The sequence below is a fragment of the Nothobranchius furzeri genome, chromosome 11 (genome assembly GCF_043380555.1).
Source record: "Nothobranchius furzeri strain GRZ-AD chromosome 11, NfurGRZ-RIMD1, whole genome shotgun sequence".
Lineage (NCBI taxonomy): Eukaryota > Metazoa > Chordata > Actinopteri > Cyprinodontiformes > Nothobranchiidae > Nothobranchius > Nothobranchius furzeri.
This window is the reverse complement of record NC_091751.1, coordinates 62,407,144-62,550,832: the sequence shown is the minus strand read 5'-3', so window position 1 is coordinate 62,550,832 and position 143,689 is coordinate 62,407,144. Positions and strand designations below refer to the sequence as shown.

The 143,689-nt window shown below is 41.9% G+C and overlaps 6 protein-coding genes and 3 long non-coding RNA genes across 11 annotated transcripts; 6 read left to right on the top strand and 3 right to left on the bottom strand.

Moving 5' to 3' along the window:
- Positions 1-6,741: 6,741 nt before the first annotated feature.
- tgm1l1 (transglutaminase 1 like 1) lies at positions 6,742-28,008 on the top strand. The gene is made up of 14 exons (XM_015957352.3): positions 6,742-6,958; positions 12,482-12,765; positions 12,874-13,065; positions 14,945-15,196; positions 19,506-19,624; positions 22,317-22,424; positions 22,544-22,721; positions 23,160-23,298; positions 24,387-24,579; positions 24,752-24,905; positions 25,044-25,328; positions 25,866-26,026; positions 26,119-26,255; positions 27,552-28,008. Exons 2-14 carry the CDS (start codon positions 12,483-12,485, stop codon positions 27,694-27,696), a joined length of 2,346 nt encoding a protein of 781 aa, XP_015812838.1. The 5' UTR covers positions 6,742-6,958; position 12,482; the 3' UTR covers positions 27,697-28,008.
- A 4,846-nt stretch (positions 28,009-32,854) lies between these two features.
- abhd4 (abhydrolase domain containing 4, N-acyl phospholipase B) lies at positions 32,855-39,509 on the bottom strand. Of its 2 annotated transcripts, XM_015957348.3 has the most exons (9): positions 39,326-39,509; positions 38,217-38,237; positions 37,873-37,958; positions 37,670-37,774; positions 37,305-37,593; positions 34,072-34,253; positions 33,872-33,983; positions 33,584-33,773; positions 32,855-33,164 (listed from the first exon to the last, which is right to left on the bottom strand). In XM_015957348.3, the coding sequence occupies exons 1-9, from the start codon at positions 39,373-39,375 to the stop codon at positions 33,075-33,077; spliced, it is 1,125 nt and encodes a 374-aa protein (XP_015812834.1). In that variant the 5' UTR covers positions 39,376-39,509; the 3' UTR covers positions 32,855-33,074. The 2 variants fall into 2 exon arrangements, with proteins under 2 accessions (XP_015812834.1, XP_015812835.1); XM_015957349.3 differs by lacking the exon at positions 38,217-38,237.
- Positions 39,510-39,787: 278 nt separating this feature from the next.
- On the top strand, positions 39,788-42,160 carry dad1 (defender against cell death 1). The gene is made up of 3 exons (XM_015957350.3): positions 39,788-40,128; positions 40,894-41,066; positions 41,947-42,160. The coding sequence occupies exons 1-2, from the start codon at positions 39,918-39,920 to the stop codon at positions 41,022-41,024; spliced, it is 342 nt and encodes a 113-aa protein (XP_015812836.1). The 5' UTR covers positions 39,788-39,917; the 3' UTR covers positions 41,025-41,066; positions 41,947-42,160.
- Positions 42,161-44,917: 2,757 nt separating this feature from the next.
- Positions 44,918-50,306, top strand: pigr (polymeric immunoglobulin receptor). Its single transcript, XM_015957347.2, has 8 exons — positions 44,918-45,074; positions 45,599-45,943; positions 46,022-46,103; positions 46,304-46,527; positions 49,517-49,613; positions 49,703-49,794; positions 49,906-49,955; positions 50,061-50,306. Exons 1-8 carry the CDS (start codon positions 45,026-45,028, stop codon positions 50,118-50,120), a joined length of 999 nt encoding a protein of 332 aa, XP_015812833.1. The 5' UTR covers positions 44,918-45,025; the 3' UTR covers positions 50,121-50,306.
- Positions 50,307-91,689: 41,383 nt separating this feature from the next.
- On the bottom strand, positions 91,690-113,957 carry lrrc24 (leucine rich repeat containing 24). Its single transcript, XM_015957346.3, has 5 exons — positions 113,828-113,957; positions 103,625-103,813; positions 98,263-98,541; positions 97,823-97,991; positions 91,690-96,025 (listed from the first exon to the last, which is right to left on the bottom strand). Exons 2-5 carry the CDS (start codon positions 103,784-103,786, stop codon positions 94,779-94,781), a joined length of 1,857 nt encoding a protein of 618 aa, XP_015812832.1. The 5' UTR covers positions 103,787-103,813; positions 113,828-113,957; the 3' UTR covers positions 91,690-94,778.
- On the top strand, positions 113,858-118,432 carry LOC129154494 (uncharacterized). The gene is made up of 3 exons (XR_008559812.2): positions 113,858-113,994; positions 115,027-118,020; positions 118,124-118,432. It is a non-coding gene; the product is annotated as an uncharacterized lncRNA (long non-coding RNA).
- Positions 118,433-127,609: 9,177 nt separating this feature from the next.
- LOC129154516 (uncharacterized) lies at positions 127,610-128,903 on the top strand. Its single transcript, XR_008559831.2, has 2 exons — positions 127,610-128,103; positions 128,675-128,903. It is a non-coding gene; the product is annotated as an uncharacterized lncRNA (long non-coding RNA).
- Positions 128,904-136,628: 7,725 nt separating this feature from the next.
- On the top strand, positions 136,629-138,064 carry LOC129154643 (uncharacterized). Its single transcript, XR_008559918.2, has 3 exons — positions 136,629-137,028; positions 137,729-137,790; positions 137,879-138,064. It is a non-coding gene; the product is annotated as an uncharacterized lncRNA (long non-coding RNA).
- A 262-nt stretch (positions 138,065-138,326) lies between these two features.
- On the bottom strand, positions 138,327-142,998 carry LOC129154554 (spectrin alpha chain, non-erythrocytic 1-like). 2 transcript variants are annotated; one of them, XM_070556127.1, is made up of 9 exons: positions 142,481-142,998; positions 140,712-140,818; positions 140,014-140,136; positions 139,726-139,943; positions 139,210-139,302; positions 138,995-139,099; positions 138,890-138,922; positions 138,782-138,817; positions 138,327-138,573 (listed from the first exon to the last, which is right to left on the bottom strand). In XM_070556127.1, the coding sequence occupies exons 5-9, from the start codon at positions 139,273-139,275 to the stop codon at positions 138,496-138,498; spliced, it is 318 nt and encodes a 105-aa protein (XP_070412228.1). In that variant the 5' UTR covers positions 139,276-139,302; positions 139,726-139,943; positions 140,014-140,136; positions 140,712-140,818; positions 142,481-142,998; the 3' UTR covers positions 138,327-138,495. The 2 variants fall into 2 exon arrangements, with proteins under 2 accessions (XP_070412228.1, XP_054590390.1); XM_054734415.2 differs by lacking the exon at positions 140,712-140,818.
- Between the last annotated feature and the right edge of the window lie 691 nt (positions 142,999-143,689).

Genomic DNA, 143,689 nt, shown 5'->3' with positions numbered 1-143,689 from the left:
AAGCAAGTCTTTTGGGTGGGAACAAATCTCATCCACCTTGAGGTGATGCTTGTAACCTATACAGAGCAGTAAATTAAGAACTTTCCCTTTATGCCCGGCTCCCTCTTTACCAAAACAACCCAGAACAACTGAAGAGGTCTCAATCAGTGGATTAATTACTCATTGCATGAACAATTCATTAAGATATTTCTTCTCTCTCTCTCTACTCTGAAGACTTCAATAAGCATTGCTCTTAACAACCAGCAAGCCCTGCTGCAGATCCTTTCCCTGCTCCTAAAAATCTTACAGGTGGTGAAACGTACCTGCAAAAAGCAGCCTGAGGGCAGAGCTCCAGCTTTTTCTGATCAAGCACTGTCTGAGATGGTAGAGCAATAAACAAGTGGTTCTTACTAAGCAAATACATCTGGCCCCCTTGTGTTTTCTCACACAGCTTGCATATATTTATATATATATATATATATATATTTTTTTTTTTTTTCCAGGTTAAGCATGCAGGATTGATGTGAGGAAGGAGGAAAAACTGCAAAATGAGAAATTCTTGGTACACCCGTGTCATTGTTTGTCTTGCTTGTGCGATAATGTCAGAGATGATGTATGGCGCGAGGCCGACAAACACTCTTGTGAAAGTTTGACTTTGTGGAGACTTGAATAAGGTTACACTACCGTTTTCTGCTGGTTTTGTTGTAATAAAACTTTATTTCACATCCCAGCAGAGCTGCACACTGGTGTTAGCACTGGTCATACTACTAACATACTGTACATTTGTTAATAAAAATTTGTATTAATACATTTTAATATATCTAAAATGGGTAATTTAATCAACGCCTTGAGTGTTTAGATTAAATAACAACTAATTAGTTGCTCATATTTTGCATCAAAGTCTTAGTGTCATTGAATTCCAATCAGAATCACACAGTATAAATACAGTGTCATTCCTTTTTGTTGTTTTAGTTTTTTATTGGTAACATAACTTTGTGCTATTTTAGTTTTTCAATGTTTTTGATTCCAGCAGAAATAATCTGAGGCAGTGGCCTTCAAATTGGGGTCCCTGGACCCCCAATGGTCCACAAGCCATACACTGAGGGTCTGTGAAACACTAGAGCAGGGGTGCACAGTCCTGGCCCTCAAGGGCCGCTATCCAGCAGGTTTTAGTTGTTTCTCTGCTTAAACACACCTGGATTGAATCTGCTGAGTTGAACAGGCTGCTGCAGAGCATGATGAACTGCTGAACAGGTGATTCATCCAGGAATCAGGTGTGTTGGAGCTGGTAAACAACTAAAACCTGCTGGATAATGGCTGTCGAGGATCAGGATTGCCCACCTCTGCACTAGAGGGATCTGAAGATGCAATGGTGTGTATCTCCTGAGGTAGTGCTGGTTAGCACAGTGGAGAAATATGTCCACTTAATCAGGTAATTCAACCAGCTGACATTAGAAAGTATGTCAACAGTTATCTAAAGTCTAGCTTCTTCTAGGATGATGATGATGATGATGATGATGATGATGATGATGATGATGATGATGACGACGACGATGATGGAACACCAAAATATGGGTCATCAAGTGCAGCAAATGAATGAGTGAAGCCAACGAAGTTAATGAGGCATCTCATCACACCCAGAGAAAAAGCAAGTGGTGAAACTGGCTACAACATATGTTTATGTTTATGTGCTTAGCAGACGCTTTTACCCAAAGCGACTTACAAATATATATATATTTTTTTTTTTATCCTATAGGGCATGTTGTGATCTGTGGGGGAAACCGGAGTACCCGGAGAAAACCCACGCATGCATGGGGAGAACACGCAACTCCACGCAGAAAGGCCGCAGCAGAGTTTCGAACCTGCGACAAACGTGTTGCGAGGCATCAGTGCTAACCACGGCACCACCATGCAGCCCATGCAGTAGCTTCAGACGGCAGGATTCTTATTTCCTGACGTTTGGACATCTCGCCACGGATTGGCTAACAGCAACGCAACTCTACGCTGGTACCACTGACACAGTTTGCTCTGCAATGTTGATATTTTAACTCCACAACTAACACTAGTCTGGAGTTGTTCTGCTGTGGGAGCCAACATATGAAATTCTTGGAGATATCTGAAACCTGAAACCTTCTCAGTGGCCTAGTGGTGCAGATCATGGTTCAAATCTCAGTTGGGCCATACCAAAGACTTTAAAAATGGAATCCAATGTCCCTGCTTGACACTCGGCTTTAATGGGTTGAATTGAGTGTTTAAACCACCAAATAATTCCCGAGCACCGCCACAGCTGCAGCTTACCGCTCCCCATGGGGATGGGTCAAATGCAAAGATGTAATTCACTATTGTGTGATCACGACTATGGGACCTAAACTTTAACATCAAAAGCTTGAGAACCCTTGATAAAAGGCACCAGGCTATTTGTAAAGAGCTCAAACAATATATCAGATACCAAAAGATGTTAAGACACTTTCACACTCTGTGTAGTGTTTTGTAATCTGTCTACTATTTTGTAGACTTTGTAAAATTTCCAAACAGGAGAAGCACTTTCTACTGAAACCTTAAAATGTCTTCCTAAGGACGTTTACCTTGGACTGCTCCTGGCTGCTTTGCCTCCTGCTGTGAGAGAACCAGGATCTGATCGCATCTGCTCTGGTTACCAAAGGTCCAATGTTCTTTATTTGTATTTGCAAATTTAACATACAGTCCAGGAAAATTGGAATTCTGGTGCACAAATGGTTAATTAGATCCTCTATGAATAAAATAAAATAAGAACAATTAAGGGGAAAATAATAAATGAACAGTTAAAGAAAAGAGGGAAAAGTTGCTCTTACAGCTTTTACATTTTTTATTGCCCATAATGTTGAAAACATGTTTGCATTTTTTAAAACCACATCTATAACATGTTTTAATTTATTGTAACAAGGTTTATTATAACAGCCAATACGGTAAAACTCCACCGATGAAACACTTTCTTCCTGAAAGTAAAATGAATACTATCTGATATATATATATATATATATATATATATATATATATATATATATATATATATATATATATATATATATATATATATATATATATATACCTGCAGGCTAGGTATTTAAAGATCTTCAAACTTATAATCTGATAATTCATGAAACATTTTGGGCATTTTTTATTTTTTATATTTTTTAAGTGATGCTTTAGTTCCCAGTTTTCTGAAAAAATGTGTGTTTCAGGCCTTTGTCTCATAGTAATGTAGATGTTTAAAAGAGGATGGGGTCGTGACTGTTCATGAACTACTTCATAGTGGATGTGGTTTGTTACTGTTAGTGTTATTCTGGTTTTTTCTCAGCTAACATTACTACTCTACTCAAAATGCTACAAAAGGCTCCAGCTCTAAATTATTCTGATTTTTCTCCATATATTCCATGCTATCGTTATTTGTTAAAACACAGAAACAATTTCGTTACCTGTTTTCCCGCTACGTTTCGTTTGCAGCTGCAAACTTCCTCAGGCTGACGCTGATGGTGGCGTCACTTCCTTCTCCGTTTATCCGCGGGCAGCAGAGGACGTTGTCGCCCTCTGCTGCCCGCTCTCCCCTCTCCGACGATGCAGTCCCATGCGCGATCCAACGTGTAAACTCCATCGCCCCGTTCATTGTCCCACATCCACGTCTCCTTATCTCGATTGCTTCTTTAATCCATCTTTTGTATTTTTGTTGTTCGGTGTTTATGATCCTTGTGTTGTCCCAGTCCATTATATGGTTTTCTCCTATGCAGTGATCTGTTACGGCTGACTTGTTTATTGTGCTTTCTGCTTCTTCTTTTGCTGCTCTTGTGTATCTTCGACTTGTTTCTTTCTCGCACTTCTTTCTATGTTCTATTGTTCGTGTGTTGAGTTGGCGTCCGGTTTCTCCTATGTTTTATTGCAGAGTTTGCATGGGATTTTGTAAATGACTCCACATTTAAGTCCAGCTGGTATTTTGTCTTTTGGGTGTACTAGTCTGTTTCTAACTGTTGTGTATGGTTTTGTTGGTGTGTTTATGTTGTGTTTTTTCATCGTTGCTCTTATTTTTTCTGTTATGCCTCTGATGTATGGTAGGGTTATCACTGGTTTTGGTTCTTGTCTTTCTGTGTTTCTGGTTCTTTGCTGAGGTTGTTCTTTTCTTTCTGTTTTTGTTTGCCGTTTTCCTTTGTTTATTGCCCATGTCGGGTATCCGCAGGTCTTTAAAGCGTGTTGTATGTGTTTGTCCTCTTGTTTACGGTCTCTTTCTCCTGTTATTATGTTTGCTTGGTGATATAATGTTCTGATTACTGACACTTTGTGTATGGTGGGGTGTTCTGATGTCCATAATAGATATTGGTCTGTGTGTGTTGGTTTTCTATATGTGTTTATGTTTTGGGTCCCGTCGGTCTGCCTGGTTATTTTCATATCCATAAATGCTATGCTGCCTTCTGTTTCTGACTCATGCGTGAATTTTATGCTGCCCGTGTCATCAATGTTATTTAAGTGTTGTGTTAGTGTTTCTGTTTGTCCTTTTGGTATGATTTCCAGTATGTCGCCCACGTAGCATTTCCATAGTTTTATTTTGCAGTTTGGGGGGGGGGGGGGGGGGGGGGGCAGTGGCTATGGCTTTTTGTTCTAGGTCCTCCATGAAAAACTCGCACAGGGTGGCTGATAACGGATTACCCATGGCGAAGCCTTCCAGTTGTTTGTATATTGTGTTGTCGTATGTGAAGTAAGTGGAGTAAGCTACCAGTCCTATCAGTTGTGCTATGTCGTCTGCTGTGAGGTTTGTTCTTTTGTGTAAAGTCTTGTCCTGTCTGATTCTGTTAACTACCATGTTTATGGTTGTTTGGGTTGGTGTTTTTGTGAACAGGGATGTGACGTCGTGTGAGATGAGTATGTCGTTGTCTTCTATTGTAATCTCCTTTAGTTCTTTTGCCAGTTCTATGCTGTTTTTACAGTGTTGGTCTGTGTTACCTAATAACGGGCTGATGATTCTGCTGATATCTCTTGCCATGTTGTATGTTGGTGTGCCTATGCTGTCAACTATTGGTCTAAGTGGGGTGTTTTGTTTGTGTATTTTTGGCGTTCCATATATTCTTGGTGTTATGTTTGCCGTAGGAATCCAGTGTTTGTACATTGTCTCTGTTATTTTGTCGTAGCGAAAAAAACAGGTAACGAAACCATTTCTGTGTTTTAAAAAAGAACTATAACATGGAATTAGAAACAAGACACAGCAAGAACACACCTAAGATGTTTCTCCATATATGTTTGAGTTTGATTACTGAGCTCCTTTCTGAGCATGGTAACCCTGAAGAAAAGGTTTAGTCACCTGTATTTTAAACTTTCAGCTGTTACCCAAACCTCATGATCATAGGTGAGGTTTGGAACAAAGACTGACTGGTAAATAAAGAGCTTTGATTTCCCTCTTTACCACAACATACCAGATCTGTCTGGCCATCCTTCCCTCATCCAACAAGACCTTGAGATAAGCAAGGGGACATATATGCAAACTCACTTTTTGCATCCTTTTGTGCTGCCATGTAGGTCTCAAATGTGAAATAAATATTTTCATTCATTTTCTGTCAGGGTTTGATTTTAGGAATTGTTTACCTATGACAACCCATTTCAAAAAGACCCTGTTTGTGATGTCACAAACTGTTAAATTAGAAATGAATCACCTCTAACATGCAAGAGAGAGCTGCTGCTGGAGGAGCAGTGGATCTACTCCGATCCCCTTCTGACTATTCTTATGGGCCATTCCCATCTGTACCGGGTCGGCCCGGGCCGGGTAGCGTAGGTTGTTTACATATCTGGGTGGCCTGGTACTTCTGCGGGCCAACCAAGGCTCATTCTTAGCCCTCTTCTCGAGGGGGTCTGCTTCAGGTCGACCAGGGCCAACACACCCACTGCTGACAGCAAATTCACACCTTCCATTAGAGCAAGCCTCTGATTGGTGGGTAGAACCAGCCCACATGGGCTTAAGACAAGGATGTGTGGAATCAACCGGGCCAGGCTGGGGCCGACTGGGGCTACCCGGCATGTTCCCACCTTTTTTAAACAGCATTTTTTAAAGTGACAGAGCTTAAATGACTCATTCTGGAAGGCACTAAAAATGTCAAGACTAAAACTGCTGAACTTCATTTATGTGAGAGGGATTTAGTGCAAATAATTTCATGAACTTCACTGTATTGAATATAGAACAGTTTTTTTCCCATACTTCAGGTGAAGGCAGGTTTAAGGCTTCCGATTGCGTAAGTCACTATCATTCATACATTGACGTCATTATGATTTTCTGCCAACGCACAGATGTGCTGCCTTGCCCCAGGCACAGCAAACAGTTGCTCTGACAGTGTGATGATGCAACATGGTTTGTCTAATTTACAGAGGGTTCATTCTGGGATACATTAGAGTTAGAATACTGGACCGGGTTCTGTTTTTACTAACAGGAGACGTGAAAGAGAAACCGAAGTGAACTTTCTTGAATAAAGACATTTGGATTCCAGAGGGGAGTTTCCTCAGCTTTAGGTTCAACTATCAGCCATGCCAGTCCAAATGAGTTTCTCTCATAAATAGCTATAAACACGTTCTGGGGGGATTTCAAGCATGGACGCCTTATCTGTGGGTCGCCACTGTCCATTTCCTTCCTGTGTCGGAAAATAAGATAACTTCACTTTCTCTCACGAGGCAGTACTGTTTTCACGCGCGCCGTGCCCAACACGCATGATTAAAATATGCGCTCGTTGACGCACCGCTCACTGGAGCGAGACCGTCGGGATGGGCGGGTGAGCCACAGGGGTGTGTGTGTCTGATTTAAGTACAGTGAAACATTCCCGGGGTGACTTGGGTGTTCCGATCCAACAGCGGTGCAGAGCTGGACCAAAAGTTCCCCAAACTTTTCAAAACAGACAGAGGAAGTGTAGCAAACGCGAGAAAGGAAGAAGTTTCACCGCAGATCGGATCCGGAGAAGAATCCAAGCAGAGAAAAGTAAGCAACCCACTTTTTTTGTTTGTTCGTCTTAGCTGAACTTGAAGGAGAGCGCCTCCGCATTTCTCCTCAAAGTTATTACATCTGGCGGGTTTTATTAGAAAGCCCACACAGCTTTATTCTGTCCACCAATGACGGAATTCTCCTCGCTCTATTAGCTATGTCATCATAGCCGTTTATGATTTGTGTTCAACACATAATACACTATTTCATGTTTAAATCCACTTTTTTCCAGGATTATTTTTTATATTTAAAGCTCAGCATCTGCTTCTTTCAAGGAGTGCGTAAAAAACGTATATCTTGTCTTATATTATCTTATCAGATATAGATAAACTATTTGGAATTCTCGTAATCGTTTAATAGGAAAGGAAAACTGTCGAAACCATATCAAGCAAGCGGGCCTGGCCATTCCACCGACTTGAGTCTGCATGACCAACCCCTCTGCATGCCAACATGATGGCAGAGAAGAGCCGGTTGTCAGGGGCAGAGAGGGCACAGGGTAGAAGAAGTAATGATGAGCAGCGTGAGAAAAAAAAGGAACTCAATTTCAAGCTTGGTTGGTGCTTGTGTTATAGATTTATTTAAGTTGATGTTCTAAAGTGTGAAACTGCCTGAGAAGAGTATGTGTGTAAAGGCTGATTAATCAATTATATCCGAAATTTTTATTTCAGCTTGAAATGACCACAGAAAAAGTTAGTCTCTGTATATTTTTTTTGTAATAGGATTTATTTATGGATGCATGGGCGTGATTTTGACTTTAGAAGTGGGGATGACACAACCAGCATGAGGACAGGGGGATCACTACAGGAAGGGTACAAAAAATATGTATAAACCTACAGCGTAGAGGCCCTTTTATGACATGTCAGGAATGCAGAACTGTCAAGTACACAGGTGGCAGTAAAAAATACCTCTAATACTTTCAATTCAGCTTTGTTTCTCACCTTGTTAGAAATGCAAAATGAAGTACTTTATTGATGTGACTATATATTTACTCTGGTCACACGTGTCAAAATGGTAATATTTGATTGAAATTGATGTTTTTTCCTTGTCGTGCAATGTGAGTGCTAGACGGTTTAAAGAGTTAGGGTCACGTAAGCACCGTGAACGTATATTCTTAAAAGTCACAGCTGCTCAGCAAAAAAAAGTTCTTGAGTCTTTACACATGAAAATGACATGTGTAGAGGGCATGTCCCCCTGTCCCTCCCCTAAAAAAAACTGCGTCCGTGAATGTGTGTATTGCCAATTTCTGATAATTTGCTTTTTCAACATTAGACATTTGAGAACGAGTCGACAGAACTGCGATATGAATAGAGGCACGCAGCTCAGTAGCTGCCAGATGGATGTGCTGCGAACAGCTAATGTGTAGCTTTAGCCTGCTGTAAGGAACAGGTTACATTGTGATAAATATCGATATCGACTAATATGAAAGTTAATATCTTGAGAGGATCCTGATCACCCAGCCCTAGCCTTTTTGTCGTCTGTGGAGTAGGGCTGGGCGATACGGCCTAAAATCAATATCACAGTATATTGAAGATTTCACCTCAATAACGATAAATGGACGATAACTACATGTATGTGCAGAAACAAAAGTTGCCCACTAGATGGGGCTGCCACATGTAGTGGTACATCTTCTTAAAGGGACGTGAATGTTGCCGACATACACACCTTTTCATTTTGTTACTATCAAATTTATTCGCATGGGAAAAATTATCTCAATAAAAGTCAGACATTTCGATAACGATACATTTTTGATTTATTGCCCAGCCCTACTGTGGAGGTTTCACTGTGATAAATGTGATTTAGTCTTCATCATTTGCCCTCTCATAAGTTTTAACCTATATTGATGCATGCAGTCCCTTTGTAAACTCTGGATACATTCCCCAACATTTTTTTTTGTTATTGTGATTTTTTTTCTTTTTCACAAAATTCAACAGAAATGATTCTTTCTTAGCAGAAGATAATTATTCAGTACGGTCAATGTGTTGGTTAACCTATAAGTTCAATTATGCGTTCAGGAAGTGTGACTCAAGTTAGGGTGGCGCCCGTGTTGCATCATCATGAAGCGGCTTTGCCTCCTTTGTTTTTCTTTCTATGATTCTGGATGTTTCAGATGTTTCAGACAAGCTCAGATGTGAAAACCATCGAGGGAGGAGAAAAGTCATCAGACCGCCAGATGAACTCAGGAAGTCACAGATTGTTAACAGAAAATCACAAGTGTATACGGATCATTTCTTTTAGAAACACATGAGTCTCACACACACACACACACACACACACACACACACACACACACACACACACACACACACACACACACACACACACACACACACACACACACACACACACACTCTTCTGACACATGGATGTTATAGGGCCTTGAAACCATGAGGCACTGCTCCATATCATCTCACCAGCTGTTATTCGACCTTTGACCTCAGCCACATAACATTACCATCACTGCTATTTTCTCAAATTGATCTTTGAGCCTGTTTGACCCGCCCCTCTAGTCTAGTATTTACTTTAAAAAGCAATAAATCATTTAAGTTGAATGATTCACACACTTACAAATAATGGTCAATGGCCTGTATTTGTATAGCACCTTCTTAGGGTCCTACAGCCCCCCAAGGCGCCTCACAACACAATCAGTCATCCACTCACACACACACACACACATAGCTGTTTTGCATTAAGAGACATGAAACTGTAGATTAGGCACCAAAAAAGGCCTTTATGAGAAAGAGTGACTTTCATTGCAGACCTGGCTTGGAACTGTTTCTGTTCCAGAGGGACACAGCATGCAGATGAAACTCGAAAATTAAAATATGGCGCAAAAGTTCATTTATTTCAGTTATTCAGCTTAAAAGACTTGTGCAAAGCCAGGTTTTTCAGCCTTTGTTATAATTTTGCTGATTATGGCTTACAGTTTATGAAAACCCCACATTCAAAATCTCAGACTATTAGAATATTGTAAAACTGTTCAATATTCTACACTCAACTAATATCACTCAGCTAATGAATCAGCTAATGAATCTGAAACAACTGCAAAAGGTTCCTGAGCTTTTAGATGGTTTCTCAGTCTAAGTTGAATTGCTGACATAAATGGACTTTTGCACCAGATTCCAGTTTTTCAAGTTTCACCTGTATGTTCAAACGATCATTTACCACAACTCAAGTTGTGTTTTTTGTGGTAAATTTAACAAACCAATTACTTTAAGAATGAAGGTGTTTTAAAACTGCAGTCCTGGTTACTTTATTCTCTAAATGTTCAAATGTCAAAGCAGCAACATTAAGTGAATCAAGGCTTCATTATAACTCAGTTATGTCACCTTTTTCCTAAATGTACATTACTGAAACACATTAAAGTCCAAGTTCTCTGAGAAGCCAATTTTTACTTGTTAAATATGAGATATGACTGCTCACTCTGAGGCTGAATGTGAAAAGTCTTCTACCACTATTTCCTATTTAGCCGCCAATAGAAAATAGGTGGGAAATGCTCGGTGGTTGTTGATTTAGCGTTCAGGAGAGAGCAGAGAGCATCTCTCAGCTAGTAGAAGCTAACTGTTAGCCTTAGTAACTCGGCACAACATGGCAGAATTTCTTCAAGCTTATTTGAGTAAATAAAACATCAATGTTGCAGGGCGAACAGTCAGTGGTAGAGTCATGTTGTTTTTAGCCAATCAGAGGCAAGATGTCCAAATAGCAGGAAATAAAACTCCAAAAGTTCTGATTCCTGAAACAGGAACACGAGAGCTTTTCCCCCCGTAGATTGTTCAAATTAACAAGTGAACTTGGTCATTAAAGTTGGGAGCTTATTAATTAAGGCTTAATTTTATGCTTTAACGACGGAGTGTAGCTTTGATGTTAAAAGACACAGAAAATGCAGATTGTCCCTCGCTAACGTTTGAATGTTGACCCTGATCTGAAAAAAAAACTATATAACTCAAGGCGTGGCATAAAACTGAGATAAACATTTTTATACTTATGTACCCCTCTATAAGCAGCTCACACACACACACACACACACACACACACACACACACACACACACACACACACACACACACACACACACACACACACACACACACACACACACACACACACACAGCTGCAGCTGGGGTGGAGCAGATTGAGTCCAGCTGCATGTAGGAGTTAGCTCAGTATGGTTAACATCCCAGAATACTTTGGGAATGTCTGAAAGTCAGGTATGCGGTAATTATGGGAAAGAATTAAAAGCAGGATTTTTTTTATGATATGACGATAAGTCATGAAAGCCTGGGATATGTTTGAGTAATGGTGCACATCTCCCACACAACCTTCCCTAACAAATTTGTTGACATGCTTCAGCTGATTTTCCTGCACAAGTTTAATTAAATTTTTTTTACATAATAGTTCTGTAACAGCCATCCAAATGACATTTTATTTTATTTTACTTAAAAAAAAGTTCAGCTTCTTAAGACACGTTAATAACTATTTTTGTTTCTAATCAAAACTAATAAGCTAAGGGCTGAATTGTTAGTGGTGTGATTATTTTTAGCATAACTCCTTTATAAATCTAAATTAAATAAATGTATTGTAAAATGTATGCATGTATTGTAAAAACTATGCATATTTTATTTAAAATTATACAACTGTAATGGGTATAACCTGAAGACCCAGAAATTCAGCCAGAACACAGCAGTAAAACATTAAAGTTTTTTCTTTATTTAAAATGTGGGAGAATCAGGGAATCGCAGAAGATTCTGCTGACAGGAAAACTGGAGATGGAGCAGCATATGCTGCGATGACAGGGAGAGGGGGCGGGACTGTCTCAGTGCCAGCTATGGGAGCTCCTCTTCCATCTGTGGATTCAACTCCTCTCCTCAAAACGACACAGACAATTAGTACAGCCCACAGAAGTTCAGGTATCCAAAAATCCTAAGTCAGAGTGAGGTACAGGCAAGGTCATTCACAAACAGCAATACTTATCAGTGGGTTGAGCAGGGGTCCATGGGCGAGAGAATCCGCCGAGAGTCCCAACAGGCAGAATCCATGGACAGAAAACGTGGTCAAAAGTCAAAAGGATTGGTTGAAAATATTGCTGGAGTCTACTGCCACAAGGCTGCTGATAATCTGTCAGGGAGACAGACCCTGAGCTTTGCTTAAAAGGAGGAGCGCACAGGTGAAGCTCAGGCAGGGCTCAGGTGAACTAGGTGAAGCTGATTAACAGGAGGACTGGCAGAAAGGAAGAAACATACATGACAGGTATGGCAAAATAAGGTGGAATCATTACACAACAGTTAGAAAGAAATAAAATTGGCCCTTGCCAGCTGTAGATCCTCCACTAGAGGGCAGTAAACATGTATAAGCCTGGACATGAAAGCACAAATCCTCAAAATCCATCTGATGCTTTTAGGCCCTCGGTGGTTTAGTTTGTAACAACAAGGGTTGCAATCGTGTACACGTGCTCATTTAGATGTCAGGAATGTTTGTGAAACCTGTTCAGATTTTAGCCGTGAGTATTCTTAATGTGTCTTTCAGAATGCCAGGTGAGAGGTTGACACTGAGAAGCACATCTGAAATTGGGCGTTTCCCTGGTGCAGCCCCGCCCACTAGGGTGCAGGTCACCATTCACAACGAGAACGAGAAGCAGGAGGAGGGAGGCTGTCGCCGGTGGTTCAGGAAGATCTGTCCGTGCTGCTGTAAACGCAAAAACAGCACATCCTATGATGTCACAGATAAGGTAGAACTGACCAAAGTCCCAGCACCAACCCCAGAGCCTACCAAACCCAAACCTGAGAATGGAGAAAGGAAAGAGACTGAAGGTAATATGCCTGACTTTTAACCTCTGGTGCATCTATGTGGCACAGCGATTTGCACCCCTCTCTCATCAAACAAGTCTCACAGCAAAGGGTTGAACTTTTGTCTCCCAGGAGTGGAGCTGTCAGTCTGCTCCGTGGACCTCCTAAGCTCTGGATTGGGTCAGAATAGAGTGGAGCATCACACGGATCAGTTTCATGGGGATGAGCTGATCATCCGCCGTGGACAGACCTTCCAGATCGAGATAGAGCTCAGCCGGCCTTTCAGTGCTGAAACTGACAAGATGCACCTGGAGTTGAAAACAGGTAATGCAAAAACCCCAAAACTGATATATAAATATAAAAAAAACGTAATTTAAGGCAAAAGAATAAAAATAGTTTGAACAAAATTTGAATGCCTAATTTTTAAAAAATAGCAACATTAGCTAATCATGTGAAATCGCTTCCTAAAATGCATATTAGATGCGTGTCAGTGCATAATACATTTATATCATTGATGCAATATCACTCAACCTCCACTTTATACTGCAAGATTCTGTGTTATCAGTTAGACTATGGGGTAGCAAATGATCTCTCAGCTAAACAACAAAATGTAGTTTCAACCATTTCTGATCGGCTCCATCTGGAGTAAAGTTGACTCCAAAAGTTAATCCGTCATACATTTATGTGTAATAATGACTTTCTGACATTTTCGTCTGCGTCCACGCTGAGCTGAGGTTCATGAGATATTTTACTAACCTTCAAACAACAAATGACTGACTTATGGCAACTTTTGAAACAATGACCCCATGCAAACAATTAGCATCCAAAGTATTTGTTGGGATAACACTCAGCTACAAACACCCAAAACTGTATCAAAGTGTATGTAAAACTAACTAAATCTTTGCCATTTTTGTGCTCGCTAAAGCTGAGTAGCTGTGGAGGCCATCTTGAAATGGTTTGACTCCAAAAGATCACCAGTTGGTGATGTCCACCCGGTCTTTGTTTTCCTTTGCTGTTCCTCAGATATTTTGCTAAGGAAAAACTTTCTCTCTTTCTGACACACACGCACACACACACACACACACACACGCACGCACGCACGCACGCACACACACACACACACACACACACACACACACACACACACACACACACACACACACACACACACACAAAAGCAGCAGGCGATCAGTATGCAGGCAGTGAAAGGACACCGTTTTTATGTGTGAAATCCTGTGCTGCACCACTTTGACCTACATTATGTGACATTGTACAAAATCTAAACCCTGACAGCACAAATGCAATGTTTAGCCCTCGAGTTTAGCTCTTGAATTCAAACTGAGCAGCAGTTCAACCGTAGCTGCCCCATGAGTCTTGGATTTCTCCCCACAGCCCTCAGTGTTAACAGCTTCCAGACCTCTGCTCACCTAACACCTCCCTCTGGTGTTTACCGACCTCATACCAGTACGCACTGGGGAGGGAAAAAAAGGCCATTATATCACTGTGCTGTAGTGATTTTCTGTCAGCCTCTCGTTAGATAGCAGCTGCATCTGCAGAGGAAATCTTTGTTGCTAGAATTTGTCTCGGCCCACATTTCTGCACTAGGAAGCTGAAGTTTCAACAATTCTCCACACAGACGACGTTCCTTCAGAAAAGATGCACAGTTTTCACCAGATTTCCTTTAGTGTACGTACTCAGAGGTAAGAGAGGAAGGTCAGGGCGTTTTTCCATGCAGTCAGATGGAGAACAATGCTTTTATGATAAACGTACTGCCCAGCTGGCAGCCATGACAGCTCCATGAAAAGCATCCAGCATGTTTTAAACAGCAGAACATTTAAAGAGACTCATTTAAGCCAGTTACACAAATATGTGTTTGGTTTTCTAAAAAGGGCAACTGTTGGAAGTTGTCCAAACTCACAAGTTTGTTTACTCTGAGAACTCGGGTCCAGCTGGGGGAGGCTGTGCTGCGTACGCAGTTTGCACTTTGATCTCATCTACTACCAGACTGACTCTTAGAGAAGAAACCAAGTTTTTTCTGTTTCCAAATAAAGAGATCGGCACGGATCTTCTCTGAAACAAACACGGCTATAACAAATCTGCACACAAATTCAAAAGAAGATGCGAAACAGCACCAGAAATGCAACAGTAAACACATTGTAAAACCTGCAGCTGATGCAAAAAGCGTACACCTTTTCTGTTGCAGGTTTCCTGCCCAAAGTGTCCAAAGGGACCCATGTTATCATTCCGCTGGTGGAGCACCTGGAGGATGAACGCTGGGAGGCCAAGATCACGGAGCAGAACGGCACTAAGATCAAGCTGTCTGTGAACTCTCCAGCCAACGCGGTTATCGGCCTGTATGGGCTCTCTGTGATCACCGGGTCCCTGAAGGACGAGGCTCCGACCACTCACAGCTCCAGCAAGAACATTGTCATGCTGTTCAACCCTTGGTGTGAAGGTGAGCAGGGGAACAGAGCAGAGGGCTTACATGCAGGGCAGGAATGTGGAGGAGAAGAAGGAATGAAACCATGGCTGATAGGAGGAGACAAATGAAAGAAAGTCAAGAAAGGGATTAATAATATCAGGGCTGAACTCATTATTCATAACAGGCAGATAATTCTTCACATTTTACTCTAAGCATAGCTGCATATGCTACAGAAATCCGTCTATTGGTCTGATAGCAAATTCTTGGAGAAAATGGATGTCTATTTAGACATCTAATCTTTTAAAGGAGGCTCGATATAATGTTACACATGGGTGAGAATCCAGGAGTGTGTTGCTGTCCATCAAGCAGCAGCAGCAGTGTGGCTGTGTAGCTATGTGAGTTATGTAAGTCCTCTGGCTTTGGCTCAAAACTTCATGGTGCACTTAGTCAGCCTGCTGAAGAGCCACTGCTCCTGGCTGCGTTCAGGATCGAACCAGTTTGTGCCTAAGATGGAATAGACCCTGAGCTGCCTCATTTCTCAAACATTCCCGCATCCCGTCACGCTCCCTAACCTGCTGGCGCTTTGAGGCCAGAATGCAGAACCACATTTAACATGAATGGATCTCATAGTCAACACTGGCACAGCTGTAGGATGTCAGAGGGGATGTTGAAGGGACTTTGGGGAGAGACTTTCAGCTAGTTTAAAACCCCTTTATATATTCTAATGGTGTCATTTTTGATTTGGGATAGTTGTTTAAATTTTTCTAGACAATTTCAACATTTTACCCATTTTTGCACAGGATCAAATCTTGATTCTAAAACTAAACAAACTCCTGAGTTTGTTGCACCTGCATGGCTTCACTTGAGTAAGCCGTCTGAGGCCTAGTCCACACGTAGCCGTTTTTTTTAAAAAACGAATATCTGCCCCTCCAAAAACTTGCATCCACACCACCTCGTTTAAAAAAATAAACTCTGTCCACACGTACCCGGATAAATACGTTGTTAAGGACATGCCAGACCTGTAGGCGGCAGTACTTCCCCCGTTCTTAACCTCGTCCTTCGTCTGTGGTCTTCCGCAAGGAGCAGTAATTCTGCTTGCAAAAACAAACAAGCAAAAAGCGCTTGGACATTAGATAAAGCGAGCGCAGCTCTGAGGGCATCCATGCTGTCGGCTAGTGTAAACACAGGTCGCACACGTGATGTCAGCATTTTTCTTGTCGCAGAAAGTGACGTTGCGGACCTTAAAACTCCGGTTTTGTCTGTCCACACGCAGACACCCAAAACGGAGAAAACGCAGATCTTCACTTTGGCCGGAGTTTTTAAAAAGATCCGTTTTCGTGTGAAAAAACTCCGTTTTCGTGTGGATGACAGGCCAAAGGGTAGAAAAATATCTACGTTTTAGCAGATCCCCGGCTACGTGTGGACAGGGCCTGAGTGTCAGAGACTTACTCACTTAGGGACTTCTACACATTACATACGAAACTGGAGCAATTAGAATATGTTGCAAAAGTCCATTTATTTCAGACTGCGAGACCATCTAAAGCCTCACAAACCCTTTGCAGGTCTTTTTGAATTAATTAGGCGATTAGAGTTACACTTTGCGTCTAGAATATTGAACCTTTTCACAATAATCTCATTGCTCGAGGTTTTGCAATGCTTTCATAAGTTGTAAGCCCTAATCATAACAAATTATATCAGTTTCACTTTTTAAGTTACTGAAATAATAAATGTTTGCTTCATAGTCTCTTGTTTCAAGATTCACCTGTATCTCTCATCCTTTTTTTAAATGTTTTTGCAGCATTCTCAAACCGGTGTTGTTCTGAGGCTTGTGTGACACATTTGTCTTCTTAGTAGAATAAAAAGTCTTTGTCCGGATTAAAAATCAGGGAGAAGTCAATGGAAATGGGGCCCGATTAACCAACTACTAAAGAGAAATAAGAGGACAGAATCCAGAATCACATTTTTATTGTAAGTTTGATCCTACGCACAGATGGGTAGCTGCACTGTAAACCCAAATAAGTTCCCAGAACTCAAAACTTTTGAGGCAATCAGTTGCCTCAGTTTTTTTTTTGAGTTTTGAAACAGAAAACTTGAAGTTTTCGTAAATTAAATTTCTTAATAAATTTACTCATACATTTTAAGTTTAATGAAATTAAAATTGCTCATCAAGGCAACTCAAAGTATTTTAGTTGACAATTCCAGGAGATCTGCTGAGCATCAGCACGCAAAAGCAAGAAGATTTTGACAGTTTATATGAGATGTTTGTGTTAAATGAATGGAAAACCCATGCTACAGCCTTTTGTTAAACCTAAAAAGGGATATAAGCCAACATGTAAATGTGAGGCACTTCTTCTTAAATCAGCTGTTTAACAGTGAACACGGTCAGTTTGTGTCAAACCAAAAATCAAGCTCAATTGATCATGGTCAGAACATTCTTCTTGGATGCAAGGAATTTTAAAAAGATATGGAGGACATCAGCACTGCTGATAAGTAATCTGAGTACAATCTGACACAATAATCCAGACATGAATGCTGCAGAATATTTAAAAATTCCTTTAGGTTATTTTTAAAAGCATGTCTTTTTTTCAGTACCACAGGGATAATTAATAAAGCAATAAATCACCATGACAACAAAATATGTCTGCAAACTATGACTTTACTGATAGAAACTCCTGGCCTCTTTGACATGAAGGACAAAGCTGAGCTTCTTTTCTCTTAATTCCATCTTAAATGAGCTCAGATGAGTCAGTCTTTCTGAATCTTGTTTGTTTTTTATGCAGAGGTAACTTACGTTTATGAATAAAACAATAAACTCCATTCTTCTTCAGCTGTTTGCAGAGGAGTGTCTGTGTCCATGCAGGAACCTCCACTACAGGATTATTTAAGGGCTTTTGTGCAGCTGCCTGAAGGCCTGAATATGAGAAATATGCAGGATTGATTTTCTAGCCTTTGGAGTGAATTTTCTTTTCTTCAAAATCTAATATTAATGCAGCAGATTTTAAATTCCTCACATTTGTTGGAAATACTCAGGAACCCTTCTATTTCTCTTTCCCACTAACAGCATCACTGCTAGTTAACTAAATGAAATATACCATTTAATAATGGTTCTTTAACCCCATGTATGCAAATATCTCAGTTCAGATTAAATCACTGTTGTTGTTTACTGAGTCTTGAGGCTTTTGAGGGATCATTAAAAAAAAGAAAGCTCTTGGATTTATGGTTTATCTGGCAGAGTTTGGCAAATCATCCACACAGGATATTTGACACAAATAACAGAACTTTGCAAATCAAAAAGCTGTTGACCTGGGTTTGATTTGAGGAAGAAAATAAAATACTGTCTGCTTCTCATTATGGATCTGCTGCTTTTGGCTGTGTGCCCATTTGCTTTTCCTCTCTCCCAATCTCTTCTTCCCAAAGCCGATCTTTCCCTCAGGGCCATAAAAGTCCAAATCTATCAATCACAGTATAAAACGCCGGGGGGCAAGTTCAGAGCAATCCTTGCATCTGGTGAAAACCTGTCCCTTCCCTGACCTTTACTGCCTCCATGTGTATTTCCTGCTTTTTTACGCCTCTCCCAGTCAGCCTTTTTGTTTTGTTTTTGCTCTCTGCTGACCCAAGCCTCACTCCGTGGCCTCATGGCTCCATTCCCAGGCCTCCTCCCTAAAATCATCATATACATTCCAGGAATTTTAAGTTTTAGGTGAAAAATGTGAATGGTCACAGATGCTGTTTGTTCACCTCCTCCGTTAATGCCTTTAGAAGTCTCGGCACACTGAGGTTTTCTTCACTCTTTCTCCTTCTTTATGCTCCCAACCAGAACCTGTCCTCTTTCTCCCAGCAGTGAGTTTTTTAGCTGTTTCTTCCCACTTGCTTTTTCTTGCGTCCATTTCAAAAACTGTCACTGCTTTTTAGTCAGGTTCCTCTCTTCCCACTCAGGGGTAATCGCGTTGGTGATAGCGACAGATAAGAGTGGAAAAAGAAACACGCATATATTTGTGAAGCAGCCCACACCCAAGTCTGCAGAGCTGAGTTATTTTCTCCTAACTGACTGTTTCCCATAAACGACCGAGGGCCCCACTGCAAGGTCCATGGAGTCATTGTGTTTCTCCAGCATTTCCTGACCTCGGGACTTGTTCACATGGAATGAAAGAAAAAAATCACATTCTTAAGCAGTTTTATCACTAGTGTAAAGCCTTGGGTTGTTTTATAACTGACTTTTATGGGTAAATTATCTAAAATTTAAAATAAAACACACCATCAAATTTTTATAAAATCAGAGATGTTTAAGAGTCCAATGCTGAAAAAATAAATTCATTTGTGAATGTGTTTTGTGGATTTCCAGAGGACACCGTGTTCATGGATGACGACGATCAGAGGAAGGAGTATGTGCTGAACGACACGGGGAGGATTTACTACGGAACAGAGAAGCAAATTGGTGCTCGCACGTGGAACTTTGGGCAGGTACAGACGGGACGCGGACGTTTCTGAGTGATTACTACATCACAGTCAGCCTGTGGCACTCCTCTACTCTGTTACAGCCGCTGCTTTTTACTACTGAAGAAGGTGATGATCTAAGCAGGTCCACACACTTCAGTTATAAAAAAGTACTTTGTAAATATTTAGGAATTTTCCACTCAGAAGCGCCATCTCCAAAAGACTGTAAGCCATGACTCATTATTAGGATGGTGAATCTGCTGTTTGCATAGATTAGAGGATTTCTAAAACATTTCAAGTGTGTTTCTGTGTAAAAATAACAAATAGTTACTATGCCACCCATTCTAGATCCCATCATTTATCTTACTGAATGGCTTTAGTTAAAGAAAGAAACAGATAAGGTAAGATACGGTGTTTGCATCGCTGTGGGATTCGCATTAAATTTTTTTTTCTGCAGAAACATACATTTATTTTTAAAGTTCTGCCAATATTGTGGTCAGTATTGAAAATCTCAATTATTTACCAAGATTTCTCATTTATTTCTCCTCTTCATACAAAAAAGTACCTCAGTGCAATGTGGTTTGTCCAAAAAGCTTCAAAGGGATGCTCGGATCAGTATTTTATCCTGTTCTGCCGTGGCGGTTTACGACCTTTATTCACTTTTCCATTCTTATATATTTATTTTGACTTAATAATATCAGAACTAGATGCTTTGTTCAAAACAGGTCTTTTCTCAAGAAAGATCAAGATTTTACATGCAGATGTTTGCTATGTATATAAAGCCTTTAGAATATCCACATATCACGTCCTCAGGAGACCGCACTTACCAGTTCCTGCCAGCAGGCGGCATGAAGGAGCTGTTGTAAAAACACGTTTTCATTAATAAAACAGAGAAAAGCTAAAGTAGAAACTTGGTTGTCCAACCAGTAAGAAAATACACACACATACATAAAAACACTGAAGAGCATGCCACAGATCTAGGGGTCATTTTTGAAAATAATAGAAGCATTTTTTTGTCCACATTCATGCTCTGAATTTTTAAAGTGACAATGTGTAGTTTTTACCATTAATCTCTGGAATATCCATCGAAATATTGCACAAAAATTACTTAAAAAGGACCAGTTGTTGAGAAATATTGGCAGTTTCATAACATATAAACATAAAAATCTGGTATAAAATACATGGAGCAGGTCGAAGTCACCGGGCGACGCCATATTGGATGCCATGTGTCCTTCTACGGAAGTCTGTGAGGACAAAATGCATTTACTGATTTGTAAAAAATGGTTACAAAACTTTCACCATTAATAAATATTGTTGCTTTACACATTTACCTCTTCACTCTTTGCAAGTGATGAAAGGGAATCTGATGTTCTTGTTGTTTTGCTGGAGGTTGCCTTGGCAGGGATTTTTGACCCTAATGGGCATCTGTTGGTCAGGTCTTATTTGAGCGCAAAAGTAATGCTTGCTTGCATTGATTAACTGCCCCTATCACCAGGGAAACTACACACTGTTACTTTAAAACACCACAAGACATTTGGGAGTTCAGCCCTTGGAAGTGGCAGAAGTGTGTATCATTTCAAAGGAAAGCAAAAATAATCTTACACTACATCAGACTAGTGTTTTACCTAGCGTTAGCAGGGGTAGGCTACTGTCACGAGCGGTTTTACATGTTCCCTTGCTCATGGGTGTAGTCTTTACTTTGGAAGTGTGTGTGTGTGTGTGTGTGGGTGGGGTGGGGGGGGGGGCACACAACCAGCACGAGGGGGGTGGGTCTTTACAGTAAGTATACAAAACATATGTGTAAAACTACAGCCTAGAGGCTCTTCTGTGCCGAGTCAGGTGGCAGGAATGGCCAATCACATGTTAGCAAGTATCAGCAGAGCCAATGAGTGAGATTATGGACGGTTCTGATGGGAAACAGGCTTCAACACAAGCGGTTGTTTTCCGCTTGGGCCTAGTGCGTCACCAGTGTCTATTTAAAGAGCAAGTCACCCCCAAATAAACTTTTATTTGCTGATAAACTAAATAAATGAGTGTCTAATCATGCTGCAGACACGTGTAGTCAATAATTTGGCACTTCAGTGCATCTTAGTTCAAATTTAAATATTATGCCTAAAACTGGCAGTGTTGTGCCGTTGTCAGGTAAAAACTCTGCACTGTATTTGAATTTAAATCTGCCATCGCTATTGGCTAAGAGGTATGCTATGATGTAAACTGGTACCATATTATGTCACAATGCTGTCGTGAGCCTGCGTGTGTGTATTCGTTAGCGGCTCCGCCCTCTCGGTCTGCTAGGCAACAGCATTTGTTGCATTTTTCAAACAGGAAGTGGGAGTGGAGTAATTCTCTGGTAGGGGGTGACTTGCTCTTTAATATAACGTAATATAGTTTTTTGGATGGTAAAAAGTGCAGTGGACAAAAATTGACTTTGGAAAAAAAGGGTGTGAGTGTGTGTGTGTGTGTGGGGGGGCATGTCCTCTTAAACTCTGAATAAATGCTGTTCGGAGAGCTATCTGCAAATATTTCCAATTTGAAAAGAAACACACCTCAAAATGTCGATCGCATGCATGCAAGAAAAACTGCCACTGTGAGACATTACGTTCCTGCTGTAATCTGGACCGCGTTACCTTTATAAATCATTTCTACTAAATTTACTGGAACTCTTTCTCCCTTCTTCTTTGTTTTAATCATTTGTAACACTAATCCTGTTCCTTTGTAGTTTCATGAGGGAATCCTGGAAGCATGTCTGTTTGTCCTGGAGAAAAGTGACATGCCTCCATCTGGGCGAGGTGACCCCGTCAATGTGGTCAGAGTCATTTCTGCTATGGTGAGCCATAAAAACATATGCAAAAAGGGGGAAAAAATCACATTTAGAAAATAAAAATAAAAACCCTTACTGATCTTGTTCGTGGGAGGGAAAGTGATCATGCATCATGTCTTTTCCAGATAAATGCTCAGGATGATTATGGCGTTCTGGTTGGGAACTGGTCAGGGAATTACTCTGATGGCGTCTCTCCCGCGGCATGGAGCAGCAGTGTGGAGATCCTGAGAAAATACCACTCCAGCGAAGGAATCCCAGTGAGTTACGGGCAGTGCTGGGTCTTCTCAGGGGTCACCACGACAGGTGAGTAAAATAGAAAAGTATAGAAACCAAACATGGTGGTATCTGTGATTTAGTTTTTAATGGAAAACAGAAAATGCATGAGAACATTCACCAGACATGAGTAAAATATACATGAAGACGTGAGCTGTTCTTTGGCGCCTTTCATAACTTTGTAACAGAACACTGCAGTCGTGCGTATTCAGGGAACTTTGCATGATAGCTCGCTGACTTTAGCGCATGCTCCTGATGGCCATGGCATAGGTCAAATACAACCAGAATTCCTCGCAGTAGCATTCCTGTCATACCTGCTACTCTGGTCACTAACCAAGCTGCATGTGTTGCTTTCGTTCAGCCCGAGTAATAAAGTTCTTTCTGTCATCTTGGCAAAAACATCATTGTCCACAGATTCAACTCAACAACTCACACGAAATGCTAACATCTATCTGTTGTTGTTTTCAGTGCTGCGCTGTCTCGGCATACCTGCTCGGAGTGTGACCAACTTTCAGTCTGCACATGACACAGATGTTTCCCTCACTACAGATGTGTACTTTGATGAGAATCTGCAGCCAATCGATCACCTCAATAGTGACTCTGTCTGGTAAGATAACAGAACAGACCAAGAAACCTGCTGCATGAAATTAAATCTCAGGAATGTACATTAGTTGTTCTTCAGTGATACGAAAACTCAGAGAAGTTAGTAATCTATGTAAAGTAGATTATAATGTAATGAATGTACATAAATACCTAAAAATGACATTTACATTCTTCTAACTGTTGCTTTTTGACAGCTTTCTAGGCTACATAATGAACATATTAATGTTGAAATAAATCTTTAGTATCAAATCTAAATATATAAAGTTAAATATTCAAATAGACATACATGCGAAAGTTTAAAATAAAATAAATAAGAGACCCTTTGATGGTAAGTCCATCTAACCACGTGTCTGTGTGTCTGCATTCACCTTGGACATAGTTAAACGAGCCACAGTTACCATCAAAAGTACCCTGGGATGTTAGATCAGGGATCTTCTCACCTTGATAATTTGGTGAATTGCTACTTGTATTTTATATCAGTGTGAGTTTGACTCTTTCGCTGTAGTTGACCCATCTCCAAGGAGCAGTGGGCTGCCATTTGCACGTTGCCCAAGGGTACTTCCTGTGGCTCGGCAGGGCCTGGGATGGAAGCGCTCACCTTTTAATCAGTGATCAACCGCTTTCAGCCACAGGAGCCCAATTAAATATTTAGTTATTATTTTATTCTAAATCTTTATTCTTCATTATTATTTGAAGAACAATGTGATAAATGATAGCTGTTAATGTTTAATGTGTTACTTTTGCATCGGCACCACAACTGCAACTTTGTTCAGAAACTAATCTATTTAACATCCTCCCATATAAAGAGTTAATAATCAGTCCCTTTGGCTGTTTATTAAAGCCTTCATCTTTAACTTTGAAGCAGGCAGGAGTTGTGACGAGGCTAATTGCTACATCATAAGTAGCACTAATTGGATTTCTGTTAAAACAATTAATCTCTGCCATAATTACCCCTGTGGTCGTTAATTAATTAACCCATTCTAACCTTTTAATTAACCCTTTAAAATTCCTGTAAAATGAATTGAAGCAGAAACGTTGAGATGTAAGAGTGCCAGTTGAAGCTGTGATGAAGCAAATGACATCTCTTTGAAGGAACTTCCATGTTTGGAATGATTGCTGGATGGCCAGACCAGACTTGCCTCCTGGTCATGGAGGGTGGCAGGCTGTTGACTCCACTCCCCAGGAGACGAGTCAGGGCATTTTCTGCTGTGGCCCCGCCTCCGTCAGCGCTATCCGCTCTGGTCAAGTTTACCTCAAACATGACACGCCATTCGTCTTTGCTGAGGTGAGTTATGATTCAAGCGTGTTTCCTCAGATCTCGGTGTTCTTTAGCAGCTTGTAGTTATGAGTCCTTGATCTACAACAACTGTGTGGAGGAATTTTTTCTGTGTGGTCCATATTTGGTTTTAGCTTTGTTATTACATCTGAAAAGGAGTATTTTGGTATTTTATTGCCAGGTGAACAGTGATAAGATCTACTGGCAGAGGAATCTAGACGGGACATTCAGCCAGATCTACAGCGAGAAGAAAGCTGTCGGCCACTGCATCAGCACCAAAGCAGTCGGCTCGGATGAACGAGATGACATCACACAGCTGTACAAACACCCAGAAGGTACTGGCAGGCCCATACTGATCACAACATGAAATGATGTGTCCCTGTTAGCCTTTTTTTTTATTTTTTATCAATCTGAATGAGTCCTGGAGACAAAATGAGGGTCACTTACCTCATCCTTTCCCTCTTCTTTGCCAGATTCGGAGGAGGAACGCATTGCCGTGGAGACCGCGAGTCGTTATGGCAGCAAGCCAGATGTGTACTCTGCTCCTGCAGCAGAGGACGTTCAAGTGGAGGTGAAGATAGATGGTGAGGGGCCCAGGATGGGCAGTGACGCCAAGCTGAGCATTGTGATGAAGAACCTGAGCTCCAAGGCCCGGCGGGCGACTCTGCACAGCCAGGTGGCCGTCATGCACTACACCGGTGTGCTGAAGAATGCTATCAAGAAGGATCAGATACCTGTGGAGCTGTTGCCCAATGAAGGTTGGATTCTCCTCCTTAATGTTATGGATCTAATGAGAGAAAAGCCTTGTGGTCCCTTTCAACTCTGCAGGGGCTCTTAGAATCGATAAGCCATCACTTTGCTTCATAGGTTTAAAAACTCAGAGGGTTTTTCTCTAGTTTCCTAAAACTTGTTTCAGACAACGACAAAATAAATAGATAAATAAATAAATAAATAAATAAATAAATAAATAAATAAATAAATAAATAAATAAATAAATAAATAAATAAATAAAAATGCAAAACAACATTCACGAAGAATTTACGTTTTGTTTTCTAATGATCGGAAAGGAAACAAATGCTTAGGGAACCAGCAGTAGCTTGGTTGATGCTTATGGATTCTTTCTGCGCATCAAAATTAGCCCATAAAAGCTTGTTTCTCTATTTCACTCTCATGTAAAGCTGAACTGAGGCCCTCTAATGGACATATCGCCAAACAGAGACTGGCTCAAATTTGATCTAACTTCTTCCTGTCAGCATAAAGAGAAAATCTGTATTTCTGCCTTTCTTTACTCACAGAAAAGACTATTGAGTGGGTCTTACCCTACCAGCAGTACCAGAACCAGCTAATGGACCAGGCAGCGCTGATGCTAACTCTGTGTGGGAGAGTCTCTGAGACCAAGCAGGTGTTAGCCAACCAGACATCTTTCAGGCTCCGAACGCCTGACCTCAAGATCCTGGTGAGTGTCCGATTTTATTTCTTCATTTATATTTGACAAGGTTTTTTTTCTTTGCAGTTTCTCATCCATGACTATTATGTTCTTTATGGTAGCCTCTGGGTGACGCTGTGGTTGGTAAAGAGATGTCAGCCAAGATCACCTTCACCAACCCGCTGCCACGCATGCTAAAGGACGTGGTGTTTAGAGTGGAGGGTCTGGGTCTGCAGAAAGGCCATGAAGTGGTCGTAGGGTAAGGCTTCATTCTCAGTTTAAAAGTTCACAGAGAAACCAGTTTTTACTTGTCATTTGGAAATTTGATTGGCCAGTTTACATGCAGGCTGAAAGTGAAAACCGTCTTCTGCCCCTATTTCCTGCATTAGCCTTGACAGGGAAATAGAGGGGGAAATGGATCAGAAAGATCTATGTCACACTGAAAATTTGCATTCATGGCTCACGAGGGGGAAGGCTGTTGTTGATTTAGCGTCTAGGAAACAGCTGCGTTTCAGCTGGTAGATGCTAACTGTTAGCATCAGAACTGTTAGCATAAGCGACTCCAAAACATGGCAGAACTCCTCCAGATACAATTTCAGTGTTGCAGATCAAAGGGAGTCACCAGCCTCTTTTAGAGACCAAAGCCACCAATTAGCTGCAACGCTGTGGAGCCTTAAGTCATTTGTAAGTGGTCAGACCATGGTAATATGGCGCAATCGTGTCCTTTCTATAAAGATTACGTGATGGCGGCATATAGGGTCGGTCTCTACGTTGTCACAGACTTCTGTTTATCTTGGAAGCAACTTGCTTTTTATTGCAATTGAAACAGCACTCATTACGTTTTTTGGACAAGCCGCTCCTAAAGATGTCAGTCCCGCACAGTCCCTGTGTAGTCTGGTGATCTGAGCTCTAACAGATAGCTCCAGGAGCGCTGCATCGTTCCAGTTTTACATCGCAGCTGCTTCTGTTTACAAAAGTGAGACCCACTACCCGTGTTTACTTTCATTTTTAATATAGCTGCTGGCCGGAGCTTGGCAGTACCTCCCCACGTGATCATAACACCCCTCTCTGATGCGCCAAGGCGTAACCTGCATTTACAAGTCCTGCATTGCAGTAATATTACTATCAAGCGTGGCGGCACAAATGCCACAAAACTCCCCCAACACCATGCTGCTACAGCGCGCTCATAAGACACACCACGGTGGCAGTATTACACTGATTTGCTGGCATGGTGTGTCTTCTAAAAAGGTCTAGTGGTAGAGTCCCATTTGCTGTTAGCCAATCAATGGTGAGATGTCCAAATACAGTATCAGGAAACAAGACTAAATCCTGCCATCTTCAACTCCTCACGCCTCGGGCTAACTTCCTAAAACGGGAGCGCGAGAGCTTTTTTTTCCCCACAGAGATCGATCAACTCACTAGTATTAATTTATACTAGAGACCAAACCAAATGTGCAATGAAAAAATGAATAAATTGGTCTTTAACCCCCCCCCCCCCCCCCCTACATTTTCTTCCCTCTCTCTTTGAAACCCGAACATTTCTTCCCTCCTTCAGTGATGTTGGCGGCCACTCCACAGTGACACTGACGGAGCACTTCATCCCCTCCCAGCCCGGACCCAGGAAGCTGGTCGCGTCCCTCGACTGTAAACAACTCACTCAAGTGCACGGAGTGGCTGACATTACTGTTCTTGAGCAGTGAGAAGCTTCAGGATTTAAGCTGGGAGATTTTTGTGCTAACTTCCTGTACCGCAGTCAGATGTTTCCTGAAGCAAATCTAATAATCAACACCATGGAAAGGTAACTGTCACATTATCAGTGTTATTATTTTTATGTTGATTGTACAAACACACCTCTGGCTTGCTAGGGTGAAGATGCAACAAACTTAGTACACCAGTATTCAGATTGTTCTGACAATAGTGCAATTTAAAAATGTATACAAAGCATGTCAAAGTGCAAAGTGAAGCTGTTTTTGTTCCATTGTGTAAATAGTGCTTTTGTATTATTCATGGTATTCTTTTATTAGCATGTATTTAACGTGAAAAGTGTTGACAAAATGGCTGGTGTGAACGGATGGTTCTGAAAACAATTTAGGAAATCAATCAAAAAGATTTTTTTTAGGAATATCTATTTAAACATTTAAAGCTTACTCATATTTTTAGACTACTTCATTAAAAAAATCATCTGCATTGCCAGGCAGGATCCAGTTTTGAGGTGAGATGAAGTTATGTGACGCCTATTTCAAAATAAAAGTCCCACATTGGTGCACAGACAACATTTGTGCATTTGTACAAATAAAGTGTTTCCCTCCTGATGATTTTTTGTTAATAAACTGTGAAATACTACACTGACAGCAGTTTTATTATTGCACATTACAGATAATTAGCAAATCTGAATAATTCATTTAAGCTTTTACTGGTCGTTCCTTCAACTTCAGCACTAATGTGAAAAATCTACATGTAACCATCTTGTTTTATTTATCTATATTTGGGATGCTATTGCGTCATCTGTGTTGTATCACTAATAAAACTCTGAAACTTGGCCTGGCCCACTAACTAATGACTTAGAAAGAATAGTGTGTAGGTTAAAGTGGATAAAACCCACGAGGAACAAATGTGAAACTGTACATTTACTTAACAAGGGCTGATGGTGCATCCTGTAACACAAGAAGCTGTTTTTCACTGATGTAATGGGTTTACCTTTTTCTTTAATGTTATTTAACATTTTCAGGAAATCTGTCTGCATCTGTTAAGTAGAATCTATATGAAAACCAGTCCTTTTGTGAAGAAAATACAAAATGGTGATAAAATTTCTGCAGAGAAGAAAAAAGCTTTATTCATCCATCTATCCATTTTCTTCCGCTTATCCGGAGTCAGGGTGTGTGTGTGTGTGTGTGTGTGTGTGTGGGGGGGGGGGGGGGGGGGGGGGCAGGCAGTAGTCTAAGGCGAGAGACCCAGACTTCCCTCTCCCAGTCACATGGGCCAGCTCTTCCGGGGGAATCCCAAGGCATTCCCTGGCCAGGTGAGAGACATAGTCCCGCCGAAACTCATTTTGTCCGCTTGTATCCGCAATCTCGTTCTTTCGGTCACTACCCAAAGCTCACGACCATATGAGGGTAGGAACGTAGATCAACTGGTAAATCGAGAGCTTCACCTTCTGACTCAGCTCTCTCTTCACCACGACAGACCGGTACAACGCCCGCATCACTGCAGATGCAGCACCAATCCGCCTATCGATCTCGCACTCCAGCTTTCCTTCACTCGTGAACAAGACCCCTGTCAGGTTGAGATGATGGAGGACCCAAAATGCAGAAACCCAGGATGACACAAGACAGAAGTTGAATAAATAAAATAAATCCTTAATTTTTGGGATGATCAACAAGTAACCAATCAAGGTTACTTCTTAAATTACAACGCTATGGAATAAGAGGGGTGGCGCATCAATGGGTTAATAGTTATTTATGCAATAGAAAACAGTTTGTTCAAATAAATAATGCTAAATCTGAATTAAAAGATATTTATTATGGTGTGCCACAAGGGTCAGTCCTCGGACCTAAACTGTTCATATTGTTTATTAATGACCTGGTAAATGTGTCAAAATTACTTGGCACAGTTTTATTTGCGGATGATACTACATTGTTTTATTCAGGATTAAATATACATGAAGTAACTCAAGTGATAAACAGTGAATTGATTAAAGTTAAAAAATGGTTTGATATAAAGACTGTCACTGAACCTGAACAAAACAAACTATATACTGTTTAATAACAAAAGAAGCTGTGATGTATCTTTAATGATAGATGGAATGGAAATTCAAAGGGTAAAAGAAACCAAATTTCTTGGAGTCATGTTCGATGAGAGTCTCACGTGGAAATCACATGTAGGTTATATAAAGGGGAAAATCGCCAAAGCCATGGGTGTATTATATAGAGTCAAGTTTCTACTAAATTTGTCGGGGTTGTTAACATTGTATCACTCACTGATTGAACCATATTTATTTTATTGTTTAGAAATTTGGGGAGCCACTTGCAAAACTTTTACACAACCATTGTTCATTTTGCAAAAGAGAGCATTGAGAATCATTAATAACAGTAACTATAGAGCTCACACTAATCAATTATTCATTAGATACAAAATACTGAAATTTCCTGACTTGGTAGAGTGGAAAATATTGCAAATAATGTACAGAGCGAATACGAGTAATCTACCAACTAATATTCAGAAAATGTTTCATAAGAGAGTGAGTGGGTACATGTTAAAAGGAACTGATGTCTTTGAGAAACCTAGATTCAGAACCAAAGTGAGGGAATGTAACATTTGTGTAAATGGTGTAAGATTGTGGAATGCCATTAACAAGGAATTTAAAGAATCAACTACACTTGCAATATTTAAAAAATGTATAAAATCTAATGTATTTAGTAATTATGAAAAGGAGAATTATAATGTCAAAGATTAGACGTGAAAATATTAGAAAGTGACTGAGGTTACACTGTGTTTGTTTGGCGGATAATTTTATTTCGTAAAAAGGGGCAGAAATCATAAGATTTTTTCTTCTATCTGCTCCTTTTCATTCAAATGTTTTTTTTCAATATGTTAATGTATGTTGTATTTGTTTGTGTTTATTTTATACATTGTGAATGAAATAAAAGATTAAAAAAAAAAAAAAAAAAAAAAAAAACAAACACTAATCCGAAGAAGGCTGGGAGCCAAAGCCCAAAAATCCAGATGAAGACCTGGGTATCCAAATATTCAAAGGCACGAGAAGACTAAATCCAAACACGAGGGGCACTAGAAGACATGACAGAATTACAAACAATGGACCGACAAGACACTGAGACAAGACAGGGCTTAAATACACAGGGAGGATGAGAGGGAGATGAGCTGCAGGTGTGTGGGGTGTGGGAGGAGGACCAGGTGAAGGCGATGACTAATCAGGGGAGAAACTAACTTGAGCTAAGAATAAAACCTAATACAAAAGAGCAGGAAACATAACTACAATTCAAAGGGAGGGGGAAAAAATAATAAACACTGATGGGAAAAAACATACTAAATCATGAAAGGCTGTAACTAAAGGAAATGACTTGAGAAACCTAGAGGGCTGGAGATCTAGGGGCAAATGGGGAAACCAGAAGACACATGAGGAAGATGCAGATATGACACATGAGGGTGCTAGGACACAAAAGGGAATCTAGAGAGGATGGAGAAACACCAGGAGGCACATGAAGGAAGGGGCAAACGCAGACCATGACAACCCCGAGATACTTAAACTCCTCCACTTGAGGCAGGACCTCATCCCTGACCCGGAGAAGGCATTCCACCCTTTTCCGGATCAAGACCATGGTCTCAGATTTAGATGAGCTGATTCTCATCCCAGCTGCTTCACACTCGGCTGTGAACCGCTCCAGCGAAAGCTGAAGATCACGTTCTGATGAAGCTAACAGGACCACATCATCTGCAAAACGCAGAGACTCAATGCTTAGGCCATCAAAACAGATCCCTCAACACCTTGGCTGCACCTAGAAATCCAGTCTATTAAAGTTATGAACAGAATCGGTGACAAAGAGCAGCTTTGGCGGAGTTCAAGTCTCACTGGGAACAAGCCTGACTTACTGCCGGCAATGCAGACAATCCCTGGTACCGGTCATGCAGGGACCTAACAGCCCATATCAGAGGGCCTGATACCCCATACTCCCAGAGTATCCCCCAGAGGGACAGGGTCAAACGCCTTCTCCAAATCCACAAAACACATGTAGACTGGTTGGGCAAACTCCCACGCACCCTCCAGGATCCTCCTGAGGGTATAGAGCTGGTCCAGTGTTCCACGGCCAGGACGAAAACCACATTGCTCCTCCTCAATCTGAGGTTTGACAATCCAACACACCCTCTTCTCCAGAACCCCTAAATAGACCTTACCAGGGAGGTGAGAAAAATCTCAGACATTTTAGGATTATTGTCACGTATTTAAGTAAATAAGTGGGAAATTCTCTGATGTTGAAAAATGTTAACAAAAAAGTTACCTAATAACCCTGCACCTGGACACGCAGGTGTAGGGTTACTCTAGAAGATAGAATTATATTATCAGGTCTGGTATGTTCATTCAATTGCCAGAAATATGTCAATAATATCAGAATTAAAGAGTTAAAGTAGCTGAAAAACTGGAACATTTGCTCAGATCTTTATTTATAAAGGGTGGTGGCCGGGCTCAGCCTTAGAGATGGGGTGAGGAGCTCGGACATTCGGGAGGGACTCGGAGTAGAACCGCTGCTCCTCCGGATCGAAAGGAGTCAGTTGAGGTGGTTTGGGCATCTGGTCAGGATGCCTTCTGGACGCCTCCCCGGGGAGGTGTTTCGGGCATGTCCTGCCGGCAGGAGGCCCCCGGGTCGACCCAGGACACGTTGGAGAGGTTACATCTCCAATCTGGTCCGGGAACGCCTTGGGGTCCTGCCGGAGGAGCTGGTGGAGGTGGCCGGGGAGAGGACGGTCTGGAGCTCCCTAGTTGGGATGCTGCCCCCACAACCCGGACCCGGATAAGCGGAGGAAGACGAGACGAGACTTTATTTATAAAGTAACGAGAAATAAAATGTTAAAATCATAATTGCATAAAAAATAAACATTCTCTGAGGTTTATGGAAAAAACCCACAACAAATATTAACCCACTCAGGCTCAAAAGAAATTTTGATAAAAGGACAAACAACTAAGTCCTTCAGGGGTACTTCTGAGTTAAAAATGCTCATGAAACACGTATTCGGAGTAACCAGGTAGGTAGGTTCTAACGTTGCAAATCTGCAACACCTGCCTCCAGAGGGTTAATTTAGTTATAAGATACAAAGAAATGTGTTGGAAAAACACAAAGAGAGAAAGAACTTTGTAAGTTTTATTCTGAACACAGATGCAACCAGTCGTGTAATCACTCTTTATATCAAAGGCCCTTTTATGATTTACAGCAGTGAAATGGGTAACTTAGTCAGATTAAAACCAATGATGCTGAGCATGCTTCATGTGTGAAGGTTGCAGCTGTGATCCCAACATGACACACTCTCAATACACACACTGTAATACACCGGAGATGTGGAAGCGGGGTCAGTCCACTGATTTACAGATATTTTCCACCATTTTGTTAAACTCGTCTGGTTGGTCTGCATACACGTTGTGCGAGGCGTCGTCTATCAGCTGCAGAGAGGAATTTGAGCACAATATTAATAGTTGGTAAATGGTAAATGGTCTGTATTTGATATAGCGCCTTGTAGAGTCCTGGAACCCCCCAAGGTGCTTTACAACACAATCAGTCATTCACCCATTCACACACACATTCACACACTGGTGGAGATGAGCTACAGTGTGGCCACAGCTGCCCTGGGGCGCACTGACGGAGGCGAGGCTGCCGAGCACTGGCGCCACCGGTCCCTCCGACCACCACCAGCAGGCAACGTGGGTTAAGTGATTTGCCCAAGGACACAACGACAGCGACAGACTGAGCGGGGCTCGAACCTGCAACCTTCCGATTACGGGGCGAGCACTTAACTCCTGTGCCACCATCGCCCCAATCAGTTACTTATGAATCTTGGATGTAAACGTCTGTGTGGACTCACCCGCACTTTGGTGTGGGCCTTATTGCCCCTGATCTCAGCCGCTCTGTCCCCAGATGAGCTGTCCACCCAGGACAGAGCTCCATACACCATGGTGACAGGCATGGAAGAGGGCAGGAGATGCACTCGCTGCAGCATGGGCCTCTTAGCCCAGCCAAGTGTCTCTGACATGGCCCGGAAACCCACTTCACCACTGGGAAGAAGAAAGGAATGTTATTTTTGTGCTTTCCTACCATGCCGTTTCCTTCAAAGCGGAGACAGGACTCAGGAAGCACGTTGTCGAGTAAATACCTTGGGCTCTGTGCATTACAGTGGTAGATGTACTGCGTCATTGTGTCATCATCAAACAGATCTTCAAACTTCCTTTTGAAATCAGGACGGAATCTGTTCACCAAGCCCGGGCCTGAATCGATAAAACAGTCACTGAGATTACAGCAGAGCCTTGTACGAGTTGCACAACAGCAGATAGGGATTTTTTTCGTTGTTATTACCCCACGGGCCGGCTGCTCTGACGACAGCCAGCGGGTTGAACAGAGAAACAATCGATGCGATAGCCCTCACCCAGCGAGGAGGGCGCACCCTCTTCACCACCTCTTCACTCTGACCCTCCTGGGTTTGCGACTGCGGTCGCTCAGGGAATCCCCAGGGGTCCACCAAGATCAGATGAGCCACCCTGCAGAGGTACAGCTGATAGTAATAGTGACACTTATCAACCTGCTGCTGGTGCTTTATTGTTGTGTTTCTCTGAACGTACACTAGGAGGCACTAGTGAGCATTGCCTGCTGCTTTTCTTCACGCTGATTTATAAATGATTAAGATGGCACCCGGTTGAGCTCCTTTAAAGCCAAACACAACCAATGAGCGGTGACACACTTCCACTGTGCACTTTGGTAATTACAGAAGTGCAAAATTAATGGTGTGGTAAATGTGCACGGTGATATTTCTTCATGCATTCATCCTGGCATAGCACCACTGATTTAACGATCCTCCAGTACAAAAACAAGGTTTATTGTAGCTTTAAATGTTATCTGGAGGAAAATGTCCTGGGAAATCTGGGTTTTTTTCTTCTGAGAGGTAGATTAAAAGATTAATAAAGCTCTAATATCTTTGAGCTAAACTGAACCTGCAGCCACGAGTGCTGGTTTGGTACGTTTACCGTAGAGACTATTTCTAAAAGTAATAAGATTCTATAACAAGAATACTGAAGCCTTAGAAATTAAAAGTTTGAAACACACACACACACACAAAAAACAAAAAACAACGAAAACTTGTAACTTTTTGTCCTTAAATGCTAAATGTTATTTTTTGGGGGTGAATAACACTGCGCTTGTACCACAAGTGTATTATTTCATGTATAAAGCACGGTGGAGGTGTTTACATGGTTTGAGATTCATGTGTATTGGTCTGTACCATGATTTTAAGGTCATTTGGGTTCAGTAAAACTTTTTTTGCCCTCTTTAAAATTAAAACAATACTGTTAAATAGGAAGGTCTAGCAATCAGATAAAAACGGATTTTTAGACTTTCCGTGTTTCGAATTGGAGGGAAAATAGCATACCTAAAAAAGAGATTCTGTATAAATATTTTGGTCTAGACTTGATTTTAAAAAAGGGGCAATAGATAACTAAGTAACACTAGCCTTGGAGATTGGTTGCAGAAGCAAAATGATTGTGCTGTAGGTGGGTCTAGCCACGATATATTAGAACCTCAGCAGGCCTACCTATTGGTTTGGTCGGTGGGATGATGCGACGGAGCGCAACACGATGGCAGCAACCCATTTGAAACATCTTTGGCATCACCTTTGGACTATTTAGACTTGGACTTTTCTTTGAATCAACAGCAGATAGAGGTACTTAACTCCTTTATTTAGAAAAAGGATGTATTTGTGTTTTCTTTGACTGTGTGTGGCAGACTGTTGACTGACATCCACAGCGGTGAGTATGCCATGTTGTTCGTTGTCCAATAGCATATGGACACAGTCCGAAAGACAACCGTAGATTCCACCCGTGACAGAGCTCTTCCTATCGGTCATAGCCAGACCTTATTATCACACATGTTAGTGTAACAGAGTAAATGGTGTCATTCCACTTGCCATCAGTAAAACAGTTGGAAACTGCACTGCCGTAAGTGGGGGAGTTGGTTCCGAACGTCTCCGGCTTACGTGCTGACGTGTCCAGCTGCGTCGGATATTCGTCAGTTTTAAGACGGAGCCGTTCGAGGTAGGTCGGGTTCTATCAGTGCTCGGTTATTTAAAGTTATTTAATACTTATTTGAGTCTTTTTATTCCAACAGAGTGTGCTGTATGATCCTACCAAAAGCTAGGTTTTTGACCAGCATTCCTGCATTAACAGATTAAATGCTGGTGTCAGCAAAAACTTCATCTCAAGACTGTTTGTACAACACAACGCAGAGTTGATAAAGAACTGGACCTACCAGTACCAGGGCTGGTATGGTTACATAAGGATGGATTGCCAGGCTAAAATATCACATGACCACATGAAAACACAGAACAAAGCAGCTTAGTGCAGTGCTGTTTACTCACTAACGATGCTGATTGCCACTGTTTTGATATTCTATATAATATTTGTATCCATTTGGCTCTCCATACAGTGACTTTTTTGACATTCACAAATAAGCCGTTTTTACATAACTATGCCACAACGCCGTGGCGGCATCAGGGAGCCTATACGTGCTCAGACCATGGTGGTAATGTGGCGCAATTGTGTCCATTTTTTTTTAAGATTACACAATGGCTGCATAAAGGAGGTAGGGGGGTGGTCCCTGTGGATTTCCATTTATCTTGGATATAAATATATATGTTTTTAAATCGAAGCTGCGCTCATTAAGTTTCTTTAACAAACCGCTCCTAAAGGTGTCTGTCCCCATCAGTCCCGGTACAGTCGCTGGTGACCTGACCTCCAGCTCTAACATGGAGAAGCAACGCTTCAGTTTGCCATCTCAGCTGACTTTGTTCAAAAATCCAAAGCTATTGCTCATGTTTACTTTCATTTTCAATGTAGTTGCCAGCCGGAGCTCGAAATTAACTCCCCACGTCATCATGACACCTCCCAAGGCGCGATTGCCGTTTATAAGACAGGAAATTACCGCATCATTACAACCATGCGAGGCAGCAGTAGCCGGCGTGGTGTGCCTTGTGAAAAGGCCTAGTGATAGTGATACCTGCAGCTAGTGATACCTGCAGCTTTCCGTTCTTGAGTTGTGACCATTTTAACATGAACTGAGGCGTTTTTTTGGCTTTTTATAAACAAACTGTAAGCCTTTTAGCTTTGCATCTAAAAAATAGTACTCTTTGGCTTTCTATAATCAGAATGGAATTATTCAGCTTTCCATAAAACGAGCTGTCCCCATCGGGTTTTTTTTTTCATTAAAATATTTGGGACCCTTTAGCTTTCTGTATATGCATTGTGACTCTTGACAATTTCTGTACAAAAAATGTGACTCTTAACAGTGTGTGGCTGAATTGCAACCCTTTTGGCTTTCCATACTCAAATCTTGAACCATTTTAAATTGTGACTCTTCTAGGGTTCTAGGGCCCTGTGACTAACATTCACCATGTGGTTACCTTATGGGTGAGTTCTAGCTAGATGCTGACCAACCTCACCCAAAAAAATAACAGTCATGAATTAGGACTAATAATAATATAAACCCTTCATTCACAGAAAAGGTTTTCAGCATTGTTTGAATTATGTAAACTTGATGATTACCTAGAGGGGTGCTGAATTGCATATGAGGTAGCCAGGTAGCCCCCCAAACTGTGTCCCAGCAGGATCATGTTCTCCACACCTACAGACTGCCTCCATTGTTCAATAGAGTCAACAAATTGCTCCTCTGCCTTGGCAGCATCTGAGGGGAAAGGAGGTCTGGAACTTCTGCCAAAGCCCAAGAGGTCAAAAGCGTGGACGGTCCGCGAGCGGCTCAGTGCATCCAAGTTCCTGATCCAGAGTCCAACACCTCCTCCGAAGCCATGAACCATCACCAGGGGAGTCTTAGAAGCTAGTGGGAATAGGACCGATTTTTATACATATACACCTCTAGGGGTCACCCCTGTGAGTATTTTAAAGCTTAGTACCTTGATCTGCAGGTTTGGGAGCCAGCTTGTTGGTGAGGGACAGAGTCCATATTCTGTCCTGGTTTGGGAGCGTCACAAATCTGGCCCAAAGGTCATTCTGAATACCTGTTTGAAACAGTGTAGGTGGAATAAACTTCAGTTCCAAATTTATACTCTACTAACACAACATGATGTGTGTGTAAACACCAACAGTCTAGTCTTACAGGTGAGAATCTTGGACTCTGCTGTCTTCAAAAGGGACATGGAGGTTGGACGCCAAGAAGGCCACCAGCTCCAGAGAGAACTTGACCTAATCAGTGAAAAATGGAAAGAATGTTTCGTGGAGAATGAAGAGATATTGGAGAAAATATTCAGCACAGGCAGGATGCATAAGGGCAGGTCCAAGGTTAGAGTCGGGTTAGTCACGTTTTTATTTTCACTGAGCAAATAGGAAGACAGGACATGCATTTCAAAGCCACTGTGTTGTAAGTTAAAGACAAGATCCACCACCACAGCAGGTACAGAGGAGTTAATGCTACTCTATAACAAAACACAACAGTTGTCTCACCAGCTTCTTTTAGTTTCCAGCCTGAAAAAAATGTTATTAAACAGATATGAGTCACTTCCTCTTCTCCTGTGTGAGTCCAGTCTCACATACCTCCACCCCCCTGAACCAGGTAAAGGCTTCCACCTGTTCTACCAATAAATGATGCAGCTCTGTTCTGCTGAGTCACTTGGAGAGATAACATTTACCTCTGTCCCTCTTCTGTTCACCTTGTCACAATGCTAAAGGGTATTTGTTTAAAACTCTAACCCAGTCCTGTTTATTTTTTATTTCTTTGTTATGTTAGACTTGCATAAAACTGACCAAAGTCAATGGGAATTGTTTGCTGTAACTTTACTTATTTTGTTTATTGTGCCTGTTTCTGAAAATGTTTATTAGCACCAGCGTGAAAAGTTCTTCTGATAAGGTGTCATATTACGTTCTTATTTATACAATAAAATGACTACAGTTATAATGACAGTGATTCCTTCAGAGACCCCAACTTGTTTTGCTTTTGTTTGTTTTTTTCAAAAGGCACATTATGTTTTTATTTTATTTTATTTATTTATTTTTTTTGTTATACCAGGTCAATCAGAAATAAACATTGAAGTGAGTTCTGCCTTCTTATTTACAATTAACTTTATGGTGTTTACATAAGAGTGGAAGTCATTTAAGAAAAGGCAAAAGTTAGGGAGAGATTTGGAGACCCTCGCTTTATTATATGAAATTTCCCTAAAAGAAGAATTAGATTAATTCTAAAACTTAACATTTTATCATTGCATTCAAACTTGACAATAACATCTTTAGATTTGATTTGGATAGTGTACTTGGATTTACTCATTTTCCACATCTTTCCAAAATCCAGATGAGAGAGAACAATTATAAAACAAGTGTATAACAGTCTCTGAACCGGTATGACAAAAGGTACATTTTTCATCCAGATCTTTAACAATGATATATTTTTATTACATGGTTAAATATCGTGTACAGTTTTGAAATTAAGTTCCCTTATCTTGTTTGAAATACAGTATTGAAGGTGAACCATCCATGCTTTTTTCCAATTTCTAACAAGAGACCCCAACTTGTTTTATAAATTTATGGACAGTAATGATGTAAGCAGAATAAGTACTCACTCTGTCTCACAGTCGTTCAGCATAGGACCTGTGCTGGCGGTGGGATCCATTACTCAGCATTAGTAAACATATTCTTGTTACTACAGGCAAATCAAACAAGGCTGGCCACAAATTAACAAGTGTCGGCTTCAAAATTAAGTTAGCCCTGTACTAGCTGTTCTTGTTTTGTAACCTGTACTTTCCTTACGTCAGATGAGCTTGATAAAAAGATCGTCTATAATAAAGAAGTATCACGTGTGTGCGACACAAAAAAATATGACCGTTTCTAATAAACTACAAGCAAAAACCGATTGCTTTATTTTATTTTCAGTATTTACTAACCGTAAATCATACATAGTACAATGCGGTATATATTGAGATTTCGTGACATTTAAGATAGATTTCCGTATTTTAAAACTCTGTAAGAGCATATCATCTTTCTGCTATTTACCCTTTTTTCCCTAAAGGGCTCCTCCTCACGTCTCCGGTTGAGCTATCCGGAGCATATTTCGTGTAACACCCGAGGCCGCATCCGGTTGGTCGGGACACGTCACTGAATCGAAGAAGTACGAGCCGTTTATACCTTCTTTAAATATAATTGAGCTTAACAGTCATGTCGAACTCGGTCCTGTCCGTTATCTCCCGGTTTCTGGAGGAGTACAGCACCACGACCTCCACCAAGCTGAAAGTGGTGGACGCGTATCTGTTGTACATCTTGTTAACAGGAGCGCTGCAGTTCCTCTACTGTCTACTCGTTGGAACATTCCCATTCAACAGCTTTCTGTCTGGCTTCATCTCGTGCGTGGGTTCCTTCATTCTCGCAGGTAATAATTTATATTTAAACGCGTTTATACCCCATATTCTACACCTCAACTCAGTTTATTGTCAGTTGTTGGTCTAATGTTTTCTAGTGTTGCACACATGCTAAGCTAACTAAGCTATAACATTAGCATGGGTTTCGCATCAGGTACATTTCACAAATTTAAATATAGTTGTTCCTCCGTCCTCACTGTATGTTAATTAGTACAACAGAATAAATAAAATACAACATAAACTAACACTTAAATCTAGAATATCAAATGCAAACAGGTATTTATTGACTACTTCCACAATAAAGTAGCTACAAAAACTGATGAGTAATTTCGTAGTGTTGTGGCTAAACCTTTATTTATTTGATTAATAAGCATTCTTAAATATTTGCTCTAATATTCGTTTATAATTTGTATTATTGCCTGTTAAGCAACCTCAAAGAAACAGAAATAAACATTACACCTGCAGAACGTTTGTTCCATCATTCAGTCAAATAAATATTAAAAATTTAGATGATTTTAAAGGAAATAACTGAGCTGCATTACAGCTTTTACACAATAATCAGCTGTATATTTATGTTTAGACATGTACAGGTTCTAATCATTACTTACTGGCAAAGCTACATTAAAACGGCTCATAATGCTATCTTAAATGAGTGCCACGGTTAATAATAATGATCCATTACAGGTTTCATTTAAGTGCAAACGTTTACTCTTTACTATTACTAACTGTGCATTTTTAAATGGATAAAAACTCATCCATACCTCTCTTCTTCCCAGTGTGTCTTCGTATCCAGATCAACCCTCAGAACAAGGGAGACTTCCTCTCCATTTCCCCAGAGAGAGCTTTTGCTGACTTCCTGTTCGCAAACACCGTTCTTCACCTTGTTGTGATGAACTTTATTGGCTAAAATGGATATAAAATAAAGTCACACCTACCCAACTTTTTCAAGGTGGGTATTGTGCAGATTTGAGGTGTTTCAAGAGTGACATTATTTGCTTTAGTTTGGTAAATTGACTACAAAAGATGTTTATGATTGACCTTTTAATCACGACACCACAGGGTCTTGTTTTTATTCTTTTTTTATTAGAGGCCGACTGATATGTTTTTTTTAAGCCGATGCCAATACCAATCTTAAAAGAATTTTGTTGCCAATATCTAAAGCTGATTATGAAGGCCGATATATATGTACGTTTTAGCAGCACATTGATTTTGAAAGACAACTGAACACTCACTGTGTGTAATATAAATTATATAAGTCAATAAATCTCTTAATATTTATTGAACTTCAAATATAAAACTAACTCAAAACATTAAAAAAAAACCAAACTGTGTCGGGGTCCAGCAGGCTCTTTCTTCAGTCGAGTAGTGGTGGCAGTTGGCCGCACAGGTGCCTGATTGTATTACTATTTTTTTTATTGGCTTTTCAAAATAATTTTGACCGAAAGAAAACACTGAATATATTGGTCGGCCTCTATTTTTCATGCTGTTGTTTTTCCTGACCCTTTTTTTTATTTTACTTAATCGCAAGTTGCTAAAACCGTTCAGATCAAATCTAAATAACCATATGACTCAAACAGCATTCACATCCAGGAATCTCTTTGGACTAAATGTAATAAGTCAAACTCCAGAAAAATTCATTTAGCTCTGATAATATCTGTGTGTTGAGAGAAAAGTCAGAGAGCATTAAAAAGATACAGGAGGCATTGCTTTGTCTTTTGGGCATTTTAAATAATTTTAACTGTCAGCGGTGGTTCATCACCTCTGTCAGAAAAGCCCATCCTGTAAGAACATCTGGCTAACCCCAGCACTGCTGCTTTTTCTCTCTGCAGATCACAACCAAACCCAAACCTCCTGGATGCTACTACCTTGAATTTGAGCAGCAGATCTGGACCGCAGATTCCCAGCATCAACACTGAAGGACATGTATCTTCATACATTTGATGCAGTACATTTTTCTAACTAATAAACGAAAACTTTTTTATGTTAATGTTTGTAAATCATTCCCAGTTTGCATTTACAGAAATAAATCATCTGTAATGTTGATTATGTCGAGCCAGTTTGTTCTTTAAAATTTCAATGATTAGAGCAGAAAGTTAGCGGGGTTTTTTGTCAGAGGGTGCCATCTAGAGAAGGAAAAAGTTATCTGGTGGGGGGCACCTGGAAGTCTAGTGCTTTTATATCAGATTTGATCAAGTAAGGCAAACCAAGAGCGAGTCAAATTTTGTGTTCGGATACTTGTGAAAAAGTTTCATCCGAAAGCTTCTCAGCAGAAGGAAAGTTTGGGATACTTTAATTGTAAGCACTGTTGGCACGTTCAGTCAAATGTAGAGAAGTGAATGTGATTGGTTTAGATTATTACTGCAACACATTTCTCTCATCAAAATAATTGAACATATATCAGCACTCTGATTCCAGTCTCCAACAAATGGACTCTCTTCAGGCACTCGGAGTACAGACGCTTCCCTCTTTCGCTCCCTTATCTTTTCCCCAAGGCTCTTTGTCGTGTCTGCCCACAGAGCGCTTCTCTGCATTTCTTCTGAAAAACTTTTTATTTTTTATTAACCATGGATTTGATAAATTGGTCATTCAATGTGATCGATAAGATTTTTTTCAACAATGAGAACGGAGCAGGGCGCTCCCACATGTCCACAGGGGACACACCCGGTGGGATGTTAATGTTTATTTATTTGGCAGACACTTTTATCCATAGCGACTTACAATTTATAACCTTTAGGGCATGTTATATGCTGGATTCCTGGAAGGAGTGGAAGATCATATGCCTCTCCCAGCTGTACATTGAGGACATCGAAGATGTGTGGATATTCGGCCTGATGATCACTGGATTTCTCCTGATTGGAGTTGGAGGATATCTGGTTTTCTGGAAATTTGGGAAGACGGGAGCGATTAGAGGGCGACCCGCACCCACGGAAAGCACCGTCCGTGTGGAGACTTCTCAGACTGGGACGTTACTCGAGGTGGATCGTAAGCTGGACGATGTTCTAGCTGCGATACCGGTATTAGTGCGCAAAATGGATGTCATCTCGGAGAGAGTCGCCGGACGGTATGGACAAGTTTAAAAACCCAAAATTGGCTTCACTGAAGGACTGGAATGATCAGTTTAAAGACTGAAGGCAGAGGGGAAAATTATCTCAGCCTGACCCAAACAAATTCTTGTTATCTGAATATGACGCCCTGGTAGCCTTGAGCGGCTACAAACCCCCAGGAAGGAATGCAGACAGATGCTGTGAAAACCCGACCTACCCCCCTGCCTTTGGATTGGTGGACTTCAGCATGGCGAGGTCATCAGCTGGAGGAGTCAATGTGCTCTATGCTTCTCCCAAGATCTCCCTCCCACCTGTGACTGTACAGTAGATGAGCGCTGTAGATGGCTGCTCTCGCTGGGGGAAACAGGATCCCAGCCACCCCACCCCCCCACCCCCGCCTTTCTATTGGAGTCTCATGTTATGTTGTCTGAAGTCTATTGCATATTTGTAGAGGTGGTTTTTTTTTTGCAGAGCAAAGCTGCCCTCCCGGTGGAGGGTAACTCTGAAGTGCCTTTTTTTCCCCTCCACCTGAACCAATCCTCATGTTACCCTCTTATCTCTATTAAGGTAGCGCGACTCAGGTTGCGATTGACCACAGTCACCAATTCTTGTCATGTGTCTTGCCCATGTATGTCTGATCTCTGAGTTGTGTGTACTGAAAATCTAATTTCCCTCTGGGATTAATAAAGTATTGATTGATTGAATAACAGCCAAGTGTTCTGCAGTTGGACAGTATTACATAAAAATAATAAACTTCCCACATGCTTCCAGATGGTTTTGGTGCAAATCTCCTGCAAGTTGGGACTTGGCCCAGATCCCTGATGAAATGACCTCATAGTGCTGTGGCACAGAGTACTTGTACCCAACACATTTCGCTGGAAAATGCAAAACTAAAAAATGTAATACAAAAGACTAAATTTCTGTTTGTTTTCAAAATTTTTTAGAATTTTAAAGATGTTTAGTTTGCCTGTTGTTGTTTGAACAAAACTATCCACTAAAACCATTGTGGTTTATACTTCAGTTAAATGGTGAGCCTCAGTGACATATACTTTTAAACAGTAATTTATTGAATAACCTATTTATTAAAATAAGTTTATTTATTTGCTTTAGTATTTATGCCCTGATTAAAGAAAATGAATGTGAGTTATTAAGTGGATGGGGGGTGGGCAGTGGGGTGGCCATGGCTCTCTCTGACCACCCCTTGGGGGCGCCACTGGAGAATGATAAATTATACTACAGCAGCTAAACGTTAATTTATTCAAATAATTTTTTTAAACCATTTCCAAAACATCTGATGGAAATCAAACATTAAATATTATCAGCCACCATTTCATCCAACGGTCCCACTTGTAGTGTTAGACCCTGTTGAGCACAAGACTCATGAGAGTAAACGAAGAAGTAAACTTAGTTCCAGCCTCTTAGGTGAAAATGAAAATATGAGACATCGTTTCACATTTTCCACACAATTACAAAAATGTAAGAGTTTTCAAATGACGGCAGAAGGACGTAGAGACTCACACAAGTCACTGTTTGAGTGAGCTGGACCTTTCAAAATAAAATATTTTATGGTTTTAGGGGGGAAAGACAACAGCAACCAAAAGGAATCTATGAGTTTCATTGCATAAATTATTTTCAATGAAATTCCATCTGTTCGTATTTATCTTAGGTTAACTATTTCACTCCCAAATAAGACCCAACTTCAGTCGGGGAACTGGCTCTCTCATGGTTAACGTCTGGAACATCTGGATCTAACTTTGGGTCATGTGACGGGGGGAGGAAAACGAAACCACCGAACCTGGAGTCTGTGGTGTTCAGGGCGTTTTCTTTATTTAGAATCAACCAACTCGCAACCTGAAAATAAATTATGTTGCAACTCTTCAAGCTCACTCTAAGCCTGTTGCCATGGATACCAGGTACGACAGCTGACGTCATCCAAACACAGAACTGTCTAAAAAGCATCTGATGAATAATTAGGGTGGTTCGTTTTTGTGCTGCCACCTCCTCACTGTCATGAAGCTTTTGTAAATGCTGCTGTTTATTCCAGCCTAACACTGTTTTTTTTTAAAGATGTCCTTTTCTTTGTTCATTTTCTGTATTAATCACTTGGTGAAGACAGACTTGGAAGTTGTTGAAGCTGCAGTTTTCTGCAAGGGGCATGGAGGGATTTAGTTTTTTTTTTCTGTAAATCTTCCAAGCTTTCATTTTATTTCCTCCAGGCAACAGTATGTTTGAGGGTTTTATATTTTTTGTCAGGCCTTTGAAATCCTGTGTATTAGTGAAGGATAATCCGATTTTGAAATCGTAAGTACAAAGGATGGGGGAGGAGGGGGGGGGGGGACTGCTGTGTAACAAAACAATATGTACTTATAAATTTGGTTAAAGCTTCTGTCCTCTAAACGATACAGCTATGGTTGTTTTTTACTGTTTATTTTCTCAGTTTTCCTCTGCCGTGTGACCACGGATGAAGAGTTTGTGGTTCTGGAAGGAGGATCGCTCACAATCCCGTGTCACTACGATCCCCAGTACGCCAGCTACGTAAAATACTGGTGTCAGGGGAGGACAAGGGAGTTCTGCAGCACGTTAGCTCGAACCGATGACCACCGCATGGTCGACCCGGCCGAGCAGAAAGTGAGCATGTTTGACGACCCGGTCCAGCAGCTGTTCACTGTGACCATGAATGGCCTGAAGGAGGAGGACTCGGGCTGGTACATGTGTGGCGTGGAGATAGGCAGCATGTGGAAGGCTGATGCTACCACCTTCACAAACATTAAAGTCATTCACGGTGAGTAACAAAAGCGTTTTCGGCTGATCTCTCCATCTTCGAAGCTTTCACAAGACGTTTGGATGATGTCTTCTGCAGGGATGTCAGTTGTTAACAGCAGGATGAGCGGAGAGGAGGGCAGCTCTGTCACAGTCGAGTGCCTCTACAGCGAGAGATACAGGCATTTATGTTTCCCCTTGATCATAATTTTATCATTGTTCCAGTTTCACACCTCACCCACAAGACCAGCCCTTAAAACGACACTGATCACATTATCAGTGAACTCAGGAAACACGGTTGTCAGCTGGAAATCTTTCATTCACATCAAGTACCAGCGCACGATCAGCATTTACTGAGTCCCCTGTGTCTGCCTGCCAACAGAGAAAGTGAGAAGAAATGGTGTCGGAGCGGAGACTGGAGATCCTGCCGGTCGACCGGATCTGCGGGGAGCTACGAAGACTCCTCAGTGACCATCAGAGATGACAGATCTGGGGCTTTCACTGTGACCTTTAAGAGGCTGCAGATAATAGACACAGCGTGGTACTGGTGTTCTGCAGGGCAGCAGAAGATAGCTGTACACGTGCTGGTCACACAACCCCCAACCAGTAGGTTAAACAAAACACCCCACATTAATATACAGGAGGAAGATGAAAAGGTTTCAATAGAAACAAAGATTGTTTTCTAAGATTTCAGTAGGATTTACAATTTCAGCCCCACGAAGGATTGTGAATTCCCTCCGAACTGAACCCTCACTGCAGTTATTAGAAGATCCTGAAAACTCCCCTGCATGTTTTTGTAATCTTATTCAAGTATTGATGAATTTAGAAGTACATAAGGATCATGATTTTCAGCATGTGCTGATAGTCAACTCAAAACCTAACCTAAACCGAATAAATCTTAAATCTCTGCTACATTTAACGATTGTAATCCCAACACTGTAAAACAGGAGCTGCACCAGGATCGGTACTGCCATTAAGCTGTCAAACCCCACAAGTGATGGGATCTTCCCAAGTGGGTCGTGTAGGCTAAAGAATTCAAATTCAATATACAAATATAAAATAATCTATTTCCAAAAGAAGTCTGACCTATAAACAGCTCAACATGGGAAAAAAAGCCGGACAATAAATCTATAAATATTTCTTCCTAGATTTCTGGGAGCTAAAACGTGTCTTCTGTGGCTGTCGCAGCTTCAAGTCCCTCTCCATCACCACAGACACTTGGTTTGTGAGCGGCTGGCCTTAAATCACACCCCTCTTTGATGCCTTTTTGCTCATATCAGCTCAGTGTCTGGAGTTTTTTTCTGCTTTGCAGAAATCAGATGGACGTTTTTCCTCTCCGGCACTTTTACAACATCAGTTTGCTGATCCCATTCAGTTTTTTTAGATTCCTAGAACTTCCCGTATACATTAGCCCCCCCAAAACAGTCACCACCAGTTTTTATGATCTAAGTTTCCTGCAGTTGGTTCAGTAACATTATGTATCCAGAGAATGAGATCAGCTGAATGACCATGCAGGTTATTCGATTATTGGATGTTTTGTTCCCGGATGGTACGAGAATATTCCATGATGATGATGATGATGGCGATGTTGATGATGATGACAGGATTCATAGGGCTCAAATAATGAAATGTAAGCGGGCATGGGGCACTCATGGATCAGACAGCACAGAGTCCAGATCTTAACCACACTGGACTCATCACCAATACAAGATCTTGGTGAAAAATGGATGCAGCTAGATGGAAATAAATTTTGTAACATTGCCAAGGATTACTGAAACAATGCCAGAGAGAATGTGTGTCATTATCGAAGCTAAAGGCGGTCCAACGAAATGTAAGAGTGTGAGATTTTTTATTTATTGGCCCAATGGTACATTTTTACGTTTTGACACAAAACCCAAATGTCAGTATTACATCATGGCATTGCTTTTCCCCTAGGATTAGTTCAGTGTTCAAAGGTTTATGTTGTGCAAGTGTGTGTTCTGACTACAGATATTGGTTGAGGTTTAACATATAAAGCCTGATTTATGCTTCTCCGTCTGCGTCAGTGCGGAGACACGCAACGCCATTATCCGTCCTTGCGTAGGGATCCGGCAGGCATGCAAGTACGTACGGAGTCGAGCCCACTTTTTTAAACATCCGCTGAACGAAACGGATTACGCAAGCTTGTGATTGGCCAGGACGCCGCTGTTGTTTACAGCGCCGCCATTGCAAAGAGAGCCGAGTTTAACTAGCGGCAGACACGGAGAAGCTTGAAGAATGCCTCGCGAAAAAAACTCTAAAAATATGGACGTTTCATCCTCCCGTGATTGGAGGAGTGAAAAGATGCGCAGCAAGCGTTTTATTTGTGGACGGAAATGACAGGAAACGTGGGTTTAGAGGTGGGGAGCGCATGAAGAGGTGGGAGAATGAGAGACAAATATGTCCGTGTTAAAAGCCTCTTATATACACAAAAAACACAATATAAACAAACGATCTTGGACCAGATACATGACAGGATACCACAGAACACCGCTACGCCCTCTGTGGTCCTGCCGGGCAATTACTTTGCAACACTCTCCAGGAGACGGAGAAGTAAAAGAGCAAAACGCTTCCATCAATCCGTGCGTGTCTGTCCCTTGCGGAGCTGACGGAGAAGCATAAACCAAGTCTTATCAGAGAAGAGAGAAAGCTTTATTGCCAGCGCTCCAGCGAACCAGAGCATAGGAACTTGACTCCGCAGAACAGCCTGACCAAGGTTACACACACACATGTAGACAGAACAGATACAGGCAGACCACAAGAGCAGCCATAACGGCGCTCATTTCAATTAGATGAAAAGGGCATTACATGAGGAAAGTTGGGGGAGGGAAAAAAAGGCATACCAGAGTTACTCCCGGCAGGGCGTAGCTTTACCATGCAAAAAAACGCCTCAAACATATAAGCACGAACATCACAGTTCACAACATGAGACTCCGATAGGGAGGCGGGGGGGGGGGGGGGGGGGCGCTGGGATCCTGTTTCCCCAGCGGGAGCAGCCCTGTATGGCGCTCAGCCAACTGTAGCCACAGGTGGGAGGGAGATCTTGGGAGGAGCGCAGAGTACATTGATTCCTGCAGGCTGATGACCTTGCTAGGCAGAAGTCCACAATCCGAAGAAAACTGCAAAAATCTTGACCTTCATACCTTCATCACAAATGGTTGTTTTTATTTTTTATTTTTGGGTGATATCTTACATAAATAATACACTTTAATGTTTCATTTGCTGAAGCACACGCACACACACACACACACACACACACACACACACACACACACACACACACACACACACACACACACACACACACACACACACACACACACACACACACACCACATGAAAATATCAACAGTGGTATAAGTTTCAGCTGCTGATGGTGACCAACCAAACTAAACTGGTTGGAGACAAAAGAGAATTTAAAACAGGACAAACCAACAATAAATAATAAACAAATACGGACTCTTAAGTGCTGCAATTGATTTGGAAAGACATTTACATAAATACTATTATAAACACTTATTGTAGCTACAGTTTGTCATCAAACTTCATTTATCACATTTAACATCTTAACTTACAGTCATGTCACCTGTTGCACCTGAACTTCTGACAAATGAGTCTGTTGCCAACCTGCCTCCATCCAAAGCCATCAGCAGTGGGTCGACGGACATCTTCAGGTAAGAATGGCTGGAGCCACTTCTGTTACGTTTTCATCCTTAATGTCTCTGCGGTACTAAGACAGGTGTTGGGTCTGCCTGTGTTTCAGTGGTTACCTGTTAGTGACGATCTCTTCTTTAACCATTGCTGTTGTCTTCACCATCTTGGCTTTGTATTCCTTTGGGATGTGGAAAAAGAAGGGTAGGAAGGATAATTTCTTTATATTATTACATCTTAATACTATAAATTAATTAGTTGCATTTAATGAATATTATATTGCGTGTCTCCAATCGTTCTGATGTCTGTTTCTAGAGCGAAACTCTTCACCAAGTGAAGCTGAAAGAATGAAAGCGAAGTTCAGTGTAAGTCTCTGAAGATGTCACTTTTAATCAAAGCTCTTTAATGCATCAATTTTAAACATATTCTTAGTGATTATAGTACTGACACTTGTTTCCTGTCTCCTGAAGGGCTTTTCCGGGGGAAGTGCTTCTGTCATTTTCCTTCACAATGATGCCCAGGATGTGTAGTGAGATCAGTCGGAGTTATTCCCAGTGACTGAATGTAATTTCTGTGTTAAGCTACTGCAGACAACATGCACTCTCTAATAAAATGTTCATTTATACTATGGCACGTAACATATCAAATATTAAACACCTGCTTTTTTATTCTGAAACAGACTGGACACACTGCCGAAAATAAATGTTAAACCGGTTCGCAGGAGTGATTTAGTTTGTTTTCTCAGAAAAAGTCAGTGAAAAGAAAGGATGCCATATGTCATGCACAGCAAAGTGAGGCCATTTAAAGTTATTTTATTCATTACCATCATAACAACATTATATATCTATTTATCTGTATTTTATTCTGGAAAATTAACTCCTCAAACTTTATGTTCGAGGGCTCCAAATCTTTATCTTTTCCTGTTTTGTTTTGCAGAAAAATATTATGTGCTAGTTGAAATGTTGGCGGCAATGCTGTTATCCAGATTAAGCACAACAATGTTTCTTTTTAAACATAATTTTATAATTTTGAAAAAGAAGAAGTATTTTTAAATAGTCCCTCTCAAGTTAAAAAATCATGAGGCGCTTCACAAGAAAAAAAAAGAAGATTTAAAACATAAAAAGGCAAAAATTTGAAGAAGAAAAAAACTGAAAATGAGAAGTTCAAAAATAAATAAGAAAAAAGGCAATACAGGATCCAGAGAAAGGCAGACACTGGTGGAGGTAGTAGCATGAGAAGAAGTTAGTGATGAAGAATCTACCAAAGGTCATACAACAACCAGCTTGAACAGGTGAGTCTTCAGCTGCTTTTTAAAGGAGACCACTGAGTCCACTGATCTCAGGCTCAGGGGGAGAGAGGTCCAGAGTCTGGGGGCCACAGCAGCAAATGATCTGTCACCTTTGCTCTTTAGCCTGGTGCTGCACAACCAGTAGGCTTTGGTCACTGGACCTCAGGGACCTGCTGGGGGTGTAGGGACTAAAGCCCAATATCAATACTCGCACTTCCACCCTTGCGCCCTTCAATTGCGCGATCCTGACCAGGGGTGCGAGTGTGTAGGGTGTCCCAATTCTCAAGTGCTGAAGTTGATCACACCCCTTTTGCACCCTTGATCCGCACTTCACCCAAGTCCGCATCGTTGCACAATCATTTGCTGCAGGAGAAAAGGCTCAAGTTCCTTCTCTGACAAATATGTATTTTCTAATGAAATTAGCTAATTTTAGGATGATTGATTGATGCTCTGAATGTTTTAGGCAAAGCAGCAACAAATTTAAATTTATTTCAAATAACTGGTTGTTTGTTTGAAAGTTGTTAATAAGGTTTTTGAAAAAATATCACAGCGACCAGCATCCCGGCATGCGTTGTGATCGATGGCGCAATGTGTACACTTGTGTACTAGGCTCTTGAAGCCTTACTGCACACTTTCTCCAAGTGCACTTTGCTGAAGACCGCAGGGCAAGTATTGGGATTGGGCCTAAGAAGATCACCAATGTATGATGGTGCTTGTCCATGTAAGGCCCTAAAGACCAGAACCAGGATCTTTTGAACAGTAGCTTGCATAAATGAAGCTCTGGCAACAGTTTAAATGCTCAAAACTCAGTATTTGAATGTGAAGCCATAAAAAAGTCAGGCACCTTGAAAAAGACAAAAAAAAGGTCTTTGAAGATTTGCTAACACAGCGGGGATAGTTGTTGTAAGAGAAAACTCTTCAGCTAATCACACACGTGCACAGGGGCGGCGTTAGGCCCGGCTACTTGGGTTCAAGCCCCGGATGTTTCATGAAAAGCCCCGGACTTAAATCGCAGAAGTAACATGCAGTACCAAAGTCCAACAGAGAGGGAGCAGTAGTTTGTATACAGCCTGCCTGAGCCTCCACCACTGAAGAAGAAGCCCTTCAGCAGCCGGCTTCTTCTACACTCTGCCTGAAACGCATGAGTGAAGATGGACATAAGGATGTTTTTTAGACAAAAAGTGCCGCAACAGAACCCCAGCTTTGATGAGACTGGTGTTGACTCAGGTTTGTGAGTCTTATTTGAAAATATTTGTTGTGCTGCTGGTTTACCTAACGTTAGCTTACTATCAGGTAAAGTTGTTGGAGAAAGAAAGGGAATATTTACTATCATCTCACACTAAACACTAACAGGAACAGTACTCTGCCCTGAAAATGCTTAATATGTAACTTCAGATAAAAAATTATGTGGTGCAAGACATATATGATGTTGACTAGTGTGTGCGCATGTGTGTGTGTGCGCGCGCGTGCGTGTGTGTGTGTTAAGCCCCGGATCGTCTTCAGTCCTAAATCCGCCCCTGCACGTGCACACACATGCATGTTAAAAGGTGTCTGTATTTAACTAACAGTGAGAACACATTCTGTTCATACTTCTGCTTTTGTTTTTGAACTACAAGTTTATTAGGCTGGTCCGAGTTTACTGGATTTAAAAACAATGTCTTGCGAAAATTCTCTGTGCATCAATGGAATGACCTGATGATGATTTGAATTGAAACAATTGTGTTATTTTTTTCTTGTTTTTGATCTCCTACTTTAAAATCACAAACAACCAAAGTAGACAACTACCAGCCTCTTCACTTCTGCAGAGATCAGTTGGAAGAAGACTTTCATGAAAACCAGCTGTTTCACAAACAGCCAGGCTCCACTGTTAAAGTGGCTTAAATATGCCTCGCACAGATGGAGAAGAGAGTCCGCTGACCCCAATCTATGGAAGCTCCAACAAGTGTCCTTGCAGGAGGAGACGCTGGCTGAGTCTATTAAACATATTTTCTTTTGCATCCTGGATGGCTCGAAGAGTCGGTTTTTAACTTGATGAAAACGTGTAGCAGAAGAATTTCCTCAGAGTTCTGTTTAGAATGAAAATGTCCATCTGAGAACATATCTGAGTCACTTCTAAATACAGAACATGTTAAAAGATCTTTCCTCCTTTTTCAGTAATAAGAACCATAAATGTAGCTTTGACTTTGGAGGTGGGCAGGACATAACATAAAGCACACGATCTTTCCAATCTCATATCAATAGCATCACACGGTCAGCTTATTTCCATCTCGTCTTCGCCCCTCCCTTGATGTCCACTCTACTTCTATTCTTGTCCATTGTCTGGTTACATCACGTATCGATTATTGCAACTCTCTTCTCTCAGGCCTCCCTCAGAAAACCCTCCGTAAGCTCCAGTTGGTTCAGAATGCAGCAGCACGCGTCGTCACTAAAACTCCCATCTCTCATCACATCACCCCCATCCTCAGACAGCTCCATTGGCTACCAGTGCACACCAGGATTAACTACAAGATTCTCCTTCTCACCTTCAAGGCCATCCATAACCTCGCCCCTCACTACCACAGATCTTGTTCACATCGTCACCTCGTCCCGTTCCCTCAGGTCCTCCTCCTCCATTCATCTCTCTGTGCCCTCCTTCCGTCTCAGCACCATGGGGAGTAGAGCCTTCAGCTGCACCGCTCCCAAACTCTGGAACTCCCTTCCCCCTCTCATCAAGAACATTAACTCCTTCACAAGATTCAAAAAACAACTCAAAACTCACTTCTTCATTACCACATATCAACTTTGAATTTTAGAATGCCTTGTTTGCTGATGTTTACGTATGTTTACTTTGTTTTATTGAATAATTTGTGTTTTTATTCTGTACAGTGTCCTTGAGTGACCAGAAAGGCATTTTTAAATAAAATGTATTATTATTATTATTATTATTATAACTGGCATGAGGGCCAGGGGTGGGTTGGGGGTGGAGGGGGGATCTTTGCAGTAAGAATACAACAATTATGTATAAAACTACAGTCTAGAGGCTCTTTTAGGCAATGTCAAGAATGCAGAACTGTCAAGTACACAGGTGGTAGGAACGGCCAGTCACACTTTAGCAAGTATCGGCAGAGCCAACAGATGAGCTTATGGACTGTTCTGATGAGAAACAGGGTTCAACACAAGTGGTTGTTTTCAGCTTGGTCCTAGTGCTCCACCAGTGTCTATTTAAAATAACGTAATATAGTTTTGGGCAGATAAAAGTGCAGGGGACAAAAATTTACTTTGGAAAAAGTGTGTGTGTGTGTGTGTGTGTGTGGGGGGGGGGGGCATCCCCCCTGTCCCCACCCAGAACTACGTCCATGATAAGAACCAAAATACCTCTGCCGGCTGCTGGTTCTGGCCCCCCGGGGCGATTCTCGGTGCCTCGCTCGGGGGGCGGGGGGCTTTCTGGTTGCAGTCTCCTTGGGGTTCCTGTGTTCTGGGGCAGTGCCTGGATCTCTGGGACTTGGAGCTCCCTCCGTGTACTACACATCTCTGGGGGGCAGATCTGTGGTCCCTCAAAATCTCTATTGGACGCTTTAATAGAGAAACCTTACATAAACAAGGGCGTGTACACACACAGGTGCTCACACGGTGCTCTCAAAAGTATGGGCTTGGGCACGTTCAACACATGTCTTAAGGCTGTCGTTGCCACTAAATGCACTATGATTTATTATCGTGTGATTGTTCAGTTTAAGAATGTTGATTTTATATTTCATCATCAGGCTGACGCAGTGATGGCTTGCTCCTGATGTATTGTTGTGTGTCCCATTTTTTTCTATTCTTTCTCTTTCTGCAGGTCTAGAAGCAGACTCTTGTTCATTAGTGTTTATTTTTGTGGAACCACCACCTCACCCCCTTCCCCCCTCTCTCCCCACCTTTTGTCCTCTCCTTTCTCTTTCACCTCTGTCTCCGTGTCTGGTTGGAATTACAAAGCATTCAAAAACAACAACAATAAAGTTTTAAGTATCAGGCGTGACAATAAATGCAGATGCTTTGATGCTCCACCTGAGAGTAAATCTGTAAGGCTTGTCACCAGCATTCAGACATCAATTCTGTTTGCTTCACAGCCAGACAGGACACGGGAAAAAAAAATAAATAAAAATAAAAATATATTGTGTGTTTGTAACAGAAAAAAGAGACAACACTTTCTATTGTGTGAATACATAATTGAAAATGAACAGATCCTGTGTGTGGGCGTTCAGCAACATCATTTTCATTTATGTTTGGTCTGATAACTCAACATTCTTTATTTACTTAATGAATGCAAGAAAATGTATGTTTTTTTTTCCTCCAACACAAAAAAAAATCTGTGAATCTCTGATCTCTTTGAGGACATTTCCCTGCCTAATTTAATGGAGTTCTGATTAAATATGAAATTATCACAAATGATTCTGCTTGAAGAATAATGAACCCTTTAAGAATAATGAACAATATGTAATAGTGGTATTTATTTTTGGGTTTTGATTAAAATATAAAAAAGACCTTTTAGGGATTGGTTGCTGAAAAAAGAAAAAGAAAATACAGAACATTATTGATAAAATAATACATGTGTTTAAGCCACTGGAACTAATCTGGGGAACACAACTTTTTTCTCAGCTATTAAATCAGTTTTTGTTGTATCATTAGAAATTGGTTGTTTAGAAATCCTGGCATTAAGAGGAAATCTGATTTTTGAGAGGTGGGAAGTCAGAATTTGTTAGGAGTTCACAACTGATGCCCAAAAGATTTTCTCTATCCTTTTGATGCTTGAGTGGGCTTGCTCTGTTAATGACCCACAAACAACATGTTGGAAATGTAAACTGAACAAGTTAACGAGCTGCCAACACAACACGGTAGCTGAGGTAAGAGTCCACTCAGTCCTGAATTATTTAACATAATCTGTGCTTGGCTCACATTCATTTAAGGAAAAAAAACACATATATGTACACAGAGAGAGAGAGAGGAACAGTTAGAGAGAGAGAGAGAGAGAGAGAGAGAGAGAGAGAGAGAGAGAAAGAGAAAGAGAGAGAGAGAGAGAGAGAGAGAGAGAGAGAGAGAGAGAGAGAGAGAGAGAAAGAGAAAGAGAGAGAGAGAGAGAGAGAGAGAGAGAGAGAGAGATACTGTGGACCTGAGCTTGGAAGGATGAGACCACCCGCGGAGAGTGAGATGGAAATATTATATATATATATATATATATATATATATATATATATATATATATATATATATATATATATATATATATATATAATTACGCTCTTTTTTTCTTGAGATTTAGTTCCACATTTATCTGGTTTTACAAATGTCAGATCCAAACGAGTCATTTTATGTAAACTTAAGTTTCTGTTGGACTCATTCTTTGATTTAAATTAAACTTTAAATTACTGTAGAATTTTTTCACTACTGTTATTAGTGCAGGCTGTGGGCAGTGCTGCCAGAACAAAGAGAACCGGCCCTGTGCTGCTACTGCTGTAACCTGGGAATTTTCTACAAAATGCTGACTTCAGCAGATCATGCTCAGAGGAAATTCTGCAACCATTGCTTCCAAGAGTACCTATTTCTTTTGTTATCTATTCCCTACCTTATCTATATTTCAATATGTTTTATATTTGTAAATTTGGTGTGGTTTTACCCCCACCAACAAACCCCTGTCTGTCTGTCTGTCTGTCCGTCCGTCCGTCCGTCCGTCTATCTATCCATCTATCCATCTATCTATCTATCCATCCGTCCGTCCGTCCATCCATAACTTCATTGATCTAGTTGCATCCACTAAACAGGATTATGTACATGTGGGTCATCAGCATGAAGTTATTGAAGTTATCAAAGCAAACATGGCTGGAATCAGTTTACCCTTTACAGTTTTTCTCAGTCGCTTTGGTGCGTTTCTCAGAACACTATTAACATTTGCACAGCAGTTCACGCATTTCTCAAAACAATTAGTGCAAACTGCAAAACCTAGTGGATAGCCTGCAAAAGCACGTCACATGCTCTAAATTGATAATCCATTCCTCAAAAGCAAGTATTCATGTCAATGAAACTGTCAGTGCCATCAAAATGAAAAGTCTTGACACCATCTCTATGAACAAGATAGTCAAATGGCTTTGTCATGTTTTCACTATGACAGTTTATAATTTCAGTCTTTTCCATTGCAAAAATATTTGGTGACACCTGAAAATGCTCAAGACAGCACTATGCCCTACTTGTACAGCCATTTGAAATGTGCAGTAAAGTTACTGTAGATGTTATGGGAGTTTTGGGAGTAACTGAGACACTGAATACGTACGTTTTACATTTTTACTGTATAGAAGTGTTTGTAATTCTTCAGCATTGTGCAAAAGAAAAATATGCTACAGTCACTTGTTTCCTGTAGAATACATGTAAACATAAAATCACCCGTTTGGTAGAGCTGTGCACAAATGTGAACAATATACAGTACAGTACATACAGTATTGCACAGTACTGTAACATACAGGTGACGGAGCTCCATCACCCTTTCACAGTTTTGTTCGAATGGCACTTTATACAATTGCTTCATGCAGATTTCATTATTTTTGAGAACTCCGTCGATTGTTGAAATTGAAACTGATTCAATATTGCCAAATATCGTGTTATTCTCTGTGACAGCGCTTTGTATTTCTCTCAACTTTATTGCATTGTTTGCAATGACCATTGCACAAATGGCTTCCTTCTTGCTGTGGGGTAAAAAGGGGCCCTCTTCCACCTCCGCGAGGTTGTCTTTCAATCCTATGTGGTGCAGAGTAAAATTACAGTAAAATTACAAATACAGTACAGTAACATGAGATATGTATGAGATGGTACAGTACAGTACAGTAAATTACTGTATGCATACCTGTTTTCCTTACGGAATGTTTGAATGATTGAACTGACAGTAGTTCTTCCAATATTGGGTTGCACCCTTCGGCCAGCCTCCTCCATGGTGAGGCCGTGATTGACAACATGGTCCACAATTGTAGCCCTAATTTCATTAGGAACATGCCTATATCTGCCTCTTCTCCCTCTTCCCCTTCCTCCCCACATCCTCACCCCTCTTCCACGATGCTGACCTTCCATTTTGTGTCACAGAAGTGTAGAAATGGCACACGCTAGCTCCTGCTCAGTTCATAAATGCTTGCCAATTGAGGATTCACCTCCTCATGAGTGACAGCTGAAATTCACCTGTGATCAATTGTTCAATTTAGGAGACATTTCCAGGAAAAAATGATACAGAAAGGTATAGAATTTGCTTGACAGATGACTACTATTTGACATTTGATAACTAGTTCAACAATTTTGTGTGTAATGACTCAAGTAATGAAAGTAAGACTATTAGTTTTATTGAGAACGACTATTCAGCATCCATAAGTGTAATTAATTTTGACTGACATGACATAAGCAAATGGAAATGTCAAAAAACAGCAGAGAAATGTATGAAAGCAACTGATACATGTCCAAAATCATTTGCAGTTTGTTCAGAGAAAGGAGAAATTGCTACTATGATGTGCACAAATGACTAAATGTTGTGGAGGTTGAACTAATAGTTATGAGAATTTTAATTCTGATCTGAGAAACGCACCAAAGCGACTGAGAAAAACTGTAATCTGTGTCTCTAAGTGTGTGTGCTGCTGTAATGAGTGGATGTCCCCACTGTAGGACTAATTGTCATGTTCTGTGTCCCTTTGTTCCCCAGCCCCTCCAGTTCCCAATCCAGGTTTTCCACTTGTGTCCCATTATTATCCGCAGCCCTCTTTAGACTTCCCTCAGGTGTCCTTCTAATCATTCCCCATTCCTAGTCAATCAGGTGGCGTACACCCTGGACAGAGAGCCAGTCCATCGCAGGGCAACACAGAGACACACAAGACAAACAATCACGCACACACACACACTCACACCTAAGGACAATTTAGACGGACCAATCAACCTAACAGTCATGTTTTTGGACTGTGGGAGGAAGCCGGAGTACCCGGAGAGAACACACGCATGCACACATGCCTGTGATTGACAGCCCTGTCGCAACACCCTGAACCAGTCAGTCCATGACAATGAGAAACAGACCAATAATACATCTTGATGTGGGCAACACACTGCTGGCCTCAGTAACCTATTGGCCGGCCCAATTTGTAAGAAATCTGAGGGCGAGAGAGAAAGACGAACACAACGAGTGGATGAATGAATGAATGAAATAATTTATAAATGTCAGACCGGCCCACCGGGACGGCTCCCTGTGCTCCAGATAGTCAGTCCACCCCTGTCCACAGGTGACGAGCATGACTCACACGGGAGCCAGGCGGTCGTGCGGGCGGGCTACCCCGGAGCCCTTCTTAGCTTCTTGAGCTAGCTAGCAGCTACGTTGGTTCATTTGTTCCAACCCTGTTCCCAATGTAACAGCCCCACCATCAGCTCCACCTCTCTTCCCGTTTTTGGATTATCAGGGTGTGACGGAATGTGTGTTTAAAAAGTCAGTGGTGGGAACCTCACATTTTTCAGCCTGCCCCCCGCGGAACAATGGGTGGGTTATGCCCATTTTAAAAAAAATGTTAATGGCTTCAATGTATGGCAACAACATCGTTAAGCGAGCAGCTCTTTCTCTAAGCCTGAGCTCAGCTACCCTACAGAGGAAGCTTATTTCAGCCTCTTGTTTCCAGAATCTTGTTCTTTTCATCACAATCCAAAACCTGCGACCATGAAGGTTGGAACACGTAGAAAAACCATCAAGACTGTTGCCTTTAAGCTCAGCTCCTTCCTGCAGAAACATCCTCTTACTGCAGACACAACCTAGATCTGTTGGTCGTCTTCTCACGCCATACTTGTGAACTAGATGCCCAGATAACGGGTCCCCTCCACTTAAACCAAAGACTAACTCCCAACGCAGAGGAAGAGTTCAATTTTCATGTCTTGGAAAAATGCAGAAGATCAGTTTAAATGTTCTGTTTTAAAACAATTAACCTACTAAAATAAAAGTGATAAAAAGGTTAATTCAAACTCACACTAGAATTTCAAGCTGCTGCTTTTATTTTAATTCCCTTTAGTTCCAAGTAGATATTTGTTTTCATGCACCACAGTTTATTATTGTAATTGCCACAAACAACTTGCAAAGAATTCAATTTGTAATAGCATGACAATGTTTATGGGTCATTATTACTTTCCAAAGTGGTAAAACACATGGTAGTTCATAACAGCATTTGCCATTTTCAATTAAATGTCATTTTAAAATTAATGAAATGTCCATGGTTATAAATGAAACGCTCTGCTTAATTATGCCGAACACCAATTTGTGTTCCAATTCAAAAGAAATATTACAATATGCTCATAATGTTTTTGGTTTTTGCTCCTTTTGCATTCTTTAAATCGAGCTTGAAATATGCTTGCATGCATCACAATACACTGTGTTGGATCCTATACCATGTAGGCGCCTCTATTGTAGAGCTGTGTCTATTCAGTCTTGCAGAGACCCATCATTAATCTTAATGCATTTCAAGCTGAATCACTTCTGCCACTAGAGGTCAACGCTGCATGAAATACGTTCCTTCCATTATGCATTCCTGGGATCCGTGCATCTATGCATGCATACAAAAGCCCCACGTTTCTTTGTTTTCCCATCCAAACAGCTCATCCGCTGAAGACAAGCAGGAGGCTGTTGCTTCTCCCCACAGAACTCTGTCAACCGAAGTAGAGCAGTCCAACATCTTAATTTTCAAACCTTTTGGATGTTTGTTTTTCATTCTCTCAATCTGAAAACATTTCAATTCTCGCTTATGTCTATATGCATTCTAAATAGCATTTCTTTAACCCTTCCCTAGAGTCTTGCAGGTAACAATCAATACATTTCTCCTCATTCTGCACACAGCTGCTGCAGATAATAATAAGGCTTCAGTCTGAAACATGAAGTCCCAGGCTGAAGTATGGGACTCCTCTACCCTGTAAGTGTTTTTATGAAATCCAAGTGCTGGCCAAGCATTAACGGCCAACAATGACTGCTGCAAATGGAGCAGAAGATAAGGAGACATCTTGAAAAGGGTTAAAATATAAGAGTTCTTTCAATAAACATGGAAACGTTGAGTACACGGCTGTCCATAAACAGATAAAAAGCCTTTAGAAGAAAACTTGTTTACACAGTGCATTAATTTTTTACTCGATTTACATGCACATCAGAATCCTGGTTATGAGTGGCTAATGTGTTCGAGATCTGAGTCTCTTTTCATGCTTTCAAAGAGATAAAGAACATGGAGTGGTTTTAATAATCCAGAGACCTGCAGTCTGAATACAATGTAGCAGCATACTCACTATTAAAGATTTTAGCAGCTGTGATGTGTGAAACTGTACAAACATGACCAGAATCTAAAATGACAGTGTACAGATAATCAGATTTCTCTTTTGTCATGTATACATGTTTTTCACCCTTTGATGCATGAATTATGAAATCTTTAACTATGATTGTTTAAAGATTTTTTTTCATTCATCTTTATGTGTGAATGAAACTAATTTCAACACATTTTTATTGTAAGATTTAAAGTAATAATTTACAAATAATTTATTACATGTCCACCTCAGTGGACAGCATGCATTCTGAACATGAAATATGTTGGATTGACTTACTGAAGTCCAAATGGAGAAACTCACATGCAATAAAGTCTTCAACAGCTGTGCTTAATAGCAAAAAATAAATAAAGAACAATTTCGAGTACATGTACATTGTAGTGTGTTTGTGTGTGTGTATATATATATATATATATATATATATATATATATATATATATATATATATATATATATATATATACATATGGATACACCTTAATAAAGTGGGAATGGTTAGCATCCTGTTTGTGGCACATTAATATATGTATGGGTTGCATTGACAATCCAACACAATGGGCAACACATAGAACACATTTTTCAAGTAGTAAGAAACTTCTAAATAACTCATGAAAGAATAACGTTACGTTCAGACCAAGCACACAATTATTTTTCTTGTGAAATTCCCAATAAGTTTCTTCCTATTGAACAAACAAAAGTTGGATCTAAGATGGCCGACTTCAAAATGGCCACCATGGTCGCCAACCATCTTGAAATGTTTGACCCCTAACAAATACTAATGTGCCTCAAACAGGATGTTAATATCACCAACCATTCCCATTTTATTAGGTGTATCCATATAAATGGCCCACCATATATATATATATATATATATATATATATATATATATATATATATATATATATATATATATATATATATATATATATATTGGCATTTTGGCTAAGTGGGTTTTGTTTGAAAGTGTTCATAGCAAAAACAAACTAATCATGACTAAAGTGGATTGCTGCCATCTTAAATCCAATCTGAAAAGTTCATTCTATCCTTTCACAAACTTTTACCACATTAATGTTGTACACACAACTTTTTTTTTTTACATGGCATTTTAGGGTTGTCTACAAGTATAAATATCACCACCATGAACAAACTGTAGTCATGTAGCAATTGTTACATATTAATTATGACCAATAGGATGTGATGATTCCATATAAATATGAAATATCAATCTGATTGATCTTTAAATGTTTAATCAGAAGGTTCTAGGCTTCTTTAGGAAACATAAACACACCACATTAATTTAGACGGAGTCAGGTATATAGTTTAAAAATGAATTTAATTATTTCTCCTAAGCTAATAATTCATACATGACAAGATATGAATAATGAGATGTGATGTGGTGGATGTGAGGTGCTGTGATGGAAGCTAGATGTTGTAGCAACCGTTCTTTAGTATCTGAGAGAAATTGTGAAATCTGGGTGTAAAAGAATTAGTTGTTTGGTTCTAAACTAGAGAGTTGTTTATTAAAAACAGCATTAGACGCAATCTGTTGTGCGAAGTCTACGCACCCTTGGTGTGGAGGTTCTCGTTCGATCCAGGGGGTTGCGCCGGTCACTGCCGGTGGAGTGAACTTCTGACATCAGTGCTGCATTTGACACCATTTCTCATAACATACTTCTCAAAAGATTAGCATCTATCTGCATTAGTCACACACCCCTAGCATGGTTCACCTCATAATTTTTGAATTGTACTCAGTTCATTCAACTTCAGTCTCTCTCTTCTAGTCCATCCCGGTTACTGCAGGAGTTCCCCAAGGCTTGGTTCAAGGCCCTCTCTTATTTATCATCTATTTGCTCCCCCTTGGTTACATTTTCCGCATATCCAACGTCGCTTTTCACTGTTATGCTGTCGACACCCAGCTGTACCTTTCCTCCAATCCAAACGCATCCCTTCCACCAATCTCGCTCTCTAAATGTCTATCTGAAATTAGATCTTGGCTCTCTCGAAATCTACTTAAACTAAACATCAATAAAACTGAACTCCTACTCATTGGCACCGCTTCTGTTTTAAAAAATTCTCCTAGTTTCTCTATCAATATTGACGACTCCACAGTTCACCCATCCTTACAGGTTAAACGTCTTGGTGTCATACCAGATGGGACACTTTCATTCCAATCTCACATTAACCATGTTACTCGGGTCGCATATTTTCATCTTTGCAATATCAACAGACTCTGTCCTTTTCTCACGCCTCATGCTGCTGCAATCCTCGTTCATAGCCTCATCACTTCTCGCATCGACTATTGTAACTCCCTTCTATTTCGTCTCCCATCTAAATCCCTTCATAAACTCCAACTTCTCCAGAACTCTGCAGCACGCATCATTACTGGGACCACCTCAAGAAATCACATCACTCCTGTTCTTAAAAACCTACACTGGTTGCCAATAGAAACCAGGATACTATACAAGATCCTACTACTTACATTTAAATCTGTACATAGCATGGCTCCACTTTATTTATGTAATTTACTAACTATTGCAAACACTTCCCGGTCTCTTAGATCCTCATCTGCACTTCATCTGGTTCAACCTCGAGCTCGCCTTACCACCATGGGGAGCAGAGCTTTCAGTCCACGGCTCTGGAACTCACTTCCCTCTGCCATTAGAAATACGGACCCTTTTCCATTATTCAAGGCACACCTCAAAACCCACTTATTCAAACAAGTCTATTCCCTTTAGACCTAGACTTTAGAATGTTTCAAATATTTATGTATCTTATTTGTTCCTATTACTCTGTTTGTTCCTAATTACTTCTTCAGGCCTGAAGAAGCCGGCAGCCGTCGGCGAAACTGTAGCGTCAATAACAGGTAACAAAACCGTTTCTGTGTTTTAAAAAAGAACGACAACATGTTTCAGACCAACTTTGTTGGGTGACCTTCTGGAGACATTGATTGGTCAAAAATAACACCCAAAGTCCTTAAGTTTGTCTTGAAGGCAGAGGATAAATGACCAAGTTTTAAACTAATCTGGAGAACCATGCTCTCAGGGGCAATGATCAGACATTCAATCATTTCAGAGTTTAACTGAAGGAAGTTATCTTCTAGCCAGCTGGGTCTTCTCACGGTTGGACGTGCCCAGTAAACTTCACCAGGGAGGCATCCAGGAAGCATCGTAACTGGATGCCTTAGCCACCTCAACTGGCACCTCTCGATGTGGAGGAGCAGTGGGTCTACTCCCGGATGATGGATCTTCTCAACTTGTCTCTAAGGGAGAGCCCAGCAACCCTGCGGAGAAAACAAATTTTTGTCACTTGTATCCGCAATCTAATTTTTTTTTTGGTCACTGTCTGAGGCTCATGTCCATAGGTGAGGGTAGGAAGGAACGTAGATCGACCGGTAAATTGAGAGCTTTGCCCTCCGGCTCAGCTCTCTCTTCACCATGACAGATCGGTACAACGCCCGCATCACTGCAGATGCAGCACCAATCGCTTATCGATTATGTGTTCCATCTTTTCCTCACTCATGAACAAGACCCCGAGATACTTAAACCCCTTCACTTGGGGCAGGACCTCATCCCTGACCTGGGGAAGAAGGCATTCTACTTTTTTTCCAATTGAAGACCATGGTCTGCAGATTGGTTGGTAACAAAATTGGAAACTGGTTACAAAATGCTTTTTCCCCACTTCAAACATGGCAACAAGCAAAATTCCACTTAGGGTTCACTGGATCAAACTCAAAAATGGAAACAAACATAAAACAGGTTTCAATGAAACACTAAATCAAAAGACAAAAATAACCTCACAAAAGAAATAAAAGAAACATTCGTAAAAAGTTTGAAAAATTGTCCACAAACACACCATCAAAACACAACATAAATGATAACCAAATTAAAAGTATCCAATGGGCCTCCCTGCTTTGGCTACTGCCCCCGCGGCTCGACCCCGAATAAGTGGCCGAAAATGCATGGATGGACCAATTTCCATCACACCAGTCATTCTCTTTATCTGGCAGTATTGTGTTAGCTTTAGCTTAGGGTAAACAATGTAAGTGAATGGTAACAGCTAGCATTTCGATCATTTAAGTTGAAGAAGACACTTCCGTCCTTAAACACAAATATGTGGCTACTATATACTACTGTGTATGCAGTACATGTTTTTTTTTAAGGCCCAGCATAGTAAGTCGCACTAAAAATGGTCGTGTACATGTCAGATGAAGTATGTGTCTTTTGGGGCCGCTGCACTTTGCAGCAGAGGCGCGCAGCACTGCTTTCCCGTAATGTAGTCCCAAGTCTAAATCTGCTCCTGTGATTAATTTGTTTTACTTATTATTGTTGTTTTCAATCAGTTTGATTATTGAGGTCACCAAGAAAAAATAGGATCATTACTGAGTAACTTTCATTCACTTACATTGTTTACACAAGATGAATAAAACCAGATTTGGCTGGATACAAAATGCTGTTTCCCACTTTTCTAACTCTGGGAAATATGGCAAAATGTCACGTAGGGGTGGAATATCCCTTTATGAATTAGGATAGTTTATTTTTTTTTACAAAAAATAAAGAATACGTTTTTCTTTCTAAATGTTAACTGTTGTTGGGTCACACTTTTTTTAACCTCTGCATGTTCAAATGTTGAATGCTCCACAGTTTGTTGTCAATAATCATCTGATGCCTTAAAACGCACATGCTGGTGAGTAGGCGGGAAGTTCAGCCCCACAGACTCTGGTTCCAGAAACCCAGCAGGGTAGCACTAATACACAGTATATCATGTTTTCCTTTTGACTTAAAAAAAGGCATTTCTTCTATCGTTAAATATGCTGATGGTTTTTAGCAGAAACACAAATCATCAGACTAGGCTGAGTCTTATGCTTATAGCTTAAAGATGTGACAACGTTCCATAATAACAGTGACTAAACAACTCAATTAAATTTGCTCACCTACGGTACTCGGCTTATTTTCTCTCTGCTGCATTAAAATAAAATCCTCTCTCAGGGCATAATGTAAAACCAGCAGCAAGTTTTTCAATTAGCCTTGACAATGTGCACCACAAGAGGCCTTTTATAGTCTTAATGGGGCTGGGGAACTTGTTTCAGATCACAACCTCCTCACACCAACACAAGTGAAAAAAGAAATGAGGCACAAGAAAGTTGGCATAAGATTTTTGTGCATTCTTAGCTCTGTGCCCACACATGGAAGGACCACAGCTGTGAAAGATTGATGTTTGAAGTCACTGAGGTGAATTTACAAGCATAAACATTAATTAGCTTTGTAGTCAGTACAAAAGCACATGATTACTTTATGGTGAGCTGCAGAAATAATGAGCTGAAAACTTTTTTAGTCTCCCGACTTAAAATCTGACTTCATTTTCAAGGGCAGAGGATTAGTATTGAAACAGGACAAAAAAAGGAAAGAAAAAAATCAGAAGAAGAAACTATTTGACAATTTACTTATGGGATTGTGCCATGGTTCAGATCCCTCCAAAATGAGGGTTGTGGTTTGAAATGTCACTGCCAGCACGAAACTGTGTTCTTGCAAAATCTGGTCTAGCTGGGTCAAGGAGCATTGTGTTCCCATCATCTGCAGAAAATGCACAGCGATAACAACGAGGCCAGAGGGCTGACAAAGGCCCGTCGTGAATATGACGTGGACTATCTCTGCTGCCCAGAAAAACAAACGGCAACAAAAAAAAGGACAAAAACTGACCGAAATACTCAAAGTTAAGAATGTGTTTCATAACTAGACAAAAACACTCCTCACTCAGTGAAGGAAAATTTGTATTTTACCTGGACAATGGAGAACAAATTAGAACCATCTGAACAAAATGTCATCTGTTCACATACGTATGCATTTAAATTATACATCTGAACAACTTTTACTTAATCTCCAGGAACAGAAGAGCTTCAGTCAGCCTTTGGTGTGTCTTACAGACTGTACGCTACACCAACCCGTCGAAAGACAGAAATAGATTATTTGCGCATGAAAACCTTTTTCTGTCGGTTGGATGACTCACTATCTGAAGACTGTTTTCTTTCAGCTCTACAAACAGATCAAATCTTGAGATTGTGGGTTTTATTCAGTGTGAACATGTACTTGTCATCAAAGGAATATATATATATATATATATATATATATATATATATATATATATATATATATATATATATGAAGTGTGTCCTGCAGAGTTTTTGTAGCAGAGAGATGGTGCTGAAGAAAACAGAAGCCCTCGCAGGGATCAATATCTATTTCACGCTTCTGTAGGACCATTTGCAACAAACTATTTATTGCTGCAACAACTCAATCCTGACCTTCTCTGGGTGAATACGAGGATAGAATGTGTTGGGACATTAAGGGGAGTTTGGTAATTTAGACAATGATGACGCCCATGGCTCTTGTGTTACAGTTGGAGTAATCTCCAGCACTGACTTCTCGTGGACGCCGCTAAGGCTCAGCAGGATTAAAATATTTTCTGGAACATGGCGTTCCCTGTATTCCTTATGATTTACTTTGCCATTTCAGACTTCTCTGTTCAATCTGAAAGCTTTTCAAATCCAATCACATCTTTTCCCTCTTTTTCTCCGATAGGCTGCTTGATAATCAGCTTTGGATTTTGCAGCATGCATGTCATTTGCATTTAGTTGGATTTGCAGGTGGAGGGTATGGCAGCTGCATAGAAGAAACTGAAAACAAGACTGTGCTGCAGGATTTCCACTGTGAGCTGAGTTTCTAATAACATGCAAACTAACAGTCTCTTGACTAGCCAGCATAGTGTTGTTGATTTGCTTACACAAGTCTCAGCAACCCTGATGTAATTTATCAGAACATATCAGATTCTCTGTTGGCTCCAATACCCTCAAGGACCTTTTGGTGTTCCGCAGCTGAAAGTAAAAGTGTTGTATACGTTCATGCATTTTTTTACAGTAGCTTAGGAGCCTGTGGTAGCCCTGGGACTACTACCAAACACAAGAATGCCAGCTTCATGTGCTGTAAAAGTGTTATTTTTGAATTTTTGGACATGGAGGACATGAAGACAATGAACCAACTAGACACACAGAACTGAGAGGGTTTAAATACATGAGGGCTGGGAGCTTGGGTGATTGGAAAACGAGAGGCAGGTGGGAGTAATCAGGAGACACAAGACTGCACAGAATGGGGAGACAGGACAGGGTGTGACAATACGCTGTTTAAAATAGTATTTAAAGGGTAGACTTCAGATGCAAGTAAATGCAGCCCCACTGTTGTTGTTTACCCTCTCCCTGTGTCTTCACTCAGGTGAAAGGGGATTCAACTGAGTAACTGAGTGTTTTATGGTGAAGTTTAATGACTGAACGGCGCTGCATGAGACATAAATGAATGTAGGTGAAACCACAGGAGCATGAGCAGGGTGTGACATTTGTAGATACTATCAGGGAACTAATAACAGAAAATATTGGTTTACATTGGCCATGTACCAACAGATGCACTTGTTAAAGACCAAGTTCACAGAGATTTTTTTTTTTTACCGTTGAAATATGATCAGTCAGTGAGTTTCACATGCAGGCTGAATGCGAAAAAAACTTTCTACACCTACTTCCTGCATTAGCCCCTGATCGAAAATAGACGGGAAAATGCTCGGATCTGAAAATCAGTTACATGTCACATTGAAAATTAGCATTCATGGACTCATCCATCTTGGCTCATGACGGGGAAGGCTGTTGTTGATGTAGCATCCAGGAGAGAGTAGAGCGCTTCTTCTCAGCTATGATAGAACCTAGCCGTTAGCATTTGCAATTTCACAACAAGGCAGAACTCCTGCAGGCTTGTGTTCTTTGTGGAGACAAAACATCAGTGCTGCAAAACAAACAGAATCAGTGGTAGAATTGTGTTGCTGTTAGCCAATCAGGGACGAGATGTCCAAATATCAGGAAATAATGCAAATCCTGTCAACTTCTGAATCCCACTCCTCTGACTCACTTCTTGTTCCTGAAACAGGAGCAACAGAGCTTTCCCCCACAGAGATTGACTAGAGACCACTGCACATGAAAAACGAGTGAACTTGGTCTTTAAAATGAAGCTTTATGTTTCTTCTACACCATTCAAAAAGTATCATCAGTCTGATCAATACAGATATATTTAACATGAAAGTCATAATCCACCAAATGCAATAATAAGTTAAATAGCTTTAAGCCAAGATTTTGCATCAGAAAATGTTTTCTTTATAAAGCACAAGGATTTTCTTTATTTCCTTCAGCATCAGCCAGTAGGCTTGGGGGAAGTGGAAAAGAAAAGAAAAGGAAAAGTTCAAAGACCTTAAAATGTGAACAAAAACTAAAATACAACCAGAAATAGTTTATGTTTTGTCAGGATTGCAGAGCATCTGTGTCACTGTCTACTAATTATGCAAAAGTGTGGAAAAACTGGAGGGATGTGGGAAGTTTAACACTTCTGATATAAATGAAGCTTTTTTCCTTTCAGATTTAGACATTTAAATGCAACATCTTATGATCTGTGTGGGAGGACACTCAACAGAAATAAAACAAGCTCAGTATTTACCAAGAGAAAGTTGAAAATCAGCATGACATAAAAAATAGAATAATACATAAAACAACTTCCTATTTGAAATTTCTTTTAATTTAATTCAATCAAATTTTTTAAAGGTGTTTTCAATTTTTTGAATCAAGTCTTTTTTGATGTGGTTCAGCTTTTTAATCTCTGCAAAAACATTGAATGTGAAGAAACACATACTCAGGAAAATAATGTGAAAAGAGCTGAATAAAACAACCAATGGACCATAGAAAATATTCTGGACATGAATCGATTTCAATCCAATAATCTTCACATTCCTTTAAGAAATTGTGATCACTTAGGAAAAAATTACAAGTGCAGGGTGGAAAGTAGGATTTCGGTTTGATCAGCAACACTACAACTTTGTTGATATACTGGCTTGGCAGCATGTTTAATGTAGTTGAATAAAAATCCTGATAGAGGTCAGAATGTATGTTTCCAGTCGGAATCACCCAGGAAGAGCAGCATTTTCTGAAATTTGTCATTGCACGGGAAGTCATTCATTATTCAAACAATGTAAATACTGATCACACTTGTTATATATTGATATTTTTTTGTAAATTTACTTTACAGCCTTTTAAAACTTCTTGTCAACAAAGCAGACACCATCAGAAATAAATGCTCTCAAGGACAAAAAAAAAGACTTTTGGGCTTTCATTTATTTTCAGTGTCGGGCTGATGGTCAACAGAACCGACCAGAGAAAGGAAAAAAGCGAGAACCTCACTGTTCGCTGTTCTGTGGCTCCATATTTAGAAGTTATCAGAAGCACTGCCAAGGCCTGCAATCTCATTCAGCGGCTCACATTTCTCTATGTGACATTCATCTGCTGCAGGATGATGGCAAGGAAGCAGCCACCGTGACGGTTAGGGATGAAGGACACACGCTTGTGCTGGAGTATCATTTACATCAGGGTCACAAAGGCGACGCCGGCTTTTTCACACTTTACACTCTGTCTCTACGCTTTGTATAACCCCTAAAATTGAAGACAGCAGTATTTCTAAACAGTCTGTTATGGAGAAACAAGAGCTTCCAGCTAGAGGTAATAAAGCTTCACGTCAAACTTTGCAAATACAGAACAAAACGGCTGTAGCACGACACCATAAGTGAAAAGTTACTGTTCCATCAGAAAAGAATGGTAAAAGGCCTGTATTTGATATAGCACCTTCTAGAGTCCTGGAACCCCCCAAGGCGCTTTACAACACAATCAGTCATTCACCCATTCACACACACATTCACATGCTGGTGGGGATGAGCTACGATGTAGCTACAGCTGCCCTGGAGCGCACTGACAGAGGCGAGGCTGCCGAACACCGTCGCCACTGGTCCCTCTGATCACCACCAGCAGGCAAGGGGGGTTAAGTGTCTTGCCCAAGGACACAATGAGAGCTACAAAGTGAGCGGGGCTCGAACCTGCAACCTTACGATTATAGGGCAAGTACTTAACTCCTGTGCCACCACCACCCAGAAGAAGAAGAAGAAGCAGCAGTTAATTTGTTTATTCTGTGTGGATGTTCCACCACAAGAACTAACTGCAGAGTTAAACTCCAAAACCTTTAATAAAACATGAGAAACACAGTAACATGTGATGGTTTATGTTTATAACTTCACTGCACAGCTACGATTTACCACCTGAACAAGACTACATTCATGATTGATTTACTATTTAAAGGTGCATTATGTAGAAATGACGTACAAATAACATCCTGCGGTAAAATCTGGTTACTGCAACCACTTTAAACAACTCTGGAGCTTTTTGCTGGCTGTCGTCTAATTAGAATTGTCTACGCTGCAGTATTAGCTCACAGTAGACATGGCAACCCCACTCACTGATGGTAAACAGTAGTTACGTCCCTCTTTCATTTGTTTTGAAAGGAGAAAATTGACGATCCCCACAGCCAGCTGGATATGAAATGTGTTTCAGTATAACCTTCCTTCCAGAATGACTGAAACATTAGATTCTTATGGGATTTTGTCACTGTAAAATTCTCACTATATTCTTCCATTCTGCACCTTTAACTGAAATGTTGAATATTTATTATAGTCTAAATCAGCGGTACTCAATAGGCGGCCCACGGGGCCCTTCTTTGTGATCTTCGATCTGCCAGCACCCCCCACCCCCCCTCAGACCGGCCATCTGTAGGGGGTAAATATTGTTGCTTTTAAGATGATTACATTACCTTTACTTATGACCAATAAGCTGTAATATTCTATATAAATATAGGATATCAACCTTATTGGTCTTTGAATGTTTAATCAGAAGTTTCTAGGATTCTTTGCTTTTTCAGGGATCAAACACACTTTGTCTCAATTCAGACAGAGTCGGGTTTATAACGACAAGAAATTTATTTTCTAAACTATTAAAAACATGACAAGTTAACTAAGGCTACTGTGATGGATGAATCTAAGTGGATGGGATGTGATGTATGGTGATTGAATGGTGTGTGTTTATCAGAATCTTGCATCTAGAAGAACTGAGTTCTGGGTGTGAAAAGAATTTGGTTTGCATTAAACTATGAAATTGGTTCTTATCAAAACGGCATCAGGAGCAATCATATGTGTCTACCTCACCCATTCTTTGGAGACCCTCTTCGCGGATCCGGGGGTCAGGAAGGTCAGATGAGCTCTGGGCACTGAGGTTCAGTAGATTAACTGCAGCACTGACTCTCCAGTCCAGAGATGTCGCCAGGCACACAGGTTGGAACTAGTTAGCGTCTAGAGCAGCTGTTTCTGAATAGCTGAAGGAACCGTTTTGCTGTGTCAGCTGTAGGCAGCTTTTAGCTTGTAGAAAGCTTGTCAAGAGATGCGATGGGAGCAGATTTTCCCTCCAATGGCCAGCCAGAGTTGGCTCACTAACAGGATGCTGAATCTCTCAGAATGCTGGAATGATGGAATGACGGAATGATGGAATGACGGAATGATGGAATGATGAATCACTCCTCAAGTGACCCTGTTTTAATATTATCATATTATGATTGACTTGGCCAATCGGGACGTGCCATGTTAAGAGGTGTTAACAACAAACCCTCAGAACATCACGCCTTCTTTCAGATACAGGATGCTCTGATTTGTGGCTCAGAAAATATCGATGTGTAGTGGCGTTACTTTAACTTTAATTTATCTGTAACGAACATTGTGTCTGAGTGTAGCTAATGATTACCTTGTCATATCAAACATTACTGGTCATCATATATAAATCTTTCAATGTAATAATAATATTCATTACCACAGTAATTTAAGCACAGACTAATCAAAACATTATTATTGTTCATCAACCATATGATTATTTACTCTTATAACAGTTCAGTCCTTTATTCTGTGCAGGGCAGCCTGGATAAGCAGACAGGCTTGGCAGAGAAGAACCTTGAGAAGGGAACATGATGTTGACAATACATTATCTTGTGTTCAGAGCTGCAGAATCTTCTGGGCTTGTTGGAAGGTAGAATATAAATTCCACCTTAGAGAATGGAATTTATATCTGTAGATGACCGGGGGCATTTAGGTCAATCTGTAGGTGAAAACTGACCATTCCTGGACGTTAAACATCTGTGCTGGTGGGGTAGAAATGTTGCTAGTGTGTATGGGTGAGGCACATTTTTTGTAGCATCTGATCCGCTAGCACCCCCCACCCCCCACCCCCCACCCCCCCGGACCGGTCCTTGAACTTCATGGTTGTTTTTAAAAATGGGCCTTGGAACATTTCATTTGAGTTCCCCTGGTCGAAATGTTCAATGTGAAAAGTACAGTTCAATTCTGTCTTCTGTTATCCATCTCGGCAGATTGGTAAAGACTGGCTCCAGTAAATGTAGTCTTTTAACTTTTGTTTTATGCTTTTTTGCTTTTCTCATGCATTTTGCTTCATGATAGATCAAAAATGTGTATTCATGAAGGAGCAGTGATCCATCTATCCTTGTATACAAGGTCAGGTTGTGAAGGTAAAGGACTTCCCATTCTTCTGCTATACTCTTCAGCTCATCATGGGCATTTCCAAGGCATTCCCAGGCTAGAGAGCATTTGTGATCACTCCCTGTTCTGGGTCTGACCTGATCTTTCCCTCAGAATGGAACGTGTATCGAAAACATCCATAGTAAGGCAAGTAGACGTCCCTATCAGTTCAAACATCTTAACTGATGCTTTTCTCCTCCCCAAGTTGCCCCAACCCCCAATGTGATGGATCCCTCTACATTCTGACACAAAATATCGGTACCCTACATAGGAAGATAATTTATTTGATGTCTCATGGTTTTGATTGGAATCCAAATCTCATGACCATAGGTGGATGCTGGAACCCAGAACATCTAGTAAATAAAGAGCTTTGCCTTCCAGCTAATCTCCTTCTTTACCATCAAAAACCAAAGCACCCTCGTTACTGCTGACAAAGCCTTGAATCATCTCTTGCTCCATTAAACCATGATTTAAGAATGAGACATTTAGGTAGTTAACCTTCTCTACTTTAGGCAGTGTCTCCATTTCGACCCAGAGAGACATTTACCCAGTTGAGACCTTTGCCTACGGATTTGGCTGAGCTGACTTTCCTCCCATCGAAACCACCTTCGCTTGAACACCAGTAAAACAAAGGAAATGGTGACTGACTTCCAGAGAAACACCCCTCCTCACTCACTGGTAAACATCCAGGGAGCAGACATTGAGGTGGTGGATACCTTTAAGTACCTGGGTGTTCACCTCAACAGTAAACTGAACTGGTCCAACAACGCAAGTGCTCTGTAGAAGGGCCAAAGCCACCTCCACCTCCTGAGGAGGCTGAGGTCCTTCTGAGTTAATTCCCAGCTGCTAAAATCCTTCCATCACTCTGTTGTTGTCTCTGTTAGCCACTCTGATGTGGTCTGTTGGCTTGCAGGCAGCTCTGACCAGGACAGGAAGAGACTGAACAAGCTAGTTCACAAAGCTAGCTCGGTTCTGAGCTGTCTACTGGATTCAGTTGAGGAGACATGTGAAAGGAGGATGCCGGGGAAGATGACCACCATCTTAAAAAACCCTCCCACCCACTGCATTCTACTGTGGAGACCATGGACAGCTCCTTCAGAGGCAGACTGAGACATCCCAGATGTAAAACAGAATGCTAACGTAGGTCTTTCCTCCACTCTGAATTAAGAGTGTATAACTCCTCAGTTTAAGCAGTACTGGCATTATCCTGGTACACAATAACACCAATGCAATATTCAGTATGTGTCTAATGCCCGTGCGATACCGGATTTACAAAGCATGTCTGTGTTTCTTGCAGTTTGCTGCATAGCTCTGGAACACACGTTTTTTTTTTTTCATTTTTTATTTGTGGTTTTTAGTGGTTGAAGCTTACAATACAAAGTTACTGCCTATGTGTGCATGTTATGGTCTACACCTCATGATTGTTTTTAATGTGTGTTTCTCCTCTGTGCAGGTTGGCTGTGGCTCTTCCTGCAATTCCTAGCCCTCTGTGGAGCACCGGGGAGTGCCACAGCTGACTGCATTATCCTGATTGCCTCACCATGTATTTAAGCAGCTGTTCCCAGAGCATGGTGTGGCGTTGTTGTGTAGTGTTGCTTCAACTCTGTGGATCATCATTAGTAGTTTTTGTTTACAGTAAAACCTGTTAAGCCCTTTTTCCCACTTGTGTGGTGAATGCTTGTTATTAAAAGAACTCAGAACTGGATCGAGTCATCCTGCCTCCTGCATTTGGGTTTATCCCTGTGCACCCTCGCATGACAGTGTATGCATGCACCTTTGTTATTATTTATCTTCACATATTCTCTGGAGTGTTGGTGCTGCTGTAACAAGTGAATTTCCCCACTGTGGGATCAATAAAGTCTATTTTATTTTCTATTCTCTTCCAACCTTGTCACAGTCCGCTGTGAACCACACCAGTGCACATTGAAGATCGTGGACCAAAGACGTCAACTGAACCACATTGTGTCTAAAAGCAAACATGAGGTTCTCACATCAGAAATCCTCTTCTCCACCATAATGAACATCAACATCACAGAAAGGATCAAAGACAAGGGGCAACAAGCGGAGTCCAACCAATGCCAGAATTAACTATCCTGGCAAGCCATCCTATTGAGTATATTTAAATATGTAGGCTGGCCATGACTCACGGTCAGGGATGGAAACAATGGTTGACTTTCAAACTGTGTCAGCACGCAATTGGTCAGCACTAGGACCAATCGGAGTGACAAACAATGTGATGTTCTCTTCTCTATGGAATTCAGTTAATGGGGAATTCCACCTAACACAGTCGAAAAAGAAACAATAACAACAACAATATCATTTTTCTAAAAAAAAAGAAAAGAAAAGGGGACAAATAGTAAATAGCCTGTATTTATGTAGGGCATTCTAGGGTTCTACATCCACCACAACACTTTATCAAATCAAATCAAATCAAACTTTATTTATATAGCACTTAATTATACAATGCATGCAACTCAAAGCGCTTAACAAATTAAAAAGGCCCCGCATACCCCCATTCCCTCCCATCCCCAGAATTTTAAAAACTGTCTGACAATGAAAACCCCTTCACAACACTCATCCTCGGTAGGTAGCGCAACTCATGTTGCGAATGACCACAGTCACCAATTCTTGTCATGTGTCTTGCCCATGTATGTCTGATCTCTGAATTGTGTGCACTGAAACTCTAATTTCGTTTCTCTGTATGTCTTGCACATGTGGTAGAAATGACAATAAAATGACTTTGACTCCGGCAAACACACACACACACACACACACACACACACACACACACACACACACACGCCCAAGAACACAACTGCTACAGTTTGAGCGAGGATTGAACCTGCAATCTTTTGGTCAAAGGGCGACGGTGGCACAGGAGTTAAGTGCTCGCCCCGTAATCGGAAGGTTGCAGGTTCGAGTCCCGCTCAGTCTGTCGCTGTCGCTGTGTCCTTGGGCAAGACACTTAACCCACGTTGCCTGCAGGTGGTGGTCGGAGGGACCGGTGGCGCCAGTGCTCGGCAGCCTCGCCTCTGTCAGTGCGCCCCAGGGCAGCTGTGGCTACATTGTAGCTCATCCCCACCAGTGTGTGAATGTGTGTGTGAATGGGTGAATGACTGATTGTGTTGTAAAGCGCCTTGAGGGGTTCTAGGACTCTAGAAGGCGCTATATCAAATACAGGCCATTTACCATTTACCAAAGGGCAAGCACTAAACTCCACTGCCACCACCAACAATAAAGGACTCAAGCACCTCTATCAGCTCATGTCTCAAAGAAAAGCCCAAGTCTACATTGTTCAAAGTTGATGCCAAAGTCATTTCAAAAGAGTGCCGTTCCTGAGCCGACGCCATGTTTGAGGTTTTTCTTCATAGCAGCTCTGGTGCTATAATGGAGTGTAGCTAGACCAACCTACATAGAAAAATATTAAACTACTGCTAGGGCTGGCTGGATTTCGAGGCTAGGAATGAACCTGACTTTGGGACAGCAAAATAGGCTGTTAGGCTTTGGTTCTTCAGCTAGCTCTTAAAATTCACCCCAGCACCCATAACCTCCACAGAAGTCCTTAGGAGTTGTAAGCTTTCTCTAATTCCAAAAGACAAATTAAAACTAGAGAAATAAACTTCCATGACAAAGTCAAGGAGGATACAGAGCACATTTAGGAGAAGCTTTTGCATCAAAATAAATATAAACCTCAGCTCTACAGCCATTCGTGTGCAGATTTAGGTACTATCCCTCTTTTGCATTCGTTAGTTGTCAGACTATTTTGACAAGGTCAGTTTTGTAAAATGTGTTTGATGCTAAATATGTTGCAGCAAACATTGATCCGTTGTCCATCACATACAGTATTCGGAGCAAAGACTTATAGTAAACATTCAATAAACTGATGTAAAGTTCTAGAGGTTCAAAGGAGTTTGACTCCATAACATTTTCTCACAGGTTCTTTAACCTCAGATCACCCCGACAACCATCTAACCCAGGACCTAGATAAATGAACTGGTGCTTTAACTTCTAGTGTATTTGTTTTGCACTAACAACCAAAAATGGGTTAATTCTGTTACTGAAAATTCTTTGTACTTCAGGAACATTTGAGAGTTGAGCATTGCTGCTCTTGCATCTCTGCGTGCCCTTTGGTTCACACCAACTCTCATCTGCTTCCAGAGCCCTTTCAGAGCATCTCGGTGTACACAAGACATGCCTTCTCAGACACACACACACACACACACACACACACACACGCACACGCACACGCACACACACACACACACACACACACACACACACACACACACACTGAGCCTGTTCAGAAATAATTTTCTCCTGTATCCTGGATGAAGGAGGAAAAAAAAGCCCAGACAGCTCTAAGTGTTCAAACCCGGTGCTAAAATGTGTCAGCAGACATTTCAATGAACTCAGATGTTTAACGTTGCATTATGAAAGACATAAACGAGCAGAGCATACGTGATTTGTTATTTTCCAGAGCTTGGTGTCAGCACAACGTTTTATGATAAAGACACACACAGAAGCTTTTAACCACTTACATTCTGACGGTTCACTGGCAGAAGTTCAGCTGGTGCCCACATGCGACTTACCATTAGATTGCTACGTTCTTTGATTGAATTGGAGCATTTTATGATTTAGCTGCCAAACCAGGCTCACTCAGCTGCAGCGTTAAAGTGGAAAAGTTATACTATTGAGGCAACTTGTCTATAAAGCTGATTGTTCACCCACTGACAGATGTTTTCCAACTAAAATGAGTTTTTCTCCAGTTGGCAAAATTTTGAGCTCTAAAGGTTTTTTTTTTCTCGTTTTACTTTGGGTTTTAAGCCTGTTGTTGCATCATTTAAACCGAGCTACAGCTGCGCATTATTTGAGACAGCTTTACACTTTTTATACTAGAAATAAAAGAAATTGAGAAAACATCCAGGTGTTAACTAAAACCTCTCTCATCACACCTGTGATATCTGTATGCAGCAGTGCATGTGTTAGCTTCAGGTTTGAGACTGAGTGTTGCAGACAAGGAAAGGAGCAGACTCAGTAGGGATGGTGGAGCTCATTTGCATAATCACAGCTCCTTGAATACTAATTAAGACGAACATTTACTATCCATGGGAGTTTTGCATGTAGTCACAGTTCAGACTTAGCCTGCAGGAGCGTTCAGTCCTGTGGTTGAGGTTCTAAAACTGCATTAATCTATAAGCATGAGCGTAATTGCATGTTTAACGTGCACTATTGAGCTTAATTAAATACACACTATTTATTGGATATAATTTAATACACAAAGTTCCCTTTAATACAACAAAACTCCACTCATCCTGTAAATGTGTCACAGAAACAGGAGGAATTACATGTATTATTTTATTTCAGAGGCTTTGTGGGGGTGTTTCTTCACACTAATGAGGACATTTAGTAAAACAAGCATTTTTCAGCTGTAATTGTACAAGTGATTCAAATTTATAGACTGCACAAAACTGATATAAATTAACCTTTGAATGCCTAGTTAGGTTTTATGAACTGCATTTGTTGTGAGCAGAAGACAAACTGAGATTTGGCTGAAAGATTATGTTATTCCTTTTATGCATTTTTGTAATGAGGAAGAATGTTTGTTTTAAAAATGAAAATAAATAAATAAATAAATAAATAGACATGTTAGGCCCATGTTGTTGTAGATTTCTCTAGATTTTGTTGAATAAAAAAGCTCTTACACTTGCTTTTCATAAACTGATTTACGTGGATGAGGAATCTCTTATAATATTCTCGTACATCTTTAGCCCCACTGTCACATTTTTTGAGCATTTAAAAAAAGCAACAAGTAGTGAGGTGCAAAGTTAAATAAACGAGAATGTGTGCTCAATTTCAATATTCGCATTACTAAATGTTGAATTCAGCAAGCGAGCGCATTAATAAATACATATGCAACAGGGCCAGGGGCAAAGATCACTGTGTCCAAGACTTTCAGGTACAAATTATAGGCTGTGCATAGATAATAAACACAGACAGAAATTAATGCCAAAGCCAAGTTTGCAACAGCTGCAAAGATGTATTAAATCAGCCCATAAAAGATGGATTCTGTGTCATAGCACAGAAAATACAAATAAATCATTAGTATAAAAAGGCACTTACTTTAAATAGTCATATCTGAATAAATGCAGTTAACAGATGTGTTTCAGGGTTAGAAACTAAAACAATAATTGTGCAAATCCCTAATTTAAATGTACTAGTTTACCATTAATTCACACGTATGCCCAACAGCTACACGTTCATTAGAAAAGATCAGAACAACTGAAGCATAAATCCTCTGCATTCATTCAAGCTGAAGGTTTTTATCTTTCTACTGAGTTGTGCTGGACCTGTGGACTTGCTGGCTTTTTACAACTGCAAACAAAAAATAAATAAATAAAACCAGATTTGATTTTCTTTCTTTCTTGCTTAACATTCCACATTCAAGGTTTTCTCCTTGGAGTTGTGAAAAATGCATATTGAGATGCACATACACACCTATGAGCCTTTACTACTCATCCTCACTGCAATTTCATTTAGATTAAATCTGACATATTTACATAACCCACTTATAGTTTTTCATCAGTCAACAACACATCAAAGGTACGTTTATCCAAAGCAGAAGTCTAGTGGGGTTACACCGAGCATGAGATTTTGTACAAATCCATCACCCAGGAAAAGCAATTGTTGAGGCCAGGCTGAACTGCATCAATATTCAGTCCCAGATATCTCACATTTGACCTCAAACAAAAATTCATTCCCCTGTGTTGGACCAAGTTCTGAGAGAAATGAGAACAGATACTTGAAAGAAAATAAGGGGAAAGAGGAGAAGCAGCATCGGTATGAGAACCGTGCGCTCTCACTGCTTTGCTCCATACAGTGATTGATGGGATCACAGGCAGCCACACATGTAAAAAGAAGAAATCAAATTCAAAAGAAAATAAAACAACATAAACAGATGTGTCTACACACATTTCAGAGACTAGATGCTTTTGTTTTAGCCTCTCTACTACTTACTAACTTTTTATTAACCTAAACTTATAAGTTCAAAGAGAAAATGTGTAGTTTTTACTGTTTTACCGTCTCTGGAAATATCCATCAAAATGTCCAGTAGCTGAAAAATATTAGCGGCTTTGTAACATATAACAAAAAAAAAACAACAACAAAAAAACTGGGTCTCAAGTACATAGGGTGCGGGTTTGTGTTTTTGGGGGATTCCATTTCCTTCTGGCCAGTTCGGGGTTCTATGATGTCACACCAGATGATTGGCTTATGGAAGTTACGACACCACGTTCAAAGACATTTAGACAGTAAAAAACATTCATTTAATAACAAGATTACTAAACTCTTTCCAAAACATGAGTGAAAGAACAGAATAAAAAAAGAGATGCAATATATTTTGGCCAAGCAGTATTGGCGTAATATGATGACATCATCGGCAGGCTCAAGACCCTGAGCTGATCCAAAAAGTACCGCACCAGAAAACTGCTATCAGCATTACATTCTCTTAATTAATTAACTGAAGGACCTTCAAAGTCTGAGAACCCAGGCCGAGGTTGCATGCTTTCTGCTTCGTGGGTAACAACATTTACCGTAATTTTTATTTTTTTAACTAGAGACAGTCATGGCAATAAAGTGTAAAACTACCCTGAAATGTACGCAAGTACTGCCTCCTAGGGGCAGGAAACTACACACAACCACTTTAAAAGCAATAAAAAGTTGTAAAATACTTTAAAATAATTTAGATTAAACACCTTTAACATTTATTCTTCTCTATCTGCAGAGGTGCAGAGACAAGCAACACCAATATTCATGGTTGCAAAGGTTCTCCAGCAGGCACGTAAGGACGGACAGAGCAGAGCCCAATTTTCTGACTATCCATTAAAAGCGATGGAGACTGCAAGCCTGTGACTGTGAAAGCTGTTGTTGGTTTAGCATCTAGGAAACAACTGAGAATGTCTCAGCTAGAAGCTAAACGGTAGCATTAGCAGCTCCACTACATGACAGAACTCCTTCAGGCTTGTGTTACTAGTGAAGATAAAACATCCGTGTTGCAATGCAAACAGTCAGTGGTAGAGTCACGTTGTTGTTATTCAATCTGAGGAAAGATGTCCAAATATCAGGAAATAGAGCCACTTACACACCAGCATCGGCTCCACACCACTCCACTCCGCTCAGCCTGCCCCAGCCTGGCCACATTCTTTCCACAATGCCTTAGAAATGCGGACGTGATTGAGAACATGGGCGGTCTCTGATGTCATGAGCGCATCTCTGAGCACATGGGCGGGGCAAAATCCACAGTGTCTCAACAAAAGCAGCCTGAGCAGTCTTGCTTTTGGAGAATTTAATGACTGTGGTTTTGCATTCTGCTTTGCTGTGTCTGGCAGCACTGTGTGTGTGTGTGTGTGTGTGTGTGTGTGTGTGTGTGTGTGTGTGTGTGTGTGTGTGTGTGTGTGTGTGTGTGTGTGACAGATTCTGAGGCTGATTCTGTCAACAAATCGGAGGCTCCCCCTAATGGTAGGCGTGATTTTGAGCCTGTCAATCAGTTGGCAGTGGTTGTGTCTTGTTCAGCTCCAGGCAGACCACCTTAAGCTTGGTTTATGCTTGACGCGTCCGCGAGGTTTGCACGGCTCCGCGCGGTCCGCACGGCCCAAACTTTCCACACTGCGTACCTAGGAAATTTTCTAACCACGCGGACGGTCGGACACGGAAAAACATGGCGGACTGGCAATAACTAGTATGGCAGAGGTTTCCTAAATACAGACATTTGTATGATTCAGCTCTCAGAGATCACCATGATCAACATGTTGTTAATAATTCTTGGAGAGAAATAGCTCGCACTGTCGGAAAAGACGAGGACGCTGTTAAAATTGCTGGAATGCCAAGTTGTAAACAGTGACTTACTTCCACTATGGTGTAGTGTTGGATGCATGCCGTAGAGCTCCATGCTGCCCCCTACAGTTTGGGAGAATATTGGCTCACCGCAGAGACAAGCCGCATGAACCATAAACGCTGCGAGTTGTGAAGCGTGTTCCATCCGCGAGCCGCATCACCAAGCGGAAAGTAAATGCGTCAAGCATAAACCAAGCCTAAGAGGACTGAAAAGACGTCCGGTTGTGCACAGGAAAATCCAAGGCTACCTATATGAGAACACTCCCAACCCAGTCCAGGCGGAGTGAAGCCGATGCTAGTGTGATAGTTCCATAAGACTCCAAATCCTGCTGTCTAAAGCTACTTCCTCCTCCAGCTGAATTGTACTCCCTGAAACAGACACGTCTTAGGCCCCGAGTACAACTTACAAGGCATTAATTCCTACTGCAAATGCATTAATTAATAAGTGAACCACACATTTAACGTACAGAGGTTTCCAATCCACAATGAGGGCCTGTAGATGGAATGCTAGAAGTCTGCTTTGATACAATCACAAAAAGTGCTCACAATTTTGGGCATGCAGCGTGTTCTCCCCAGCAGGATTTTGACAAAATGTGAAATTTTGTCACAAACAGCGTGAGATATTTTCCATGTTTCTTATAACTGCAGGATTATTGTACATTCTACTGTGTGGCTCTGTTAGTCCGTCCACCCACAGTGAGCCAGACAAAATGAAAGATTCAGCCTCTGACAGCAGCATTATTCTGCTTGCTTACATGTATCAACTCCATTGTGCCCATGACAACCATTGTGTCCTGGGCTTGGTTGGACATGTAATAACCCAGCCAGAGAATTATTTTATAGCAGACACAAAAGAAAAATGCTTCATTGGATGAAAAGAATAGAATGTATTTCACAACCGCTGACAGATAAACTGGTGCATCGTCAGGAGAAGATAAAGAGATGCTGTGACGGACTTTGGGCTGGACAAGATTTTTTTTTCAGTGTTTTTTGTTACATTAACTATTCACTGTCAAATCTATTAGTTTATTTTAGAAGAAAAAATATGGTTGTAGCTCTAGGCATTTAAAACAAAACCTACATAACATTTTCTTTTATGCATACGGCCATTTACGCAGAACTTCTGTGACTTGTCTCTCATTGTGCCCGTTGCACAGGGAAAACAATATGGCAGACGGTTTGTTTTTCTGCATCTGTACAGGAAAAACTAAGAAGGCGTAATCGGTGCAGATGCTACAGGTGAGTTGGAAACTGACGTATTATTTTGTAGGAAAGACTGACTGACACGTGGCAGGGGTGAGGAGTGAGCACCACCTCACCCCTGCCACGTGGACCTCAAGGGATAAACCATCAACCCTGTTCCTAGCGGGGTCACCCATGAGGACAGTGGGAGGGTTAAGACTCTTCTTCTTGTGCAATTCTTGCCAAGTAGTAGCATTCTGTAGTTAGAGCAGACAAATTTAAAGCTTGGTGTGACTAAATCCTGTTGCTTTCTTGATGTTTACTCTAAACTTAAGTTCTAGCCGGTGACAAGATGTCCAAACATCTTGTAATGTAATGTAATACTTTCTCCTTTCGAAAGACGATCTGACATTAGCTGCAGACATCGGGACAGAAAAGGACATCCAGCTCTTCTTCACCTTGTGAATTTGCGTTCATGGTCTCTACCAGCTTGACTTGCTTTTTTGGAAGCTTGTGTTGATTTTTACAGCCAGGAGAGCAGAGTGTGTTTCAACCAAGCCCCCACAATGCAGGTGAAAAATTGAGGCCAACGCGGAAGTGACAAAAATTGCAGTTCCCCCTCATCCACTGGGGGCTGGTGTCAGAAGCGAGCAAATTCTCATTGACTTCCATGTTAAAAATGTTAATTTCACAGCAGAAATAAACATGTTTACAGCCTGGTACCAAAACATGTCTTTTGTTTAAATTATCTAGTTTACACTCATGACAACTCTGACGGGGGTGAATTTTTTTTCCTCACTCTTCTGTTTAAGTGTATTAAAAGCCTAAAATTCTGTATAATGAATGAGCATCAGACCCACGTGACCACAGAGCTAGCTCCGTGGAAAGGCCTCAGTAGAGCCTCGGTGTGGCCTGGAAACTGTTCCGGGATTTTGAGTCTCTGAGTTTGTGTATTCTTTTTTGGATATTTTTTTGTGCAATTGTTGGACAAAATGACTTGCTGTGGCATTAATTGCACCAATAGAGCGTCCAAGGAGTCTCCACTTCATTTTTTTTGGTAAGTAAAATTATATTTATGTATTTTAGGTCACTGCCGAGCTGAGCTTAGATTTTAACATGTACTGTTTAACCATGAAATTTAAATGTAATAGGGTAAAACCCAGTGCATTTAACATAATGCTGCACTTTAGAAAATGGGTTGAAATATAACATGTTGGTGGAGCTGGGTTCTGACTATCGGCTTGTGGAGCTCTCGGGAGACCTCTGTTTTCCACCCCTTCTCCCCTCCCTGCAGCTCGGCGCATCTCTGTCTGATCGCGGCTGCCGGGCTTGTGGAGCTCTGGGATGGAAACCTTTCCACCCGGTTCTCCCCAGCGGCAGCTCCGCGCATCTCAGATCGCAGTGGCGCTTGTCTGCTGTGCGGCTGCCGGCTTGTGGAGGTCTCGGAGACCTCTGTGTTCCACCCGGTTTTACCCAGCGGTCAGCCCGGCATATCTCTGACTCAGAAGCTCCGGTGTTGTACACAGTTAACTCTGGTTGTAGCTAGGTTGCTACCTCCGTTAGCTTAGCTCCCACCTCCGCATTAGCTTTGGGTTAGCTTCAGGTTAGCTTGAAGCTAGTTCGATCAGGTGTCGTCAGTTGATCCCAGCCTTACAGCCCCACCCTGATCAGCTCCACCTCTCTTCCTTTTGTGGAATTGTCTGGGCTTGACGGAACCTGTGACACGGTCGAAATGGCATTGGTGGCCACCTCCCATTTGGGCTCAAAAAAGTGAAATTGGAGCTATGGAAACCCATTGTCCAATATTTATATGTCGATGGTTTCAACAAGTAGAAGCTAACTGTAACTTCCCGTCATGGAGTAACATGTTCGGGCTCATGTTTTTTTTATTTTTTTTGGAGATAACACATCAACGTTGCTGGGTCTGCTGAGACAAACACTGGTCAATATTTGGACAGAGGAAAATGCAGAATTGGTTTCTGAGGTTCTTACTGTAGGACTGAGTTCAAGAAACTTGGGAGGGTAGTCAGGACTGGGGTGAGCTGCGGGGGTGAGAATCTAATATCCGAGGTAGGTGAGTGGTGGGAGAGCGGGTCAGTCCAGTTGGAGGGTGAGATCAGGCTCGGAGAGGAAATCCAGGTTATTGCTGTGTGGGTCAATGGTGGACGTTCCTGGTGAGGACAAAAACAGAGTGCATACAAAACAACTCAAAACTAATGAGCGAGAACATAACACTAAGAATAAGACTCTAGTAGTTAATCTGAAATGGCAAGAGCTACCCAAAGTGAGTAATCATCCAGCGAAGTGAAGTGATCTCACAGCTCCTTCTGTACACTAGACCGGTTGATTTGGAACAGCCTGCAGCTGGCCGCTCTCTGGAACCGCCCACCTGTAGAGACTGAAGAACAATTAACAGACTGGTGCTGCACTCACCCCAGATCCTGACAAGTGTGGCCTTTCAAACAGTCTGTCTCTTCTCTACTTAAATTAAACACGTTCAATTTGCTTGAGTCATCTTTCATCTTTACACATGAGTACATTCTGTTGTATGTGAATAACAGTCAGTGCTACTTACTAAAAAGCTTAATTAGATTGTCACCAATGGTTTGATTGAGAAAATAATGACAAATTACAAAGTTTTGGGCCATAAAATTTAATATTGCATTTGTTGAACAACTTGGACAAAACTCTGGCCCCATCATAAAGGTGGAGATTCATTTTTCTGTAGTAGTGGTCTGCATGAGTCTCGCAGAAATTCCTTTAAAATTTCACACTGGAATCTCATGGCCTGCTGTCTGCTGCAGGTAAGACACTGACTAAAGTACTTTATCTGAACCCACTTTAAAAAAGTAAAAAAGATAAATAAAGAAACACTTTCTAACTCTTGTTGAAACATTTATCCAAAAGACTCCCATCTTCTGTCTGCACCATCTTTTGTAAAAGTGTGGATCTCTGTAAAAACCCTAAAAGACTGAACTTTTAAAAAATCAATGATTAAATGGACAGTCTCTACGGGTAGGTATTTTCAGGCTTCAATTCTCTTCTATATCAGACTTAGTGCCACTGTTGTCAGTGTTTATGTTCAAAATTGAAGCTACTTTAGAAAAAGATATTGATGAATATAGTGACTCAGAATCAATGGAGCTGTTGGTCTTTGTGTAGGCATAGATTATTAGGCTTTGCAAAGCACACTTTCAAAAGAACCTTCCATCTTATTTCATAAGATGCTCTGAAAGCCCACCTGACACCAAGGTACTTAACAGCAAACCAGAAACATGAATGGTCTAAGAACTCTTTGACAACTCTTTGACTGAACTATATAGTTAAAAACACAGAGCCCCAAACAGAGATGACAGCTCTTGTTAAATGACAAAATCTGGTCATCAGTGCGGGAGAGCAGGGCAAAAGTGGAATAAGGATAAATGGCAGGTTTCATTTGTATTGCTGAAAGAATGTTGGAAATTAAGTCAGAACACCCCAAAAAAGAGAAAAAGACATCTATTTCCAAATCATTGTTTTAAATTGCCATAACCCCTGAGTTTTTGGTTGTTAAACAGCTGATTCTGTTTTAAATCTTCCAACATGCAGGTCTTAATGGACATCTGCAATATTTTATATCACTTGAGAATGGTTGAGAATGTCAGGTCATGGGACTCACCTGCTGCACATGACCCATGTCCTTTTACCCATAGACGTGAATATATACACACCCTGTTGGGCGCTGGAGAGTGTAACGCCAACTGGAGTTAATACAGAGTGAGCAACTGTGCCGTTATTTTACTTATTTTTTGTGTGTGTGCAGCTTACGGTTGCAATAACTGGTGCACCTGGGATTACTATTGACTTTTCTAGCCTACCTGTTGGGATTTTATATTTTAATTAATTTATTTATTTAATTTTATTGTATTTATATTTTAACTATCATGCCATACCATATGTTTGATTTTGTGAAAAAAAAGCTGTGTAAAATGTAGTTTTAGTTTGGCAAGTACTGTCCCCAGTAGAATATATGCACTGAGAGCGAATGAAGACCCATCCAAGATGGCGACTGGCCACTATGGCAGCGCCAGTCCAGGTCTGTACTTTGACCCCCTACTCGGTTGTTTTCAGTTTGAATCAATTACACTGGAATCTCTCCAAACTCACTAAATATTTCAAATATTGGAGAGATTTGTTTTAACCCAGTTAAATGTTTAAGATTTCTGGGTAATGTTGGCATTTTGAACAATTTTCATTCAAGTTTTAAACATCTTCCTGTCACTGAAACATCACTTTGATGGGGCTTTTAATGGCATACTTTTAGGAACTGACACCGGAAGCTTTGTAATTTGGTTCATTCGGATCTAAAGGCAGCAAGTGTTACTGTTGGCTATGCTAGTCCTACTTCATGTCTGGAGCATTGTGTTTGGATTAGACACCCAGCAAATGCAGGGATGGGTGTAGATATTCTGCTGGGGTGGGGCTAGGTTGGTGCCCTCGGACTCCGTGGGGCTCTGTGATGCTGCTGCTTTGGGCCCTGGTGAGATGGGCTGGGGTCTCCTTGCCCTGGGTGGCATACTGGGAACAGAGGTGCCTATTGGGGCCAGTGGGGGAGCTGGCTCCCTGCAGGGCTTAGGCCAAACAGCCATTCCTCCCCATCCCCATACATTTTTCTCCTCCTGCTCCCTCACATCATCATACAATCATGCACATAGGGCCTTGGGGGGGGGGGGGGGGGGGGGGGTGGACAAGTCAGGGGGCGTGGGTAAGGATCCCATTTTGGCATTCCTGTGGCAGCCTGCTCCCCAATTTTATTTGCACATTAAACACTTCCACCAACGACATTCCATGCAAATACACACTTAGGGCCTTGGGAGTGAGCACATTCAGCGACATTTGGCAAGGGAATCTTTCAGCCTCATCCCAAGTGCCGGTGCCCACTTCCAATTTTAAACTGCACTTAGACACAGAGGGCTGTGGGGGGAAGAGGGGTGGTGTGTTGACATGAGCTGGCGTAGGCCAGCCAATGCCTGCACTGCCTGCTCACCACAGCCATGGAATACACCTCATCACCACAGCCATGGAATACACCTCATCAACATGCACTGACACTGTATTGGAGCAGGGGGAGGAAGACTAGGGGTCTTAGCACACCTCTGTTGTCACTTTGCTTCCCGGTGCTGGAGGCTAGGTGGGGGAGTTGGCCGTCTGGTTGGGGTCTGGAGTGGTGGGATGCTTTGCTCAGCGTTGGGTGGGGTAGCCTGCCCATCATCACCCCAGCAGAAAGGGGTGGACTTTGGGAGCCAGTGATGGTTGTACCCTTTGTGCAGCAATACTGGGACCAGAGTGAAAAGGTTGTGTATGGGGAGTGTGAGTGGGTGTCTAGCGTTCATTTTTGTAAGTCTTAGATTGTATGTGTATGTGTGAGCATGAGGGGGGAGTGTGTGACTGTATCTGTATATGACTGTATATGTCAGGTGGGGTCTTGGACTCCTACCCTCTCCTGGGACTTCATGTGCTCCTACACATCTTCACCTGCCCTCCCCCCGGCACATTTGATGTGGAGTGTGGTGCCTTGGTCTGCCTGAGTGTTTGCGGTTCCCGGGTCAGGGTGTTTAAGATTTTTGGCATCTGCCTGATTGATCCCGGTGGCTGCCTGGTGGGATCTGAGTCCCTGGGCTCTGTTGGGTCCTCGGCAGGGCTGGTCGCCCCTGGGTCCCGGGTCGCTGGGTTCCGGGCTCAACCGGCTTGGGAATGGGAGGCCGTGCCTGTGGGCTTGCCGCTGATATCTCCTGGGACTCTGCCGGCTGCTGGTTGTGACCACACGGGGCAATCCTCTGCGCCTCTTGAGGGGGGCTGGGGTTTTTTGGTTACAGTCTCCCTGGGGTCCCTGCGCTCTGGGGCAGCTCCTGGATCTCTGGGACTTGGAGCTCCCTCCATCTCCTACACACCTTTGGGGGGCAGATCTGTGGCCTCTCACACTCTCTATTGGACACTCCTATAGAGAAGCGCGTGTACGCACACAGGTGCTCACATGGTGCGCTCATAAGTATGGACTTGGGCACTTCCAACACGTCTTAGGACTGTGGTTGGCACTAAATGCACTGTGATTTATTATCGTGTGATTGTTCAGTAAAACAATGCTGATTTTATATTTCCTCATCAGGTTGACGCAGTGATAGCTTGCTCTAGTCGTATTGTTGTGTGTCCCTTTTTTTTAGTTTGGTTTTTTTTTCTGCAGGCCTAGAAGCAGACTCTTGCTCATCACTGATTTGTTTTTTTTGTGGAATGCCCCCCCCCCCCCCCCCCCCCCCCCCGTCTTTTCCTTTCTCTTCCACCTCTGTATCAGGCGTGACACTAAGGCAGAACCTTTGATGCTCCACCTGAGAGTAAATCTGTAAAGCTTGTCACGAGCATTCAGACATTAATTCTGTTTGCTTTACAGCCAGACAGGACACGGGAGAAAAAAAAGAAGAAAAAAATTAAAAAAGGATTAGATGTCCTGCTCTGGATAGTTTTTATTCTTACTTGAGGGACAAAAGTCATCCTACATTTACAATAAAAATGTTCTTTCCTCTCCAACACATTTGTACTGCGGGGTCCCTCAGGGTTCTATCCTTGGACTTCCGCTATACCTTATTCTTTTGGTGTCTATCACAGCACCAACCAATGCTACACAGATGACAGCCAGATCTCCTTTGCCAGAGCTGCCTTTAACACCAAATATCTCACGCTCCATCCAGCCCCTACAGAAACATCTGATGACATTAACATCTGGATTAGCTTTAATAAAAAGAAAGAAGGTTATTTTATTCAGTTCATCACAAATTCACAAACCTCCCTGCTCCTCTTGGATCTCTGGAGCCATACATTAAGTAATAAGTCACCAATAATAACAATTATAGGGTAATTATAGATTAGGATTTTCAAATTAATAAACAGATCAGCTCTGCTCTGTAGAAATGCTTTTTTCCAGCTGTGGGTGACACCCCAACTTAAATCAGGTCTGTCATGAGTGAATAAATTATACTTTTACTACAACTCGACTCAACTACTAATTTGCTTTGGTACTAGTGACGCTTCCCCTCTTTGGCCTTCAGTAGCTTCAATTCTGTGCTGCACCTATGAGCAGATCAAACCTTCTCTTTGTTGGCCCACTATGCACCACAGAACTGATTTTCCAAACCTTCTTTTGGCCCCAGAGAGCCCAAATGGTGTTGCTCCTCGTATCTTTCTGACCTGTTTCAGCCCTATCCAGTTGAGGCTCCTCCTGGTGGTCCGAAAACAAGGCAGATGCTCAGAGGAGATGAGACTTTTACCGTTTTGAACATTTAGAGCACCCCTACCTTCAGAGATAGACAGTCCTCACTTCCTGCTTATAAATCTCATGCTTATTTTCAAAGACCTTTAACACAGTGGTTTGTTTTATACCACATTTTTATCTTTTTACTCCTAATTTTCAGTTTTATTTCATTCTTAACTTTTGTGGTGCTGTTTTGTTAATTGTTATTTTTGTCTATGTTTGTTTCATGCCATTTTTTGTAATTTTTCCACTGTAAAGCACTTGTTTTAAATGTGCTGCCTATGTAAATAAATAGGATACTGTTAATAAAAGCAAAGTTCTTTAAAAGAACATGTTTTTTCCTACATGTATTGGTTAAGGGTAAGATGACGTAGACTTTGTGTTTTGTTGATAATTCCATTAACTTTAAAACTGAAAGTACGTAACACAATGAGGAAGCGTGGTTGTCCAGTTATTGGAAGGCAAGTGGTTTGATCCCAGGTCCCAGTAGGCCACATGTTGAACCATCCTTAGGCAAGACATTAAACTCACAAAAATTGCCCAGTGGAGGCTGTACAAATAACACTCACCTCTCCTGCAGGGAAGGGTGAAATGCAGAGAAATATGTTCCCAGTGGGTTCCAATAAATAATGCAGCTGAGTTCAAGAATTTCTGAAAGAGGAGAAATCCTGATTCTTAAAATACATTTTATTGTATACAAACTGAAAACCAAATTTACAATATTCACATTCAAATAGTTGTACAGTCTAGTGTTTGCAGGTTTTTTTTTTCCTACTGTTTGGTTGCTGTTTTCATTTTTGGCCCTGACACACACCACAGAAACATTGGACAAAATTCTATAAAAAACTAAAGCACAATAAAAGTTTTATCATTTTCTACACCATATTTCAGCCAAAACAGCAATAAAGAATTAGACTTGACATTTTCTCCGTTTTTTGTTTTTTTCTAATATCAATTCTTCTGATGTTTAGTTTACAGATGTTGACTTCTGTTTTTCTTAAGAAAATATTGCTGAATTTCGGGTCTTTTTGAGTTACGAGTTTGTGAATCTCAAAATTTCTGTGTTGTTGTGTTCAATCCGAGTTGCTGTGTTTAGCATCCAGAGCCTATCCAACTTGTTTACAATGAAAATGTTAATTTCTTACTTTAACCCTCCCACTGTCTTCATGGGTGACCCCGCCAAGAAAGTTGACCATTGAATAGGATTGATGGTTTATCCCTTGAGGTCCATGTGGCAGGGGTGAGGTGGTGCTCACTCTTCACCCCTGCTATGTGGACCTCAAGGGATAAACCATCAACCCTGCTCAGTGGTCAACTTTCCTGGCGGGGTCACCCATGAAGAGAGTGGGAGGGTTAAGGTACTAGTAAAGACAACAAAATACACATGTTAACAAAGAATAAAGATTTATCATACAATGCCGATGTTATAAAAATAGTTCTTGCCACATCCTGATTGAACTGTTCAAGCCACATCAGAAAAAAACATTCACACGAATGCATATGATGATGCAGTTTTGCTAAAGCCCAGGTTACACGGCAGGATTTTAAATGTTTTGTACAATTTTCAAAACATGTGAGACCGCACCCCCGTCGATAAAAAAAAAAGAAGAAGAAGAAGAAGCAAGGATTGTCTAGATTTGGTCCAACAGTGTGTATTGTCTTGCCAAATGGCTAAAACTACACCCGACACATCAACCAATTTTACTCATTGGCATTCTCTGGTCAGATGGGAAATCTCCCAAAATCAAACTTGACTTTGGAGTGAACAAACAACCCCTTGATTTGTGACTGACTATTGTTTGTTTTTGAGAATTGGATCAAAACAAGCTAACGTGTTTGAAAGCCCATATTTACAATCAAAGCTATCCCAGTGTGCTTCCAAGCAGACCAAAGCACTCTTAACGCACCACACACAGTTGGTATATCTGATAAAATCATCTTTACAACCATTACGACAATCAGACGTGTTCTTCAAGAGGTCCTTTACTGACAAATCATTTTTCCTTATTCTTTTAGAAAATGATCAGTCACCCTAAGTTTAACACTGTCACTTAACATTCATGGACTCACCCAACCCTTGCAATGGTGAAGGCTGTTGTTGGCCTAGTGTCCAGGAAAGAGCGGAGAACATCTCGACTATGCTAGTCATTAGCATTAGCAACTCGGCAACACAGGGGAACTCCTCCAGTCTTGTGTTATTTGTGGAGATAAAACATCAATGTTTAAAGCAAATGGAGTCAGTGGTAGATTTGCGTTGGTCTTTGTCAGTCAGCGGCAAGAGATCTAAATATCAGCAAATAATGCCCCAGGTCCAGTTGTCTGAAGCTCTCCTCTGATCTGGCTCACTTCTAGTTCCTCAAACAGGTGCACAAGAGCTTGCCTCCCCAGAGTACGACTTACAAGGCATTCATTCCTATTGGAGACCACTGAAAGTGTATTAAACCTTAAAGGACCTCTTTAAAGCAGCAATCTGAAGTTTTTGCTCTTTCAGGAATTATGCAGGATTTTTTTAGAAATCTGTATACATGATAGTCTTACTCTGTACTGTCATATAATTTAGGCAATATGTTCATTTTTTCTAAGCTCATGTCCCATCGAGCCCCTTGAATTGAGCGTTGCTAAGCATTAGCCAATAGCGTTCGTCATCTGCTTGTGTATAGAAGTCAATCACAGTCTACCTGCTAGCTGGCTAGAGGTGTGGATTTGTGAACGGGAGGCGTTGCTTCTAGTCGCAGAAGTAGGGAGTAGAGTTGTGACGTTCGCGAATGAACCGATTCTTTTGAACGGCTAATAAACATGAACGATGGGAGCCGAGTCGCGGCTGGGGGTGGGGGGTAGGTTCTTTCTGTCATTCTTTTTTTCCTATGCATGTTTCACACAGATGCCCACAATTTAGCCCCACAAGACAGAACAGTCATAGAGGGAGGGGCGCACCCAGTAGTGATGTAATGTTCACGAACGAATCGTCTTCCGTTAACAAACCTCCCCGGAAGTCGGTAAAGCACACCTGCTCAAACCCCACCCACCGCCCCCCGAACCAGTCTTGAACAGCTCTTTGAGGTAAATGACCAACTAACGAACAGCTCCCGTGAAAGAGCCATAAATCCCATCACTAGCAGGGAGAGAGGCTTCAGCTACCGTACTGCTTTAAACTTGTCGAACGGGGACGATCAGGTAAAAAATCAACATAATAATCCTGCCCTGTGAACCGGGCACGAGAGGATCACTGTTCTTCTGATTCTACTGACATCTGCAACCGGGTCTACTGAAAAGCTGTACTTCATGTTGAAAATTATACTAATTTTATTTACACGAGACACATGTTCAACATGTAAAGTAAAACCTAAAGAAATACAATTGTAGAAAAGTTTATTCACTAACCACAAGTACAATCACATTGCACAGTTGCTGTCTCTTTTGTCTGGATTTAGTTGAACTTGTTTACCATTTCTCTCAAGGTCAGCCACTTCTAATTATCTTTAAAGGGTTTACATGGTAACTGAAACCTATGGTTCGTTTGCTACGTTCTCTTTAATTGCCACAGTCCAGTCCCCTGACCCATCTTAATGTCATACAGTCAATTAGACAAGGATGTCGGGGAAACTGGGTTCTCCCAGCAATCACTAAATGATTCCCTTCTCTCTCCTAAAAGCCAGATAATAATCAGTTGCATGAAATCACTGCAGCAAGATGATTCGTAAGGTCTTGTTATAAGTCCATCAGTATTTTGTTTGACATCAGCGCATGGTAAAAATACTTCAGCAGTGGATCTCGTAGGCAACTTGTGATCCAAACAGGAGACTCTGACTCAGGAAGAGCTGCTCTGGATCTGTCGTTAGGGGTCCCTCTCCACCTTCTGCTGGGTTTCTGCAAAGCCCCATTCCCCCTGATCTGGTCAGTGTCTGGACCATTTCGTGGTCCAGAAGCGCTTCCTTCATGCTCTTCTGTTGGACAAATCCACTTATCATGGGACACCTGGATGAAGCGGAACCTGTGACGGGTTTGGCTCTGTTAAGTACGTACATCTCATGGCCGTGGTCGTCTCGGTACTCCTCCAGCTGCGCAAAGGTGGTGGGTCCATCAGAGTAATCATTCACATAGAGGATGCTCTCTTCTTTGCTGGTACAATATTGCCTGCTGTCCTCTTTTTGGTACTGCTGGTGACGAGTGTAGATCATAACTAAGAGAAGAACAGCAGTGAGGGCCAGTAAGGATATCCCAATAGCAATGGCAGTCTGTGTGGCAGGACCCAACGCGTTAAAGTCCATGCTTTCCTGTTTGTACAATGGCTCCTGGCTAACATCAAGGACTTCTGGCTGATAGAAGGAGCTAGATGAAGAAGAAACATATGAATGTGTGTTCAACCGTGGCCAAAAATGGGAGGAATATGAAGAAGAAGACATGTTGACAGCCAGGTGAAATGTAACCCTTGCCACACCACCTGGATTCCAAGCCTCACATTCATAACGCCCAGCATGTGCTACAGTCACATTACTGAGGAAGAGCATGCCGCTGCCCATGTCTGGGTCAAAGCTGTCCCTCTCGCCACCTTCCTCAGTCCCACGCACAAGCCCATTGATTGCTCCAACACCCCCCACCTTGATGTCTCCACGGCTGGGCAAAGCTGTCACTACTCCTCCAGTTGCAGGCCTGAAAAGCTCCCCATTGGGTCCCAGCTCTTGGAACAGACCCCGAGGGGATAACTGAGGTTTACCATGAGAGGCTTTTTTCCATGTCACCTGAGGCTGAGGGTACCCTGAGGCCTGGCAGGAGACGCGAAGACTCTCTCCCAGACGCACAGTCAGATGGTTAGGTTCAAGCTGCACCACCGGAGGGATGCACACCAGACTGTTGGGAGCCACTTCCACCAGGCTGAGGTGGGAGAGGCGGGGGGGTTCGGCACACATCAGCCGACGCTGCTCAGCTGAACTCAGGAGACGCTGTCCGTCTTCACTGATCCAGGTTCTGAGCCAACCCAGAGCACAATCACAGCGCCATGGATTCTCTAAAACAAAAGAACACGGAGAAAAGTGATTATGCTAAAGGACGTTTAAAAGCCATGGAAAAAACTTTTGATGAAGACAGTCTGTGCTCCCTTTTTCTCACAAACTTACATAAGGTCCCAAAGTTAAAATGTCATAGTTGTCATCCTTTGGTTGGAAAAATGATTACATTACCAAATCTCCCATATATATATATATATATATATATATATATATATATATATATATATATATATATATATATATATATATATATATATATAAAACTCTCTCTCACTAATTCTCTCTCTCTCACTAATTCTCTCTCTCTCTCTCTCTCTCTCTCTCTCTCTCTCTCTCTCTCTCTCTCTCTCTCTCTCTCTCTCTCTCTCTCTCTCTCTCTCTCTCTCTCTCTCTCTCTCTCTCTCTCTCTCTCTCTCTCTCTCTCTCTCTCTCTCTCTCTAACTAAGGCCCTGTCCACACGTAGCCGGGGATCTGCCAAAACGTAGATATTTTCCTACGTTTTGGCCTGTCATCCACACAAAAACTGAGTTTTTTCACACGAAAACGGATCTTTTTAAAAACTCCGGCCAAAGTGAAGATCTGCGTTTTCTCCGTTTTGGGTGTCTGCGTGTGGACGGACAAAACCGGAGTTTTAAGGTCCGCAACGTCACTTTCCGCGACAAAAAAATGCTGACATCACGTGTGCGACCTGTGTTTACACTAGCCGACAGCATGGATGCCCTCAGAGCTGCGCTCTGTCACTACCCGATCCATCAATTGTCCAAGCGCTTTCTGCTTGTTTGTTTTTGCAAGCGGAATTACTGCTCCTTGCGGAAGACCACAGACGAAGGAAGAGGTTAAGAACGGGGGAAGTACTGCCGCCTACAGGTCTGGCATGTCCTTAACAACGTATTTATCCGGGTACGTGTGGACAGAGTCTGTTTTTAAAACGCGGTGGTGTGGATGCAAGTTTTTGGAGGGGCGGATATTTGTTTTCAAAAAACCCCGGCTACATGTGGACTAGGCCTCAGTCTCTCTCAAATGCTCTTTCTAACTATCGCTCACTCTCTAACACAGGCGTGGGGAACCCTGGTCCTCGAGGGCCGGTATCCTGCACGTCTTTGCTCCAATACTTCAGATTCAGTGGTTGATCCACCTGCTCAGCCGCTCATCAGGCTCTGTAGAAGCCTGTTAAAAACCTGCTGATTGAAATCTCTCTCTCATGTAAAAATAAGAAACAAGAACAAGTCAAAATCTTTTAGAGGTCAGAATAATCAATCTCCAAGCCACACTAAGAAGACAGCAATCCCACTAGGAATAAAAAGTAGTTTCGAAACCTGAAAGAAGCAAACAGTGGTTCTGCGTCAGATCCTGTGTCACCTGTGCACCACTGACCAATTACTGTAAAAGGTGTGTGTGAATACCAGATTGCTGGTTGGAGAAAGTTACAGAAGTAGTTGGTCTGACTTTGCTAATGTGTGGGAGGGAGGGCTATTACAGCTCACTGATACTTGCTCTCTAATTGGCCTCTAAAAGAAGTCCCTTTAATTGGGTATTTTACCAATATTCACTTTGAAGTGGTATTTTTCAGAACTATTTTCTTATTAGACTGTCTGTGGCTGGTTGATTTCCTTTGATGTGTCAAAAATATTTAAGAGCACTTCAGGTTCTATAACAAGAATCAGTCTGTGGTACATCATTGGGATGGTGCCAGCTTTTTAGATTCCAGATGACTTTTCTGAGACTGTTTTAATTCAGACAATCAGAGTGTCTCAGAAGGTTACATCAGATCAGTTTGATCTTTTAATCCTGCCTACCTGTGATACGGAGCACTTGCAAACTGACAAGTGGTTTGAGGAATGAAGCTCCCAGAGTATGTAGATGATTCCTGCTGAGGTCCAACAATGCCAGAGATGACAGGCCAGACAGAGCATGCTCTGCCAGTAACTCTATGCTGTTATCCTGCAGGTGAAGTTCCTGCAGCCGCTGCAGAAGGAACAAAGACATGAATATAATTAGGTAGGCGTGACACAGGACAAGTTAAAGAAGACCTAGAACTGTCAAATCAGTTGTGAATGACAGGAAGATCAGGCTTAGAAAGACACACAGTCAGAAATTACATTTACTGTACATTTGCAGATGCCATTTTGGATTATCCAAGAGACATCTTATGTTTAGTTTATAAAGTCCTAAAATACAGATGTCCATCAAAAACTTTCAGCCCTCAACCATTTTATGACAGCTCAATCAGTCGAACCTGCAGTCCCCTAAAGGTGTGGTCCTGAATGCGAGTAATCTGGTTGCCAGCAAGGTAGAGGATGCGAAGGTGCTCCAGACCCCGAAACATGTCAGGGGTGACCAGATGGATGAAGTTGCCATTGAGGGCCAGCTCCAGCAGCTGCCCCTGGTTGAGAAAAGCTCCAGGCTCCAAGGCTGAGATGCTGTTGTTCTGGAGGTACAGATAGTGGAGGCTTCTCAAACGGCTCAGGTCCTGGAGACGAATATGCACTATGGAGTTGTCCTGGAGGAAGATCGTCTTCAAAGGACAGCAGGTGGAGAGGATAAAGAAAGAGATTACCACATAGCAAAAAGATGGTTGCATTAGTAAAACACTACCCATCTTACCCCCCTGCTCCTATATGTGATGCTAACTGGACAGAAGGAGGTCAGCCTCTGAAACATCCCCTTCCCTGTCTAAAAGGACAAAGTTAGGGAATTTTATTGGAACTTCAAAAAATCTATTTGAGCAAGGCTTGGGGCAAGAAGATGCAGGACCTGCATGAGAAGGAAGCACTTCAGATTTAATTTCACATCTACAGACGCACCATCCATCTCTCTTAGCTAAAGTCAAGTAATGCTTTCTTGAAATTAACATTTGCAAACTGCTAAGAGAATAAGCATGCCAATCACTAGAGCACGAAATGTGGCTTCTAATTTAGTTGCTAAGGTAAACAAATTAATCACAAGTCTTAATGAGCAGAAAAGTACTAGGGTTCTGCTAAAATCACTTTTTTCTTAATTAAATTCTACTTAGCTGTTATCACATTTATTCCCTTATATCCGGCTATTAATTAGAAAAAAGGTTCAAAATAGATTCATGGCTTTAAAACGGCCTTCTTTTGCATTTTTGCTGACATACAGATGGGCTGCCACCTTACCGTGGTGGAGGGGTTTGAGTGTCTCAGTGATCCTAGGAGCTAAGTTGTCTGAGGCTTTCTGCCTCTGGAAGGGTCACCCATGGCAAACAGGTCCTAGGTGAGGGATCAGACAAAGAGCAGCCTGAAGACCTCTTATGATGAATTACATAAATGGAAACCATGTTCCCTCGCCCGGACGTGGGTCACTTGGGCCCCCCTCTGGAGCCAGGCCTGGAGGTGGGGCACGTTGGCGAGCGCCTGGTGGCCGGGCTTTCACCCATGGAGCCCAGCTGGGCCCAGCCTAAAGAGGAAACTGGGTCCCCCTTCCCATGGGCTCACCACTCATGGGAGGGGCCAAAGGGGTCGGGTGCAGTGTGTGACAGATGGTAGTCGAGGGCGGGGGACCTTGGCGGTCTGATCCTTGGCTAGAGAAGCTGGCTCTTGGCACATGGAATGTCACCTCTCTGGTGGGAAATTAGCCTGAGTTGGTGTGTGAGGTTGAGAGGTTCTGACTAGATATAGTTGGACTCACCTCAACGCATGGCTCTGGCTCTGGAACCGGTTTCCTTGAGAATGGTTGGACTTTCTACCACTCTGGAGTTGCTCCCACTGAGAAGCGCCGAGCAGGGGTGGGCATACTAGTTGCCCCCATCTTGCTTCGAGGAGATTCTAGTCCATTATCTGGCGCCTCGGGGGGGGGGGGGGGGGGCAGTGTGCTACCAACACTATAGTGGGGACGGTGTGCTGCTGACCTCTACTCAGGACGTTGTGGATCGGTGGGCAGAATACGTCGAAGACCTCCTCAATCTCACCGACACGTCTTCCAGTGAGGAAGCAGAGTCTGGGGACTTTGGGTTGGCCTCTCAAATCTCTGGTGCTGAGGTCACTGAGGTGGTTAAAAAGCTCCTCTGTGGCAAGGCTCCAGGGGTGGATGAGATCCGCCCGGAGTTCCTTAAGGCTCTGGATGTTGTGGGGCTGTGTTGGCTGACGTGGCTCTGCAATATCGAGTGGACATCGGGGCAGTCCCACTGGACTGGCAGACTGGGGTGGTGGTTCCCTTATCTAAAAAGGGGGACCGCAGGGTGTGTTCTAACTACAGGGGATCACACTCCTGAGCCTTCCTGGTAAGGTCTATTCAGGGGTTCTGGGGAGGAGGGTCCGTCGGATTGTTGAACCTCAGAGTCAGGAGGAGCAATGTGGTTTTCATCCTGGCCGTGGAACACTGGACCAGCTCTATACCCTTAAGCTGGGCAGACACTGTGCGACTTTTTCACTCGTAGCACTCAGCTTCAGCTCAAACTGTACGACTTCCTCGCAGGGCAGATCTCACGAGTCATGCGCTCACACTGTACGACCCAGTTCTCGGATGCGACCTGACTGCTCACACTGTATGTCTGGTAGCAACACGTCGGACCTAAAAATATGCTAAAAAATAGCAGTTTTTATACAACACGTCAGACTTTTTTGTCTTGCCTGTTGTCCTTCGGGAGTGCTGCAGGAGGACACAGGGATTTATGGGGGTTGGATGAGGAAAATGAAATAAAGAAAGTAAATCTGTGTTTAGTGATCAGTTTAATTTGACATGAACACGACAAACACGCTTTCTTGACAATCTCTGTGAGTAAAAAAACATGTAGAAATAAAAACGAACAACATGTGTTATTAGGGAAAAAGCGGGCGAGCGGTTGTGATGCATGATTGCGCATGCGCCGTGAGCGGTTCTGATACTTTTTGGGTCGCAGCTGCTCGCAGCGCCGCTTCAACAGTGCAATACTCTCACGAGGGACGAGCAAAATATCAAACACGCCAGAAGTCCGTGCAAGCTCACAATTGCTGATCGGTAGCTGGTCATGTGGTGTTGATCGCCTCTCATAACCCCCTGTATACTACACGACGCTCAGCGCAAAACTCGCCCCGATCTTGTGGATTCTCGCACGAGTGGAAAATCGGCTCAAAAAAGTGAAAAAGTCGCACAGTGTACGCCCGGCTTTAGGGGGATCCTGGAGGGTGCGTGGGAAATTGCCCAACCAGTCTACATGTGTTTTGTGGATTTGGAGAAGGCGTTTGACCGCGTCCCTCGGGGGGCCCTGTGGGGGGTACTCGGGGAGTATGGGGTACCAGGACCTCTGATACGGGCTGTTAGGTCCCTGTATGACGGTGTCAGAGCTTGGTCCGCATTGCCGGCAGTAAGTCGGGCTCGTTCCATGTGAGAGTTGGACTCCGCCAACGCTGCCCTTTGTCACCGATTCTGTTCATAACCTTTATGGACAGGATTTCTAGGCACAGCCAAGGTGTGGAGGGCATCAGTTTTGGTGGCCTGAGGATCAGGTCTCTGCTTTTTGCAGATGATGTGGTCCTGTTGGCTTCATCAGAACGTGATCTTCAGCTTTCACTGGAGCGGTTCGCAGCCGAGTGTGAAGCAGCTGGGACAAAAATCAGCTCCTCTAAATCTGAGACCATGGTCTTGAGTCAGAAAAGGGTAGAATGCCTTCTCCGGGTCAGGGATGAGGTCCTGCCAAGTGGAGGAGTTTAAGTATCTCGGGGTCTTGTTCATGAGTGAGGGAAAACTGGAGTGTGAGATCAATAGGCAGATTGGTGCTGCATCTGCAGTGATGCGGGCGTTGTACTGGTCTGTCGTGGTGAAGAGAGAGCTAAGTCAGAAGGCGAAGCTCTCGATTTACCCGTCGATCTACGTTCCTACCCTCACCTATGGTCATGAGCTTTGGGTAGTGACCGAAAGAAAAGGATCGTGGATACAAGCGGCCGAAATGAGTTTTCTCCAAAGAGTGGCTGGGCTCTCCCTTATATATATGGTGAGAAACTCGGTCATTCGGGAGAGGCTCGGAGTAGACCCACTGCTCCTCCACATCAAGAGGAGCCAGTTGAGGTGGCTCGGGTATCAGGTCAGGATGCCTCCTGGACGCCTCCCTGGTGAGGTTTTCCGTGCACGTCCAACCGGGAGGAGACCTAAAGGTAGACCCAGGACACGGTGGAGGACTATGTCTCTCACCTGGCCAGGGAACGCCTTGGGATTCCCCCGGAGGAGCTGGCCCAAGTGGCTGGCGAGAGGGAAGTCTGGGCCTCTCGCCTTAGGCTACTGCCCCCGCGACCCGACTCCGGATGAGCAGATGAAAATGGATGGATGGATGGATGGATGGATGGATGGATGGATGGACAGGTAAAATGTGTGTGAATGTGTGAAAGAGCTAAATGAAAGAAAGAGCAGCTTCAACCCTTTTTTCAATCTCTTTGTCACAGTTTAAGGTGAACATCCCGTTAGGATTTTACTCAAATTATTAAAAGAAATATGTTTATTTGTTGAGTTTTAGTGGAGAGAGCTGTGTGTTTTAAATACAGGTATTTAAAGTGACAGTGTGTATTTTTCCTGGTGATTCGGGACAGTAGATATCTAAGTTGTTGCAAGCAAGCTGTATCTTTTTGTTGGAGTAAGACCCATGGGTCAAAAAGCCATGGGGAGTTCAAACATCACCAAAATAACAAGCACACCAGATTCCCTTTCATTACTGGCAACTAGTAAAGAGGTGAATGTGTAAAACAACAATGTTTATGAATGGTGAAAGTTTTGTAGCCATTTGTTACGAATCAGTAAATGCATTTTGTTCTCTAGGGCTCCCGTAGAAGGAAGCATGCATCTAATATGGCGTAGACCAGAAACTTAGACCCTCTCCCATGTATGTTAGAACTGTTTTTTATGGTTATATGTTAAGAAATCGCCAATATTTTTCAACAACTGGGCATCATTTCATTCATTTTCAACAACATTTTGATGGATATTTCCAGAGAATAACTATAAAAACTACACATTTTCCCTTTAAAAGTAATCAAACTTCAGTACCGTGAATCCGTGATATATTTCAAAGTGTCATTCTGGCCCAGTGTCGGATATGTGATTAACATTGTTTGTGATCCAGTTCTCCAGTATTCTTTTCTTAAACTTTGCTGAAAACTCCAGAAAATGTTTGAATCATTTGAACACTAGGAGAAGTGCTTTTGCAGGTCTGATCCAAAATCCATGAGTGCCTGCCTGACTGGAAATGCGCTTTCATCACGAGTCACTGAAAGGTATGATCGACGAGACAGACCTGCTGATTGAGGTTAATGGAACAATTTATGCGAAACTTGCTTTTCATCAATATTCATGAGCTGCGGTAATGTTGGAGGGCCTGAACCTGGAGGAAAAAAATGCTGCGATGTTAAACATCTCCTTAACAGATGATCAGTGGGTGTGCAGAAGTCACTTTCTGAGGATGGATGAATAATTGTGCAGCCAACAGCAAATCCACCCCACCCGCAGGCTCACACCAAAGAGGGGTCACAGCAAATTGATTAACCACAATCATTTCAGGGTAATAAGAAAGGATAAATGAGGAAGTCAACTGAAACCGCTAGTGCAGGTTGGTCGGGTCAGCTGAAATGGACTCACGGTGAGGGCCCTAACTTTTTCTTATGTGCTCAACTGACCTCTGTGATGAAGGGAAGACCTAGTGGGATCTCTTTAATCCCAGGCGACCCACACTCTACTGTCAGGCTGTAGCAGCGGCATCCAGAAGGACAGCCCAGAGACCGCGGTGGGATCAGAGCTAAGACGATCAGGCTGAGTCTGGAGAACCACAAAAATCCCATGATGGTTACAGCCGTCCGAGACAAATCCTGCAGAGAGAAGATGAGAGGAAAGTAAATGGCAATAGCCCACCCCAGTTGCACAAGAAAAAGCCTTTTGTCCACTGCAGCGGTGTTTCCTCAAAACAGACAATGACAGTAGCTGGGGATAAAGTGAATAAAGGGAAGATTGTCAAATGGGAGAATTGACAAAAATGGAAGGGAACGTCAAGCGTATCTCCTCATCCCTCAGCTGATTACTATTCAGCTGTGTCTATTCAGTGAAATTGCAGCAGCTTCTATTATGGGCTTCAATAAATTAAAGATGTGATAAAAGATGTGCAGGTTGCCTCAAGGACCTCTCTCTTGTCTTTTTAATACATGCACAAGCACATTCGCATTCCCTCTGTGCTTCTGTCTCTATCGTAGCCTTCCTAAACCCACTCAGACAAATGTGCAGTGGAGAAGGAAAGGCTCCTTTTGGAAACTCGTAATCTCAGAAACCACCCTCACCTCCTTGAAGCCAATCTCACGTGGTAACCAGCTCTAATGATCAGATCAGGACTATCAGCATTTGCTGCACCTAGCAGCATAAATCCCTTTGATATAAACCCATCACTGAGCAACTCATCCATGCACATTTATTTATTTTAATTTTTTTCTATACTGCCTGGAAGGGATTTGTTGTTCTGCCTGACTACTCACATCAAAACGGCCTCATACTCCCTGCCAAATAACATGTAGCGCAGCAGCGTTCACAGTCGTTCCTCGGCAGCAGATCACATGAAGGTACGACACAGTCAGATATGATACAGGCTGACATGTCGCACTGAGTCAGTCCTCCTGAAAGTAGCACAGCACCACCAATATAATTAATCTAATCTGCATTTAAATTTAGAGTTTAGCTCCAACTCATCACATGAAATTATAAGAGAAAAATATTATTTTTTTATCATTTCATCACATTCCAATTTGCTAGCATCCTCCTATTTTGTCTTCTTTTCCAAATGAAGTGCACTTATGTGAGCTCAAGTGAGGATGGCATAAAGATGCAAAACACCCAATCAGCGCATTAGGTTCATACCTTCATCAATGCATTTTAATGGGTGCTTCTGCAGAAATGCATTTTCACATCTTTTAGTCCTTATCTGATGGATTGATTAAGTAAACAATGCATTTATTTAACTAATGTCTCAATATTTCTTTGATCTTACCCTAATTAGGCTTGTCGTTAGCTATTTGAACGTGATCAAAGTATGTTGGACTCATAAAATTCTCTACCAGTCTGGTGGCACAGTTGGCTAGCCAGACAAGCCACCCTACGTATGTAATAATATTGTGGGGTATGTTTGTCTTTCTAACAGTGTCTGCATGCAATTGGACAGTATTAGAACCAATAAGAGCAACAGACAAAGTGATGCATTCATCGCAACAGCAATCAGACGGCAGGGCAGTCTGCTAATATAATTCAGTAATCTACAGATGAGGAAAATAAAGTGTTGCCAGCTTTACAGCTGTGTGTATTTATTGATATAACATCAAAAAAATATTTAACCAATTGCTTACCAGGATAAATCTTCCTGATGCTAACTCGCTAGCTAGGATTGTTGTATTCTAATCCAGGATGACAGGAGGTTCTACCGGTCCTATAGGAGGATCTATTGTTGAAAAATGGGGATCATTTTTTAGATTATATCTGTGTGTGTGTGTGTGTGTGTGTGTGTGTGTGTGTGTGTGTGTGTGTGTGTGTGTGTGTGTGTGTGTGTGTGTTGTAGCTTTCACAAATTACTTGTTACCAGAGCTAACACAGTTAGTGCTGCAGCATTCATGCTAGCTGGAGTCCAGTAGTACCGGTGCGGTTCTACATGGATGTATAGATGTCGGTTATTATTTTAGATCAAACCTATATTAGTTAAAAATACATGTAGGATGCGGACATATGGCTCGGACCTTTAGCTGCAGCTGTAAACGCAATTTTCTGTTTTAGTTAGGACCGCGATAGTAAACAGAATACAGTGATTTACCATGCTAGCAACGCCAGCTACCCAGTATGACGTGTGTGAGTGACGTATGTAAAACACAGTTCTTCACTGCCTGGAGGAGAGAATTTAGATTTTCTGTAATGATTTATGACTAAATTCCTTAACAAAATGAAAAACTGAACCCAGTTCATATTTATATAGATGGTAAAGTGTAGTTATACTGTATTTCTACAATTTTTATGCTGAGTCTGGCCACTACCTTTAAAAAGACAAACACAAAGAGAGGAGCCAGGTTTTGCTTTTGGTTCTACAAACAAACACTAGGGGGTGCTAAAAGCAAGCAAAAGCTGCCTAGTTCCCCTTTAAGCAGCAGCCGTCTCACCGGCCCAATCTAAAGTCTTGCTTTGTTCTAAAAGATGTACGTCTACCTTTTCTCATTAGACTTGTCTAACTTTCTAAATTTCCAGTTCATGTAAGAAGACACCCAGATGGATAACATTTACAGCTGGCTCTGAGTGATTTTATCATCTGCTTTATTAATTATGGGAATATGCACAGATCTCATTTAGGCTGAGCGATGAAAGGGTCCACTGTCTGGTATAAACCGATTCATGTTACATGTTTGAGCTGTTCTGACAGATTGCTATCAAGTGTGCACCATTTGTTATGTTTTAACCCAGACCAGTAGTTTAATGTCTGAGAGTAAAGACCCTTTTTTTAGTGGCAGGGAAGTTATTCCCAGTGCAGCCACACCACATTATCAGGCCAATAAGCAATGAACTGGATTTCAATACAGCACATTTGATTTGGAGCACATTTACGAGGACAGCCAGCTCACTTAATACGATGTGACCCACATGCGATGTTCAATCGTTGTCTCATGCTCATTAACAAAAAAAGTTTTCTCTTTTTGGGGTTCACCAAACAAGCATGGAGAGAATTAATGTGTCCCTATTGTTAGGGACAGAAAGCAAAAAAATAAATAAATAAATAAAGTGGAGTTATGAATAAGGCCTTGGTGTCATTACTGTTACGTCTCACAGTGAGATGACTTCTAAATAGCTTTGCTTCGCTTGAAACACATCTGAGGGGAACCAGAGAGGAGGACTCTGGCTGTCCCTTGTCTAAGAATACACACACAGAACAGGAAACACGTCTGCTTTTTCTTGTTTCTTATTTTTTTATTTTTTTGTGAGGATGTGAGCCCAAGACAAATGCAAATAACACCCTGCCATGTGGAGAAAATAACATTTCTCTGCTCTGCTCTTTCATTTAAGGGAAACAGAAAAGCCCCTGATGGACAATAATATGGCACATACAGTGCGAAGGCAGCAGGAGGAGACAGCAGGATAACTGATGGGGTTAGCGGGGTCTGCAAACTAAAATAAGGAAACGTTCAGGGTTCTGTTTTCCAACAGATGCACTGTTTTTGACCCCTGGTTTGTTTTTTACGTGTACATGTTTAAGAAGAGGTCAATTTGTTTATTTGATTGTGAGTAATCCTCAGTGGAACATCCATAATCTGCACAATCAGATGCTCGTTAGTTAAGCCGCTCTCTGAGCTGTCAACATTTTCATGGATGCGCTGGTGGTGGTGGTGGTGGTGGGGTGTTTTGTTAGGCTTCAGAAGAAACAAGGTCAGCCGTGTTTTCTTGTCCGCTGTGTGTGAAACACGTAAATTGGATGATTAAAGACAAAGACTGTGTACATAGATCACAGAGTCAGAGAGAAAAGGCCTCACGTCAGTCTAATCTAAAACCTCACATCACACAAAGCTCCTTCAGTATTCACCTCCAACATCGAAGTCCTAACATGCATCTGCAAACACTTCAGACCAAGCCCTGACTTTGTTTACTTTGGCGTTTCCCAAATTACATTTACCACTTTTATTCTTGACATAGCGCTTTATTTTCACAGCCCAAACAAACCATCCTCCACTGAGCAATTACAGCTTTGCCATGGCTAAACATTCACACACACTCACACACACACATACAAAATGTACCACACCGCTCTGTTGTGACTTTTCCAAAGGAGGTGGGTGTTGATGTGTCAGAAGTACCGCAGACAGCTGAAGTGCTGCAGGCAGAAACAAAGTTCACACCCCTGTGCAGCCTTCGGTGCAGGTCGACCTCACTGGTTGTTATGGTAACTCGTGTGATGAGGGAAGGTCTGCTCACATGGCCCGAAGGCCAGCCTCGGTTCCTGCGAGCTGGCGTTAGGCAAACAACTCTGCAGAAATAGGAGCTGTCATTTCACAGGGAAATTGCTTTCAGGCGCATGAGCTGTCTGATGACCCAAAGCTAAATTGTAATTTTTTTTTTGCCTAACTTTCTGTCATTCTTTCCTTTGAGCGTCAACTTTTCTTCCTGTCCTTTGCTCCTTCGCCCATTTTCTCTCTTGTTGCCTACATGGGTTCTGTGAAAGCGTTAATCATTTTTTCTTGCTGAGACTCTGACCTCTGTCTTCCCTCATCCCTCATCCCCCTCCTCTGATGGACAGCTGCTAAATCATTTGTCTTAGAGCATCCCTTTTGTCCACAAATAGACCGAGGCCAAGTCGCCAACCTGACGTCATGGCACTGACCCAAGAGTAACACATCGACTTTGAGAGATTGTCTTTGTGCACGTAAAAAGCACACACACACACACACACACACACACACACACACACACACACACACACACACACACACACACTCTGGCTCATACTCATGCAGAGCACGCCTACAAAGTAGCAGTTGGGTGCAAACACTTGCCACCAATGTTCAGAGACAAATGCACACACACACAAACACACACACACACACGCTGCTTACCACTATCATTTACTGACACAGATCGAGTCAGACACACGCGCTCACACATATTTTTGTCTCAGTAGTAAAGGAAGCTCTGTTCAGTTAATAAGGCAGCATTGATTTCTTTATTTTTCCCCAACTGCTCTGTCCAGCTTTCCTCCTGCAGCCATTGATTTTCACCATGAAAGCAGATGGAGAAGGGGAGGGCGCTTGGCATTTGCGAATGTCTGTGTTGAGGAGAAACAGAGTAAATGAGTGCATTTTTTATTGCTGCAAAGCTTGTGTGTGTGTTTGTGTGTGTGTGTGTGTGTGTGTGTGTGTGTGCGTGCGTGTGTGTGTGCGTGCATGCATGTGTGTGTGTGTGTGTGTGTGTGTGTGTGTGAAGCTCACTGTCAGACTGCCTCGAGCAGATTCTCCCTCTGAGCAGCAGCAACCGCTGCTCCTTGCAGAACATTTAGACTAAAACCCTCCATCCGTCTCTTTGCACACAGAAAACTTGATGAATCTTTGTTTTGTGAGAGTTCTTGTGATAAACTGCCCTGACAAATACAAGCCGTTGTTAGTAGTGCGACAGGGGCCGGGCCAAAAACAGCTCAGAAGTTTTTGATGGTGATGCACAGACACAGCAATAACACAGAGTGACACTAGGCTTCCCAACGACAATACCACACATTTACTGCGTCTACACTTGGAATCAAGCAGAAAGACGAACATATCTGATCTACTCGCGCTCAACAAGTTCTTCTGTTTGAATCCACATCAGTTGATTTAATTAGCAGTTAAGAATGGAAACATAAAAGCACAATAGCATCCGTATGGGCGGATAATCAATGTCCATTTCCCACAAAAGATTTATGTTTCTGCTCTCCCTGCTCAGACAGGGTGACTGTAACATCACATCGTGATTGCTCAAAGCTTAAAAAGAGATTTGAAAGATCATTTAAGCCTCGTCCATTTTTCCACTTTCTTTTTTCTACTCTGCTCGCTTTCTATCTAAATCCACGCCCTTATCTGCTTGATGAAACAGATGTAAACGCACTGGAAAAAACGCACGACTTCCAACCAACAAAGCACAAAATCATATTGCTTTCAGATTAAATTAATAGAACACAAAATAATCCACTTTCTATTGAGCACCCTTTACAAGAAATCCAAACGATGAGAATGCTGCTTATTAATTGCTGTCTTACGATGCACTTGTTGCAAAGAGCCACACACAAACAAGACTGAGGCTACTGTAGGTTGCTTGTAATGCAGAGAGGATTGCTCTTTGCTTTGAGTATAGGTTATTCTCTTTAGCTTCCAAAAATTGCTTTTTAGAGGCCACAGATTTTATTCATCTAACAGGTAAGAACGACTTAGACTCCGGCTAGTGCTTAAAAATATCACCTGACCACATAAATGCTAAGAGAAGATCTAAAAATAGAAAAGATTTAAAAAAGCTAAAAAGAGTGTTTTCACAAGTTACTTTTTATTACTATTTTGTTGCTTTGATAATTATTTGACATCTAACTGTTCTTTGGAGCATCGTTTCTGCTTTCAGGAAGTTCTGTGTTTCTTTTGGCATCTTCAAGCTGTGACCTTCAGCATTTTACAGCCAGTGTGACACAGCCAGGATAAGAGTCAGAATGTGAGGTCATGGAGCTTGATCGGGAGAAGCCGGAAAACTCCCTGTGAGTTGGGAGTGAATCTCAGAGGAGTTCAAGTATCTGGGTGTCTGGTTTACGAGATTGAGGTTATAAGTTTAGATAAAGGGATGGAGCAGGAGATCGTGGCTTCATCTGCAGTAATGAGAGTGTTGCTGTGGTCGTGGTGAAGTAGGAACTGTTCCAAGCTGACCCTCACATCAGAGAGAAGTTTGGAGCAGAGAGTAGAGCTGCTGCTCCTTCACATCAAAATAATTCACCTGAGGTGGTTTGAACATCTGGTAAGGATTCTCCTGGCACACACCACTGAGACAAGAACCCAGGGAAGATCCACAAGTCCCCCAAGGGATAGTATGTCCTCCACCGCCTGGAAGGAGTTGGAGAGTGTCTCTGGGAAAAGTCCTGTCTGATTTACGTTCTTGACCTTTTAATGGTATGGCCTAACCATAAGTGGTGAAAAAAAGATGGATCTTCATGATATTAGAATGAGAAGACCAACTTCATGGTGAGGCTGAGTCCAGTCGGCATAGAACAAGATTGGGTAATGGACATTTTCAGTGACAAATTCCAGCCAGTGGGTATTGTTAATATGCATACTGAATCTAATTATCTAAAATAAATGGAAACAATTGTATCATAACAGTTGTATATGTGTGTGGGTGGTGTTTAACCCTTCCACTGTCCTATCGGGTGACCCCTCCAGGAAAGGTAACTGTTGAACAGGGTTGAAGGTTTATCCCTTGAGGTCCACGTGGCGGGGGTGGTGCTCTCAGTGGGAGGGTAAAGAAGACTATGTTTAAGTTTTGATGGGTTGGTGGAACCTTGGAGTTACACATTGCTCACCTTAAAGGGGACATGTTATGGCTTTTTTTTCTTATGTTATAATAGCACAAAGGTCACAACATGTCCACAAGGTTCTTTGCACAAATTTCTTCTCACATTAAAATATTTCACCAGCTTTATTCTTGACAGATTAAGTGTCTTCCAACATTTCAGGACTCTGTCATTTTCAGAAAAACAAGCTGGAGCTGGCCACTCCCACCCATCCCCTGATTGGCAGATATAAGCTGAGAAGCTCCAATATTCCAGAGGAACCTGAAGTAGCGTCGTTTCTCCTCCAGCCACAGCTCTCTCTTGCATGAGAGGTTTAATTTTGCCTTTTGTGACATCACAAACAGGAACGGTTTCACCGGTTTCTTTTAGGTACATAAATCCTTAAACCAAACACTAACAGAAAACAGATGCATAGGTTTTTTTTCACATTTGGAGTGTTTATAGAAGCGGTAGAGACACACATGACAATAAAAACGATGCTAAATGTAAGTTTGACATGATATGTCCCCTTTAAAGGAAAGCTAAACTAAGCTAATGCTATATTTATTTAGCTTTCCATAAATATGCCTGTTGAAAAAGATTTCTTTCTTTTTGGCAGCGTGAGCACATTTTCTGTCATTTAGAGAGATAATTATGCAAATCTGTGGGAACATTAAGGCACATCAGTTATTATTCATGAGTGTTTCTGGATTTGAGTTATTATAAAACAACATTTTTCAAAATGTAACCTTCTGCTTATGCCTGAGTCAATACCTGCCTGACGCTTTATCCTGTGTTTTTCTGTGATCTCGTGTGTCACCCTTATATTGTTTTATGAAACACCAATATCCTCCACAGCCTCTCATTGGGTCTCAACTATCGTCGCTCCACCAGTCAAAGTTGGTGGATGCAATCGATCAGAGCTATTTCTTCCACAGAGGGCTCATTGGCCGGGCTGCAGAATTTATGAGTCAGTGGATTATGCCTGATCAGAATGGAGAGGGGTGGATCTATTAAATATTTGTTGTTGTTGTTGTTTTCATACGTTTTCGCTAGTCTGGCAGCAACCCTCTTCTTCTTCTACCTCTTTTCCTGCTCCTATAATTCACTGATGCATTTGCATACAGCAATCAGATGTGACGGGCTGCTCAGTGAAGGCTTGTTTCACGTTTGAGGGGATAAATGGGATCAGACAGGCTGGAAGATGAATGCAGAGGAGCCAAATTCTCTACTTCTCAGAAAACAATAATGCCAGTTTAGATATTTTTTTTCTTTTCATTTCAATACAATTTAATTCAAATAAATTCTGTTGTTGCACTTAGAACCAATCTAAATAGTCATTTTTGCTATTGTTTTTTTTCTTAAAGCACAGCAGCAAATGTAAAAAGAAAAAAAACAATGTTTTGATGATGATTGCTTATCATCATCCCAGAGATTTGCACTTCTGCTATATTGGATGTGCAGCAGCGGCTGCAGTAGGAGTCGATGAATCTTCGTAAATGATGTTTCTTTGTTGCCATGGAAGTGACAGCATCTGCTGACTCCAAGTGATGGATGTCAGATGGATGTCAAATTACGCTCAGCCTCCAAGCCTATATTGTGGTTATCTAATGCAGCCACACATATAGAGAATAATTATGAAGCTGTGTAGTCTCTGCCGGTGTTTTCATGCCCACAGTCGGGCCAGAAATGCAATACAATTACATCCTATAGAGAGATTTCAGCTATCATTGTCTGGCTCACGGTAGCCGATGAAAAATTAAAAATCTCTGCAGGCATACGGAGTCAACTTGTCCATACAGATCTGTCAGTGCGAGACAGATTCCCCACCCTTGGAGTTAAACAAACGAGGTCCTATCTAGTGGCCTGCTGCTTGGCTCAACGCTGCTTCCTGTGCAGAATAGCAATTAATCAGAAGGGGATGTGTGTTACAACTCTGACATTATGAGCGAAACACTACTGCTGAAGATTAAAAGTGAGAATGCCTGGTGCTCTTCCTGTAGGGACATGTAATATTTAATAGTAAGCAAGCCCTAATTTAATCACAGAATGTTGCCACTGGCAGCTCCTAGTGACGCTGCATTGTTTCCTCCTCATTCCTAAGGAGAGTCTGCTGAGCTCAGCACAGATCTAATCAAACAGCCTTTCTCCAATGACAACAGCATCACTTTCATATTCCAGTGGGATTTCCTTATGCAGCAGATTTCACGTGAGGCTTTCATACATGTCTACAGAGCAGAGATCAATAGTGACGCAGCTCAAACTTCTGTTTCAATCACTTGATTTCCTGATCAAGCAGCAGCGTGTGTCAAGAGGAGAAACAGGAAGTCTGTCAGACAGTACAGAACCCTGATCTTTGCCAGTGATGACCCAGTTGTCAATATGCAGCGTGAACTTTGTCAGAGTGAGCAGAGCCTTATACAAGAGTCCTGCTGCTGGGTGAGAGGATGCTGGTGGTATTTGTGGACGGTGTTAAAGGAAATGTGTTTTTTTCAACCTTCAGGGGCTGATTAAGTCAGCAAAAACCATGGCAGGTGGTCCTTTTCTTTCTTTTATTTATATTTTTGTCACAAAAATGAAAGTGGATACCCTTAAAAATGGGCAATGCCTACCAAAACAATAATATATTTGACTTGGTGAGGGTGGATAAAGCACCAGATTTACATAACTGTTAACTTTAAAAGCACGCCTTTCTAGTGTATCAAACGGGTTCCAGCTTTTGGAAGCCCTCCCCTCCACCCCCTCACTATCCCAGGAGGAGCACGCTGTCCTCCCCCCCCCCTCTGCATTCACTCTCACCCCCTAAATCAAAACGGAGACCTACCTGATTCCCTCCCGCGTGCGATCTCCGCTGGAGCGACTTCAAACGAGAAGTAAATGTTTGCAAAAAGATGAAGAAATATAACCGAGAGGAGACGCTCCGTCGGCTCCCTTCGCTCCGGACCGAGAGGCGCGTCAGAGTCCGTTCATCGTAGCCGGACGTCAGCGCTGGTGATGGTCGGCTCAGACTGATATTGTTATGCGGCTTTGATTCGTTTCTGCCCCCCCCCCCCCCCCCCCCCCCTTGTTCCTGCCTTCACCGGATGCTTTCCTCCAATAGTGACCCGCTCTTCCAATTGTTCCTGCTTGAATGGACACCCTCCCCCGTTTTCCATTTCTCTCTTTCTTTTGGCACAAAGAGTAGCGCGTGCCTTTTATTTTTGTCATTAATTCATTTGTGCGGCTACGAGGAACGATTACTTACACTGAACCTTAAGCCAGGGGAAGTGCTGTTTGACAGAAAAACTTCTAATGAAACAACACGTTTGTTAGATTGATTTCAGGACCATGGCCAGCGCCTTTTATTGTGAAGGGATCGGGGTTGTCCGGCGCCTCAGAAACTGTTTTAGCAGCTGTAACGAATGCTTCATTTAAATCTGAATCAGCCGTTTTATTATCTACATGAATATTCTACTCCACCATGACACCCACCATCCAGTAACTGGTGCCACTTCTGAGGGAGAATAAACGTTAAGTCTAAACATGTCAAGAAAAAATAAAACTTTATTTGTCTAAACAAAATAACCTGAAAATTAATAATTTACAAAAGAAAACATAACGAACCTAATCAAATTTTTTCCACAATTAACTAATTAGCCACTGAAAGGCAACTGAATGATGAAAATGACTTGTTGCACTTTGGACCCTTTAATACCCCCTGATTCTGGTTTAAAGGGATGCTAGAGAGGCGGTCAATGTGACGTCACAGAAAGACAACTGCAGGTTCAAATCCCACCTGGGCAGGTCTTTCTAAAGGGATTGTAACTTTTCCATTTTTTATACCTATGTGGATTCAAGCCCTTTAAAGTCCCCCCAACACCACCACATTTAATTTTTCCTTAGTGAGTGTTTGTGCGTTACTTCAGCGTTATCCAAAGGAATAGAAGCATTCTAAACATGTTTCACCCATGAGCTGAGCCTGGATCAAGTTTTCACCATCAAAGTTTGTTGTTGTGATGCTGAAAATCCTCTGATGGCTTTCAGGACACCAGGAGGAGGATGGAGTTTATATCAGACCTCAGCAGGAACATCTGAGCCTCCTGTACACCAACCAGGATCTCCACTTTCTGAGCTACATCACCGCAGATGCTTTTGAACAAGATACAACCACTAAAATAACTTGTAAATGTGAGTATTTATCTATTTTAATCTTTAAAGAATGTGTCAATACATTTTTGGAAGGCCCAGGTAATGGTGCATTCAGTAATGAGCCCTAGTTGGAGTCCCTGGTGATTGTTTCTGACAAGAGAAGAAAGGCTTTAAATCTTTACTTATGTCCGACTCTTTGTTCACATCAGATACATAAAAACGAGATAAAAAATCTACCAAGAGAATAAAAACCACAAAGCAGTACAATCATTTAAAAATTAAGCTTGAATCAGTTCAAACATGAATTTTCCCCCCAAATATTTATATTAATATTGTGCATAATTTTAGCATCAAGCAAAATCAATGTCTCCATGCAAACTGTGTTTTTACCTGTGAGGGTAGAAATGTCTCTTCTAAATCCGAGACCATGGTCTTAAATCGGAAAAGGGTAGAATGCCTTCTCTAGGACAGGGACCAGGTCCTGTCTCAAGTGGAGGAGTTTAAGTATCTCGGGGTCTTGTTCATGAGTGAGGGAAAAATGGAGCATGAGATTGATTGGTGCTGCATCTGCAGTGATGCAGGCATTGTACCAAGCTGCCAGGGTGAAGAGAGAGCTGAGCCAGAAGGCAAAGCTCTCAATTTACCGGTCGATCAACGTTCCTACCCTCACCGATGGTCACGAGCTTTGGGTAGTGACCGAAAGAACGAGATCGCCAATACAAGCAGCCAAAATGACTTTTCTCCAAAGGGTGTCTGGGCTCCCCATTAGAGATAGGGTGAGAAGCTTGGTCATCCAAGAGGGGCTCGGGGTAGACCCGCTGCTCCTCCACATCGAGATGAGCCAGTTGAGGTGGCTCGGGCATCTGGTCAGGATGCCTCTGTAACCATACCAGCCCTACTGGTAGGTCCAGTTCTTTATTAACTCTGCATTGTGTTGTACAAAGAGTCTTGAGATGAAGTTTTTGCTGACACCAGCATTTAATCTGTTAACACAGGAATGCTGGTCAGAAACCTAGCCTTTGGTAGGATCATACAGCACACTCTGTTGGAATTAAAAGACTCAAATAAGTACTAAATAACTTTGAGTTTTCCTCACACACCGTGCACTGACAGAACTCGACCTACCTCAAACGTCTCAGTCTTAAAACTGACTAACATCAGACGCAGCTGGACACGTCAGCACATAAAACGGAGACGTTTTCAACTGTTTTACTGATGGCAAGCGGAATGACACTGTTTACTCTATTACACCTCCTGAATGCCTCCCTGGTGAGGTTTTCCGGGGCACGTTCAACTGGGAGGAGACCCAAGGGAAGACCCAGGACACGGTGGAGGGACCATGTCTCTTGGCTGGCCAGGGAATGCCCTGGGATTCCCACGGAAGAGCTGGCCCAAGTAACTGGGGAGAGGGAAGTCTGGGTCTCTCGGCTTAGGCTGCTGCCCCTGCGACCTGACTCCGGATAAGCGGCTGAAAATGGATGGATGGAAGGGTAGGAATGTCTGTTTAAGCTTCAGGTGACCGACACTTTTGTAGCACTGATGCAGGAACTCTATGTAATATTCCTGACTGTGTCTGGTGATGACGAACTGTAACCAAACTGATCAGAAACCAAAGCTGTCAGGTAAAATCATGTTGAGCTGTGACCTTCAAGCATCCTGCTAAACCACATTCCACAGCTATAGGAGAAGGTTCTAGGTCACATTTGGTTTTTAACAGCTTCTTTTGCTGATGATTTTATAAAAAATTCAATTAGGTTTATTTTAGGACATAAGCTCACTTTTCTGTTGTGTCATGATTCTATAAAAGAGTTGCCAGCTTACATAATCATACTTAGCAGATGAACTCAAAAACCCTCTACGTGGGAACTCATCATCCAACCGTCCATTTTTCCTTTCAGTTAAGCCACAATGTTTTTATCTGAGGGGTCTGCAACCACAACATAAGAGTTTATTTCTTTTTAATGTGAGTCTCTTAAACTGTTATGCAACAAGGAAAAAATGGTGAGAACTTTCTAGATTTTGTTGAGAACCACACAGAGCTTTATGAATTCTTACTAATTCTGAAAAAAAATTACTAAAATCAGCAGTCCAGTCGGCGATAGAGCTTCGCATCAATGAACACACACACACACACACACATATATAAACAGAGAGAGAGAGAGAGAGAGAAAGAGAGAGAGAGAGAGACAGAGAGAGAGAACTTTTAGTTATTTTTGCTTTTATTGATTGTTGTAATAATATTTAATGGCTGGTTACACATTTCATGATATTCTATCTATTATATAATATAATACGTTTTGTTTCTGTCACATTCAGCACTTTGAAATGTGCTACTGTTGCGCTAATTAGCTTTCAAAGATCACAATAGATAAACAGCTGTGGTTGTTGAATGATTAATAAATAGTCTTAATTAGTTTGATACATTTTCAAATAATTGATATTTGTTAATTCAATGGGTTATCTGCGATTTTACCTTTTTGAATCAATTTTTATCCTTTTCTGAGCTTCCCCATTTGACCTTTTACTTTGGATTGAAGGAATCAGTGTGAGTTAGTGAATATGAGTGTGATTTCAGCCAGAAAACCAAACTATTACAGAGCCATTAGAGATAGCTCAGGCTTTTCTTTTACTTCGGACAAATCGTGTTGTATAAATACTTTCATGCAAACTGTTCATCGTGTTCTTGCAGATGCAAGCAGAAATAGTGATGTTTGCAGCACCAGTGGCAGTCATGGCCTGTGCCGAGTTAAACTCTGTGCTCTGCTGAGTCTTTCTGTGTGCAGGTGGGTGTGTCCGGAGAGCAGCTGCTGTCTATCTGCTCATCAGTGGTCCGGGGATTTAAGGAGCGTCGGGACAACTCATCAGTGCCGGATGATTACTCAGTATTGGGTAGTACTCTTGCCAGCTCCTTGCCAGTATCTAAGTTCGTTTGTATCTCCTGTGTACCTCGCCTCCTTGTACTTACCTGTCCTGTTTCCTCTGACCTCCTCAGGAACTTCTCCTCCACCAGCCAACCTCCAGCAGGAAATAGACTCATTGGATTCAAACCTTGCCTGCCAGCCCCGTCGCTTATCCCTGACCGCCTGCTCTCCAACCCCACCTGCCAACCTGGACGTCCCGAGCTCTGGTGCTCAGCTCCCAGCCATTACACCTGACTCTCACTCGACCCGCTCAGCCAGCCGTGACTTACCCTCCTCTCAAAGCCTTCTCCAACAACCAGGAAACCAACTCCACCGGAACCACCCAAACTCCGACCTTCATCTTCACCTCCACCGTATTAAAATAAACCTTTTTACTTACCTTCTGCCTCTGGGTGTGATTCTGCATGTCGTGGGTCAAAAAAAACTACAACCCAACATGACAGCAGTGAAAGATCCTCACATCGACCTTTACCCTAAATTTCACGGTCTGCAGCCCAAATTAACGGGGGGGGGGGGGGGGGGGGGGCTTTTGAACAATGCAGTCCCAAAGGAATCGCCAGCGTACGTGTTTTTACTGCAGGTTTGTTCTAATTAAAACTAAATCAAAGTTTCAAAGTGGAACTAATGAACTGAACCTGTGTCCTGAGAGGCACCATCACACAGTTTTTCTCCCCTGAAATTTCCAGGTTTAATGGGGTGTTGTCCCATGGGCGGGATGCTGGAATGATAAGGGGTTAAAGAGAACACACTGTTCACACATCTGTGCAGTAAGGCTCACATTTATCTCAGTTTGATTAACAGCTGCTTGCATGTGCACATTTGCATTTGAGCATGTAAACATGCAATGATGCACGGCTACTTGTGAGAAGGCAGCCATGCGAGAGCAGGTACATCAGTTTGCGTCTGATTCTGCATCATTTGGACGCTGAACATAATGCTTCGTGTGTGTTTGAACTTTGATTTTAATGATCTCCTCCTACACTCTCCAGCACAGCGTGAGCTCATTACATCTCACATCAGCGCAATTAATACCACTCAACTGTCTGAAAGAGAAGCCTCTTTCCTCAGCTTGCTTTACATTCAAGTGTCCGTTGCCTGCCTTTTGTTGATCAAGCAAGCAGCAAAAACACGTTTAATCATAATGCACGGAGCGTGTGTGTGTGTGTGTGTGTACAAAAAGACCAGCTAAGATGTTACTTGTGTAATAACAGCCTCCAAACTTTGTTTGAAAGTCGTGTTTATTGGCTTTAAAAGCCAAATGCGGCCTCAGACTCCGACCATTTGGCTTTAAATGCCATAGCTGCCAAATTGAAGCCTTTATATCTGTAGAGGAATTGCTTCGCCACACATTTTCTGCACTGCCCAACTATCAAAGTGCACTTGAAGTAGTCCCAGCTCCATTAGTGACGCTCTGAGGCCAACTGTAGAAGACTGAGGATCTCGGGACTGTTTCCAGGTGTTTCTGGGTCTAAATAAAACCCTTCATCCCTTTGTAAAATCTCCCCTTAGGATTGGCTGTAATTAGGAGTGTTTCCTTCTCAGCTTGCCTTGCAAATGAAAACATCTCTAAATGAAAAACAGAGCAGACTGAGCCAATCCCCACCACCGAGGCCTCCCACCACTGATCTTTAAACGGCGTGTCTTTGTTGCCCTTTAGCTTCTCCACAGTCCAGAACCTTGTGTGGCAAAACAAATGTTTCACTTTCTTTTCTCCAAAGTGTGCAAAACAAGTGCCTAAATAAAGAGACATATGCTGACAAAGAAGAAGAGACAAGCTTTGTCATCATAAGAAATAAAACAGCAGTGGGTTAATCCATCTCCTTGTTACTGAAGTTGACAAGTTTGATTCATAGTCAGTCAGACAGACGGAGACAGAGCAGTTTATCACCAACGGGGTAGTGACTGTTCAGCAGTTTTAACAGAGCATTATGAATGAACACAATTTAAATATAAATGCGGGAGAAAGAACAAAATTCCAGATGAGGAGAATGCCCCTCTTTGGTTTTGCACTTTGATTTAAGTGGCTTAAAATCAAAAGCAGGCGCTGTGGTCACAACAGTGACTTCATGGAAACCTATGCTCCCTCAAATTCATGCGTTCACACCGTGTAATGAGATGAACTCCTGGCGCGGCAGGTGAGGACTTTAAAAAACGGCCGGCAAGACATCAGCGCTAATGCGACGAGCAGACATTTGTTCCACTAATCACCGGGAGGATTGTCACAGGCGGCCGAAGCCGAAACGAGGCTACAGCAGACTTATGTTATTAGGCTGTGCAACAGGGATGCAACAACACCAGCTCACACACACACACACACACACACACACACACACACACACACACACACACACACACACACACACACACACACACACACACACACACACACACACACACACACACACACAGTAAATAGGTCTGTTGTGCAGCTCTGTTACGTTTGATTCCTACACCTTGACAGCTGTCTGTGATTTTGACAGATATGATCACAAAAAAGGGATTACACTGATCTGGGGAGACAAGCTCTGTTCCCTTCAGATATTTCCGAGGAAGAGGAATATGCACTCGGTAAACATCAGATGGTTACACAAGCCTCTTTGGTTAAAGACTAGTGTTTATCCCAGAAAGGAGAAAAGATTTATTTCATAAATGTATTTTTTATTTATTTATTTGAATGGGACAAAGCGTACTGATGTGAATACAGATGAATATAAAAAAAATTAGAATATAGTGCAAAAGTTCATTTATTTCAGTAATTAAACATAAAAGGTTAAACTGATCTATGAGACATTTATTACAGGCAAAGCCAGATATTCCAGCCTTTATTTGTTATAAGTTTGGTGATTATGGCTTACAGCTGATGAAAAATGCCAAATTCAAAATCTCAGACAATTATATTGTGAAAAGGCTCAATATTCTAGACACAGATTTTCACACTCTGATCAGCTAATGAATCCAAAACACCTGCAAAGGGTTCCTTAAATGGTTTCACGGTCTACGATTAATTGCTGAAATAAATGAACTTTTACACAGTATTCTAATTATTTATTTATTTTTATTTCGCCTGTCATAGTGTTAATGTTCTGGAGATAACAAAAAAAAAAAAGCTAGTTTCCATTTCCATTGACATGAAACCATGGGCGTCGCACCCGTGGGGGATGTGGGGGATGCAACACCCACACTTTTCTTATTGAGGTCGTTCAACTGACACCCACACTTTTCCAGCTGTTTTGCCCGGCTCCACACCAGTCTGGTTTCTTTACGTCGCACTCACTCTGTTTGCCTCATCTCCTTCTTCACCTCCCTCTTCTGACAGCCGATATCGGGTTTCAAGGAGATCAGGAGAGGGAGGGACGGAAGAGCTCGACTGAATTCATAATTTTACATCTTGACATTAGCTGTACAAAGTCTGAGTTTGATAAAGTGAAGAACAACAATTTGCAGAGGTTACAGGCGCGGCGCCAGGTTTTCATTTTTGGGTGGGCCACGGTAATTTTGGACGGACCTTGATAAGCAGTGACTTAAGTGAAGCAGGCAGGTCGCGCTAGAAAATTTAGTTTAAAACGACATCATAAATGTGTTCCCCCGTCATTTTAATTTCTAAAATATGAAGTAAAAACTCACAATTTAATTTTCATTCATTTGTCATTAATATGTAGTCTACACCCGTGCGTTAAGTGGACCATCTTCCAGTAAAAGCAAAGCATCCAGCCCACCTCTCCAAATGCGTAAAATGTGCATCACAGCCGCTAGTTAGGCGCACCGTCAGCTACGTCAGCTACGTCAGCCCAGACAAGAGCAGAGCAAATAGAGAAAGAATAGAGGATAATTCTGTCTGGATGTGGATGGAGATTACATTTTACATCAGCCTGATCATCATTTAAATACGTAAACCATCACCTGTCTTCTAGTCCACGCTGTCAGCATTGGTGTGTGTGTGTGTGTGTGTGTGTGTGTGTGTGTGTGTGTGTGTGTGTGTGTGTGTGTGTGTGTGTGTGTTTTCTGCATCAAACACTGGTCTAACCAACCAGACCAGCGTGTCCAGTAACATATTAATGTTACAATTAAACAGTTTCACTTCATGTAGGCTATAGGAACATTTCACCTGCCGTAGCCCGGCCGCTTCTGCTCCACATAAACTTTGTGCGTAATCAAATGTCTCTACAGGTGCTTTGTGAGCTGTTGGTCCTGAAAATGACCAGACAGGTTCGGGACGATTGGAGAAAAAGATGTTTGCTTCTGAGTTGATGTTGGAGTCAAAAAAACAGTCAAGATAAGATTCACCGCTGCAGAGGGAGAACACGTCAGTACTCATGCAAGGTCAGCCGACTTGCTTCAGTCACTGCTCAAAGTGTTCTGATTCTCGGCTTTGTCACGGCTGTATTTATTTGTTCAAGCAAGGATGGGTCACAAGTCGGTACATTTTCGATTTGAGCAATCTTATTTGAATATATGCTTTTCTAACAGTTTTGAACAAGAAGCGGCTACTGTTTTAGCACAAAACAGGAACTTTGGACAGAAATACATTGCCCAAAGGGAGGGGTGAGTATTAGCAACGGGAACTTCAGGTTTCATCAGGTCATGTCAAAACATCAAGAAAACATCAGGTCATGACAGAGTCATGACAGGCCATTATGGACATTTGTATTACTGTTAACAGAGCTGAAGAGGCTATTTTGACTCAGACTGGATGCGTCATGCGTGTCCATATTAGAGACGGGAACAAGCGCTATTCAGCCAAAGTTTCATAATTAGAGAACATTTTTCCAAGTTACACATCTCTCAGAGAGATCGCGTTTCCAGACCGCCTCAGTGGGAGGAAATCTTATCGCAAGCGTCGTGGTTCTGCACTGTGCTGCGAACCCCTCTACAGATCTTCAGCTCACTGTCCACCGTGTGCGCTCCGAGCCACGCTGAGCACATGTCCAGTATAAAGCTCTGATGTTCTGATGGGAATCCTTTCTTGATTGATTTAGTTACCTCCGCGATGTGCGTATACGATTAAAATGTCAGCTCATCCATGCGCATCAGTGTGCGTCGGGGTAATTCTTTCAAAACAACCAACATCCTTGAGTTTATCCGTCAAAATAAACAGTCAAATGGAAATATCTGTAACCTGCCATTTAACTGTTTTGCCTTCCTGTGAAGATTGTTGCAAAGAGAAACAATTAAACTTGATTAACCCCAGAGCCATGCGCACTATGTACTCCGTCACTGTAAATGAGGGGGAAACGATTTAATCGGATCCTTTTCTTTTCAACATGGATTAATGTAAAGTTTCATTCAGTACAAACTTTAGTTACACCAATCTAACGAGACAGATCCTGGATTTGTATTCTGAACAGTTTAAACATGTTTAAAACGGAGACATGCGTGACGCGTCTAAAATTCGCACCTGCTCCGCTATTATGGAAATTAAACTAACAAGATGAATAACATGAAATTATTTTAGGCACAGACAACATCCCCCACACTTTTGAAAAGCTTGCAACGCGCCTGCATGAAACACCAATTACAGGATGAGATAACATGACTACAACATGAGTAAAATAAGCAAAGTACACCAAACACTACAACCAGTTTAAAAGAACAATGAAAGATTAGCATGATGCAGTTTCTTAGCCTAAACATAAAAATACCATTAAAATTCTGGATAATAATGAAAGTATTGAACGGCCATGTTAGAAGTTCACTTTAAAAAGGTTCTTATGTTGACTAGTTTGTTCAACTCACAGCATCCCTTGAATGGTAGTGTATTTTGTGCACACGTGTTTTCTAAAATGAACCTTGTCTGATGTGTTTTTGCATTTAAAAAAGGTCTAGAAGGTGCTGGGCCTTTACCTGCTAGTGATTTGTAAACGAGGCACAAACATTTTAACTAAATATAATTCTCAAAAGTCAAGAAATTGTTTTTTCCTAAAATGTTGCAGATGTGATAAACTTTTATCATGCTTTTGCATACATATGGGTTTCAATGCAGTGCCACTGGGAAATGACCAAACAAAACAATATCTGATGTTAGATAAAATCATGCAGTTCAAATACAATGTTGCTGCTTCTTCTGACATTGATGATCTGGTTTGCTTAAAATTTTGCAGAGTAAAACCTGATACTCATCAAGCAAGTGGAAATCTGCTTAAAGCAGGTGCAGGAGCACCCGAATCATCAGTAAATGAGTCTGATCATTAAGTGAGATTAGCTAGAATAACTGTGTGCGCTTGTAAATTCCCTCCATGGAAACTAGTTTGTCGTAAAGTGAGGATATGCAGCGGTCTACTGAGTGCTGCTGAGGAACATGTTGTTTTTTTTCCATTTATGAAAGCTTTACAATAACAGTTAGAGAATGAATAAAATAGGACAGCGACTTATCTGTGATTCAAAACAACATCATTTGAGGTTTTAGGATTTCAATAGTTTTTTTTCTATTCTGAGCAAAATTCATATTCAGTGGAATACATTTCTTCATCTGTTAATGCAACACATTCTCACACCCTAAGTGTCGAAAAATTATGCGGTGTGACCAAGCGTTTGTTTCCGACGTGTAGGGTGCCCCTGCGCGTTGGGAGGCGATGCTCTGGCACAGAGCGTCAGTATCTGACACCCGCACTAAAAGGGCAGTTTCACCGACATTTCGCCTCTAACCTCTAGTGATTTAACCATCCCCTCACCCCCATCCTAACCTTAACCCTGTATGTCAATCTAAATGTTTCGTTAAGCGTGTTTGAGAGGCACGATGAAAAGTGAAACAAAGCTTTGCATGTGCAAGCTGGTTAAGGTTAGGATGGGGGTGAGGAGAAGGTTAAATAGCAAGAGGGTAAAGATCACAATTTGGTTGAATGTCCGTGTTACCGCGGGCGTTGGATAGCGACGCTCTGGCAAAGCGCGTCGCCTCCCGACGCGCATGGGCTCCCTACATGTCGGAAACAAACGCTTGAAAGGAAAAAAAAGGAAACAAACGCTTGGTCACTCCGCATCATTTTTCAATGCTTGGGGTGTGAGAATGTGTTGGTTTATGGGTAGAGTGGAGTTGGTTCATCCTTAGTACAGCCTTAAATCTTCCACAAGGTTTAAGGTTGTGTTTATGGGAAAATTCCCAATTCTTGATCCGTAATCTCTGCTCTAATACAATCTAATTTGGGTTGAGGTCAGTACTCTGAGCTCCAGTCAAGTTCCTTTAAACCAAACATGTCCATCCATGTCTTTAGAAATCATGAGTTGGTGGGCTGTTCCTCAAATATTTTGTAATACAAAGTAACTTATCACCTCTTATTTGTGAATGTATTGTTGTTGTTCTGTGGATTGTTTAATGATCTCAGTGAAAATATGTCTTGACCAGTGTGTATACTCAGTTTGTTTATAGCTAGCTCTTACAGCTAGCGATCAAAATATAAAACTTTCTTGACCCTGCCACGCCAATCTCCATTACCCTCAGCTCTACATTAAAAATCAAGTTCCCTAACCTGTGTTTTGGAATTTCTTTTAGAGACTTAATTAAAGAACGAGAAAGCAGTCCATGATTCAATCAAAAGGGTTTAATTTCAATATTGCAATACCGAAATGAGGAGACAGTCACAGAGGCTCTTCCCAAAGCAGCGTCCGGAGTGAGTCCTGCTCAGCAGAGGCCCCCACGCTCTATTGACCCTTTGCACCTACATCACCTAATCACGTGGGTCCGCCATAATAGACGGCAAAAGCATGTAAACAGTGAGCGACACGAGTACTGAACAAAGGGAAAAGTAGAGAAGTAGCGCACCTAGATGGGGCTCATAGAGAGTGGCATTTACAAAAGTTAAGTGTTAGTAGCTGAAACTGGCGAAGATTGGTCCTCTTACTCGACTGGGTCGGCCGTTACTTGGCGGACCAGAATTAAACTTTTGAAACAAGGAGGCACTAACACTGGCCCCTTGACCTTTCTGATCAGTCCTATAAAAATTATAGGTTGTACCCAGTTTATACTAGCCCCTTTTCAGGTTGACACATCTGCCTATTGGAAACTGCAAGTATGTGTCCGCAATATTTCATTTCCCACCTCAATTGTCCAAGCCGCTTCTGCCCAGGCATTACCTCAAAATCCCTACAAAACTCCACCCCCTAAAATCATTCTCCAAGCGCAAGATCCGACTATAGACAAATTGTATCAAGTTATTACAGGGGTTTCTGCTGCCATTAACAACTGGCAACTACTAGCAGAGCAATCTGCGTCTCAGACACGGTCCACCTGTGTTGTGTGCTTGGGTGCACGTCCCTTATTACGCATCGTCCCGGCCCCTTATAACTCCACCTGCATGTTACAATTACTCAACGCCTCTGCACCCAATTCTACTTGCTCTGCCCTTACACGATTTTTCCCCACTAGACTTCCTGCTAAGGGTAACACTCCCTTATTTTCATCTACCGTGGCACCAAACAATTTCACCTACGTTAATATTGTTGGCCCTCCAACTCATCGCGTCGGCAACATCTCTAGACAGTGGTGTTCATCTGTCACTACTATACGCAACTTCCAACCTAACCTACGCGCTGATTTATGGTGGTGGTGTGGCGGCGGCAAACTATATGACAGTTTCCCATCTAACACCACTGGTCGTTGTGCATTGGTCACACTCATCTTGCCTGTCTCGGTTATTCCTGTGGAGATGCCTCCTGTACTGCCCCTGGCCTCTTCCCCTTTAAGCCTTTGTAAACGAGCGCTCCAATTTGGCTATGACCCCACTTATAGCGACGCCATCGGTATACCTCGGGGGATTCCTGACAAATACAAACTCGCCATCCAAGTAGCTGCAGGGTGGGCCTCCTTAATACCATACATCACCATTAATGCTAATGTGGACAGGATTAATTATATACATTTCAATGGTCAGCTTCTTGGTAACTACACTCGGGAAGGTTTTCAAGCTATACATGAACAACTCTCCGCCACTTCCCTGATGGTCTGCCAAAATCGTATTGCAGTAGACATGCTACTGGCTGAAAAAGGGGGCGTCTGTGCAATTTTTGGTGACCAATGCTGTACCCTGATCCCCAATAACACCGCCCCTGACGGCACCTTAACCTAAACCATTAATGTGCTCCGTGCACTCACCGTTAAAATGAAATCCCATTCAGGGGTGGATGGCACCATGTGGGATTCTTGGCTGGATATGTTTGGTAAATATAAGTCTCTGGTGGCCTCTATCCTTGTTTCTGTAGCAGTTTTTGCGGCCATTCTGGTCACCTGTGGGTGTTGCTGTATCCCCTGTTTACGTCAGCCGTTGCAACGCCTCATCAAAACTGCTATTTCTCCCTCTCCTCTATCTGACCCCGTCCTCGCGTTGCCTCTCCTTACCACCGGTGACATTGATGTCTCCACTGGCCAGGACCCACCACCCCCTGTACCTCTTCCCCTGCATGTTTACGTCGACCCGGCCTCCTCTTTCGTGGATAGCGATTCGGATTCTGACGACTTGATTGCTCTGAAAGATACTTGCCTTTACCCATGAAACTAACCATTAGTCGATTACACCCTGGCTACTCAATATCCTTCAAGCCATCCTCTGAAGCTTGCTTCGTTTTAGAGCTGAAACAACTAATCGATTTAATCGATTATAATCGATTATTAAAATAGTTAACAACTTTTTTAGTCATCGATTAGTTGTTTAATAATCATATTTTACCGCATAAAGTCTATTTTTTACCACAATCTGACATCGGTTACAATCTGTTAAATTTGCCGCCAGTGTGTGGCAGTAATGAGCCACTGATCTACCAGTGGGGCCGTAGAAGAAGAAATTAGCCAATAAGTGCCCTCGGTTTTCATGACGTATCACGTTACTGACGCGCATCTTGCAGTGAGAGATGGCGGATCAACAACAAATACGGAAGAAAATAGAAGCGACAAAACAAGAGAAACCCCGGACAAAAACCTCACGAGTATGGGAGCACTTCACTAGATGCCTTGAAAAGACCGGTGACCTACAAAATTTGCAAAAACCATGGCACGACGGAAGCACGACGTCTCTAAGTGAACATTTGAGATGAAAACATGGGGGCTGATGCAGCAGAGGAAAGTCCGGTAAGTAACAGAAAATAAACAAGCTAACGCAGATCACATTTGGGACTTAGTGTTAGCTGAGTTCGTTATAGTGGATGTTAAACATGTTTTTTTTTTTTTTTGCCGCGTCAGTTTACGGTGTTCTACTTCTGATTGACTAGATGCAATCGTGAATCTCCTCCGTGTTGTGAATCATGCGCTTGCCAAATTTAGCACGTCTGTTTATAAGAATGTTTTCGTTAAGAGAAAATCGGCACAAACCCATAACTATGTTCCTCATTCAAAAAAGGACAACTCCGCGGAGAAAAATATACAGACGAGCTGTGTCCAGGTGAATATAACGCGGCATAGTTGTACGCTTTCAATTTTTAAATACAGGAGAAATTCAGAAAGTCCTTTTTTTTAACTATTAAAAGGCTGTTTTACTATCTAACGCTGTAAAACGCCTCACAACACATTTTTGTCAAAATAAATGATCACTGTATATTGTTAATTAATTCAAATAATGTAATATTGATTTAGTGTTGTAGTGTGTGCTGCTGCTTTATTTTATATGTGTACTTAATTCAGTTTATTTGTGTTTCTTATGCAGAAAAAAACAAGCAACGATGGACAACTACATGGGGAACAAGACACTCACCCCCAGCAATGCATACCACTTACAAACTCTATTCCAGGTTTTACATTATTTTTTATGGAATTTACCTCTTATATTTTGATGCCAAAAAATTATTCTGGACTGATATTTTGCACTGTTTAGCTCATTTTACACTGCTGACTGTGGTCATGTGCAATAAAATAGATTGCAGTCAACTGCACAATTCTCTTATGTTTTTCTTTTTCTTAACTGAAATGTATTCATCACTTGTATAGCTTAAATAGCTAAACAATAACAAACCGATTAATCGATTAATCGAAAAAATAATCGACAGATTAATCGATTATGAAAATAATCGTTAGTTGCAGCCCTACTTCGTTTACACTGACCCTCGCAACCGCATTGTCCTCCGTCGTTCTTTCCCCTGCATATTTGAATTGTACTGCTACGTATGGGAGATCCTTGGCCCTTATTACCCATTTCCGTTTACCCCGTCCTCCTTCATCAATTAACTTGTATTACTCCATGGGATATTGTTGTTGGGTTGTTGAATTGATAAATTGTTGGGTTTTGTGTTAATGAATTAAGGATGCTGATTGTGTTTGTTTTCTACTTTTTATATCATTTTTGAACTCTTATTAGAGTTCAAAAGGGGGAATGTTAAGAGTGTTAACTGATAATGCACACAAGTAAACCCAAGCAACATCTTTTACTTCTGATCATTGGTAATGCTGAGAACCTGACTCACTCTGCAGCTCATCATACATTCCAAATGTTCCTGTTATCTGCTGCTCACCCCTCCTCTCGGGTATTGTGTCTCTGCAAATAGCGTGAGAACAGGTTCCTGTTATCTGTGGAGATGGTAGCCTTCTTTTTAACCGTATTCTTTTTAACATCAACTCAAGGCTGCAAGTCTGCTGTTCAAGGATTGCTCAAACTGAACCTTGTACAACCATGTGACCTCTCCCTGCTTGATTGAATAAATACAGCCATCACAGAATGAGCGAGAGAACACATGCTGACAGCTGCTGGAGCAGGACCATGGTCCCTGCATGAGAGCTGTGTGTGTTCTCCCTCTGCAGCGGTGAATCTTATTTTGACTGGTTTTTTGACTCCAACATCAACTCAGAAGCAAACATCTTTTTCTCCAATCGCTCCGAACCTGTCTTGGTCATTTCAGGACCTACAATTCACACCAGGATGTAGTTGTGTGAATGACTATGTTGTGAAGTACCTTGGGGGTTGTGGAATCCTATATGCGCTATACAAATACAGGCCATTTACCATTTAATGGACAATATTTCTAGCCACAGCCAAGGTGTTGAGGGGATCCGTTTTGGTGGCCCTGCTTTTTGCAGATGATGTTGCCCTGTTGGCTTCATCAGAACGTTATCTCCAGCTTTCGCTGGAGCGGTTCGCAGCTGAGTGTGAAGCTGCCGAGATGAGAATCAGCTCATCTAAATCCGAGGCCACAGTCTTGAATCGGAAAAGGGTAGAATGCCTTCTCCAGGTCATGGACGAGGTCCTGCCTCAAGTGGAGGAGCTTAAGTATCTCAAAGTGAAGGAAAGCTGGAACATGAGATCGATAGGCGAATTGGTGTTGCGTCTGCAGTGATGCGGGCATTATACCGTCTGTCCAGGTGAAAAAGAGAGCTGACAAAGCATCCATTTTCACTAGAGAGTGTGTGTTTGTTTTAAACCAACCAAGTCAGCTGAAAAATAGTCCAAGTTACCCTGCAGCTTTGCCGCTTTAAAACACCGGGTGTAAAAGCTGAGCTCTGCTAAGTTAAACACTTCCTCACATTGGTGATGTGGTTTGTGCTCATTTGTGTGCTTCTCTAGTCAGGGTGCTATGCTGCTATACCTGCTTGTGCAGGCTGTTGAAAAAAGGTATTAGCCATTAATCATGACAAGTCACAACATGACACAGTGAAATCCATCACTTGGCAACTTTTAGAAACATCATTAGCTGATGAGCATAAAGAAGAATGCTGCAGCTAAAGGATGAGATACTTTCTCAGCACCTGATGGCACAAGAAAATAAACAAATGTTGGACTTTCAAACATGCTTTGGTTGAGTTTTATGTAAAGTCCTGGGTGACTAAAAATAACTTCTGAAACGTAAAGCTAACTATTAGTGTGTTACGCTATTTATATGCATAAGTGCTACTGGTGGCATAATGTTTATTGTATTTGCTGCTCTAGAGTCAATTGTTCTATCTAAAGCCTGTTTCACACCAAATGTGGAACGGATGTGGTCCGGTTTCCGTAGGGCGTCCAGACGTACTTTCATTCACTCTGACTGTGGTCTCCAGATATTCAGTGGGACACCTGCCTAATTTTTTGCAAACTTTCTGTAAATCTTATAAACTTTATTCCACTTCTCAAATGTCACTGTGTGTGTCTCCTGTGATGTCCAGCAATAGTCAGTTTTTAGGTACCGTTTGACCATTCAACATCTGGTCAAGAAGGAGACACGAGACTGCACGTGTTCCCTGTTACGTCCCCGACATGTGATGTTAAAAGTGTGAAGGATGGGGAGAATATAAGAACTGGTGGAGGAGTTTAAAATGGGTTTATTTGTACAAAAAGGTATTAAAACACGAGCAAAACTGATTTCTCTAAAAGGTTAACAGTACAAAGCAAATTATCAACTATAAAACACCTGGTAAAAACTTATTTTAAAAGTTTTACCGCAACGAAGGTGTTTAAGATCCTGAAGTTGATAAAAGTCTAAAACAATTTACTGACAAAAAACACCTGGTAAAAACTTATTTTAAAAGTTTTACCGCAACTGAAGGTGTTTCAAACCGAGGTCAGTAAAAATGCCACAAACAGAGTTAACCTTTTTAAAAACCAAACACACAAAAGATCCCACTGGATCATCCACAATTTCTCCTTTAGAGTTAAAAACAACCAAAGTTTAAAACTCAAACAAATCCAAACGAATAGGGGTTGAACCTAAACAAAACCTGGAGGGCAGCAGAACCCCTGCACTGCTGCCTCCCAGACTGCTGAAGGCACAGCCTTTTTATACAGGTGATGGCAATCAGTGAAGATTCCTTGCAGCTGTGCTCCTCAGCAGCCCGGGAGAGAGGAGGAGGAGGGGCAGTGTCAGGCTGATTCAGCAGGACTTGGTGATTGTGCTGCTTCTCTCCACAGGCCAGCCTGGCATCCGTAACATTCCCTCTAAATCAGCCTGCCTTCATCCCACCAGCTGGAGCTCAGAGTCTCTGCAGCTCTGAACACAGATAACAAAATGTCAACAATAACATTCTCTACTCAAGGTCCAATCTTTCAGGATTCTTCATGCCTCCATATAAGGCACACTCGCAGCCCGGATTAGTTGCTAAGTCAAAGAATGATTTCCTATATCATATATGAATTTCTACAACTTATAAGCTAGATAATCATTAAATAAACGTTTGTTTATTGCTACTTAATATTAATAATAATTATAATATAATGAAATGTTTCATTGATCTGTGCTCAATGATTGAAGTTTGATGTGAATGTTATGTTATGACAAACTTGTCAACCTCTGGTTGGCTACACAAATCATAACATGTGAACATTAAAACCAGATTACTCTGGTGATTCCTAAGTTCTAGAGAAAGCTTCAGATCGGCCATCTGAAGCAAAGACCTCTTTAACCATCAAAGCTTTTGACACGCTGTCAAAACCTTTTTGCACCTGTGAAGCTGATAAAGCAAACAGTTCCTGCAGAACAAGCTGATATTGTTTAGACTCCTTCAGAGTCCCAGACGCGCAGTTCCATCTATCTGTCGTGACCCGAGACATCTCTGGACTGGAAAAGTTGGTGCTGTGGTCAATCTACTGGACCTTCGGTGCCAGAGGTCATCCGACCTCTCTGACCTTCGGATCCACCAAGAGGGTCTCCGAAACGGGTGAAGTAGACACACAGATAACGTCTGATGTGCTTTTGATAATAATCAGCTTCATAGCTTAATGCAAACCAAATTATTTTGCATCCAGAACTCAGCTCTCCTTGATACAGAAGTTCTGACGTCGCATTCACACATAGGTTCTTACATCACATTTAGTTCCATCCATCACAGTAAATGCTTAGATAACTTGTCATGTTTTAATTGTTGGTAAAATAAGAATCCTAGAATCTTCTGATTAAACACCTTAAAGACCAAGCAGGGTTGATATTCTATATATAGATAGAGCATCACAGCTAATTGGTCATTAGTAGAGGTAATAGCTATATTGAGCTCTTAAAGCACTCAATTTAAGAAGCAGAACCAGAACGCAGCCGCAAACAAAAGTTCACAGACGGATCAAGTTCACACCAAAACGGAGGGTGTGATGAAGCAGCAGTGAGCAGCTGGAGCAGAAACTCACACAGTAAATCCTGATGGTGAGGACATAAGAAAACCAGCCGACATCACCAGGCCCGGCGGCCGACATCACCAGGCCCGGCGGCCGACATCACCAGGCCCGGCGGCCGACATCACCAGGCCCGGCGACCGACATCACCAGGCCCGGCGGCTGACATCACCAGGCCCGGCGGCCGACATCACCAGGCCCGGCGGCCGACATCACCACACCGGCGGCCGACATCACCAGACCCGACGGTCGACATCACCAGACCCGACGGCCGACATCACCAGACCCGACGGCCGACATCACCAGGCCCGACGGCCGACATCACCAGACCCAACGGCCGACATCACCAGACCCAACGGCCGACATCACCAGGCCCGGCGGCCGACATCACCAGACCCAACGGCCAACATCACCAGGCCCGGCGGCCGACATCACCAGGCCCAGCGTGGCTCTCCGGTAAGGCAGATGGCACTAGACCCGGCGTGGTTCCTCCGGGGCAGCTAACAGCGGCGAGACCTGCCATCGAGTCTGACTTGGTGACGCGGAGCTGGGCTTGTTACTCTGGGGTCACAGGACCGGAGGATGGCAAAAGAGGAGAAATCTGAGTAGGGAAAATGCCAGGAGGACGATCGGCTGGACGGGGCAAAGACATGGCTGCAGATGACCTGGAGGAGATCAAACGATCTCTGAACTACATGTCAGGTGAGCTGTCAAAAGTTACATCGCAGCAGGATTGCTTGTTAAGACTGATGGACGAGGTGAGAGAACTCAAAGTACTGTTAACAGCAAAAGAGAAAAAGATATCGGCTTTAGAGCAAAGAGTGGACGAACTTGAACAATATACAAGAAGGGAAGACTTGGTAGTAATGGGACTTGAAACCAGACACAGAAGCTATGCTAATGCAGTTACCAATCATAACTCAGCAGAAGATGCCTCACAAAAAGAACGTGAGTCACGTGAACAACATCTTGTAACATTTCTACTCAGTAAGAATATTTCCATACAAAAAGAAGCCATTTCCATGTGTCACACTCTGCCTAAAAAATATGAAAAAGCAAAACCAGCTATTATAGTAAGGTTCACCAGCAGAAAACACAGAAACAATGTATCGGCACAAGGAAACAAGCCAAGAGGCACTAATGTGTACATAAACGAACATCTAACTAAAAAAAATGGGACGACAGCCAGAGAAACACGGATGCTAAAAAGGCAGAAAAAAAATTATAGCAACATGGACAAGAAATGGGAATGTATGGATCAAAGAACAAGGGTCACAGGCTAAGATAATAAAGGAGCTGAAGGAACTGGAAAATTTCAATAAACAGTGACTGATGGATGGAAGAGAAATGTTGGAAAAATAAATAAATATAGTAAAAATCCACAACAAAGTCACATAAACTAAATACTAGTAAACCTAAAAAAAACACATGGACACAGGAATACAAGAAGAACTAGAATACACAATACAGTCCTGGAAAAGATTTAGACAGTAATCTGTACATGCATAATAATGAATGCAATTACTATAGCGACCAAGAATTGCTTGACTGTGCCTTGGTGAATGATACACTGAACATCATCCACTTCAATAGTAGAAGTTTGCATTACAATTATGATAAAATGTTGGAGTTTGTAACACAAAATAAAATGAGATTTAATGTCATTGCAGTTACAGAAACAAGGTTACAAGAAGGAGATATTGAGGACATTCAAATAGATGGGTATGAGATGTGTTACCAGAATCGGGAAAATAAAAAAGGTGGTGGTGTAGCTCTGTATATATGTAACTGTTGCGATGAGAGTAGGGGGAGGTTAGGACCCAAGATGCAGAACCAGGGAGACACGAGGCACGAGTTGGATTAAACATAAAAATCCTTTATTAGGAGCGATTGTCCCAAAGTAAATCCAAAAGGGAAGGAAGCCAAAACCAAAAATCCAATAATCCTAGCATGTAAACCAAGAGACCTAGAGACAAGTGCTCCTTTAAAGAGCAGACCTGGAGATATCCAAAAACCAAGAGACCAAGAGAGGGAACTAGATCACCGCTGACACAAACAATGGACCGACAAACACAGAAAGACAGGACAGGGGTTTTATACTCGGGCTGGGTGATTAGGAGGATTGGGCACAGGTGATATTAATAACCAAGAGGAGGAGCAGAACAGGGCAGGTGAGGAAAGCCACAAACAAAGCTACCGAACTAAATAACTTCGAACACTGTAGAAATAAGACTCTGGAGAACTAAAGATAATAAAACTAATGACCTAGGAGTAATAAAACCAAAAACACTGGAAGACAGGGGAGGATGATACCTAAAGGGATAAACGAAGTTGACAATCTACAATAACAGAAAACTAATGATAAGAAAAGTGACTAAGGGAAAACATGAGGGAAACCTATATATATAGAGAGAACAGAGAAAACCTGGAGGGGGCTGGGGAACCACAGGGAGGTACATGAGGGGGTATGCAGACAAGGAGACACATGAGGAACTCAAGGAGACACATGAGGGAGATGCAGAACGCAGACCATGGCAGTAACACCCTAAAAAGCAAAGTGATGTATAACATGTCAACAGCAACTGCTGATGTAATGGAAATGATCACTGTTGAAATAACATCTGAGAAGACAAAAAGCAAAATAATAATAAGCAGTATTTATAGAACACCAGGTTCCTGTACTGAATCATTCACAAACACAGTTTCAGAAATGTTTAATGGAATCGGTAACAAGAATTTGTTTCTCTGTGGGGACTTCAACATTGATCTGAAAAATACAAACAATTTATCAAACGACTTTGTAAATTCCATGCATCTACTTGGTCTGTTTCCACTGATAACCAAACCCACAAGAATTACTGTACAAAGCTCAACAATTATAGATAACATATTTTGTAATGTTTCAGGGGGGTTGGAGAGTGTTGGAAGCATAATGACTCATATTAGTGATCATCTGCCAGTGTTCACATGTTCAGATTAGACATAAACCTCAAATGGAAAATTTTATAAGGGATCGGTCATGAAAAGCCATAGACTCATTTAATAGACAGCAAAACTTGGATGAAATATATTTTTATATGATGTAAACTTGGCTTACAGCTCTTTTATAAGAATACTGTGCTGTCAATACGAAAAAAACTGTAAAATAAAAAAACTTACCAGAAAAGATAAATAAGAATAAACCATGGTTGACAAAAAGACTGCAAAATGCCTGTAAGAAAAAAAAGCCCTATACATAAGCTTTTTAAAACAAATAACCAGCGAAGCTGAACACAGATACTAAAAATATAAGAATAAATTAGTTTCAATAATTAAAATACAATATATATATATATATATATATATATATATATATATATATATATATATATATATATATATATATCAATCTACTAGAGAAAATATTAAAACAAAATAAAGGCATCGTGGGGAATAATAAACAATGTTAAAAAAAAATGCTCATAAATACGTGTGTGGAGTAACCAGGTAGGAAGGTTTTAACGTTGCAAATTTGCAACGCCTGCCTCCAGAGGGTTAAACTCCTCCACTTGGGGCAGGACTTCATCCCTGACCCGGAGAGGGCATTCTACCATAGACTGTACATATACTGGACAATTCGATTCCATAGGCTTCAATAACACGTTATCTGTCCATAATGGGAGGTGTCCACCACCGCCATTTTGACCGTGTCACAGGTTCCGTCCAGCCCAGACAATTCCATAAAAGGGAAGAGAGGAGGCGCTGAGGGTGTGGCTGTAAGGCTGGGCTCGAGTGACGACACCCAGGCGAACTAGCTACGAGCTAACCTGAAGCTAACCCTGGCTAACCCAAAGCTAAAGCGGAGGTGGGAGCCGAGCTAACGGATGTAGCCACCTAGCTTCAACCCAACCGGAGCTAACTGGAACACCCATCGACCTGAACCTTACACGGAGTTTAGGTGGAGGTTTTCTGCGCCTGTTCGTGAGAAGTACCTGTATTAAAAAAGTTTTAAATCGGTAAGTTTATAATTTATTTCCGTAATGAAAACATTTTGCTTTGAGCAAGTTTTCAGTAGTTTTTTTTGGCGCTATCACTCCTGAGTCGCACCAGCCATTAAATGTATCATGAAGAAGAGAAAATATATTTAAGTCGTATTTTGGGGGGACATTTTATTATCTTTCTTACAAAATCTGAGACCAAGCGTTTCACATTGCAACACAAGCACCGGTAACCATAACAGAATTTACAGCCAGCAGAGGAGAGGATGGCGGTGTTTCAAACCCTCCCGGCCGGCGTGTAGAGCTCATTCCTGGGCTGGAGCCGGCCCTCAGCACCCCGCCACAGGCTCTAACAGATGCTGGCGGTGTTTCATATATTTCCAAAACGTAATACTTGTTTGTATCTTGTACAGCCAACTAGCCTTTATTCTGGACTCAGTACAATTTACCAAAAGTAAAGAGACATTATACAGATGAAGTAAGCACAAGATAACTTACTGGAAGACACGGGATTATCATCAGAACCAGAACAAGAGAGCCTGATAACAGTCATGTGAAAATAACAGTTAAAAAGTATGTATGTATAATAGAAATAAAAATATATTAGAATTAGTGTAACTCACTGTGATCCAAACAAATCAGCCATAGCTGATGAGTAAATATGACATGAGGTCTGGGAGTTTTTAAGTTTCATTCTTTTATTACATTTTTTTCTTAGATCTATTAAAAGGTCACCATGGCAGCCTGTGTGTCTCCAACGTCAGCTACACAACGCAGCGTGTAAGTTCCAAGTACTTGTCTTGACCACTTCATGAATGGTTTTGTACTTTAAACAGCTAGGCCAAACCTGTTATTTTTTCCTCCATAGCCATTTGGATCATTGGAGACAGCTGAGTGAGGCGTGGTGCCCAGAGAGCTGCAGAGACAAGCTTGGCCTCCCTGACGTCTGTGTCTCTTGGTTTGGTTGGGGCGGACCATCGACATACATACATGTGCCGACACTTTGCGCCCTGTTTTATAAACTGTAGTGTTAAAAATAAATGTTTTTGCTCAATTACTGGAATTTCTTTGGTTAAGACAAAAGTGAGGAATAATCATTTACAAGTTATTTGTACAACAGGCCCATTTTAAATCCCAACAGTTTCTTAGCAGACAATAGAAATGTGTTCTTTACTAACTTTACTTGGTTTGAAAATCTTACTAAAATAAACTTGAGTGCCGTATTGCAAAACCCAATCATACTTGTTATGTAAACATTAGCTTTGTAGATATTTTTTACAGATATATATTTGTGTGCAACAAAAACCAAACTTAAATAATTTGTCATTCTTTATTGAAAAACAACAAAATACAGGTATACAGAAGTGTGGGAAAATGATAATGTGAAAGTATTGCACTATAAATGAAGTGAGATGAGATGAAGGTGAGATGAAGGTGGATGCCAGCGGGCTGGACGCCGGACGAGGAAACCTGGAGACGGATCGCTCAGACAGGAAGGGAAGAGCTTCCTCTTACCTTGATGGAATTAAAGTTGGCCGTCGTCTGAACGCCCAACCGTACGGTCTGAGGTCAAAGGTCACAGGAAACACACACCAGTCAGCAGTCATACAGATGCATAAAGATAACTGTAGCCATGGCAACCAGCTGACATGTCCCCACTTTCACCAAAACCTGGTGCCTGCCGGGTCACCTGAATTCCTGTGTGATGTCAGCACGGTCGGCCGTGACTGCGGCCATCAGAGGTGACCTCTGATCAGCTGAATGAACTCACCTTCCAGGGTGACGCCGTGTTAGAGTCGGCTTCGTCCTGTAAACAAACAAATGAGTGGTAACATAAACACCACGTCTGGTTCTGGTGGAGGCGGAGGACAACACGCACCTTTCCAGGAGCAGAACCCAGATGTTCTTGTTGCTACAAACAGAGACGAGCAGAGTTAAACCAGGAAGTGAGAGGGACCAGCTGCTGCAGACAGGTGACGCTCACCTGAGCCTGAACCATAGGAGCCTCCTCAGCCATCAGACCTTCTGACTCCAGTTCAGATGCCACCTTGTTGATGTCCCTCAGGCGGGACTTGTTGGCCTTCAGGTCCTGCAGGACAAAAGCACCTGCTGATCACCTTGTTGCTGTCGGGTTAACAGGTCTGGTGTTAGAACGTGGTGGATAAGAATGTTCTGACGGGCCGAGGGTTCTGAACTCACCCTGCAGGACTGGGCCTGCTCCTTCAGGGCCTGGATGCTGCTGCCGTAAGCCGACAGGTCCGACATCAGGGCCTCGTGCTTCTTCAGGAGAGCCTGTGGAGCAGAACATCAGAACCTTCAGCTCGTCTGACACAAGTGGAGCTTTCTCGCAGCGATGGTCCAATCGGATCCGCCACCGTAAAACAAACCCTGCTCAGTTCACCGCAGACGTAGCTCTGCGGGTGTTTAGTGGAAAAGCGTGAGCCTTCTGCCGGCTGCCACGTGTCATGGCTGCTCTGCAGCGGGAACACACATCACAGCTTGTAAACCGTTTGAAATAAGAGCGACGGGAACACGTTTGTCATCACTTCCTGTGCGAGGCCAGCACTTCTACCCCTAACCCATGAGACGCTTAAACGAGCAACGACGTCTGGTAGACAACCGAAGGAAATGACAAATACAGAAACACTAATTATGAAGGACTGGAAAGAGAGCAAAGAAAAGCGATTGGAGTTTCTCAGGAAGGGACTTCCATACCTCGGCCAAGTCCTCGTCTTTCCCTTAGTCTGGACTTCCAACGATGGGCTCCTTCTCCCTCATCCAGGACTCGGCCTCATTAGCATCCGCAAAGTACTGCTTGGCCTGCAGAGAGTCCTCCAGGTCCTGCCTCCTCTGGGACGCCTTGGCCTTCAGCGTGTCCCAACGTCCATGAAGCTCCCACAGTTTAGTCTTCACTTCCTCACCAGCGAAGTGACCTGGACCCAAAAAAAGTGAGCCAGAACCTGCAGACACCTCAGAAACATGTCAGGACCAGACCTGCTCTACCTTCTTCCACCATGGTCTCTCCTTTCTGGGTGACAGCCTTGATGCGAGGTTCATGACCTGTGATCTCAGCCTGCAGAGCCTGGTGCTTCTTCAGCAGGTTCTGGACACCAATCAGGTCCTTCCCTTAGGACACATGTTAAGAGTTCAGCATTATGCAGTAGACAGACCAGTTTAACCCAGGGGTTTCTTTCTTCTACAATCTGCTCTTTAACTGTATTATTTCCTGCTATTTCAGCTGTTAACTTTATTTTCTCTCTAAGTGTTTTTCTCCCCAGAAGAAGCTACAACGATGTTCTGTTGAGCTGTGGTGGCCTCATGGAGGGGGCCATCGGCTAGCACACTGCTGATAACCACTTAAACATTCTCCCTCTCCTGATAATAACATTTTACTTTCTTTGATGTTGGATGTGCTACTACTAGTTTACCCGTTTAATTATAGATTCACTAGGATAAATACAATAAAGTTTATCTCTCGCCAAATAGAATATTTACTGTGGCGAGCCCGTGAAGAGGTGTAGGAGAATGCGACAAATTTGTCTGTTAAAAAGTCTGTTATGTACAAAAACACAATATCATCACACTATTTTGGACCGATACATGACGGTCAGGTCCAGCTTGGGGAGAAAATATGACACGTCTTTCAGGATGGACTTCATCTTTGGTAGCTGGCGAAGCCGGGAAAAGCAGGATCTAACCACCTGGCTAATGTGGGAGTCCATCCGCATCTCTGGGTCCAAAACCACCCCCAGGTTAGTGATGGTTGGCTTCACTAAGCTGCAAAAACAGGGTTGCAGGACAGGACTAACTGCAGTGGGAGAGGGAGGAACAAATATTCCAGTTATAAATATTAAATATTTGAACAAATAAATATTTGTTAAAAGGAAGAAACTGATGATGACTTTAAGATTAGAGGAATGTTCTAGAACGGGTCTGGAACCAACGATGGCCCTTTGGATCAAATTTGGATTAAAAAAATAGGTCATGATTTTATTTATGGATGGAATAAAAATACAGGTTGTAAGCATCTTCTCAGTATCTTCATGTTGCACGACTTTCCACAGCAGAAGGACACAAAAACTGCCAGAATTATGATTAGAAAGATTTACGTTTTAATCTCAGAATCCCAACTTTTCCCAGAATCTTCACATTATTCTATGAATTCAGAGAAAATATACATTTTTCAGAGGTCTCGCTCCCCTGTTGTGGATATTTCTCAAAATTCAACCATTTTTTCTTTTCAAAAGCTTTAGTAAGAGTTTGGACTCTAAACAAGTTTTATTTTGCAGACTGCTTGTCTACACCTTCATCAGATCTGCTCATAATAAAACATTTGGGTTATATTTAATGCCCAGGAAGATGCTCTTCCTGGGCATTAAGTTATCAAAAACAGATAAAAGTATTTTTTACCATAATTTTAACTGCTATCAGCTGATAAAAATAATAAAAAACAGCCTGATCATTAAAGGGGTGTAAGTGAAACCGCGCGGATCACACAAACCATCATGCTGTCTATATGACTTTGAAAATATATAGTTTAATTACAGTTTGATTTATTTGACATCTGTATAATGTTTATTATTTTGTTTTTTCCCCCTAAATGCCTAACGTTTCAGTTTAACATGAATATTAGTCATTCATCACAATACATAAAGTTACACATTTTAAATTTTAATAGGGGAAGACTGCAGGAGGGAGCGGTAAAATACAGAAATCCCCAGCAAAAACAAGAAACTTTACGAGTCTGATGAAACCCGCTGGAGTTCCTTCAGCAGGCCTGGTGGCAGCTACAACGACCCAGTGGCTGTGCTTGGTCAATGTTATCGAGCTCAGTCCGGCTCGGCCGTGAACGAGCCGAGGCGACATCCTGCTCTGCTTAAGAAGAGGTGTTATTTTCCGCTTCAGAAGAAGCGTCCGTGTTTTACGCTTTCTCAGAGACATGTCACGTTGCTAAGTTGTTAGCGCCGCGCGCTAACACGTCAATAGTGCAGCATAGCCTGCTGGAGGGTTCAGATGAAAACACCCTACCACTCAGGCTGCTTACACATCGATATTAAGTTGTCGCTGTTGCGCTCACGCCGTAATACAGTATTAGATGCGGTTAAAGTCAGACATGAAAAACTCCACGAGCGGTCAGACCGCGCAGCAGCTAGGCGCAGCAAGTAGGCGCCGGATCGGTCAGGCTGCCCGGCCTGACCGCTGGGGATTACCGGATGGAAGAATGGACACAGAAGTCTCCCTCTTAGCGCTCCGTCATATTTCAACCCATTTTTATCTTAAATGCACTGGGTTTTACCCTATTACCCATCTAAATATGCCCTATTAATTATTTTACCGTATTTTACATTTAAATTTCATGGTTAAACAGTACATGCTACATGTTAAACTGATAGTTAGCTAGCTACTTCGGTAAACTCAGCTAGTTTAAAGGTGGCAGTGACATAAAATACGAATATAGATTTTAACTTACCGAAAAAAATGAAGTGGAGACTCCTTGGACGCTCTATTAGTGCAATTAATACCACTGCAAGTCATTTTGTCCAACAATTGCACCAATAATATCCAAAGAAGAATACACAAACACAGAGACTCAAAATGCCGGAGCAGTTTCCAAGCCAGACCGAGGCTGTACTGAGGCCTTTCCACGGAGCTAGCTCTGTGGTCACGTGGGTCTGAGGCGGCGGTCACGTGTGTCGGATGCTCATTAATTATACAGAATTTTAGGCTTTCAATACACTTAAACAGAAGAGTGAGAAAAAAATTCACCCCCCTCAGAGTTGTCATGAGTATAAACTAGATAATTTAGACAAAAAACATGTTTTGGCACCAGGCTGTAAACATGTTTATTTCTGCTGTGAAATCGGCATTTTTAACATGGGAGTCAATGAGGATTTGCTCGCTTCTGGCACCAGCCCCCAGCGGATGAGGGTGGAACTGCAATTTTTCTTACTTCCGGGATGGGACCATTTTCTGAGCGGCATTGTGGGGGCTTGCATTCTACCCTTTTCCGAATCAAGATCATGGTCTCAGATTTAGAGGAGCTGATTCTCATCCCAGCTGCTTCACACTTCACAAGTTTAAAAATATGCCTGTAAAAATAGCATTAACTGTTGGGCAATGTGACCTTTTATCCACGTCAATATTGAAACAAAAGCCGGAAACATAATGTCAGATGTTTTATTTTGAAATAAACCAGAATGCAGCACCCTTAAACACATCTCACGTCCTGTCTGGCTCAAGTAATTTTTTAACTTCATCCACATGCAGTGTACAGGAAAAATGGACTGAGGAAACTGCTTGCACTCATTGGTTTTTGATACACGTAAGTGGAAGCTGCACAGAAAGCGGACTGCATCTGTTCTGCTTTCGGTAAGAGAATGAAAGAGATATATTTATTTACTCTTAAAAAACTCTGCAATGTTATAATTTCCTGATCAGTGTCATACACTCAGTGACTCAGAGCATTTAGGCGTCTTGACGTGGTGAAGACAACTTGCTGGAGTTCAAACTGAGAAACAGAAAACAAAGAGGATCTAAGTGACTTTTATTGTGAAGGGGTTGCTGGTACCAAACAGGTTTATCTGAGTATTTCAGAAACTTACGATCTGCTGGGATCTTCACTCACAACCATCTCTAGGGTTTACAGCCAACAGCCTGAAAAACGGAAAATATCAAGTGA

What these genes read in the sequence shown, in the direction of transcription:
- dad1 (XM_015957350.3), top strand. Translation starts at nt 39,918, where the DNA reads ATGTCGAACTCGGTCCTGTCCGTTATCTCCCGGTTTCTGGAGGAGTAC. An exon ending in GGGTTCCTTCATTCTCGCAG is followed by an intron (nt 40,129 to 40,893) that starts GTAATAATTTAT and finishes TCTTCTTCCCAG; the next exon opens with TGTGTCTTCGTATCCAGATC.
- LOC129154554 (XM_070556127.1), bottom strand. Translation starts at nt 139,275, where the DNA reads ATGTCGGACCTGTCGGCTTACGGCAGCAGCATCCAGGCCCTGAAGGAG. An exon ending in TGGGTTCTGCTCCTGGAAAG is followed by an intron (nt 138,818 to 138,889) that starts GTGCGTGTTGTC and finishes GTTTGTTTACAG; the next exon opens with GACGAAGCCGACTCTAACAC. An exon ending in ACACGGCGTCACCCTGGAAG is followed by an intron (nt 138,574 to 138,781) that starts GTGAGTTCATTC and finishes CTTTGACCTCAG; the next exon opens with ACCGTACGGTTGGGCGTTCA.
- abhd4 (XM_015957348.3), bottom strand. Translation starts at nt 39,375, where the DNA reads ATGGATCCCACCGCCAGCACAGGTCCTATGCTGAACGACTGTGAGACA. An exon ending in TCCCAAACCTGCAGATCAAG is followed by an intron (nt 37,594 to 37,669) that starts GTACTAAGCTTT and finishes TATTCCCACTAG; the next exon opens with CTTCTAAGACTCCCCTGGTG. An exon ending in GCAATTCAGCACCCCTCTAG is followed by an intron (nt 34,254 to 37,304) that starts GTAATCATCAAG and finishes GTACCTCTGCAG; the next exon opens with GGTGGCTCATCTGATCTTGG.
- lrrc24 (XM_015957346.3), bottom strand. Translation starts at nt 103,786, where the DNA reads ATGGGATTTTTGTGGTTCTCCAGACTCAGCCTGATCGTCTTAGCTCTG. An exon ending in GTCTTCCCTTCATCACAGAG is followed by an intron (nt 98,542 to 103,624) that starts GTCAGTTGAGCA and finishes TGTCCTTTGAAG; the next exon opens with ACGATCTTCCTCCAGGACAA. An exon ending in GCAAGTGCTCCGTATCACAG is followed by an intron (nt 96,026 to 97,822) that starts GTAGGCAGGATT and finishes CTTTTGTTTTAG; the next exon opens with AGAATCCATGGCGCTGTGAT.
- pigr (XM_015957347.2), top strand. Translation starts at nt 45,026, where the DNA reads ATGTTGCAACTCTTCAAGCTCACTCTAAGCCTGTTGCCATGGATACCA. An exon ending in AAACATTAAAGTCATTCACG is followed by an intron (nt 45,944 to 46,021) that starts GTGAGTAACAAA and finishes TGTCTTCTGCAG; the next exon opens with GGATGTCAGTTGTTAACAGC. An exon ending in TGGGATGTGGAAAAAGAAGG is followed by an intron (nt 49,795 to 49,905) that starts GTAGGAAGGATA and finishes GTCTGTTTCTAG; the next exon opens with AGCGAAACTCTTCACCAAGT.
- tgm1l1 (XM_015957352.3), top strand. Translation starts at nt 12,483, where the DNA reads ATGCCAGGTGAGAGGTTGACACTGAGAAGCACATCTGAAATTGGGCGT. An exon ending in TCAGAGTCATTTCTGCTATG is followed by an intron (nt 22,425 to 22,543) that starts GTGAGCCATAAA and finishes TGTCTTTTCCAG; the next exon opens with ATAAATGCTCAGGATGATTA. An exon ending in CTCAGGGGTCACCACGACAG is followed by an intron (nt 22,722 to 23,159) that starts GTGAGTAAAATA and finishes TGTTGTTTTCAG; the next exon opens with TGCTGCGCTGTCTCGGCATA.